At 42.0% G+C, this 144179-nt stretch overlaps 2 protein-coding genes across 2 annotated transcripts; one reads left to right on the top strand and one right to left on the bottom strand.

The window, feature by feature from the left end:
- The first annotated feature begins 31895 nt into the window (after positions 1-31895).
- Positions 31896-99201, top strand: ZDHHC17 (zinc finger DHHC-type palmitoyltransferase 17). The gene is made up of 18 exons (XM_056846516.1): positions 31896-31924; positions 38499-38625; positions 52044-52147; positions 59838-59960; positions 60921-60998; positions 64564-64708; positions 67304-67368; positions 68643-68805; positions 76424-76549; positions 76851-76993; positions 78773-78873; positions 84601-84725; positions 85872-85934; positions 90196-90289; positions 94376-94459; positions 94793-94950; positions 96483-96577; positions 98627-99201. Exons 1-18 carry the CDS (start codon positions 31896-31898, stop codon positions 98763-98765), a joined length of 1962 nt encoding a protein of 653 aa, XP_056702494.1. The 3' UTR covers positions 98766-99201.
- A 9272-nt stretch (positions 99202-108473) lies between these two features.
- Positions 108474-114718, bottom strand: CSRP2 (cysteine and glycine rich protein 2). The gene is made up of 5 exons (XM_056846805.1): positions 114598-114718; positions 111980-112148; positions 110001-110130; positions 109050-109143; positions 108474-108622 (listed from the first exon to the last, which is right to left on the bottom strand). The coding sequence occupies exons 1-5, from the start codon at positions 114707-114709 to the stop codon at positions 108546-108548; spliced, it is 582 nt and encodes a 193-aa protein (XP_056702783.1). The 5' UTR covers positions 114710-114718; the 3' UTR covers positions 108474-108545.
- Between the last annotated feature and the right edge of the window lie 29461 nt (positions 114719-144179).

The following is a 144179-nucleotide window of genomic DNA, read 5'->3' on the forward strand; positions in this document are numbered from 1 at the left end:
CAAATGCAAGCTCTGGCCCATCTAAAGACAAAAGATCTGCCAACACCAGCAATCCTGTTTCCTCTGAACCAGTATCAGAAATTAGGAGATCTGGGAATGATAAAATATGTATAGTATTAATCATGATTGATATTATTTCCAGTGTGACCTTTAGCCATGGGAGAAATTCATGCACAGCAGGGAAAGGATATACATGGTCCCATGGTTGGTTTCCAGTCTCTCAATCTTGAGACCACTCTGCAAAGAACTATATTAACCTGATATAATGCATGCCCAAATCTTCAAGCAGACAGCACTATCTTCGCTCTCCAAGAAGCAAATGCAAGCACTAAATCAAAAGGCACAATCAAAACAGGACAGAACAAAAAAGTGCAGAGCAAAATGTAATCATCTGCACTGACGAAACACAGTTAAAAAACAAAATATGGATACCATTGTTCATAAACCCCACGACAGCAACTATATCATATGCTCTGCTGACAAATTCTTTTATCACAATTGAAGCCCAGCCAATTTCCTCAGGATGTGGGAAAAGAAGAGGGAGAATACACAATACAGAAACACTAGAACTGTGTTTTCAGCCCAGGGACCATGACTTGTTTATCACTACTCATTTCCTAGTTTTCCTAGCCTGGTAAAGATTACTTTTATCCCCATTGTTTAGTAACTAGTGAATGTACTGGCATTAATTTGCTTCCAGATACTAAACCCTCTCTTGGCTATACAAATTCCAAACTCTCAACTAATCAAACCCAAATTGTATTTGATGCGTTTTACAATTGCTACTTTAAATTTACCTATTGACACTCTTGGTGAAGAAGTGGTTTTTAGTCTATTTCTAAGCCAGTACAAGAACCCTTCAAGTTAGTTGGTGGAGTACTAATTTTAAAAAGGATGACAATTGATGTTTGCATAATGTATTGCTACCAAACAGTGTTTATAGCGTACCTTGGTCAGTGTGTGCACTGGCTAAAGCCCTTGATTAATTTTTAAAATCTGATTGCACTTTCTTAAGCAAGTACTTCTCAAATGTAAAACACTGGCAACAAGCCTTCTTACTACTCAGTTAACAACATCAGCGCAAGATGTTTGATAAGAGACAACCATGTTCCAGAAAACTTTACTATAAGCCAACAGCTCTCTCCCCTAAATATAAAAAATTAAGAGTTTGAAGTAAGTCTAACCAGGAATAAGCTAATCAGTTCCAAAAAGATTTCAAAGGTGACAAAAAAGAAGATTAATAATGAGAAAATGTAACCATTTCCAAAATGCACACCCACAGTTAATATGAATTGTATTTACTTCCAAACAAATGCAGTTCAAATCACATTTGTCCAAGGACAACTTCTAGTGTTAAACTGATAAAATGTTAACTTTTACAATTAGTGCTTTTCTCATTCCTTTCTAGAGGAAGAAACAAATACTAGAGTCATAATTTTCACTGTAGCTTTTAGAAGGCCTGATATTTATGACGCAGGAACAAAGTAATGCTTTCAAGTGTCCTCAGGATCAACATTTTAGTTAGACTACTTTCATCTTCACAAAATGGCTACCATAGCAGTTCTACACAAAACACTATCATGGCACATGATGGGAGAAGAAGAATCCATCTACTTGGGTACTGCCAAGGAGAGGTCGCTGCCTTGGAATCACTCCCCTTGAAATAACACCACCTTGCTGGCTGATTGGTGGCAAGCTGGAGGGGTTAAAAGGGAGAGAAGCCAGGATGAAGATACAGAGCTGGCAAACACCACTCCCAAACTCATAAGAGACCAGAGAGGACTTAAGAGGGCTCAGGAGGATGCTACCAGCTGCTCTTCTCTGTCAAAGAAACCCAGGAAAACACAGAGGGTTCAGAAACACGTTCTTCCTTTGTTTTGAGATCTGACAGTCACCCATAAGCCTCCTGCCCCCCAGTTGTCCCAAAAAATAAAAAGTGAAAATTAAGTCTGTCACTTTAACCTCTACAGCACCATGTACGTAAGCAATACAAACATCTGACATTCAGTATTCACTTTCAGCTTTGGTGCCATACAATTTTACTTGTACTTTTAGCTCCAATTCTCTTCCTGTACAGATCGGGAGATACAATCCTGACCAGGGGATTAATGCAAAATAAACATTCTATAAGAATGTTGTTAAATATTCACATTCATAATATTACTCCATATGAAGGAATGGATGCAACAGTTTACAGCCAATTTAGAATTTTTTTAAAATGTGGTTTAGATTCCAACCTTTTTTCCATTTCTGCAGTATGTCTTCCATTGCTGCGACAGTACTCCATTATGGAGCACATTCCTCTTACACTAAGTATTTTCTGTTCATTGCAGGATGCTATTTTATCTTAAATTGATTTTTAAAATTTTTTTAGAACACAGTAGATGTTTTGAACCCCTTTTAAAGTGTGTTTCAGGATGGTAGTGTACAGTAGATAAACACAGGCTAAATCACACTCAGTTACCCAAATCTGCAAAAGGAAAATCATATGCTTATTCTGAAAGCTAAATCACCAAAAAAAGAGGATAAACACATGCAATGTTTATCTTGTTATTAAAGAAGCAAGGTGGCATTAAACGCTAAGCAGATAAGAAACAACATGATGGGGAAGTAAAAAGGGATGCCCTTACTCTTCCGAGCATCCACCCAATCACATCTGGACAGTAACAGGAATGGGCATTACACAATCAGACAAGATCATTTCTTGTCATACAAAAATACCGAATACAACAGTGAGGTTAGAAATGTGTACATTAAAGAATTTTACATCTGTAAAGGCCTTTGAACTCAATTGCCACTAGAACACAAGCAGTAAACATTTACTAGATCAACTTGTGTGTATCTGGAAACATTCAAGTTCCCCCCACATTTAGACAAAACTTTACCAAATAAAATGGAAGGCATCTAAATCTTAGGTATGTAAAATGTTTTTAATCACTTAAGTCTGGCTGGTTAAAGCCTTAACTATCTAACAGACCAAAAATATTTTGTTGTTTAAATAACACTATCTGTTACATTTAGGTAGTATACCTCCTGGCTCCTAGGTATCAGAATATGAGAACTATCTATATCTGAAACACCCTGACCTGGATAGCCCAAGCTACCTGATCTCATCAGATCTCAAAAGCTAAGCAGGTTCAGCCCTAGCTAGTACTTAAATGGGTCACCACCAAGAAAGTCTAGGGTTGCTACACAGAGGCAGGCAATGGCAAACCATGGGGGTTACCGCACTTTGTATCCCCAACGATGTATTAAGAGTTTGAAAATGTTGTAAAAAACATAGCTTTAAAAGGGTGTTTGGATACCACGGCTTATAAATGGTTGGAAGACGTCTTCACAGCTAAAGGGGCCAAACAAAGTGCGAACAGTATTTTTTATAACGTTTTCAAACTCTTAATACATTGCTGGGAATACAAGTGCGGTAACCCCCCATCTCTGAACATTACTTGCCTTGATAACACTATGGGATCACTGTAAGTCAGTTGCAACTTGACAGTAAAATTATATATATAAACAAAGAAATTAATCCTACATGAAATACAAAGGGCAAGCCTCGTAATGAGCCACCACAAGAAAGAGCCAACGATGCTCTCCAGTCAACTTTGAGAACTCAACAGTGACTGAGTAGTCAACACTAAAATTGTCATGGAGTATCCCAGTGCTCACAGCTTGCTATTAATCCTTTGAAACACTGATAAATATTTGCTAGTTCTGTGGCATTTCCCCACAATTAACCTTCCCCAGTGTTCCATTTTGTTCTTTATTTATAAAATGTGTTGCAACTGGTAGCACCCAAGAACAAGGTTTTAGTGGGGCAAAAACTTATAATGAGCTCCTAGCACTACCATGTCACCCTTTTCACAGGTGATATGAAGGTGGTACAGCACTGTCTTTTGAAAAGAGGCTTATTTCTAACATGCTGTATAAAAGAAAGCATGTTAACTACCATCGCCATGGCAGGTGATATGCTAGATCTACCAAACTTCTGCACCTGCTGTACAAGACAGACTTCACCTAGTAAACATGGTGGAAGCATTAAGATAGGGGATCCATTTAAACAACACATACAGGCCCCAAGCATGGTATTTCTGGGTCTCAGTAAATATCCAAACTTGTTAATCACTAGAGCAGGCATGTCCAGGAACTGAACCCAGTCTATCTTCCTGCTCTTCTAGAAGACCTCTCCAATACCGCAATAATCTCATCTTTCACACATTATATCCAGTTTAGAGCTGTTCTGAGAAGCACATGGATATAACTGAAAACAGTGCCAGAGTATGCCTTCAGTTCCTTTGAACCAGCTCAGAAAACCTGACACTGTGATTCCAAGTATTCTGAACTGAAAGCAAGCTCCACTGAAAATAATATTATCTGCTTCCAGATAAGTGCATATAGACTCAGGGCGCAAGGACAAAAGCCATCCACAAAGATTTCTGAATACATAAATGAATAGTTCTCAGCAGAATGAGCATTCTGATCTTCGCAATACAGAAACTGGGACTCTCAGTAAGCAAAACTGACCAGTCTACTTACATTGTACAGGGGTGACTAACAGGGAGGAGAAAGACAAGTACTGCAAAATTACATGACTACAAATTATCTCAGGTGTTGGCACTGACAGCATCAAGAAGATGCACTGCTTCTCCGCAACTGTCTTGGCACAACCCATGCATTCCTTCCTGCTTAGTCTGCTTGCTTAAACTTTTTGATGTATGTTCCAAACTCACCCCCAATTTCTTACACCCTTATTCCTCAGCAAGGATGTGTAGGACAGCTGGTGTCACTTTTTCTTTTTTATCCCAGCCAGGTGGGAACAGCATCAGAAGCTGCTTAGCTCCCAAAGGATGATCAGCAATTGTAACACCCCTTATTTAAAGGACATCCTAGAAAACCGGAATTTTTTTGTGTGGCCAAAGACGTGAACACAATTTCAAAGTTAGGCGCAACATATCAACTCATTTGTAGTTTAAAACGCCTCTGGAGAATGTACTAACCTTTGCCCCCAAATATATCACGTACTGAGCTGTCATCCCATGATAACAAATAAGGGTACAGAGTAATGTTTGTTTCGGGAACCAACAGATACAGATCTGCAGGTCCTCAGGGGCCACAACAACTTCATCCCTAAGGCAAAAGAGGTCTTCCCCCACCTACACTTAGTACACGATAGGGTCAACCTTTCAGTCATGCTAGGAAAAGTTGAAGGCAGCAGGAAAAGAGGAAGACCCAACAAGAGGTGAATCGACTCCATCAAGGAAGCCAGAGCCTTCAATTGGCAAGATCTGAGCAAGGCTGTCAAAGTTAGGACATTTTGGAGGACTTTCATTCATAGGGTCGCCACGAGTCGGAAGCGACTTGACGGCACTTTGACACACACAGGGTCAACCTACCATACACCGACAGCCCAACCTTATGCGTGTCTCGTCGGGAGGAAGCCCGTCCGCCTTCAATGGGACTGCCCCCAGGTCAGCGCGCACAGTCCTGCCTGCCCAAGTGACGGGCCCAAGGTCACGCCGCACGGCGCCCAAGCCAGGACCCCGCGCAGATGCAGCCAAGCCCGTCCGAGGGGAGATTCTCGCCCATTCGCCCCCTCTCATCCGCGCAACCGCCAGCACCACCCACCGGACAAGGGCCACGCCGCAGCTCGCTAGTGCAACACCGGGCCCCCCTCCTCCCTTCCCTTCCCTTCCCGCCACCTTTTCCTCACAGCTTGCGAAACCGGGCCTGGGGCGCTCTCCGCTCCACCCCCTGCCTCACCTCTCCCGGGGTCCCCGGACAAGGGGGCGGAGACGGACCCTCCGGACCCGCCACCTCCGGAGAGGGGGCAGGGCCAAAGCGCCGAGGTGCTGAGGAGAACGGCGGGCTCGCGCCCGCTCGCGCCGCCGGAGCTCGTCGCGCCTCCCCGCGGCGGCTGCCGTTGCGCTCCCGAGTCGCCGCTCGGTTCTCTCATCAACGGCCGCTGCGCTGCGCCGCGTCTCTCCCCGCCCGCGGCCGCCACCTCTTCCTCCGCGAGCCCGGTTGGGGACGGCGGCCGTCGCGCGCGACCACGCCCCCTCTGGGGGTCACGTGACGAGGGAGCCTTCGCGGCGTGTGGAGGCCTTCGCTCAGGCGCCGCCCTCGGCGCGGCCGGGTGGTTCTGCTGCACTGCGAGCGGAAGGCCTCGCGGCCGCCTCCCCCCCCCATTCCCCCCGCCCCCCCCCCCATTCCCCCCGCCCATTCCCTTGCTCGCTTGCCCCACGTGGCCGTCCTGCTCCTTACCTTGGTTGGAGCCCACCCGTGGTCTCAGCGCCACACATGTGCCTTTCTAACGTTATGTAACATGCCCGGGTGTTTGGGAGTTAAGCCCGGAACATACCTTTCAGCATAGATTTTAAAAATTGATACCCGCAAGCTCTTCTCCTTTTTAAAAAACGATAGGTGTAACAGCCGAGCCAATAATCATTACTGTCCTGAAAACCTCCAGACTAACAAAGACTACAGTCCGCAATAGCCATGCGGATTAGCTTTGGATTCCACATGTTAACAGATCACTTCAGGATACAATGGTTCCACATTAACATACCACACCCTCATTAGTACATTATCTTGATACTTACAGGACAATGATTAGCACATTACCTTGGATACTTTTTGCAGGACAATGATGCAGCTCAAACCCAACCCCCTTCTGACTATATATTACTCTTCCTACACACTTGACACTGAGAGGCACTGTCCTTCAGTGTTACCCCTCTGAAGATGCCTGCCACAGCTGCTGGCGAAACGTCAGGAAAGAAAATACCAAGACCATGGTTACACAGCCCGGATAACCTACAAGAACCAATCATTACTCCTTTTGTTGTCTTTCATACTTCTGTGTTATGGAGACAGACGTTTCATAAGCGGGTTTTATATACAAACATTATAGTGTGCTGGTGGTTCAAACTGCTGAGGCCCAACTAGTAACAGACTTGACTGTTCCTGTGTGTTCTAATATTTAAATGTTTGGTATCATTACATTATAAGGGACATAAAAAAATTTCTATCCTCTGCCCAGTTACTAGCGTCTATCCTTCTAAGTACGCGCCTATAATTTAAGTTCTCTGTATCACCCATAGGGTTGCTAATGTCCAGGCGAGGTCTGGAGACCTGGAGTTGGAACTGATCTTCAGCCTACAGAAAACAGTTCCACTGGAGAAAATGCCTGCTTTGGAAGGTGTACCACATGGCATTCTTCCTCTCTGAGGTCCATCCTGTCTTTAAACCCTGCCCTCCTCAGGCTCCACCACCACCATTTCCACGATTTTCCCAACCAAGTGTTGGCAACCCTAACCCATCTAGTAGATATTTGCAATTCATATAATAAGATTTCTTGGTTCATCATGCAGCTTGTGTAGCTGAAAAATTTCTGGGAAAGTACTAAAATACCAACTGCGCGATCCATATTAATATTGTAAAGTCCTCTTTTGGCTCTTTCCTTCCTAGGCTGTTATTTAGATTAATTGCCAAATACAGTTCTTTAAGATGCTTACTTAAAGATATGAAAAGTTAGTCATGCCAAATGCATTCATTTTCATGGTCACTCACCTAATTTCATTAGACTGCACTCTGCACCATCCCTGATTACTGTTCGCTACTGGGTAAACTACACCTGTTTGGGTGGGAGCTGCAGAGAAAAACGTTTGGCAGCCGGAAAGTAGCTCATTAAGTAAAAGCAAGCTGATTTTCCCCTGACTACTCAAAATAGGGGAACAGCACAGAAAAACTCCAAAGGCAGACCATTTGCTTTTTGACTTTTTAACTGAATACTTTGACGACTAATTTTCAAATATGAAAGCCATGTCATACCTCTTATAAAGATTAACTAAAAGAGCATATGTTACTTTATATACTATGGCTTTAAATACTATATCTGTTTTTGTTTGAGTCTCCTTGTAGGGAGTAAGGGGACATAAATATTTTATTTAACAAATAAATAGTGTAATATAATAAGCACCTTCTGAACATATTTGCTCTTTTCTGTTGCCATAGGCTTCAGTGGGAAACTGAATATACATTTTAGAGGATTCTTGGCGCATGTATGTTTATGAGCTCAACAATCTGTTCCATAAGCATATTCAGTTTTTCCTCAACAACAGCAGGGTGACTCCATTCTCGCATGCTAATGTTTTTTTGACGTCTTATTTCTGATGTCTGAATGACTTAAAGAAGTGGATTTTCTGTCTTCAGTACCCTTTATTTTTAAATCTACCATTCTTGAGAAAATCTTGAGAAAATCTTCTCAAGAAAGGGAAAGTTGCTATAAGATTCTTTTTAAGAACTGTAAAAAATGTTTGAATTTAATTATTTCATAAGCTTCTTACTAAACATTAGATTTGCTAACTTTTTGCCTTCATGACAGTTTGTTTAATGGAAATCAGAAGAAGATGACCTACGAATCCAACTTTCCTGCCCTGTGTCTATGGCAAAACTATTTTATCCTTTCTTGTCACGTGGAACTGGAATTCTGTTACAGGAGGAAGAAAAAACATAAACTTATTAATAAAGTTGACTGAAGGGCTGTTTTGATGTTGTTTTAATCATTCTTAAAGTGTAGATTTGGTTAACCAATTTACATAGAATAAGGTTGTAGAAGAGTTAGCAGTAAACTATGAGCTGTGGCTCACAAACACGTTAGTCTTTAATGTTCCACAGAATCTTGGTTGCGTTGCTTTCCTTTAGCAATTCAGCTGATGCAATACTAATCTTCTAATTGCTAATAACAATGTTTATGAAACTTTGTTGGACACAAATGCTGGAGCATGCTAAGGCGAAATTGATTGAAGCAGAACTAAGCTACAATTTAGTAGCTACAATAAAAAGATAGGTAGATCTGAGCTTTTGCTGCATGGTAGTGATGGAAAGTGCCATCAAGTCTCCATAGGGTCTTCAAGGCCAGAGATGTTCAGAGGTGGTTTGCCATTGCCTGCCTCCGTATGGGCTGAGAGAGTTCGGAGAGAACTGTGACTGGCCCAAGGTCACCCAGCAGGCTTCAGGTGGAGGAGTGGGGAATCAAACCTGGTTGTCCAGATCAGAGTCCGCTGCTCTTAACCACTGTACCACTCTGGCTCTCCTTTTGCTGTATAGGGTACATTAGTTAAATTTGTCACAAAATAATGCCGCTCTTCTCTAACATGTAGGTACAGAAAATAAGATGGAGAAAATATGAATCCAATAATTATGAAAAAATCGTAATGAGGGAAGAGTAAGGTTTGGTGCATGTGAGTTGTGAACCAATTACATAAAACTGGGTGGTGTGGTTTCATCTCTTGTTTCATCAGCATGGAAGTGATGATTATAACATCAGAGGGGTGCATCCTACCAACTTTTCCACTGATGCAAGATGAAGGAGGGGAAGTGATGGGAATTTTACCCTTAATAGAGGAAATGGATCGTTGAATATTAATGGAATCACCGGCAGAAGCTAATTAAGGTTGCACGCACACAAAGAAAGACACGCAGTCATTTCTCTTAGTAAAAATCACCTTTACTTACTAACTTCAGGAAAGGGTTACTTGGATGTAAAATAATAAATCTCTTTCTACATTCTAAGTTTCCTATCACATCCCAGAGTGGGAGTTCTATAGTTTACATCTTCACATGGTCAGATCTAAAGTCTAATTCTAATGGCGGAGGCTTCTTCTAGGTAAGACAAAGAAGAAGCTCCTGGTATGCAAATACCTTTACAACTGTCCTGTTTAGCCAATGGCTATTTGACACATACTGTAGGTCACATCACCTTTGATCTGGTCAGCTTGGTTACAAACAGTTTAACCCTTGAGTGACTGAAATACAATGAAACTCGCTATTCAAAACCCAACAAACCCCTTTTCGAGTTTACATAGTATTCAGGCATACAAACATAAAGCATCACGCAAATATTCAAATTGTTGCTTGTGTAGTGGCTTTGTCAAAATGTCCGCCACCATCTCTTTGCTCTCACAGTACTTCACTTTCAAAAGTCCTCTTTGTTGCTTGTCTCTCACGGAGGCAGTCTTGTATTGAAGAAATCTTCTTCCTTTCCTGGCGCTTTCGCTGCTCAGTATTGCTATGCAAGCTTGATTGTCCTCAATGGTTCACTTCCTTCCAGACTCATATATGATGGGTCAAGTGGAATATTTTTGGTTTTGCACTCCATCATATCCATAAATTGTAGGAATTTCAGTATTTTGCTCCTTTGGCTGATTGAGAATCCATTATCTTGATCTCTTTCAATTTCCATTCCAACATAATTTTTCACTTCTCCAAGTAGTTTGACTTCTACTGATTGGTTCAGTTTGTCTGCTATTTGCTTAGCAGCTGTTTCTGTATCACAACAGATTAGAATGTCGTCTACAAAAATTAAAATATATTGCCGTCGATCATCTACTTTCCTGCTGAATAAACATCTCTCTATGTTTCCTTGTTTGAAGCCTTGAGCTTCCAGTAAGGTTGTAAGTTTGTGGTTCCATGCTCTTGCAGATTGTTTAAGTCCATATAAAGTCTTTTCAAGTTTACAAACTTTATTCTCCGTATTACTGTCCATTAGTCCAGGAGGTATTTCCATGTATATCTCCTCTGTTAATTCTCCATTTAGAAATGCTGTCTTGACATCCAGTTGTAAGACAATTTTGTTCTTAGATGCAGCTATACTCAGCAAAGTCTTTATAGCTGTTTGTCCACTAACAGGTGCATACGTTTCTGTGTAGTCAGTCCCATATTTCTGGGTAAATCCTTTTGCGACTAATCTTGCTTTGTACTTGTTGATCTTTCCATCAGCATTTTCCTTCAGTTTGAAAACCCATTTACATCCCACTGCCTTCTTTCCAGGTGGGAGTGTGGTTAATTTCCAAGTTTTATTTTTCTTCAGCGATTCTAGTTCATCTCGAATTGCGTCAAGCCATTTGGTCCGCTCACCATCGGGAAGCTTTTCCAGCTCTTCCCAACTTGAGGGCTCCATCTGACCTTTCACTTCCGCATAGAGATTCAGTTTAGGCGCTGGTATTCCTTTTGTAGTCCTTGTGGATCTTCTTAGGATTGGAGAGGGTGAGGTGGTTCCATCAGCACCGGGGTCATCCCCTTTTGTTCCTGCAGTCTCTGGGTTGTCTGCAGAATCAGGTGGTATGATTTCCCATGCTGTAAACGGAATCCCCTTTTCTTCCTCTTCACTGTCCTCTGGATTAGATGAGTAGCTGGTTTGCTTTCCATTCATGACATCTCTCTCATCTATGTACACTGCATTCAATGCTTGAACTTTGAATGTCTTTGGATTCATTACACGGTATCCTTTTGGGAGATATCCTACTAAGATTCCAAGTTCTGTTGTAGGACTTAGCTTTCCCCTTTTCTCTTTCGGGATGTAAGTATATACATGACTTCCAAAAGCTTTCAAATGTCTTAGACTAGGCTTTCTGCCATTCCATCTTTCATATGGAGTCATGTTAATGGTACTAGAAATTGACCTATTGTAGAGATAGGCTGCTGTACTAACACATTCTCCCCAGCAGGGGTCAGGCAATCCTGCCTGCAACAACATACATCTCGCACTTTGCATCAGAGTTCTATTAAATCTCTCTGAGAGTCCATTGTGCCGTGGGCTATATGCAACACTGGTCACATGTTCAATTCCTTCAGATTCAACAAATTCCTTCATTTGACTATTAACGTACTCAGTTCCTAGATCTGTGAATAACACTTGAATTCCTTTATTAAATTTGTTCTTCACCATGGCAGCATACATCTTAAACTTATCAACTACTTCAGTCTTTGATTTCAATAAGTAGACATATGCATATCTTGAATAACTGTCTATAAAATGCAGAACATATTTAGATCCTCCAGCAGAATCTTTGATTGGCCCAATAAGATCAGAGTGAACTTCATCAAGAATTTCTGCCTTAACATCTGTGCCTCTCTGCACGTGCTTTGGGGCAGTTCCTTTCCCTCTAATGCAAACGCTGCATCGCTCCTGGCTGGCAAAGCATTCTTTTACTGCTATATCACAGTCATTCAGCAGTTGCTTCACAGATTTGAAATTTCTATGCCCTAATTTCACATGATATCCATAAACACAGTCCTTATGATCACATTCCTTAGTTTTCATCTCATTTGATTTTCCATTATATGCAGCTAAATGCTCCGTTTCTGAATTGCAGGCCTCATCCTGCGCTTCCTGCAATGCCTCATCATTGCAATCTGAATCAGAAGTGTCTATTTCATCTGCTATGTTAACCAAACAGTAATGAGATCCTTCTGCTTTGGTTGGATAAATCCGTCCTTTAGGGTCAATTAACCAACATCCATCTTTCTCCATAGTCACTTTAAAATCTGCATTATTCAGTTTCCTTACAGACATCAAACATTCTTTGGCATTAGGCACATGATAAACATCAGTCAAATTCAGTTGCATTACATTTCCACATAGGCTCTCTATATACACAGTCACAGATCCCTTTTCCTTGCAAGTGATTGACTCTCCATTGGCAACTGTAAGTTTCTCATTGCATGCTTCCATATGGTTAAAACATTCCCTGTTAGACCATAAGTGGCAATCCGCTCCTGAATCAAGAATAATGTCTCTAACATGCTTGGATTCAGTTTTAGACTTTAAATCAATACAAGAAGTCTTCTTAACCATAAGCGTGGTCATCTCATTTGGCCTTTTACTTGTACTCTGGTTCCCTCTTGTGGCTGGTTGGCGCGATTGCTGCCTTTCCGGCCTTTGTTTGAATTTCGCGGGCTTTTGGTGAGAAGAAGAAGAGGGGGAGGGGGATGAGGGGGGCCCCTTCGCCATGTTTTCTCGGCATTGAAAACTCTTGTGACCAATTTTCCCACACGTAAAGCATTTAAAAATCTTTCTTTCATGCACATTCATCACTGAGATCCCACTTGATACTTCATTTAAACGTTTCTGATCATTTTCAAACTCTTTCAGTGCACACACAAGATCATTAAGGTTCAGGTCCTTTCTCCCTAGCAAGTTTCTCCTTTCAGACTGAAATTTGGGATGAAGACTGGCTAGGAAAATTGTTATAAAGTCTCTTTCTGACACTGTTTCGCCTGCAATGTGAATTTCAGCGGCCAGGGTCTGTAATTGTCTTAGATGCTCAGTCAGAGAAATATTTTCTGGCATCCTGCTTGAGAATAAGTTTCCTTTCATTGCCATGAGCTGATTTGAGGAAGTTACAGAATACTTTGCAGATAGCTCTTTCATTATATCTTTGGCCGTTTCATTATTTAACAGAATATCAGATTCACTTTGGCTTAATGCTCCCATTAAGAGGCAGACTGCTTGTGCATTTGCCCTCTTAAAATCAGGGTACTCTGGGTCATCTCTTCCTGGCTTTTCTTTATCTAAGACCCATTCAATATCCATAGCTTCAAAGGCAAACATTACATTTCTCTTCCATAAAGCAAATGGTGTTTTTGCTATGGGAGGTATAGTCACAGTTTGGGGGCCTTTTGCACTCACGACTCGTGGAGTTGCGTTGGGAGCGGCTGGAGTTCCCGTGCTCGTTGTAGCTCTGTCGTCTGGGTTCGACATCCTCGCAGCTTTCCTCCTCTCAGATTACAGCACGCTGGGTCTGAGTTCCTCAGGTCTCACACGAATAAACCGCTGAGCTTTTGCAGAGAAAAAGATCCCTTCTGGCGTTTTGTAATCCGTTTGGCTTCCCCGGAAAAATCCTAACTTAAGCTGTGCGTGTTTTGGCTTCTCCAAAATCCATTAATAATTCATATTAATATTCCAAACCGTCTGATGCTACCAATTTGATGGGAATTTTACCCTTAATAGAGGAAATGGATCGTTGAATATTAATGGAATCACCGGCAGAAGCTAATTAAGGTTGCACGCACACAAAGAAAGACACGCAGTCATTTCTCTTAGTAAAAATCACCTTTACTTACTAACTTCAGGAAAGGGTTACTTGGATGTAAAATAATAAATCTCTTTCTACATTCTAAGTTTCCTATCACATCCCAGAGTGGGAGTTCTATAGTTTACATCTTCACATGGTCAGATCTAAAGTCTAATTCTAATGGCGGAGGCTTCTTCTAGGTAAGACAAAGAAGAAGCTCCTGGTATGCAAATACCTTTACAACTGTCCTGTTTAGCCAATGGCTATTTGACACATACTGTAGGTCACATCACCTTTGATCTGGTCAGCTTGGTTACAAACAGTTTAACCCTTGAGTGACTGAAATACAATGAAACTCGCTATTCAAAACCCAACAGGAAGCCTCCTCCAATTTTTTTTTCTTCCTGCATCCTTTGTGGCTTTTTGAAGATAAGCTGTGAAGTGATGTGATTGATCCGGGATGGGAAAAGTGAGAATCAGAAGCCAACACATCTCAGTAGTGGTTTGCAAGACTCTAAAGCAAGCTTGAGAACCTTAGGATTAGAGTAATTATGAAGGAAAGTTTGGAGCTGTACAGGAGGATGTAAGAGCCTTAAAGTTGTCTGATCATTAATCACAAGAGCTTGAAGCTGATGCAGAAGGCCAGCTGCATAGCACCCTGTCAGAAGTGAATAAGGAAAGAGTTGTGAAAACCATGTGTAATGTTTTCTCTTTTGGAATGAGTGTCATGCCTTTTTAATGTGGTGTGAAAACTGTGTGGTATGAAAATTTGTATAGAGGATAGTGGGTGGATGGGGGATATATTCTGTACCCCTTGCACCATAATATGAACTGGGGTCGTGTTTTAATTATTTAATAGGAAAAAAAATTCTGGGAGTTTGCAGAGAATTCCCATCTTCTCAACTGGTTTGGCCCAAAGGTTGTCAATGGGGGTGGTTCCTGTGTCATTACTGGGTGCACATGACTCAAAGGAATTAATTGTATGACGCATCGCTCTTCACTCCATCTTTTCACTAAGAAAACTGTCTCGTCTTTTAGGTCATCAAAACTATCAAAGTCAGAGAGGAGACATCCCAGTAAACACACACTCAGCTGTGTGAGTAGGGGAGGAGTGGGAAAAGGAGCTGGCATTTCTTTTGCGTACACTCATTATATGGTAGGGTTGGGAACTGACCTGCTTCTGTGCATAACAGAGGTTTGATGTTTCAGAAATCAGACTAAAAGCTTCTTGTAAACATGATCAACTACTAATTGCTACAATAAGAATGCTGCTAAAAGGATGAAAGTTGACAACCCTGCTATATCTCAGGGGATGGATGGACACTGCTTAGCAACCCTGCATGCATGCATGTTTACTCAGAAATAAGTCCCATAGAGCACACTGAGTTTATTTCCAAGTAAACGTGCTTAGAACTGCAACCTCATCAATGCCTCCTTTAGTAAAGATTTCTGTAGGGTAAAAGATCGATTATTTCATTTTGTCTGTGAATTTTCCTGTGAAGTATGAATATGTTAGCTAATGTTGGCAAGCAAATATTACTGAAATTTTACAGAAGTTCGCAATGCTGCTGTGTGGGTAGTGGATTTCAATTTGAGAGAAACAGATCCAAATCTCTATTAAACTGATTCCCTGGCTATCTTGGAAAGCTAATATCTTGCCCTCAACCCATGGGTTGGATTTCGTCCATGGACTCCTATCAAGCTGCCACTTTTTGTTGCTTTTTAAAAGAACCTGGTGCTAGGGTGCATACACAGAAAACAAAAGCACTGGGTCTCTTCAATGCACACATTAAAAGAAGTAGGACAGCAAGTCACTCAGTGTTAGAGATAACTCTTTTTAGTGCAGGCAAGTTCAAAACCCATGAAATCTTTCCTTTGACTTCTTTCTCATATCATGTCCCCGACATGCATTACTCTTGTAGTGCAGAAGAAGAAGAAGAGTTGTTTTTTATATGCCGACTTTCTCTACCACTTGAGGAATCAAACCAGCTTATAATCACCTTCCTTCCCCTTCCCACAACAGACTCCCTGTGAGGTAGGTGAGGCTGAGAGAGCTCTAATAGAGCTGTGACTAGCCCAAGGTCATCCAGCTGGCTTCATGTGGAAGACTGGGGTATCAAACCCAGTTCTCCAGATTAGAGTCTACCGCTCCAAACTACTGCTCTTAACCACACACTGGCTCTCTCATTCTCCCCACTAGGTTATAACTCCCCACTATAAGGTTATAACCCTTGAGTCCTCCTTTTCCTATCACATGACTCCGAAGTAGGGTTGCCAACCTCCAGGTAGTAGCTGGAGATCTCCAGCTATTACAACTGATCTCCAGCCGATAGAGATCAGTTCACCTGGAGAAAATGGCCATTTTGGCAATTGGATTCTATGGCATTGAAGTCCCTCCCCTCCCCAAACCCTGCCCTCCTCAGGCTCCGCCCCAAAAATCTCCAGGCATTTCTGAACCCAGAGTTGGCAACCCTGCTCAGAAGTGCTATAACTTCCTGTCATGCTTTAAGCTCAGTGGGTTCTATGCTGCTGCCTAGGCATTAAAGCTGAGTCATGGATTTGGGTAAGAGACACCTAAATGTGAATAAAATGAGAAGGATATAATGTAAACCATCATGCACCCTAAAAATATGGTGGGGAAAAGTATAAATAAACCTTAATAGTCGTAGTCCCAGCTGTTAGGCTGGAGCTGTATTCTCTATTGGATTAGCCATGGATATCTAACAAGCAAAAATATTTAATAAGTTAAGTGGTAGCCAGCTGACTGAATCCATAGTGCTGTCTTATTTATTGGGCCTGGTCCATACAGATCTGGCAGCAGAATTCACGTGATGAAAGAGTGCAACAACCTCCTCTCTGTGAAATGTCACTTGGAAGCTCAGTGTTACACCTGAATGTCTGGTTGTGGCGAGACTCTGTGTGAGTCTACCCACACCACCACTCTCGCCTCCTTAGGGAGGAAATCCTATTTTAACAGGAAAAGTAGAAAAGTGGGGCCTTTATTTGATCAGGTGGAGCATCCAGTTTATGCTGGCTGTATGGGGAAGCATAAAGGTGGCCCTGCTACTACCTTACCATATGAAGGAGTTGCCAGCTCAGATATGAATGAACCCGTCCTTAGGGTTCTAGTAGGTTATGCTGGCATCAGCTAGGCTTCGTTCTGTCTAATTTACAAATCAGCTAGTTTCTGAACTTAACACCTTTTCTTTCTTATAAGAATGGTGCAAGATATAAGGCTGTATGCTTGAAAAGCAAAAGTCCATTTCTTTCTTTGATGTCAATGCTGCTGCACGTAAAAGTTGAGTGTGGTTATTAGCATTTCTGATGCTGATCAGAGGTTTTCCATTGCCCTCTGCAGGGCATTGAGAGAACCACTCTCCAAATACTATCAATTTATATACATGAATGCTTTGCTTAGAGACTGTGACCTTTTCCACACACTTGAATTACTCCTGATTTTCTTAGGAGTTGATCCTTAAGCATTGGAATCAGTTTTGGCAGGGTTCTTCTGAATGTCTTCCCTCATGCATTTTTACAGTTGTGACGTCAGTTTATTTTCTTCTGCACTTGTCTTAAATAATGAGAATTTTCAAGGGAGAGTGCTATCATCATCGATGTCATTATCAGTGCTATCAGAGCACCCCCTAACTTTGTTTTTTTAAATAGCCCTAAAATTTTGATATAACCCTGTATGTTGTAAAGATCGTTTAAGCAGGTTCTCTGAATTCCCAGCTGCTTTTTTTAAAAGAGAAGTTTCTAGCACCTTCCCACATGGAGATATAAGGAAAAAAGGGAAGATGATAGAGACTTACTTTTTTAAATGAAAGCTGAGATTTCAGAGAACCTGCTTAAACTATCATTTCAATACTACAGCATTATATTTATATTTTAAGGGTGTTTTAAAAAACAAACAAAAACATTGTCGAAGGCTTTCACGGTCAGAGTTCATTGGTTCTTGTGGGTTATCCGGGCTGTGTAACCGTTACACAGCCCGGATAACCCACAAGAACCAACAAACAAAAACAAATCACTTGGGGCAGAAAGGGAATAGTTTAACAATGGTGACAGCCAACTCATTGAAAAGTGGGCTGAAGGTGGGTGGGTCAAAGAAAACCAATAAAAACATTATGTAATATGAAAAAGCTGATTCAAAATTGGCTTCCAGAAAAACATTGGGGTAAAAGTGGTCTCCAAAGAGCAGGAAAAAAACAGGGGAGGGGGAAGGAAACAGTGAAAACTGACGGCACAAAAATGCATGGAGAAATCAGGATAAACTGAAGCTGTATGGGGCCAGAACCAGTGAAAAAGCCCTGTACCAGTTGCATTCATGGCCTTTTGTTCCCACTTTATAATCGTTCTGTATAGCTGCGTGTATGTGAGAGAGTGAACAAGTAAGAAGGAGCGGGAGGGGATTTTTTTTTTGGTTAATTTTTCCAAACATAAATTAAGCCAGCATCATAGTATTTTCTGCAATAATCTTACTGGTGATCATAATCTAGAAAAAAATTACATGTTCTTAAATCTTACTGATGTCAGTGGGATTTAAGCTTATCTGATTTACTCTGGATTATGCTCTGTGTCAGTAGTGCTTGAAGGGAATCTGAATAATCTTCCTTAATTCTGTTATTGGAAACTCTCTGCAATTTTTAGATATTGGCCAAATTCCAAGGACCATACGTTCCCAAATGTATTAACATATCTAGGAGTTTCTACAGTCATCAACAGCAACCTTTTTTACTATAGCTAGCTGAGCAAACTGACAAATCAAAGCTGTCCTGTTTTAAACACATCCCTGCAGGAATATATAAAAGGTGGCTTTTGTAAAAAGCCATGCTGGGAGCTGCTGCTGAGGAGAATAGAACAAAGATATCCTTGCAGGGAGTTTCACAGGTCTTGAGGGTGCTCACTACATAGTTTTACAGAGCAATCCTAAAGAGGTCTACTCAGCATCCCACTCAGGTCTTTTTGGTGGGGCTTACTCCCAGGAAAGAGTTTTTAGGATTGCCCTGTTAGTTCCTGTAAGCCACATAGCACCTGTACGCAATCCATGTCAAACTTCGTCCACATAGCATATACAAAGGATCACGAGCAGTCCATGGATGGTGCTGCCCACAGGGCATTTTTTGGTGCATAAAAACTCATGCCATGTTGTTCTCTCTCCCTCCCCCCACCAGCTTTCAGTTCTGAACTGCAATGTGGAAAGCATCAAAAGTTTCTGCACCAGCCTTTTCTTTTTGTTGATTTGTGACCTTGAGATTGCAGACAATGTTTGCACACTAAGAGTCACTACTAAATGCTTTATTGTTCCAGGCTCTAACTACATATTTTAAAGTATTTAATTAAGAAATACTTATAAATTCATCATTGTATAATTGTACATCATAAGAGTACATAACTTATAAGTGTTAAGAGCTAAGAGATCAGCAATTTACCAAATGATCACGGATTATTTTTCTGCTAAATTTTCTGCTAAATTTTCATATATTTTTTAAACCAACCACAGGCGAGAATTTTGGATTGTGGCTGCAGTGCTGGTTTATAAAATGTCCCTCTTCTGTTTCCTTGAAAAAGTCCTCCCCCTTCCACATCTGCTTTTAAAGAAAACTAGATACATCTGGAAAGCCAATTATAGATACTCTGTGTCTCCTCTAGTTGCATTCTAGTAAAACGTATTTATTAAGATGGCTCGCAAAGATTCAAGCCACTGTAACTGGCAAGTGTTCCAGAATCCTCCTTCACTGTTAAACTGAAAGGCAGAACAGACTCTGGAGGTATCCATGACTTCTGTCATAGACAGCAAATGAATACGACATTCCAATAGCCTACCATTTTCTATATTAAGTGAGAGTGCTTCTCATCCCCTTCAGCCATTTTTCCTTTCTTTTCCCATTTTTATTTGGAAGAATGGATTGACCAGCTTTTTACCATTTTGCAAATGGGGAAGTCCTGGAACCAGTTTCCCTTTTGGTACTATGCCCTTGTACCTTAATGGTTGGCTGCAGCCAGCATGCTATTCCAGACAGGATCTCATAACTTTAGTCTAGGAGTTGCAACACCAGGCAAAAAAAAAACACCATGAAAAAAAATCTGTTTGCTTCCTGAGATGGCCTCCTTTTGTTTTCATATGGCTAAGGCCTGATCTTCGCTCCTGCAAGAAGATGGAGGATGTGGTCACAAGAGCCGCAGTGCATAATGATAGCCCTTACTATTAGCATATCATATGGAAGTACTTATTCTTTCATAATTGTTCTTTCGAAGCATAGTAAGAGAAAGTTTTGTTATTATGTTGCATTCGTTTTATTTGCTTCTGAAAGCTGAATAGAAGATTGTTTCTTGTTTACATCCCTTAAAAAAGAAAGAATTCAATGTTGGCCCTGTTAACTCTTCTGATCATTTTGTTGATATAATTCAGGTTAGCCAATAAGCAAAGTAAATTTGACTGCAATACAGATGACTAGGGAAGTACCAAGGAGAGGTTTTTTCTCCTCCAAACAATCTTGTTCTTCATTTCTTCACTGATAGTCCAATGTAGCCTCAAATATAAAAATTAAACCTTGTGTTAACTTTCAACCACAGCATTTATTGCATTCTCCGCTGTCCCACTCAACTGCAGTTCGCTTCAAAAGGAAAGCCCCACCTGCATGCTCGAAATTTTGTTTATTGTGTGCCACATTTCCATCAGGTTATATATAGCTCTTGCAGCAGGTTATTAATTTGAAAACCTTGATGAGCAGAAGGGTTTGGAAGAAAAGATGCTGAGTGCATCTGCTTCTCCTGCTGTTCCACTGTTGGACTCCAATGCCGATGCTTTAAAGCTGCGGTTTATCCGAATTTTAATACCAGAGTTTGTTGAAAAGGGCCTTACAGTGATGTTGAAGTTAAATACCTGTACCTTTACCTACAGCAATCAATTGCAAATTAGAGGTAGTCATATTTATATATTTATTTAATTCATTTATACCCCGCCTTTCTCCCCAATGGGGACCCAACACATCTGTATTAGATCTCATATGGGGCAGGCTTCTTTTGCAATATTTCTAGGAACCCAAGCACCTTCCCTTCCTGCATGCCAACAGGCATTGTTAGTAAACCTGCAGCTTTCAAAAGCCAGTTTGATCAGCGATGCTGATGTTAGCTTTGGGATGCTAGCATTTTTGCCTTATGTGAATTGAATAAGTCTTTCATTGACACAGTCTCAAAGGAGCCAGTCTTTTGTATCGGTAATCATTAAAGTAGGGAGTCGCTTTGCTCAAGAAAATATTTTTCAAACACATTCTAGGCCCAAATGATAAGAAAGGTTTGCTCAGCAGTTGCTTTTTAAAGTGGCAAGCAGTGGCTGGTGCTAGTTGGTTCAGCCACCTGTGTCAGAACAGTCCTCAGATTCTTTCTGTAGTCAGTTGTTGGTTCATATCATCTTGTTCCTAGTTCCATTGTGTGTGATCATATTTGCAAAGGGCAAATTGCACATTGTACACAGTGGTGTGATCTTTCCCCCAAGGTTATTTTTAAAAAAACTGAAAGTAGCTTCTGGAAACTGTAGGTTTTAATGGAGAAACAGCAAAGGGAAGGGCCCTCTTCTACCCTTTTCCCCTGCTCCTCTTATGTTTTTCACCCTATGGCAATATGGCAAAAGACACAGGAGCCAGTTTAACCGCACTGTCCCTTCTCTTCCTTTTATACTTCTCCACTCTCTGGAAGCTGCTTTAGGTTTAAGGGGAGGAGGAAATCAGAGAAAGTCTACTGGGTCACCCTTATTCATGAGCTTATTAACCCTGTCATGCCCCTGGGTGCCAGGACCTGAGAGAAGAAGTGATGGGGTTGGACCACGGACTGACAAAAGCCAGGGAGGAGCAGACAAGAGAAAGGCGAACCAGTTCCTCTGGCATAAAGGTCTCCTTGAGAGAAAGGGCCTGTTGTAGGGTTGCCAGGTCCCTCTTTGCAACCAGTGGGAAGTTTTTGGGGCGGAGCCTGAGGAGGGCAGGGTTTGGGGAGGAGAGGGACTTCAAGGCCATTGAGTCCAATTGCCAAAGCAGCCATTTTCTCCAGGTGAACTGATCTCTATCGGGTGGAGATCAGTTGTAATCGCAAGAGATCTGCAATTGGTACCTGCTGGTTGGCAACCCTAGCTTGTTGCTGAGGAGTAGGAACAGTGAAACAGGAACTGGAAGGGGCCAAGAGAAGGCACCAGCTAAAGAAGATATGGGGGGTGGGCAGCTGGCTGGAGGCTAGGAAGGAACAGTGGATAGTTAGGGCTGGAGCCTTTGCAGGCAAGAGACTACCAAGCCTCTGGAAATTCGGAGGGTGACATTCCTGTCCCAGAGGAAAGCCTGAAGGAACTTTCCCCACCTGACTCATTGGCTCCCCCAAAGGCATAACCCTGCTTAAATGGTGCAGCAGACAGGACAGGAGCTTAATAAGCTGAGAAAAGGATCTAGGCTGGGGGGAGAGCCCTAACACCTAGGTGTGTACAGGTGGAGGTGATGAGAAGGGAGCTAGCCAGGCTACAGGGTGGCAGTGAACCACTAGAACTGGCATTGTAAAGGAGCCAAGCAGTTAGTGCAACCATTACACTTCTGATGTGTTGACTTGTCTTTGGCACTGAGGGAAGAAAATGGTCCATTCCTGAGAGATGTGGTCCCTGGTCCTGGGGACTTCACAAACCTTCTCAAAGAACTCTAGGCAGGATTTCCCTTTGCCCAAACCATGTAGATATTCTCTCAGCAGACTTTGTTCTTCTATGCCCTGATAATTCAACCTTTAATACATTTTTCTTCTAACTTACTTGAAGCTGAGGTTAGGCTAACTGGCTTGTAATTTCCTGGATCTCTTCTGGAGCACTTTTTTAAAAAATTCTGTGATGTCTGTTGCACACTTTCCAATCTTCTGAAATGATGATTTTAGTGACAAGTTACATATACTGGTTAGAAGGTCAACAACATATTTAAGAACCCTCAGGAATATTCCATCTGGACCCAGAGATGCTTTTTAAAACGTGTTCTCAGTAGTCCTAGAACTTCACCTTTCTGAGACACACTAGAGGATACTTTTTTCACCCGTTTGCACATGTTTTCAAGTGTTCCACAGTGAAAAATCAGCTCCTCACATTCTCTTTTTTATTGCCTACTTGTTAACTTATACCTCTTTGCCAGATCCTGTGCTTGCCTGTATGTGGTAAACCTTTCACTTTTAAAACGACTTTTTGTCTTTTGTGGCTTCTTTGACTTGGGTCATTAATCACACAGGCATCCACTTAGACTCGGTGGTACCTTTCCTAACTTAAGGAATATATTCTATCTGGGACTCACTTAATGAGATTTTAAATAGCTTCCACGCACCCTGGAGTGGCTTGCCTGTCTTGACATATTTCTACCTAGTTGATGCCAGGATCCCCCACCCAGTTCTCTTCTAAAACAGCAGCAAAGCTTGTCTGGGAAAAAGAAAGATGGAGCAAGACATTGTGCTGTGCTCTCTCACTTTGTTTCTGCAGTACATGGCTCTAAATTTGTTCAATTAATGTGCAAGTAAACGAAGTTCCTGTGTAGGAGGTTCTCATTTGTTCCCAAGTCTTGAACCTTTAACAAGTAACTACTAAACACACACACTATAACATGTGGCATTTAGCCTTAGCAGAAATAGAAAGTCCTTGTACAGTCAGCTGCAGTAAGATTTAGGCTGCTGTTCAGTGTACATCAACCTCCTACTGATTTCAGAAGGGTTTCATTGGTTTCCATGAAAGTTTAAGGGATTGTGGCTCAGTGGTAGAGCATCTTGGCATGCAGAAGGTCCCAGGGTCAATCTCTGGCATCTCCCTCAGAAGTATTAGGTCAAATGGGTTGTGAAAGACCTCTTGAAGACAATACTGGTTTTGATGGGCCAGTGGTCTGATTCCGTATAAGGCAGCTTCGTAAATGTGAATGTGATCTAAAGCTTTAAAGTCTTACTCAGAAGTAAATCATATCAATTTAAATAGGAATAACTTTCAAACACATGTTCATAGTATTTCAGGCTTAAACACCTTGAATGTCTTCCGACAGCACACAGTAATATTGAGTCTAAGACTTCGGGCACTTTCACACATGCTGAATAATGCACTTTCCATGCACTTTAACAATCATTTGCAAGTGGATTTTGCCATTTCACGTGGTAACATCCAGTTGCAAAGTGCATTGAAAGTACATTATTTCCTCTGCACCAATCATTAAGAAACAAGCTACAAAATTCAAGCTGCATATATGTAAGTTGTTCTCAAACTGAGGGCAAAATTACAGCTTTGTAGATGGTGTTTATCAAACACACCTTGCTTCCTCAGTATTAGGGCTTGTAAAGTCTAGCTATTTAGGCTGGTTTTTGGAACTAAACATTAAACAGGGAAAGGGAGAGGATATTGGTGAATGTGGTACTGGAAGGTTTTACTTTAGTTACTTATATTGAAACTTGCATCTAAATAAATACTATTATGGAGTAACTATAAGAAAACTTTACTTACCCCACTCCTCCTGGAAGTGCAAATCTAGTTATTACAAATGAAACCATATTCTCCAACAATTGAGTACATTATGACTGTAATGGTGTTTGTGGATCTCACAATAGGAGAATAGGAACAGACAATACTATCTGGGCAAGCTCACTGCACAAGCAACCCAACAGGCTGCCTGGTGAACCACAATTTGAGGAGGGCAGCACAAGAGAACTGATGGATGTTGTTTAGTCACTTTGATCACCTTCTTACCTGGACCACCATCCTCCTGGCTGCTGGATAAGGTGGTGGCTGGAGATCTTCCGCTATTACAACTGATCTCCAGGCAACAATGACCAGTTCACCTGGAGAAAATGGCCACTTTGGAAGGTGGTCTCTATGGCATTATACTCCTTTGAAATGCCTCCCCACCCCAAACCTGGCCTTCCTTAGGCTCCATTCCTGAAATCTCCAGGTATTCAGAACACAGAGCTGGCAATCCTACTGCTGGAGCATGCCTCAGAGAGGTGATTGGGCACGTGTTGCTTTTCAACCTGCCTGGAAGGAAGGGCAGTTCTAGTGGATTCTCCTTACTCCTGCATTACCTGTTCCTGCTTGGGGTGGTAAAATCTCTTGATTCAGCCCTAAGCACCTTATAGAGCTTTCTCCACTGAAAGTCTAATGCAAAATGCTCCATCCGCCATCCCCCCCTTTTTAGCATTGTTCTCTAAGGTTGCTATCAAGTTCCATTGCATGTATCAACTTCCCTAATAATGCCAAGGGATAGGGGCTTCTTTTACAACTTGGCATTTCTAAGCCCAGACTTTCCTCTTCCTGATTTTATCCAGCTAGAGTCTGATGGTGATCTGATAGGTATTCTTAACAGTCAATTAGAAAATAATCCATCAGCTCTGAAGAACCACTACTTGGAAACTTTTACTTTTAGCAAGTGATGAAGTTAATTGCTAGTAACTTCAATTTAAACAAATAGCATGGGTTGTAAAGCCCAGCATTAAAGCTCAGCATTAAACAATATTATACAATTGTTAAGATTTTTCAAGTTTCTTCTAACCATTCAATTGGCAGGTTTTGTGTATTTTCCCTATGTTCTATTGTGTGTGTGTGTGTGTGTGTGTGTGTATGTTAAGTGCCATCAAGTTGCTTCCAACTTATGGCAACCCTATTAATCAGTATCCTCCAAAACATCCTGTCATTAACAGCCTTGCTCAGGTCTTCCAAACTAAAGGCCATGGCTTCCTTTATTGAGTCAACCCATCTCATGTTGGGTCTTCCTCTTTTCCAGTTGCCTTCAACTTTTCCTGGCATTATTGTCTTTTCCAGTGAATCTTGTCTTCTCATAATGTAACCAAAGTATGATAATCTCAGTTTAGTTGTTACAGCTTCTAGGGAGAGTTCAAGCTTCGTTTGATCTAGAACCCACTGATTTGTCTTTTAGGTGGTCCATAGTATCTATAAAACTCTCCTCCAACACCACATTTCAAAGGAATCAATTTTCTTCCTGTTAACTTTCTCCACTGTCCAACTTTCACACCATACATGGTAATGAGGAATACTATGGGATTAATTCTCTCAATCTTGGTTGCCAGCAACACGTCTGTAATGTATGTAAATAGTCAGGCTGATAAGCAGGGGGAAAACCTAGGAGCTTGAGTCCCCGGCGAAGGCTCCTAAACCCTGCCTGAGCCATTGGCCCTCGCCAGCGCGCCCCATTGGCCCTAAGCCGGGACATGCCATTGGCGACCCGGGGGTTGTTCCCCCCTATCATGGATCAGGGGGGAGTGGCCACAGGCGGCCAGGGGGGCATATAAGTGGGGCCGGTTTACACAGTTCTCCAGTTCTGTTCTGTACTACAATAATCGCATTGTGTTGGAGCTCCGTCTCGACCTCGTGTGTCCTCCCCACGCGGACTTAACAACATCCTTACACTTAAAAATCTTTTCTAGCTCTTTCATGGCTTTGGTGCCATTATTTGAAAAGAGTTTCTTCACTACACAGTCTCAGTTAAATCAGGAGTTATATTTATCAGAAAATGGTGAGGTGGCTTTGTTACTTAGCCAGTAAAATTTAGCTATGTGGGTTAAAAAAAACCCTCCACATCCTAGTTAATAAGGGATAATTTTGAGGAGAATTGGATGCAGAGTTGTTTCAGTAATAGCACATATGACCAACACAACTGTAAATTATTCTCAAATCAAGGGCAAGATTTTTTAAATAAGGGAAAGTTTCATGTATGAAAAGGGGCATTGAAGGGGCTGCACCTCACTAAAGGAGGTGGGGGGAAAGCATTTGAATTTTCTATTTCAGGCCCCTGTTTGGGGCTGCCTCTGGCATGCTAGTCTCCTTAGCATACTAAACAATGAGGAACAGCATGGGAACCCAGTCCAGATATCAAGCAGGGAAGTAGCAACCCTTAACCAACCACCTGTGAATCACTTGCATCATAGGGTTGCCAGGTCCTTCATCACCACTGGCGGGAGATTTTTGGGGTGGGGCCGAGGAGGGCGGGGTTTGGGGAGGGGAGGGACTTTAATGCCATAGAATCCAATTGCCAAAGTGGCCATTTTCTCCAGGTGAACTGATTTCTATCAGCTAGAGGTCAGTTGTAATAGCAGGAGATCTCCAGCTAGTACCTGGAGGTTGGCAACCCTATTGCATCAGCATTCTGCTACAGAAGGAAATCTCTCTTTTCTGATGTTCTCTGCATTTAGCATGTTTTAGTAACCCCCTTCTTTGCAGCTGCATGTAGACAATAACAAGGAGCTTTCCATGTACATATTTCTCTGTCAGTCTGTTTCACTATTAGGCCTGGTGGGGAAAACTTCCCGCCAACTGCTTACATAAACAAGATACTGAAAGAGTACAAAAATTACAGAGCAGCATTTAAAGGGGTGGGACTTGATTTGAGATTGGGAGAGTGTTTTTCTGTATTCATGGCTTGATTATCACACAGTTTCGTCCCTGATCATTTAAGCCAATGCATAGAGTTTCCCCAACCCAGGTTACTTTAATGTACGATGAGCCCAGGTCCAAGCAGGGAGATCCAGCCCATGCATAAAAGACCTCAGTTGTTCTTTTCTGCAGATTGAGATCAATGCAGATGGGGCCACAAGGAGGTTCAGACTTCTAATTTCAGGAGCTCAAATTTAGTTATGAAGGCACAAATATCTCATCTGAAGTACCTGCCACCAGCTGTTGATCTGTAAGGGTCCTCTGATTTGACAACCTGGGAGCCAGGGTGCCTTGCATCACCGCAGCCATCAACAAGCCTATCCAGCTGACCCAAGTGAGCCACACTGCCCTCCTACAAGGAATTGCAGCCTGGGGCATCCCACCAGAGACACGTGACTGGCCAGAGAGGGTATATAAGCTGCATTCCAGATTTGGCTCCTCCTTCTAGCTCTACTCTATTACTTCTTCACTTACTGTATTGGGCTTGACCTCCTGCTTGCCCACCATTATGGCTGCCAAACACCAGGTACTAGCTGGAGATCTCCCACTATTACAACTGATCTCCAGCCAATAGAGATCTGTTCACCTGGAGAAAATGGCCACTTTGACACTTGGACTCTATGGCATCAAAGTCCCTCCCATCTCCAAACCCTGCCCTCCTCAGGCTCCACCCCAAAAATCTCCAGGTATTTCCTGACCCAAAGCTGGCAATCCTACCCACCATCATGCCTTCTGCTTCTGGCCCTTGAGGAACTACTCTTGTTGTATCTGACTTGATTTTAGAGTTGCTAACCTCCAGGTGGTGGCTGGAGATATCTCGCTATTACAACTGATCTCCAGGTGACTAGGGATCGGTTTACCTGGAGAAAATGGCCACTTTGGAAGGTGAACTCTATGGCATTATACCCCACTGAAATCCTTCCCCTCCCCAAACCCCACCATCCTCAGGCTCCACCCCCAAAATCTCCAGGAATTTCCCAACCTGGAGCTGGCAACGCAACCTGATCCCTGCCCAGAGAGGTTGGATTAGTCAGATCCAGTCCTTGCTGGCCAGGACTAAATCTCAGGGTCCAGTCACTTTATTTATTATTATTTATTTACAAAATTTATATCCTGCCTTTCTGCCTTTGCAAGGGCCACCAAGGCAGGTAACAATTTAAAACAGGCATGATGGGATTACATTATAAAACCATAGAACAGTTAAAATACATACAAAAGATAAAAACATTGGCTAGGAAGGAGGTATCATTGAGGGAATGCCAAACAAAACAAAACAAAAGTCTTCACCCACTGGTGGAAGACAGCAACAGAAGGATACAGACAAATCTCCCTGGGGAGGGAGTTGCAGAGCTTTGGTGCCATGTAGGGCTGTTGAAAAAAAAATTCAGTAAAATTCAAATTCGGCATAATTCGTCCCGTTTTTATTCAGGAAACTCCGAAGTCCGAACTCCCCCGATCGGCGCGAGATTCGGAAAAAAATTCAGCCGTTTAAAGCCATTAAAAACACATTCCGCGGCTCCGGGGGGGATGTTTGGAAGTATAGGTCCCAAACTTTCAGCATAGCTTCAGGGGACCCTTCTTGCAAGAACCCCCACGTTTTGTAAAGATTGGGTTAGGGGGTCCTGAGATATGGGGCCCGGAAGGGGTCCCCCCCAAATTGCCCATTGGAATAAAGCGAATAAGAACACATTCACGGCTTTTCACGGCTCTGGGGGGGCATTTTTAGAGGCAGGGGTCCCAAACCTTCAGTGTAGCTTCAGGGGACCCTTCTTGCAAGAACCCCCAAGTTTTGTAAAGATTGGGTCAGGGGGTTCCGACTTATGGGGCCCAGAAGGGGTCCCCCCTCCGCCCATTGGAATGAATAGAAATAAATAGACTGTTTGGACCCAGAGTTTGCAAAACCATGCAAAGCAACACGTGACACGACCTTGGGAGTTTGCAAACCATGGAAAGGGACAGAGGCGCACTAGCTATGCATAAGGAGCAGGTGGGGGTAGAATTTCCCCTTTTGCATCGAACTCGGGAGTCAGGAGTCTTGGGACCGGGCAAGTGCATTGTTTAAGTCACAATTTGAAAACCAGTTTTGAGCGAGCATCAAAATAGACCTAACTGATCTTATGAATGAGGGAAAACCTGAGGACACACAACTGAAGCCCCCCCTCAAACCAGCGAGAGAGAGACATGAGCGGGCACACACACCCAGGCAGAATGGGCAAACCCCCCCTCTCAAACCAGTACGGCTCGGCCCCAAACGGGAAAAAAACCAAGGAGGATGAGGCGCAGTTGCTGAGCAGCACCAGGGAGAGACTCATGCAAGCCACACCGTCGCACTCAACCCCAGGCTAGGGGCAAAAAACAAAAGCAGAGCACAGTGCACACTCCCACAGAGGTGAGCGGGCACACACCCCTCGGCAGAATGGGCGAAAGCCCCCTTTGGCTTCCCCCCCACAGAAACTGCTCCCCTCCACACACACACACAGGAGAAAAGGTATAGAGAAAAAACCCCAAAATCAAACTGTGTGGATGTCTTCCAGCAGGAGCACAGAGGAGAAGTAAATCCAATCCTATTCTGGTAAGCACCAGGAAGGTGTCCCCCCCCCATCCTTAATGTGCATCTTTATTCCATTTACAGCACAGTTGCGGCTTTCCGCAGCTCCGGGGGGAGCATTTTTGGATGTAGAGGTCCCAAAATTTCAGTGTAGCTTCAGGGGACCCTTCTTGCAATAACCCCCAAGTTTTGTGAAGATTGGGTCGGGGGTCCCGACTTATGGCCCCCCCATCCGATGTAACTACACCGAAAGTGCACCCAACAACACTCAAAGCGTAAGTAAACAGCGTAACTAGCATGGGTAACGTATCTTTTCATTACAACACAGCCAAAGTGCATCTCATAAGGCTACTAGTGTAAGCGCGACCTGTGCCAATTGCGTAACTTCAGTATTGATATATTTCAATGCTGCTGGATTCAAATCTTCCACAGCAACAATCACACTCGCAAAGAATTCAAGCCCCCCCAGGACAGGTAACCCCCCCAAAATCACACTCCACAGAGGCAATCAAGCCCACCTCCCAGCAGAACAGGTAAACCCACCCCCCTTTGGCTTCCCCCTCTCTCATACACACACACAGAGAGAATCCCCCCCACATACACACACACAGAGGAAACAAATTATAGAGAAAAGCCCCAAAATGGGTTTACTGTGGATGTCTTCTGACTCTTCTCTTCCATCAGGGACTGGGAGTCAGGACTCAGGAGTAATCCAATACGATTCCATTTATGCACGGGAGTTTTTGTCTTGGATTTACCGCTCTCTAGATGCACAGGATCGCCTGCTCCAGATCATTCCAGTGGGTGGATGGGGGGGACCGCATATCTCAGGACCCCCTAACCCAATCTTTACAAAACTTGGGAGTTATTGCAAGAAGGGTCCCCTGAAGCTACACTGAAGGTTTGGGACTGCTAACTCCAAAAATACCCCCCTGGAGCCATGGAAAGCCGCAAATGTGTTTTTAATGGCTTTATTCCAATGGGCAATTTGGGGGGGACCCATTCGGGGCCCCATATCTCGGGACCCCCTGACCCAATCTTTACAAAACTTGGGGGGTTTTGTAGGAAGGGTCCCCTGAAGCTACACTGAAAGTTTGGGACCTCTACCTCCAAAAATACCCCCTCGAAGCCACGAATGTGTTCTTAATCGCTTTATTCCAATGGGCAATTATTGGGGGGACCCCTTCCGGGCCCCATATCTCGGGACCCCCTGAACCAATTTTTACAAAACTTGGGGGTTCTTGCAAGAAGGGTCCCCTGAAGCTACACTGAAGGTTTGGGACCTCTACCTCCAAAAATGCCCCCCCGGAGCCGTGGAAAGCCGCAAGTGTGTTTTTAATGGCTTTATTCCAATGGGCAATTTAGGGGGGACCCCTTCCGGGCCCCATATCGCAGGACCCCCTGACCCAATCTTTACAAAACTTGGGGGTTCTTGCAAGAAGGGTCCCATGAAGCTTCACTGAAAGTTTGGGACCTCTACCTCAAAAAATGCCCCCTCCCCGAAGCCGTGGAAAGCCGTGAATGTGTTCTTAATCGCTTAATTCCAATGGGCAATTTTGGGGGGACTCCTTCTGGGCCCCATATATTGGGACCTCCTGACCCAATCTTTACAAAACTTGGTGGTTCTTGCAAGAAGGTTCCCCTGAAGCTACACTGAAAGTTTGGGACTTCTGCCTCCAAAAATGCCCCCCGGAGCCATGGAAAGCTGCAAATATGCACACGCACCCCCCACACACGGGGATCTCTCTCACACACACAAACAGACACTCTCTCTTTCTCTCCCCGGGCCAGGCAGCAGCTGGGCTCATGCACTGATTGGCCAGAAGAAGACCAGCTTGCCCACCGATTGGCCGCGGGAGAATGCTGCTTACTAACTGACGGTTATGCTGCTGATTCTGAGCCCCCAAATTTGCCGAATTTATTCAGCGTGCCCCGAACTCGCTGAATTTGGCTCGTCATTTTCCCACCTTTTTTTTTAATTCGGTTCCATCCGAACTGAAAATTGCCGAATTGGGGGAAATTTGGCTGTTTTTCGGTTCGGGATGAACCGAATCGACAGGTTAGTGCCATGACTGAGAAAACCCTCAGTACTTTAAGGTAATAAATAATCCAACAATTTCAATCAAAATGATGTCATTCTATTGCATATTTGGTAGGATTTGTGGGTATAGTAAAGCAGTAAAAAGTTTTTTTTAATCCCATTTTAAACACGCTTAGTATTACTGACTATAAGAACCAAACTAAAGAAAGTAACCCACTATGGCAGCAGAATACAGATAAAGCAATGTGGATGGTCAGGGAGGAGAGCGTGAAATGAACTGTGTCACTGAACAAGTGGTGAAAACTTTGGGAACAGAACAAGCTCTCAAACGTCTTTTGCACTGTTCTCTACTGTATGCAAAGAGCCACTGAATATTTTTTCCCTGCTAAGGTTCTCAGCTGTTCTATTGGCTGGAGATCAGTTGTAATAGCAAGAGATCTCCAGCTACTACCTGGAAGTTGGCAACCCTACTCTCAGCCTTACCTACCTAACAAGATGTCTGTTGTGGGGAGTGGAAAGGAAGGTTTGTAAGTTGTTTTGAGACTCATTAAAGGTAGGGAAAAAGTGGGGTATAAAAATTAACTCTTCTTCTCCCTCAGAACAGACCATTTGTGTGAGTGCTCTTCCCCCTCTGTAAAGTGTTCTCTCCCCCCCCCCTTCCTTGCTGCTGTCTAAAACATCCAGTTATTTTAAAAAGTAAGTACAGGTTGAGTATCCCTTATCCAGAATTCCGATATCCAAAATACTCCAAAATCCAAAACTTCCTGAGCGCCCACAGAGGGTAATAAAACGGCACGTGGGCAGGCCAGTCACACCAATGGCAGGTTCCCCACAATGACTCACATGCACAAAATTATTAAAATATTATATAAAATTACTTTCAGGCTATGTGTATAAACTGTATATGAAACATAAATGAATTTCGTGTTTAGACTTGGTCCCATCCCCAAGATATCTCATTATGTGTATGCAAATATTCCAAAATACAGAAAGCTCTGAAATACAGAACACTTCTGGTCCCAAGCATTTTGGATAAGGGATACTCAACCTGTAGTTAGGTTCTATCATGAATCAATGCTATAATAGGTTAAAGATTGCTGGAGTCTTAAAACTTAAGAGCAGAACCTTGTGAAATCAAATATTTCTGTATGCAGCAATCCAGCAGGTGGCAGGACATGCTCCATCGCACTGTTTTGCCTCTTAATAATTTAACAGGCTATCATCTTACCTTACTCAATTTAGAGTTTTCTATTATCTCCCTAAGTGCTCAGGATTACATGTTAGGGATTGCTTATGCATGTTTACTAAATTTTTAGAAATTTGCCTTTTGCATTTCATGCATTTACTGAGAGGAAACATTACCGTAACATGAGTCTGGCCATGACAAACACAACTGCTGTGTAAAGCAGAAGCACTTGTGAATCCTAATGTTAATAGCCATGACAGATCAGAACCAAGCTCCTTTGTAAATGGAGGTATTATATCTTCCTACAGGTTATGGAAAGAAATTGGTATAGAAATAAAATTGCTAGTCGAAGTTCATCTTTAGACAGCAGGGGGGAATTAGAGGCATTCTTTGTATTCAGCAGGAGAGTCTACTTTCTGTGTGGAAAGAAGCACTTTAAATTTTATCTGTATATATTTAAAAATAACAATATTTCTACACAGCTATGAAGGCTTGTAGCATATGTGTCCGAACAGAGGATGGCCTGATAGTCAAGTATACAAAGATTGTAAAAGCAGGCCCCTACATGCCGAAGGCAGCCACTCATGGTCTCATGCTTGGAAATGGAAAAAACAAAGTTTTAGAAAAATAATCTACAAGCAGACGGTCACCCATTAGTGTTTAAAATCTGCTCCAGGTCTGTCTGGGTGTGTAAAGTATCATCAACTTTCAGCCAACTTAAGGCAACCACAGCAAGGGGTTTTGATGCATCTGAGAAGCAGAGATGGTTTGCCAGTGCCTTCCTCTGCAGAGTCTTCCTTGATGGTCTCCTTGCTTAGCTTCCGAGATCTGAACTAGATTGGGCTATACCATGTGGCCTTCACTCTCTCAGGTCTGTTTAGAAACTGCTATACTGCTAACTGGCCTTATCTGGAAACATTACACAACTGGAATATATATGCTTTAGATATAGTAACCAGAACTCAAGTATGAGAAGTAGGGTTGCCACCCCCAAGTTGGGAAATTTCTGGAGATTTGGGGGTGGAGTAAGGTTGACAGGCCTCCCACTATGGCAAGACACTTTCCACCAGCACCCTCCCATCCCTGCCACCAGACAGTTGGCCAAAGGAAAGAAATCAGGCAAAAATCACTGGTGTCTCAATGGCATAGCTGGGGTTGCCAATCTCCAGGTGGTGGCAGGAGATCTCCTGCTATTACAGCTGGTCTTCCAGCTGATAGAGATCAGTTCACCTGGAGAAAATGGCTGCTTTGGCAATTGGACTCTATGGCATTGAAGTCCCTCCCCTCTCCAAACCCTGCCCTCCTCAGGCTCCACCTCCAAAATCTTCAGGTATTTCCCAACACTGAGGTGGCAATCCTAGGCATGACGTCAATTCTGGGGTAAAAATGAAAGTGATGCCACTCATCTCTAGGATTCAGCAGAAACCCCTGGCTTTACCGTAGTTTCCGCTGAATCCTAGAGCTGCATGATGTCATTTCTGAGTTTGCCCTGGAAATGGTGTCACCATTGATGTGACGGTGGTCTCCCCAAGTTCCAGCCCCTCAGTCTCCTGCCAGAGGGTGATGGGCACCTGGCATCCCTAGGATGGAGGCTGGGGGGCAGGGTTTGGGGAAGGGAGGGACCTCAGCAGGATATAATGCCACCAAGTCCACTCTCCAAAGCAGACATTTTCTCCAGTGGAACTGTTCTCTGTAGTTTGGAGACCGGTTATTATTCCAAGAGACCTCCAGGTCCCACCTGGAGGTTGGTAACCCTAGTGAAGAAGAAAAAAACCGTTTCACTTTACTAGTCCTCAGGGCACAGCCCAGACTGCAACACCATGATATGGTCAAGTTATTTCTGAAATAAAATTGAAACTTGTGAGAGTGTATGTTTGTGTTGATACTGGAAAGGGGATCCATATTAAATATTTGTACCAGGCCAGGAGAAATCATGTTCGAGTCCCAGCTGTAATCAAAGTACTTCAGGAGCCAGCGTAGTAAAGTGGTTAAGAGCAGTGGTTTGGAGCAGTGGAGTCTGATCTCCAGAACTGGGTTTGATTCCCCCCTCCTCCACATGAGCGGCGGAGGCTAATCTGGTGAACTGGATTTGTTTCCCCACTCTACACACGAAGCCGGCTGGGTGACCTTGGGCAAGTCACATTCTCTCAGCTTCACCTACCTCACAGGGTGTCTGTTGTGGGGAGGGGAAGGTGATTGTAAGCTGTTTTGAGTCTCCCTTAAGTGGTAGAGAAAGTCAGCATATAAAAACCAAATCTTCTTCTTCAGATGATATATTATGCTTAAATTTAGTATCACATTGTTGCCACTGTGCCCTGTATGCCCTGGTAACATCTAGATTATTGCAATGTGCTCTACATGGAGTTGCCCTTGAAGACTGATTGGAAACAACAGTTGATACAAAATGCTGCAGCCAGAACACTGACTGGAGTGGATTGTAGGAATCATATCACTGCCAGTCTTGTTTCATCTAGGCTGGCTTCTAGTTTGTTTCCAGGCCCAATTCAAGGTGCTGATATTTACATTTAAAGCCCTATATAGCTTGGGGCCAGCATACCTTAAGGACAAAAAATCCCAACATCAAGTATAGGCTGAACTTGCTGAGACTGAGAGGGGAAAAGATCTAGGGGTCTTAGTAGATAGCTCAATGAAAGAGTTAACCCAGTGTGCTGCATCGGTGAAAAAGGCAGTCTATGTTAGGGATTATTAGGAAAGGGATTGAAAATAAAACAGCCAATATTATTGTGCCCCTGTATAGATCAATGATGTGGTATCATTTGGAATACTGTGTACAGTTCTGATCACGGTATTTCAAAAAGGAGATCACAGAGCTTGAAAACGTACAGAAGAGGGCAACCAAGATGATTAGGGGGTTGGAGCACCTTCCCTAAGAGGAAAGGCTGAAGAGTCTGGGACTTTTCAGTTTAGAAAAGAGACAGCTATGGGAGGAAATTATAGAGGTTTACAAAATTATGCATGGGGTGGAGAGCGTTGACAGAGAGAACTTGTTCTCGCTCTCCCCAAATACTAGTACTCAAGGGCATCCAGTGAAGCCGATGGGCAGTAGATTCAGGATGGACAAAAGGAAATACTTCTTTACACAGAGAGAGAGATTAAAATGTGGAATTCACTGCCAGAGGATGTAGTGATGGCCACAGGCATAAACAGCTTTAAAAAAGGATTAGATTAATGGTGGATAGGTCCGTCAGTGGCTACTAGCCATGGTGACTAAGGGAACCTCCACACTCAGAGGCAGTCAACCTCTGAATCCCAGTGCCAAGAAGCAACATCAGGGAAAGGCCTCAGCCTGTATGTCCTGTTGTTGGCCTCCAGAGGAACTGGTTGGCCACTGTGTGAGACAGGATGCTGCATTAGATGGGCCACTGCTCTGATCCAGCAGAGCTCTTCTTATGTTCTTATGACTGCTTTCTCTCATATGAACCTACCTTTCCATTCCAGTCATATCCGTAGGTCCTCCTTTGGGTGCCCTCTCCACCTGAGGCTAGATGAGTAGCAGCCTGAGAAACAGCCTTTTTCAGTTGTGGCAGCCCATCTTTAGAAACTCCCTTCCCAATATTTATCTGTCTCCCTCTATCCCTGACTTCTGGCAGCAGGTGAAGGCTTTTTTGTTAACCCACTGTAACTATTACTGTCCCTCATTGTGTTGTTAGGTTTATTGTTCTGTCTATATGTTTTGATTGAATTGTTTATTTTGTATAAAGATTACTTTAAATGCTGTTTTAATGTTGAGATGTCTTAATGTTTGCTGCCTTGGGAACCCTGTTGTGGTGGAAAGGCACCACAGAAATGTTCTGAATAAACAAAACAAAACAATAGGGTCATATCTTAAGACTGCTTATGTGGCTTGTGGATTACTGTGTGAACATTTCATTAATGCTGGTGAAGCTACAGTTTGTTTGCATTCAGATATCATATTTAACAAACGTTAAGCCAACATAAAGCAGGAGTGTAGGAATCTTTATAACATCTCCCCCCATCTTTCTGTTGTGATTATAAAATCATTGGTCTAATAGATAAACATGAATCTAATGAAGCCAGTGCTCCCTCATGAAAGTTTATGCTGGAATAAATATTGTGAGTCTTTAATATGCCACAGGACTCCTATTTTATTTTGCTGATTCAGAATAACATGGATGATTCAGAATAACATCTAAAATACTCATTATGGAAAACATTAAGCCAGCATATGCATGAACCTGACATTGCTGGGCTTGAGAGCACCTCACCCGTCCCCTCTTCTTAGCAAGATTTTGTTGTGGCTTCCTAGAGGCACCTGGTTGGCCCCTGTGTGAACAGACTGCTGGACTTGATGGGCCTTGGTCTGATCCAGTAGGGCCTTTCTTATGTTCTTAAGATGGAAGAATCCTGGGTAGAAACTAACTCTGGGCACCTACTGTCAAAACTTCTAAAGAGACAGGTCAGGTACAACAAACACCACATGCTGGGGAGTGAATCCTCACAACCCTAGGGTACCAAGCCTTTAACTGGAGTTAGACTTGGATCCTAAACAGTCCCTTTTCTAACTATCTAACCAGAGACTAAGGGACAGTCTCTAGCCCTTCCAGGTATTAATCAAGAGTTCAGCCCTGCAAAGCGGGACACTTGCAAGTTGAGTTCCAAAAAGAATTACTCTGTTAGCTGTAGCTAATGGAGGTCGAAGTAGTGAATTTAGTTAGATTGAAGCCCCAAAACCCAAAGAGCACCACAGAATAGAATACAGTTTATTAAAAGAAATGTGCAGGAATGTACAAATATAAGAGCCATAAACAGTAAGGACAAAACAATAAAATCTAAATAGCTAACTTATACAAGCTTTGGTTCTTTAATCCAGATGTTACCTGATCAGATGGAGTCCCGTGGGCACTTTCACACAGCCCAAATCATGCACTTTCAATCCACTTTGAAGGTGGATTTTACTGCGTGAACTGGCACAATCCACTTGCAAACGATCGTTAAGGTGCACTGAAAGCGGACTGAAAGTGCATGATTTGGGCCGCGTGAAAGTCTTTTTACGGAAGATACTCCCATCCATAGATCTTTTTGATTACCTTCCTTTGCCTCTTTTCCCACCCTACAATAATGGCCTTTCGGAGCGGCGGACTCTGGAACTTGGCGGACGAACTAAGCGACGATATGAGTCGAAGAGGCAGAGACGGCCAACCCGGGCACGTGCGCGCGCGCGAATACAACCAGTCCACCGGGACCGGACGCCCCAGGAGCGAGAGAGGACCCTGCCAGCCGCTTTAAACCCCCGGCAGGAAGGGCGGCTGGGACAACCGTTCGCTGTCCCCGAAGGGACGGAGCCCCCCACCCTCGCGGATCCCGGCGGCCTCCCTCTTTCCCCGCCTCGCCGCCAGGGACTGGCTCCGGTCGCCCCTCCGCTCCCTCCTCCCCCCCTCCTTCCTTTCCTCCCCCCCCCGCAGCGTAGCGAGAGGTCGCGAAGGAGCGCGTTACCCAGCATGCAGCGGGCGGCGCGTTCGCACCAAGATGGCGGCGCCTCTGGATGAGTACGAGAAAGAAGCGGGCTGCGTCCCTCTCCTGCACCCTGAGGTGAGACCCCCGCGGCTTCCCGGCCTCTCTTCGCCGTCCCGCTAGGGGAGGGAGGGGCTGGGAAGGCGGAGGGAGGAGAGGGGAAGAAGGCGGCGGCCGTGGCCACCTCCGCCCTTGGCACTCCCTTCTCGGGGCGGGGGCGGCGGTTGGCCCGGAGGCGCAGGGAAGATTGCTGGGGCGGGAGCGCGGCGGCGCGTAGGCTTTGCTGGGGGATGGGGAAAGGGGGTGAGGCTGTGTGTGTGTGTGGGGGGGTTCTTTCTGTCAGGGCCCCCTCCCCCGCCCCTTATGTTTCAAGTAAAGGGGATGCTTGTCCCAGGGTATATATAGGGGGCAGCTAGGGGGAAGGTCAGCCTGGGCGGTCGCTGCCTCTGTGTCTTCTCTACTTAACCCTCCCCAGGCGTGAAGGACTCCGAAGGACTTGTGTTGTTCACTCGGGCAGGGGGAGCGGCATCCTTGTCGCTGTTTTCGACCCCTTCGGCGGACTGGTCTTGAAACTCAACCCTTTGGGGAAGTGCCACAGTGACACACGTGTTTCTGTTAAACGCCCTCCCTCACTCGCTGCTTGGTAAAACCCGGAATCCTCTGTACTGCAGAAGCAGACAGTGGCACAGTTTATGGCACCCCAGGGCTACTTTATAGATTGGGCGTTTGGTAGATGGCAGTTGGCTGCCTGCTAGGGGAAATGGTTCAAGACCTGGAATTCAAAAGCACTCGCTTGTATTGTGGAGTTATTGATCTGCTAGTTTGATGCTGACCAGGTTGGGGCCTAGTGCAGCTGACGCATTAGTCAGATACACATTTATTTAGAAATTAATGGACATCCCTAGTAGAACACACTTCCTTGAATGGATGCGTTGGATTGAAGCCTTTTCCCAGTTCACGTAAATCATTGTTTCCTAACAGTTATTAACTGTACTTCATGCAAAAACTACCTTTTTTTTTTACCCCGAAGTCGCTGTTCATATTTTTAATGTCAGAAAGAATGGTATTGATGATACCCATTAGGTAAGAACATAAGAAAAGCCCTGCCGGATCAGACCAAGGCCCATCAAGTCCAGCAGTCTGCTCACACAGTGGCCAACCGGGTGCCTCTAGGAAGCCCCCAAACAAGATGACTGCAGCAGCACTATCCTGCCTGTGTTCCACAGCACCCAACATAATAGCCATGCTCCTCTGATCTTGGAGAGACTAGGTATGCATCATGACCAATATTAATTTTAACTAGTAGCCATGTATACCCCTATCCTCCATGAACATGTCCACTCCCCTCTTAAAGCCTTCCAAGTTGGCAGCCATCACCACATTTTGGGGCAGGGAGTTCCACAATTTAACTATGCGTTGTGTGAAAAAATACTTCCTTTTATCTGTTTTGAATCTCTCACCTTCCAGCTTCAGCAAATGACCCTGCGTTCTAGTATAATGCGGTCTTCTATGGATAGCCAGTGGGAAGAGATTTGATGTTTTTCAGTGACTCCTCCCAGATAATAATGACAGCATTTGAGCATGCTACAGTTTTAAAACAACCCCCCCCCCCAAAGATTCACTCCAGTTTTTCCAATACCTTGAAGGCAAGTGATGGCTCTACTTCTTCCTAGAAAGGATAGCTTTCAGCACAATGGGATAAAATGAGTTTTCACCCATGCAGATAGTTCTAGTGTAGAGAGAGAATCTGGAAAACTCCTTTATAGAGCTGACTTTTGAAAGTTTGGTTAATTTTAGTCATCAGAATATAAACACTGCCTCCCTATAAATTTAGCAGTTATTTGAAGAAAATAAGAAATACCATGGAGGACAATGTATGCTTTTAATTATTGCTCACAGTGTTATGAAGGAGCCTGCTTTGGTTTGTTTATGGCAGGAGGGGAATCTGTGAGCCAAATAAGATTTTTAGCTTTTATTTTGTTTCTGGGTTTTGTTTTGTTTTTGACTGAGCAGATGGTATTTTCCTCATAGTGACCTCTAAAGCTTTTGTCTGAGACAGTATCTTAAATTGGTAATCAAACATTTCCCATATTGTGGAAAAAGTATAACAGTGGCAAGAATTCTCAAGGTTTGGGCAGGAAAGATACCATATACTTGGTTGTCTTGTTGGCAGAAATGTATGTGAAAAATAAAAAAGCACAAACATAAACCCCTAATTGGTCAATGATTTTACTTTACCAAAAGTAATCAAACACATGAAATATGAAGCAGCCTTATACTGAATCAGACCCTTGATCCATCAAAGTCAGTATTGTCTGCTCAGACCGGCAGCAGCTCTCCAATCAATAAATATGTTTGCATTAGAAACATGATCATTGCTAAAAGGTTGTAACAGAGTATGCCTAGGCACTGTACTTAAGTTGATGTAGGCTCAAAAGGGCTCAGCCCTCGAATCTTTGCATTTGGCGGTCTTCATGCCAGAACTCAGTCTTAGAAGATATGAGTTAAATGATATTACACATACAGAATGCATTCCCCTTACTATTAAGTACCATTGTTTGACTCTATATATTTGAAATTAGGACTAGAACTTTCTAGTCATATGATAATAAAAATGAAAAGTCAAAAATGTTTCATGTACATACTCTTACATATACTTAATGCAACAGTGTAAAGCAAGTCAATAGTATTATTAACATACCATGGATTGGGATGGTAGGGGAAGGCTCAGTTACAGTGCAGTCCTAAACAGAGTTACACCCTCGTAAAGACCATTGGATCCAGTGGATTTAGAAGTGTGTAACTGTGTTCAGGATTATGCTGTTACTGATATGTCAAAGGCCTTGAAATGAATACATAGCTTCACTGATTTCTAGCTCATTTACTTGATCACTGTGGCCAAACTATATGTTACATTTATCACATGATTGCCATGAGGACTTGCATCCTTATGACAGAGGTGAGTTTCCCATGGGAGCTCAATTCAGAAGCCCCACAGGGGCACAGTTGAAATTGGAACCAGGGGAGAGGGGCACCTGCCTTCCCCACATGCCATTTTCCCAACTGAGAATGGCCCTTAGGGTATTATATGCCACATCGGGTGGGCTGCATATGCACTAAATTCTTGGATGTGCAGCCACTCCACAGAGCAAATAATGCCCCCAAGCCAGGGCTACAGCACAGGAGAGGCAGGAGCCCCACCTCCTCCTGCAACGTAGTCCAGATCTAAATTGAGTTCACATGGGGACTTCATAGTTCACATCCTGCTGCAAGCCCCTGTGGTGGTCCCTTAGTAGATGTAATGTGTAATTTTGTCCTGTACTACATCATTTCTACTAAACGCAGCATTCATGCAAATTTAGGCTTCAGCCACTTTTTAGAAATTCGACACTTCTTAGAAGCCAGCCATTTGGAGTGGGAGTTAAGGACAAATACTGAGTATTTGTTGGAAGATGGGAGAAGGTCTTCTAGTCAGGTCTTCTAGATTTTTAGAAAGTTTATGGCATTGTAAAGGTCTGATGGGACAGGAGGGGAAAAGTTAGTGAAGGGTGTAATAAATTTGGTTTTTCCTTCTCTCCAGACCTTTTTTCTACTATAACCCTTCTAAAAAGCTAGGAGACTTAACATCATACTTAACATCATGCCCCCTTTCCCATTTTTCACCAAGAGCATAGTGTTCGACCTTGAGTCTCACTACAAATGAACAGTGACTAAAGAATATGGCACAATACCTTCATGTTCATTTTCTATCCTAAGATTACTGCCCTTGAATTTCACTGATAAAGGAGAGGAATAAACTTTATGTATAAATGCCCTGAGGTGCTTCTATGCATGCTCATTGAATCTCATAACTACAGATTTGTTATATCTGGGTCTCTATTCTCATATTGTCAGCAAAAAACTTCAGTTATTGAAAGACATTACTGTTATTTCTACTATAATAATTTTCATATTTTACTCAGTCTTCTCTGAAGAAAATGGTACTAAATAAGATACAGCTATAGGCTGTATCAAAAAGTTGAAGTTGTATGAAAATTGTAAAACAAGCAGATAAAGAAAAGGATGGAAAATTCAGATAATGGAAAGCAGGAGGGGGGAAATATGGAAAATGTGGGAACATGTGATCAGAATTTAGATAAGTGACATTTATTAATGTGCAGCAGTTATGATGTGCATTCTGAAATTTCTGTGTTATTTTTGGACTAAACTCTAGATAAATAGAAGAAGGTAGTGAGCTGGAAAACTGATTGGTTAGATTAGGCTTTTTATAGTCTGTGAGTTTGATTGATACAGGTCAAGGGCCAGACCATTACCGGTATGTACGTGTGTGTGAGGTTATACCCCATTGACTTCATTATGTATAATTTCTTCTCCTCTGAGGCTCGGGCATCTTGTAGCTGTGGGTTATTGTCCACGCCCTATCTGGGGAGGCAGGACCAAACTGATTTCCTGCTGCCCCCTATCGGGACACTAACCCACTGAACCTCAGTCTTTTGTCCTGCCTAGTGGGGAGAGCAGTGATTTTCACAGCTCTGGGAGTTAGGCTTAGGCTTTAGAGGTGTTTTTTTGTGTCTTTTCCCTTGATCCTTCCTCAGCCTTCCTTCCGTACCTTACATCCGTACCTGGACGACATCCTGATCTGTGCTCAGTCCAGGGAACAATCTCGCACTCATACCAACAGAGTGGTGCAGATCCTTCAAGACCATGGGTATTTAGTGAACTTCGAGAAAAGTTCCCTCAGCCCCTCACAATCTCTGGTACATCTGGGAGTGCGGATAGACTCTCGGAAAAACACCGTATCCCTGTCCCGAGAGAGAGTAGAGAAAATTGTCAGTCGGGCAGTTTCGGCCGCCAGCTCCAAATCAGCCAGGCTAATGTCCCTAGCGAAGCTTTTAGGACACATGATTTCATGCATAGCAGTGGTGCCATGGGCCAGGTTCCATTCCAGACAATTACAATGGCTCCTTCGCCCATACCAGGGGGACATTGGGATGAAGAGGGACAGAATCATTCCCTTACCATTCAAGGTCCGCAAAAGCCTGCGATGGTGGGCATCCAGGGAGAATTTATCCAAACCCACGCAGTACCTGCACGAGGATCCCCTCCAGATCTTTACGGACGCCAGTCTGGAGGGATGGGGAGCCACCCTCAATGGACAGATTGCCCAGGGACGCTGGTCTGCTCAGGAGTCGACCCAACACATCAATGTGCTGGAGCTAAGAGCTGTGAGGTTGGCTCTTCTATTCTTCTCTGCGGACATTTGCAATCACCACGTCCTGGTCAGGATGGACAATACAACTACCAAGGCCCACCTGAACAAACGGGGGCACAAGATCAATGGCGTTACATCAGGAAGCAGTCAAACTGTTCCGGTGGGCCCAGTTCAAGGTTCTGTCAATCCGAGCGGAACACATAAAGGGCACCCTCAATGTGGAAGCCGACTGGCTGAGCAGGCAGCAAGTAAACGAAGGAGAGTGGTCCTTAGACCAGGACTCCTTTCGTCTCATCATTCAAGAATTTGGTCTTCCAGAGGTCGATTTGTTCGCCTCGTCAGACAATTCCAAACTTCCAAGGTTTTTCTCGAGATATTTCCACCCAGACGCAGAGAGAATCGATGCTCTTCTCAGTCCTTGGCCAAAGACTCTTTTGTACTCCTTCCCGCCTCTGCCAATTATTCCGAAGGTCCTTCGCAAGATCCAGATGGAAAAAGCCAATGTACTCCTAGTGGCGCCTTTTTGGCCTCGCCGGCCATGGTTTGTCACTCTATGAAGGCTAGCAGTTCAAGAACCATGGAGAATACCAAGGGCCTCTACGCCAAGGGCCTCTAGTCCACCCAGACCCTCATTGGTTCTGTTTGACCGTCTGGCACTTGAAAGGATGAGCCTTGTCAAACTGGGTTACCCTTCAGAGGTCGTGAACACCATCCTTGAGGCACACAGACCCGCAACCCGTCGCATATATTCCGCATCGTGGAAGGCGTTTGTCAGATGGGCACGTAGAAAGAAATTTGACCCTCTTCATCCAGGAGCTAACAACATCCTGGGGTTCTTACAGGAGGGAGTGAGATTAAACTTGGCAGTTTCTACCTTACGGAGACAGGTTGCGGCCATAGCAACAGTTGTTCCAATGGTAGACGGCGTGGCGTTATCCAAGCATCGGCATATCGCCTCCTTTCTGAAGGGAGTATCTCAGACTCGACCTCCTACCGTGCACCGATTCCCTACCTGGAACCTTAACATCGTTCTTAAGGCCCTAACGAAGGAACCTTTCGAGCCCCTTCGGACAGTACCTCTAAAGTTCCTTAGGATGAAAGTTCTATTCCTCGTAGCCATCACGTCGGCTCGTCGAGTTTCAGAATTGCAAGCCCTGTCCATTCGTCAGGGTCTATGCATTATTCATAGGGATAAGGTGGTATTAAGACCAGACCCTACCTTTATCCCCAAGGTTAACTCTTCTTTTCATTGCGGTCAGGTAATTTCCTTACCATCGTTCTGTCCTAAACCATCTTGTCCAAAGGAACGATCTTGGCACTCTCTGGACCTATGTAGAGCCTTGCGCATCTTCATTGATAGAACATCAGACCTGAGAAAGACGGACTTTTTGTTTATTAACATCTCCAATCCTAACAAGGGTCTCAGAATGTCAGCGGCATCCATTAGTTATGCCTTAAAGTCAACAATAGCTGAGGCTTATAAGGCTCTTCCACTGGGAATTACGGCTCATTCGCTTCGCAGCGCCTCTACAACAGCGGCGTTTGACAAGCAGTCTCCTGTTGATGAAATTTGCCGCGCAGCCACGTGGTCAAACGTATCAACATTCATCAAGCATTACAAGATCAGTACATGGTCATCTGCACAGGCGGCCTTCGGCCGCAGGGTCTTACAGCACGTTGTGGAGGAGAACGCATGACCCACCCTGAAGGGAGCTCTTATAGGTCCCACAGCTACAAGATGCCTGAGCCTCAGAGGAGAATGGAGCCTTGACTACTTACCGTGAGGGCTCCTTCTCTTCTGAGGCGGAGGGCATCTTGCCCACCCGGCCGAAGAGTCCAGACAACGTGCTATTGATCATACCTTCAGAAGACAATCAGTTCAGACCTAATTCCGGTCCCAATTCCTGTCTGTCATGTTATAGGAATGTTCCTTCCTGTGTTCATTGGTTAAGGTTACGTTTTGTTCCGTTATACCTCGTTTTGTTCCTGTCTAAGAGCTAGGCAAGCCTGTGACTGAGGTTCAGTGGGTTAGTGTCCCGATAGGGGGCAGCAGGAAATCAGTTTGGTCCTGCCTCCCCAGATAGGGCGTGGACAATAACCCACAGCTACAAGATGCCCTCTGCCTCAGAAGAGAAGGAGCCCTCACGGTAAGTAGTCAAGGCTCCATTCTAGAGACTGCTATAAAGAGTATGGCTTCACCTTTTTTAAAAGATACTGTTGAAATATATATAACCTTTTTATTACAGGTGGATAAGAGCTGGCAGATACATAGGTAAATTTGTATCTGTTCTATTCTTGCAGTTACAAGGTAACTACAAAGGCTTTTCTGATAGGCAATAGATGGGAGTCAGACCAAGGATCAAAATGGAATAGGAGAAAGAGGAAACCTAGAAGAGTTGCAAAGAAAACAAAATAGTTCTGATAATCATTATTATTATTATAATTGTTACCACTTATTTATTTGCCATAATGCATAGTAGTATCTTCTGATATGTACTAATACAAAAAGTCTGACACTTCAGAAATGTAGAAATTTCATGACGAATTTAAGAAGGCAAAAAGTTTGTTTTAATTCCTTAAAAGCAAATAGAGCAAAATTAAGCAAATCTTTGACAGCGCATTCCTGAGCCTTAAGGGCAAAAGCCCTTAGGAGGCTAGGAAGGCGTTGTGCCGGCATTCTGGCCCCCCGCACCGGCGTCTGGGCTACTTATGGCAGCGTTAGTGGCCCAAATGCCAGCGGGAAGGCCCGGACACTGGTCTCCGGGGGCTGCCCCGGCAGCACCACTCAGGGAAGCCAATGGGGCCTTCCTATGGAATGGCCTACCTGAAGAGGTGAGGAAGGCTCCCACACTTTTGCCTTTCGACAAACTGTGTAAAACGGAACTGTTCAGAAGGGCAATTTTAGCAAGGAATAGGACTGCATTATAAGATAATGATTCAGGAAAACGTTTCAGCAGAGAGAATAGGACTGTGGAGTATAATAATATGTATTATCCGTTGCTGTTTGGTATGTGTGTCTTCCTTTTACTGCATTGAATTTTCCACTTACATAATATTATTTCCTGCATTATTTAACGTGTTTAATACATGTGCTTTGTATCTGTTTTCTGTAATCCTAGTTCTATTACACATTATTTATTAGATGTCCCCTCATCCTATTGATTGCACAGACTTGCGTTATGTAATCTACTTTGAGTCTCAGTGAGAAAGGCGGATTATAAATATAATAATAAATTAACATGTTATTTTAAATTTAGTATGAATAAGTTTATAAATCAGGTTAACATTGAAAGAAGAATCTGCAATCCAGTAGAGTCAATGGAAAACATATCCCATTGACTTTAAAAGGCGAGTATTTCAGCCTTAACAAATCAAAGTCAGCTAATCAGAGTAGTCCAGTTTGGTATTTATTTATTTTTCTATAAACAGTGATTTATACCTCATCAGCTGTTCATAAAATCACATGATCTTTTTGACCTCCAATACTGTGTTTGGATTAAAGGCTCTAATCATGCTTCCGTCTATTCCTTTGTTATGTAAAAACTGTATGAGCATATTGGAGAATACGTGGGATTAATCAATTAGTTAAATGATTGACTTTTGCTGAATGAAGTTCCCCCATTGTTGTATTTCAGTTTGAGGATATTTTTGAATGGCTGGAGCAATGATCTTTGGTGTGCTATTTGTTTTACTACAGTTGTTTTGATATTGTACTTACTCAATTTCTGCAGTTAGAATTTTTTAGTTGCATTGTCTTCATTTAAAAAAGATTCAACAAACATATACAGTAGAACATGTTGCTTCAGTCTATGTATTCTCTCTCAGTTGCCGTGTAAACGTAATTGACCATTCTGATTTGATGGTTTTTTGGAGGGCTACTCTGGAGATCTTATGTTTTTAAGTGCCCAGGGTGGGTTTTTTAAAAAGTAGAAAATCACTTCTCTAGTGATATGACTGAACAGTATCTTTGTGTGTGTTTCAAAGTGCACCCTGTATTTATCAATAGTGGCTGGAATCAAAAGCATTATTCTAGTAATATGCTCATAATGGGATTTTTTACTTTTTCCTCTTTGAATTTTCTCTTTGAGTGTCAAGGTCCAATCTCATGTCTGTACTAATTTGGGAAGTCCATTCAATTCAAAACTAATTTACCACATCTCATGAGGTAGAGGGGGAGGGTCTTTGTTAAGGATGATTTTGGTAGTCGGAGCAGCCCAATATGGTAACTGAAAACTGGAGGTAAGCGTATGGGGGTGGGGGAGGAAGCAAGGTAATTTTGGCTGGGGAAACAGGTGTGGGGATATGGGAATGCTATGTGAGGGTGAGAGCTTATGAGAAAGAAACAGTGAGTGAGTGGTGTGCGAGCAGCCATATGGAGTAAAATGGGGGAACAAGGAGGAAAAAAAGATTGGGAGGGTGGATAACAAGAGAGAGGAAGTAGTGGACAAAGAAGGATGAGGAAGACAGCTAAAGAAACTGAGGGGGTGGTTGAGTGAGTGGGGTGAACAGGGAAAACTGAGTGTGTGAGCAGCAAGAGGAATCAGCGAGCAGGACTGGAGAAGGACGCAGAGCCAGATGCAAGAAAGAAAAGGAAAGCAAGGCCCAGATGAAAGGAGAGAAAGCAGAAGCAGAAGGACAGACAAGAATCTATTGGTAGAAAGGAAGATTGGGCAGGCTATTAAGCAAGACAACAAGGAAAAAGAGGAAGTGAACATGTCAGAGGGGAAGAAAATGGAACCAGAGCAGTGGGAGGGAAGAAATTCAAGCAAGCAGAAACAAAGCAAGAGGGGAAGAAGTACGGGGGGCAGTGTGGGCCCCCACAGTTGCTAGGTCCTCTCCAGTGAGTCCCCACAGTCGCCAGCTCATATATATTAATTTGACAAAAGGGCAGCCAGGAAGATACCCTAAACAGATTTGCTGTGAAGTATGTAAGCAAATTAGATTATCAGCATTTTACAGTATTCTGTGGAAATTACAATGGTAATATTCTGCACCTCATATTCAAACCATGAGGACTATAATGGGCTTCTAATATGTCACACTTATAAATAGTTTAAATTACAACACATAGTAAGATTTTGGAGCAAAAATACAGCAGTTCCAGACTAATCCTCACAAAGGAGCTGCATTGACACATTTAGGCCAGGGGAAATGTTCTGTTGCCACACACTGCGTTGGCTTCAGTATTTACATTATACCAGAAACTGAGGGAGTAGTAGAGAGATGGATAAAAAGGTAATAAATTGCTATGTGCTAGATCTTCTGGTGCTCCACCATTCCACCACAAAGATCAGCTTGTTAGGAGAGATCTGTGCAGAGTGAAAAGGTCATTTCTCCTTTGAATCTTTTAACTGGAGAAAGCCTGAGGATCCAGCTTATTTTCTTCCCTGTGCAAAGCTAGTGCTCTTAGAGTGCTAACCTTTAAGTATTTGTATAGATAATATGCAGTCAGTTTTATTTTATTTTTAATTTATGTAGTTATATATGTTCTTACAAAGAGTGGACAAGATGATGAAGACAGTAATAAAGTCACAGTAATTCCCTTAAAACAATAACTACTTAAAACACATTAAAAAGAATAGTGGTGATATCGTAGCTTGTACATTTTTGTAGCATAAGATTACTAGCAAAATAAATTGTTTCTAGTAAGCTTTTTATTAAATGCATATACTACTGTGACTAAATAGGCCCTCTAGCTGGCAGTTAACAACGGCAGAACAATCATCCCAATAAATGATGAATTAATAACAACATAAAACTACTGGGAACCCACAAGGACTTGTGGGAGACATCTCATTCTGCCTTCCCCCACTATTTCCTCTTTCCTTTTCCTGAAAGTGGGGGTGAAGACTTGGGAGGAATTGGGAGGGGCTTCCCAGACCATACTCTGAAGCTCTAATCTTCATACTACACTGGCTTTCATATGGTGGATGCTGTTGAACAGTGGGTGGTTGGGCTTTAAAGAATCTATAAGCGAGGCCAGAGTGGGGATTGGACATTCTTTCGTCCAGAAAGCATTCCCCCCTTTCACCCCATAGTCAGCACATACCCTTCTCCCATGACCTTCCTAAAAAGAAAGGTGTTTGCCATCCCTGCCTGGTAAGGTTCTCCAGAATGGACATTCCACAATATAAGGTGAAGTGGTTAAGAGTGGTGGTTTGGAGCGGTGGAGTCTGATCTGGAGAACCTGGTTTGATTCCCCACTCCTCCATATGAGCGATGGAGGCTAATCTGGTGAACTAGATTTGTTTCCCCACTCCTACACACGAAGCCAGCTGGGTGGCCTTGGGCAAGTCATTCTCTCTCAGCCTCACCTACCTCACAGGGTGTCTGTTGTGGGGAGGGAAAGGGAAGGCGATTGTAAGCCGGTTTGATTCTGCCTTAAGTGGTAGAGAAAGTCGGCATATAAAAACCAACTCTTCTCCTCATCCTCCTCATCATTATCTTTTTTTTTAACTTTTGAAAGATCAAAATAAGTCCTTGAAGTATTTGAGTCCCACCATGGGTGTCTAAATCAATAACTTTTTGATTGAATTAGTTGGTTTAATAGTCAGGTTGACTGCTATCAGAATTTTGATGTTAGCAATACTTTTGGCTTGCTGACACTTAATATCTAGCTAATGTAACTATCCCTTCTCAACCAGGCAAGTTAAGCACTTCCTTGGCTATTCTGAAAGTGATATCTACAAAACCATTTTTTCATAGTATATCTTATTAAAGCAGGACATGTAAGTTAGTTTTAAGTATACATGAGATGTTTTTCTGTTATCTGTCACCCCCCACTTATTTTCTTTTGTTCCTCTGATTTTGCTATAATGTGTGAGGAAGTCTCAGAAGATGGAGCGTGCAGAATAATAGTAGATTGTATCATCTTTGATCTGAATTTAATTGAATGGGGGAAGGAAAGAGTACACTGAGTAGAGTCACTGCAATTTGTTGGCTATATCTTTAGGATGTGGATTAAAGATAGTTACTTAGTTGGCACAGTTCTCTTCGCTTGCTCTAAGTAGGGTTTAAACACTTCACACTTAGGCTTTACATAGATTTTGCTTTTCTAAGGTCTACAGTATGTTTTAAAAGGAGAGGGGTTTTTTTTGGCAGATATTTGATTCGCCAATCACTAATGTTACTAACAGGTACTCAGCAGCAGTGCAGCTAGAGTTTTCACTGGCACATGCATGCTAAAGCTATGGTTGTTGAGTCTTCTTGTATGAATTGTCCTCTTTCTAATGCTTGTAAGCTTTCATTAAGGATGGTTAATAGAATTCATTGAAGTATTTTTGAATATTGGTCTTCTGAAATCACAGCCTTTTCTTCTTATTTGAAGCTGATTTTGATTCCCTATTCTGTTGAAAACTTGTTTCATATTAAAAAAAAACCTTGGACATAGGCCTAACATGCATGATGTGATGAATTAATTAATTAACTGGTTGTCTGGCTGGATTTACATCTTGATTTTTCAAAAAATAATCTCCCCTAGGCTTAAAATCTGAAACATGGAAAGGGAGTGAAGGAAAAAGTTAAGAAGATCAAGTTCGACAAAATGTGTTATAAAAACATGTTGGGAGGGACCTACAAGGACTCACACGGAAGGAGAAATCCCATTCTTTCCACCTCCTACCAGGTTGATCCCAGACTGATCTTGCCTTAATGAAAGCAGTGGAACTTTTCTATGGTTGATGCTGCTTTGGCTGATGAGAGTGGTCAGAGGGTCTTTTTGACTCTTCCCTTAAGAAGTTCAGTGTCTGACTGTTAAGTACATACTCCCTTCCTCATAATCATAGTTAAGAATCTGTGAACATTCCCCCTGTGGAGGGAAATCACTTTCCTGCAGCAGTGCGGGCCCCTGGAAATTATCTGCTGAGGGGACCCTCATAAATTAAATGCAAAGGAGGCTGCAGTAAGGAAGGGAAATCAAGTGAAGCTGTGCACCCACCTCCTTGTGCAAATAGGGAGTTTATATAACGAGAGCCAGGATGTTTAAAATAGTAGTGCCTGTTCCTTGCACATTGTTTGTTTTCTGCAGTTCTGTAACTCAGCTAAATTTAAGCCTATTTTCTGTTTGTCAACATTTGCAGGCAGTTTCTATATATACTTTGTTTACTATCTCTAGTTATTGCCACAGCTATTTAAATATTGATGGCTAAAATTGAGAAATAAGCATAGGTGTGCTCAAATATTTTGTTTAACTTAAAATAACAGATTCCCAAGTGGTATTTTCTCAGAGAAGTTTTAAGATTAATCTGGATATTTTTTCCTGACACCACTTGCATATGTTTTGTAGGAAATCAAGCCCCCAGCCCATTATAACCATGGATACAGTGAAACTCTTGGACGCAAAAGTCACATTGATGATTATAGCACTTGGGATATCGTCAAAGCTACACAGTAAGTTGATTTAATTGGCACAAATTGTTGTTCAATATAGAAACCATCTATAAAATATGAAAATGTCTGCTCGTTGCATGACTATTCTGAACTGATGCCTTCATGAAAAAACGGAAAAAGTTGATTGGTTATTTCAATTTAGGAGTGAAAGCACAAATATAAAAACAATGGTAAAAGTTGGTTCTTGTAAGTTATCCGGGCTGTGTGACCGTGGTCTTGGTATTTTCTTTCCTGACATTTTGCCAGCAGCTGTGGCAGGCATCTTCAGAGGAGTAACACTGAAGGACAGTGTCTCTCAGTGTCAAGTGTGTAGGAAGAGTAATATATAGTCAGAAAGGGGGGGTTTGAGCTGAATCATTGTCCTGCAAAAAGTATCAAAGGTAATGTGCTAATCATTGTCCTGTAAGTATCAAGATAATGTGCTAATGAGGGTGTGGTATGTTAATATAAGGCTTGGCTTCCTGTCCTGAAAACCTCCAGACTAACAAAGACTACATTCTCGCTCTGGGAGAGGAGGCCATCTTAAGAGTGGGTGTTTCCTCTTCCTCTAGTTCCGGGAGGCAGGACCTAAACTTTTAAGTGCCTATCTCTGGAGGAAACGCCCCCGCCCTTTCCAGTCTTGTTCCTGCCTCGTCCGGGAAGAGCAGTGTAGCCACAGCTCTCTACCTTGAGCTATTCTATTTTCACTTATTCTATTTCTATTTTCTATCTCTACCTAGTTTTAATCTATTTAAAAAAAAAAAAATCTGTCCTTCTATATCTCTATCTCTCCCCTTTTAGTGTTAGTCAGAGGCGGGGCAGGGGAAAGTTTTCCTTCCCGCCAAAACAAGATGGCGACCGATCGTCTTGATAATTACATCTCTGAGGGAGATTTGGACCCGGGTCTACTCCAGGCAATGCCGGTCGCCCGGGATCCGCCTACTGACAATCACTCCGGTGATTTACTAGGCAAATCAAAGAAAGCGGCAAACAAGCGTAAGAGAGGAAATTCTCATTCAGGCAGCGCAAAACGCCTCCTCTCTGCAGCTCGCGCCCGCGCGTCGGCGGCTGCAGCGGTTAAAACCGCAAAGGGGACAGAGAAAGAAAAATCCTCCGGATCCAGGCACGGCCGGGGAAAAACAGCGGCTTCGGCCGTTATCCCCTCTACCAGCAAACATGCTAATGATCAGGCCGTAGGCGTCTCGCCAGCAGAAAAGCCTGGTCCGGCCGAGTCTGCAGCCGCGTCTGAAGCCGGTAAAGTACTTTCCCCCCCCCTTCCGTCTCAGTCTGCCGCAAGTGAGATTGCTCTCCTCAGGGCAGAGCTCGCGTCTATAATTAAGGACGCATTTGCAGAGGGGCTGCGAGCGGTTCAGCTTCCTTCCCCGACCCCTTCTGTTTCTGGCATGCAAATGCAAATTCCTAGGGACAATGACCAGGTGGGGGATGGGGAGCAGACAGGTCAAAATACTTTGCAAGGGAAGGGCAGTTGGCCCACTAAGGCAGCTCTAAAAGCTAATGCTCCTTCTCAGCCACAGCAATCTGAGCAGGTTGCCTCCCCCTTCTCCTCTGATAACGAGGTTTCTGATAGAGAGGAGGGTGAATTCTCTGAAGGAGAAGACCCTTCACCCCAACCTGCCAAACAAGGCTGAAGATTTTCAACCTTTTTAAACTAAAGTCCTGGCTGCTTTAGACCTTAATGAAGACTCAACCCCCTCTCAAGACAATAAAAAAGGTGCAAAAGAATTTTTCCATATGCATAACATCTCTGACAGAGTGGTTCCTGTACCAGATTATTTTTTGTCTTTGTTACAGGGGGAATGGGAAAGACCAATGGGGGGAAAGCAGTTTCCACCAGTTACTAAAAAACTATATAATGTGGCCACTAATGCTTCTGAGTTACTCAAACTCCCTCTAGTGGAAAGCCCCATTACTGCATTACATTCTTCTGATGCAGTCACAGAAGAAGGCCTAGTTTCTATAAAAGACCCAGTTGATAGGAAAACTGAACTGGCCTGTAAAAAAGCCCATGAAGCCTCAGCCCTGGCTATTGGCTCTTCCATTACGTCTGCTTTAGTGTCCAGGGCAGCTATAGTCTGGACTAGGAAGTTGTCCAAGCTTATTCCTGAAGAAGATAGAAGTGCTATGGAGGGAGTTTCCAGAATCCTGCGGGCAGTATCCTTTCTAGCAGACTCTACACTAGATACTATGTGCTTCTCAGCACGGGCCCTAGCTACCGCAACTGCAGCTAGGCGGGCCTTATGGTTACGTCCATGGCAAACCGAACACAGATCTAAATCTGTACTGATGGGATATCCCTACCAGGGCAAGAAATTGTTCGGAGAAAAATTAGACGAGATATTAGTGGAGTCAAAAGATAAGAAGAAGTATCTTCCAAGAAGTCTACGTAAGGAATCAAAGGGATTCTCTACTTCTACTTCCTTTCGTCCATTTCACCCATACTCAAGATACAGACCTGATCAGAGGAGAGGCCAGTGGAGCTATAGCAGGGGTTCCTTTCGCAGAGGAGGGCGCTTCTCTAGGAACTCCAGAACTAACAACTTTCAAAGTGACAGAGGGGAAAAGCCCTTTCGTCAAACAAGACAGTGACGCCAAATGCGATCCAGTAGGGGGCAGGCTCAGCCTGTTCCACAACCAATGGTCCCTCTCCCATCCGGACCACTGGGTTCTACAGATTGTCTTACACGGTTACCAGATCCAATTTTCCAAAATTCCAAGAGATCGACTGGTAGTGTCCCCTGTGTCCCGTCAACCGGACAAAAGACTCAGAACTCTAACAGCCATACAACATCTGTTGGAGATAAAGGCAATAGAATATGTGGCCCCATCGGAACAATTGTTGGGCATATATTCCGTATTCTTTACAGTGCCAAAAAGAGACGGGGGATGGCGGGCCATCCTCGATCTAAAATACCTAAACAAGCATGTAACATACAGAAGATTCAGGATGGAGACGCTGCACTCCATATCGGAAGCACTAAGACCAGGAGACTTCCTTACCTCGGTAGATTTAACCGAGGCGTATCTGCACATTGCCATTCATCCAGACCACAGGCGATTTCTGAGGTTTCTCCACAATGGACACCACTTTCAATTCAAAGCCCTCCCCTTCGGTTTGGGGTCAGCCCCACGGGTCTTTACCAAGGTTCTGGTGACCTTGGTAGCGCTAGCACGTCAAGAGGGCGTAAGAATCCATCCTTACTTAGACGACATTCTAATCTGTTCATCGTCAAAGACTCAAAGCGCTCGACACACAAGCATCGTACTCAAACTTTTGAAAGACCACGGCTTTTTAGTAAACCAGAAGAAAAGTCATCTTCAACCAACTCAACACATACGTCATCTGGGTGTATATATCGACACCGTCGCCAACACCTTTGTCTTACCCCCAGACAAGATTCGCAAAATTTGCAGCTTGGCCAAATCAACAATGCAAGCTACCACGGTTCGTCTCATGACCCTGGCGAAGTTGCAGGGTCTAATGATATCCTGTATTCCGGCGGTGCAGTGGGCCCGTCTACACTCCAGGCCTCTTCAGTGGTTCTTAAAGATCTATCAAAAAGACATATTGGTCAAGAAGAACAAATCCCTGCTTCTTTCTACAGCGACAAGACACAGCCTCAAGTGGTGGACCATTCCAGAAAATCTTCAAAAAGGGGTCCCATACATACGACAAGCACCAGTCCAGGTATTCACGGATGCATCTCTCACAGGTTGGGGAGCCATTCTGAACGGTCATCCAGCACAGGGCACCTGGTCAACTCAAGAACAACAGATGAACATCAACGTCCTAGAACTCCGTGCAATTTATTATGCCCTCCTGCACTTCAAACGTCATCTATCAGGCACAGATCTACTGGTGAGAACGGACAATGTGGCAGCCAAAGCTCACCTCAACAAGCAGGGGGGCTCACGGTCTTCTGCTCTTCACAAAGAAGCCCTGAGAATCCTGTCCTGGGCGGAGACCAACCTGTGTTCCATAACAGCGGAACACATTCAGGGAGTGCTCAACGTAGACACAGACTGGCTCAGCAGGCAAAATCTCAACGAAGCAGAGTGGTCTCTGAACCAGGAAGTCTTTCAGCTCCTCACGAATCGGTGTGGCATGCCCCTAGTAGATCTCTTCGCGTCAAACAAAAACCATCAGCTGCCACGGTATTACACCAGGTATGTCCAGAAGGGAGCGGAACAGACAGACGCACTCACGGCACCATGGCCAGCGGGACTGCTATATGCCTTTCCACCGTTCCCACTCCTTCCCAGGGTCCTCAGACGAATCAATCTGCTTCAGGCCACAGTCATTCTTGTGGCTCCTTACTGGCCGCGTCGCCCATGGTTTCCCACTCTGCTAGAGATATCCATCCTACAATCTGTATGCTATAAGCATTTCAGCAATGAGATAGGCGCCATCTCATGCTCTACTTTCCCGATGGACAAAGCTATGGCGAAATGGGTCTTACCGGTCTCCCATCTCGGGATAAAGTAATTCCTATCATCTTATGCGGCTTATGTGAATGAACTATATATCTTGGCACAACGTACTTCAATCCTGAAGAAGTTCATTCATTTTGAAATCCACTCCGGATTTTCATGTTTGCTCTGGAGAGCTGCCTGCCTCCACACTACAGCCGCCTTGCTAATTGCATATGTTCTGTAAATGTTACAGAGAGTCGGGTTGAATTGCTAGTTATTATTATTATTACATAGATAAAAGGATTTTCTGTACATACACAGTGTGCTTTCAGTGCTTCACTTTGTTTGTTTAACTTCCTACTTAAGCACGAGGTGTTTGCTTTAAATATTCACAGGCATATAGAGCGGCAAAAATTCCAGTACCTTCTGGCTTGACAGCTCACTCAGTCAGAAGCGCTGCCACGTCAGCGGCCTTCGACCGCAGAGCTCCTATAGAGGAGATTTGTAAGGCCGCCACGTGGTCCTCAATCTCCACATTCGTGAGGCATTACAAGCTTAACCTGTATGCCTCAGCTGATGCCGCCTTTGGCAGGCGGGTTCTTCAAAGCGTTCTCCAAGACGTCTGATCCCACCCGGGCAGGGACAGCTCTTTTAAGTCCCACTCTTAAGATGGCCTCCTCTCCCAGAGCGAGAAAGAGCCTTGGTTACTCACCGTGAAGGCTTCTTCTGCTCTGGGATACGGAGGCCATCTTGCCCGCCCAGACGTCTAAGTAAAATTAGGAGGATGCTGTTCAATTGAATTCTCACAAATTGGATTCTCTAAAATAATTTGGCTCAGTAAAATAATATAATTCGAATCACAAGTTGAGTTTACTAATGGTAGTTTTTTATTAATAGGGTTGTAGTCAAACTTACAGTTGTCTTAAGCATTCTACTTTATCTTTCTACTGTTTTTTCTTACTGATGTTCAATTTTAACTGTTTGTGCTCCTTGCTCGGAAAGTTTTTAGACTGAAAAGGGCGGGGGCGTTTCCTCCAGAGATAGGCACTTAAAAGTTTAGGTCCTGCCTCCCGGAACTAGAGGAAGAGGAAACACCCACTCTTAAGATGGCCTCCGTATCCCAGAGCAGAAGAAGCCTTCACGGTGAGTAACCAAGGCTCTGTCCACAATAGCCATGCAGATTAGCTTTGGATTTCACACATTAACAGATCACTTCAGGATACAATGGTTCCATATTAACATACCACACCCTCATTAGCACATTATCTTGAGTGTTTTTGTATACAAGTGAAGATCATCAGAATTTTGCAAATGTGCTGCTACCTCTAGATCAAGAATTGTCTTCCCAATTTAAAAAAAAATACTGTGTATTTAATTTTTTGGCAAAAGAAGAGTTACAATAGTGGAAACTCACTTTACTACCAGAAAGGTGAGAAGATTGTCAATGAAATTTATAAGATGTATTAAGTAATCAGAAGCCTCCTTTGGATTATTTAAAAGCATGGTCAAAACAGTTTTCCATTACGAATGAATATAAGGCAACTATTAAAAAAACTGAAGTTGTTCTGATAGCATAATTGGGTTTTCCTTTTTGATTTTACCCCTTTCTTGTATTTCAGATTATGATTTCTAACTCCTTAATGGGCCTACTACAGATATTTTAAAAAACAAACACATTATTATTCTTAGCGAGTAAACAGAATGAATGATAAAATCTGTCTAAGGTAATTGCTTATGTTTTGGACATTATTTGGATGACTTACAAAAAACTAAAAATAGTATGAACAAGTGAATACACTGTTAAATGTGTAGAAAAGCTGGGACTAAAGCCAGAGTTTTTAAAAAGCTATGAAAGGCATGCCATGCTGAAGTAACTTTCACTTCCCAGACTTTGGCCCTGTTATTAGTTTTTGCTTCACAAAATTAACAGTCAAGTGGAATTTCACATGGTGCTTCTTGAACCATATTGAATGAAAAAAAAATAAGATTCACAAATGGTATTGATGGGACAATAACACTGAACTATTTCACCCTAAGATACTGTAGAAAAAGATGATACCTAGGTTTGCTCTGAAAGTTATTCTTGAAAGCTGCTGAGAAATGTATATAGAGTGGCTAATTTTCCTTATGGATTCTGAGGGAAAGTCATTTTATATTTAAAAGCCTGGAAATGATCACCACCTAATGGTCTGAACAAGCGTTGTAACATTTCTAATACTAGGCCAGTGTGTTATTTCTGGAAAAGCAGAAAAGTGATGATATAGTTTAAAATGTATGGCTTATTGTCCATAAAGTTTTGTTATTTTCTTGCTTTAAATGGTGAACATTAAACATGCATGTTTTACTCAGAAAGGAAAAAGCCTTTGTCAAAGCAGCTGTGGATGTGGTGTGGAGTCATACAAGACTTTTCTGTGATAATTCAGCATGCTTAGAGTAGTCATATATCCAGGTGAAGAGTCTTTCCCTTTACTTTCTTTGTGTTTTTATTACTTTGGGCTTCTGATATATCATATGAATGTGCAGCCAAGGGATAAAAATGTAGCTGCAGGTATTTGTATAATATTTGGAAATAATTAAAAAGGACATGTTTGGAGGTTTCATAATGCTCATTGTGCTTATCAGAATAATCCAGTCTGACCAATAGTTTTACCCTGCTATGATAAATGAATACATATTTCAGATCAATACTTAACTTTGTTTATAAATCATTCAAAATGGTAAGTCTTAGTGTAGTTGATTGTGTGGAACTGACTTGAAGCCCTTGGATTAAGGACAGGATATGGAAGAAGGTGTGATGTAAACAAGGGCTAGAGAGCCGTGGAGTATATGCTCATCATAAGCCAGCTACAGCAGGGGAAGCAAGGAAAGAGGCCTCTGTTGAGTCATGTGGTGAAATCTCCCTGATTGCTTTCGGAGGGAAAGGCTTGGATTACAAGCAGAGTCACGCTAGAGGGAGGTAACTTCCCCACTTCTCTCACTAGTCTTGCGTTGCCACTAAAAGTGTGCTCCTGCATGTCAATGGATGTGAAAGAGTGCTGTGAGGACCAAATTAGGAGTCTGCAGCAGGAGGGGACAGTTGGCAAAAAATCTCCTTCCTTTTCTTCACAGATGGAAAAGTTGTTCTATCACAGGAGCTGTCGCTACACAAGCAGAATGGCACCTTAGGATCTAGGCTAATGCCTACAGTAAAGGAGACCCTGTAATCCAAAGCAGGATTCAGCATGTGTGACTTATTAATCTGAAGTAATGGAGATGCCTTGTGTTTTTTTCCCCCTTCAAGGTACGGAATATATGAACGTTGTCGAGAGTTGGTAGAAGCAGGCTATGATGTACGGCAACCAGATAAAGAAAATGTTACGCTTCTACATTGGGCTGCAATCAACAACAGATTAGACTTAGTGAAGTAAGTGAATATCTGACTTCGTTTGGTATCCACTCTGACACCATATCATGTATTTTGTGTGTGTATGCATCCATGTGCAAACATGTATTAGTAGAGCCACAGCATGCGTGTGCAAACATATATCGGTAGAGCCACATTATGATAGGATAGCAGAACACGTTACAGTTTTATAATTTAAAGACTTTTACACTACTGACTTGATGGTTTTCGTGTCACTCCTCTAATTTGGTTGGGAAGAATTGAAAAAAATGCAAGCCATTGTAACTTACAGATTTTTGATAGTCATTTTATTGATAACATTTATTTGTATTTTTCTCCGGTTTCTTGTGATTTCATAACCACCAAAGCTTTCTAATCACCAAATTGATACTGATTTGAGATCATCTACTGGAACCATGTTCAGTATTGCAGTGTACAAGTGTTATGCAATAATTTCTATACCAAAAGAATAGCATTATACATTCTTATAAATCCAAACATTATATAATTTTTAAGTGATTCATTCAGTCAAGTGAATTGTATATGATTGTTTTGAAAAAGTTCATATTATCACAGTTTCCCAAAGTCAAAATGCCCTATGTGAATGTTGATGTAAACATTCAGTTAATGTATTTGGAACACACATACCCCTCCAATTTAGTTGTATGAGGGGATGTGCAGCTTTGCCTTCGGTGCTTGGTGTTGCTTTTACTTTCTTTGTCTCCCACCCATATGTGAAACTGCTTGTTGTTGCATCTTCTTTGTTTGCTGCTCTCTTTTCCTTCTCCTGAGGCGGGCTTCCTGGAGGCACCTGGTTGGCCACTGTGTGGACAGACTGCTGGACTTGATGGACCTTGGTCCAGTATGGCCTTTCTTATGTTCTTATGAGGCTTGGATCCTCTGTAGCTCAGGCTCTTCTCCATCACCCAGAGAAAATATATGAAGATACCACAGTTAACTAACTCCATTTTTGAATTGCAGGTACTACATATCAAAAGGTGCTATCGTTGATCAGCTGGGAGGGGATCTAAATTCCACACCGCTTCATTGGGCGACAAGGTGAGGAAAGAATGGAATGTGTTACCTTCAGCTGTACACTAGAGGGAAGTGGTTGCTGATTTTCATACTTGTTTTAGAGAAAGCTCACTCATTAGTGCAAGAAAGACTTAACTTGTTCATCAGGCACTATTCAGTAGAGGAGGCTAATTTTATCCAAGAATTCTTGAGGATCCTGGTTTAAGGACTACCTTTCATCCAAGTTCACCAATCTGTCTACCTTCTGCAAAGGTGGACAACTTGGTCTCAAACACATCACCAGTACATTGTTCCAGGGCTGCTAGGAGCCACCATGGGCCCCAGGACAAAGATTCCATCTGGGCCTCAACATAAGATCCTGATCCAAACTAAATATCATAACAAAACAAATCACTTGGCTGACTATTACCATACATCTATAATAATCCACACATCCATCTGTCTGTCCATTTGTGGCAGGCATAACTCATCAGAAACTAGGAACCTCAAAATTGGCCTTCCGCTTCAGAATGATTGTGGGAGTTTCGAGGCCAAAAATGAAAGGAATCAGAATATCCTGGCCCAAGCTATTTTCAGACCCCGCACCCATGTAATTTGTCATGGAAGCTACGTTCTAATGTCCAATCCTCATTTATTATCACTAAGACAGATTAATATTCTGTTACCATGCTTGTAAAGGGTAGGGGCAGGGGGAAAGCAACCTTTTACTACTTTGATAGATTATGGGGAAATGTTAACTCCCTTCTGTTCTTAATCTTAACAAAGGTTTGTTGCTATACTACTGTTAAATATGTTCCAAATTGCCTACCAGGATGGATGTGAAGGAGTTGAGACCAATACTGCAAAATGGAGGGGGGGTTAGAAATGGGGATAGAGGAATGGCAGATCATGAAAGAAAGAGAACAAAACAAAGGAAGAGAGTTACATAAATTAATGAAGAGACAACAAAGTGTTGTTGTTTTTTTTAATTTTGCTGCCACACACTAACAGGGCTGCCCCTTTGCAAAATCTGGCTGTGCAGACAACACTGGAGCTGGGTGGAACTAAAGGAAGAGGGAAACAAACCGCTGGAGAAAACAACCTTATTCAAAGGCCGCATCCTGGCAATGACAAGTTTGTCCTGGCTGGTCTTGCCTTGCTCCAGTGCTGACAAAAAATATTAAACTTGCTAGCTTTGTGTATAAAATAGCATGATCAAACTATGAAAAATAACTTGCACAAGGAATACTGAAATTGCTTCTAAGAAGGTCCCCCGCTTCTTTTATATAGGTTTGGATTTGTTCACATGGTAAAAAGGAAACTCAGTTATATATCTGCTACGGTCATTAGAAGGAACCAGCCTGAGACAGCCTATCTTGTGCACAGATTTTGGGGTACTGTAAAACATGCAGTAAATTGTCAATTGGTCATTGTGTTATTGACTGGCACCAAAATGTTCAGCTGTCTCTGTGACAGCTGGATAAAGGCGGGTCATTTTGTTAGTCCTGTCAGCAGCCTTTGACATGGTTGATCATGACCCTTTGGACCACTGCCTTGCCGACATGGGGATCTGGGTCACAGCCCACTAATGGTTGCACTCCTTCATCCAAGGTTGGGGACAAAGGGGAGGTGGTGTCGCAGCAGCACCCTTTGGTGTATGGGGTGCCTCAAGGAGAGACCTCTTCCCTATGTTGTTTAATATCTATATGCGCCCCTTGCCCAGCTGGTTTGGAATTTTGGGCTGGGGTGTCATCAGTACGCTGATGACACCCAGCTTTACCTGTTGATGGATGGCCATCCAGACTCCGCCCAAGACACACTGGCTGGGTGCTTGGATGCTGTGACTGGATGGTTGAAAAAAAGTTGAGTAAAGCTAAATCCAGCTAAGACAGAGGTCCTGTGGCTAGGCCGGGGCGGCTTGGGATTGGGGTCCCAGCTCCCAGCTCTGGACAGCATGCAGTTAACATCTGCACCTGCCGTCAAGAGTCTGGGTGTGATCTTGGATGCCTCCTTGTCTATGGAGGCACAGGTCGCAGCTGTGGTCAAGGTGGCTTTTTTCCATCTGCGCCTGGCCCAACAGCTGGTGCCCTATCTCTCCCACCCTGATCTAGCCACAGTGATCCACATGACGGTCACCTCTAGGATAGACTACTGTGGCTCGCTCTATGTAGAGCTGCCCTTGAGATTGACCCAGCAGCTCTAACTGGTACAGAATGCAGTGGCGAGACTCCTTACAGGGGTCTTGCCCCAAGAGCATATACAGCCAGTGCTCCACCAACTGCACTGGCTACTGCTGGATCAGGTTCAAGGTGCTGGTTTTGACCTTTAAAGCCTTACACAGCCTGGGACCTTCCTATCTCCGGGACTGTCTGTCCTGGTATACCCCCCGAAGATCTCTACGGTCATCTGATAATAATCTACTGGTGGTTCCTGGCCCTAAGAGTGTGCGGCTGTCCTCCGGCCTGGTGGAATGCTCTGTCTGGTGACATCAGGACCCTGCGAGACCTTAAAGAGTTCCTCAGGGCCTGCAAGACGGAGCTATTCTGCCAGGCCTATAGTTGAGGGCAGCCGTGGGCATTAGATCTGATGGCCTCCCTACCCCGCCCTTTCCAGATTATATACTACATCAACTGAGGGGCTGGCCTGCTGCCTATCTCAGACAATATGATTGATTGGAATTTAGGTGCCATCTAAGTTTCTTGGGGTTTATTTTAAATTAGGATCTTGTTGTTTTAAATTCAGAAAATAATTTTTAATCTTATTGTTTTAACCTTGGGGTTTATTTTAAGTTAGGATTTTGTTGTATTAAATCCAGAAATTAACTTTTAATCTTATTGTTTTAATATTGTTGATGTGTTTTAAACGATGTTACCTGCCCTGAGCCTGGCTGTGGCTGGGGAGGGCGTGCTACAAATCGCATAAATAAGTAAATAAATAAATAAGAGTATTACGAAGAAAAGAATATCAGGACAAGAAACAAATGAGCTGAAACTGCAGCAAAACAAATTCAGGTTTGTAGCACAAGAAGACCGAGGTGCTTGGCTGTCCATGCACCTGAAATAGGGTTGCTGACATTAAAAAACTGATAAAAATGTTCTGTCTAACGGAGGGCTAATGTGTGGGCATGGACATGGGCAGTTGAAGCTTTTCATGGCATGACATCACCTGGTCTATGAAGTTCCATTAAACATCTATTAATGGGACAAGACATTGGTTCTCCAGGCAGTCGGCAATCGTAATGTAAAAATTCAGTGTTAGGTCCTCCAGGCTGGAAATACCAGGAATAAAATTCTTGTTTGTGACTGGACAGCAGATTAAACTGTCCAAGTAAATAAAAGAATCACATTCTCAAAAACATTCTGAAGAGGAGGTTTTCTGAGATGTGTGTTCAGACATTTTCAGCGACATTGTGGTAAAAGTGAGTTCTTTGTAAAAACAAAATCCATTTTCCTACTAATGAACTAGAAGTATTTATGCTTGGGAGACAGTCTGAGCTGATCTGTGGGGGAAGAGGAAATAGCGGATATAGCCCTGTTCCAGGAGTATGCATCTGTTTAAGGATTTTTTTAATGTAATAAAATATTTTCTGTATCTTGTATTCTCATTTTAGACAGGGTCATTTATCAATGGTTGTACAGCTAATGAAATATGGGGCAGATCCATCTTTAATTGATGGAGAAGGATGCAGTTGTATTCACTTGGCAGCCCAGTTTGGACATACCTCTATTGTTGCGTATCTAATAGCCAAGGGACAGGTAAATGTTCTATTATTTGTACTTTTTAATAGTCATCGTGTTTGCAGACTCTATTTTACTGGGTTGTTCATTGTTCATTGTATACCATAACATTCCAGGACTAGCTAGTAAGCTATTCTTGGTTTCTTTTGTGACATGATTTAAAGCTGTTATTTTCCCCCCTCCCAGCTCTTTTGTCTACTGCCTGCTGTGTATTTGTAAAAATGAAGTGCAGCACCCATAAATTTTCATTTATATTTATTGTTTCATTTACTTAATTTATACCCTGCCTTTCTCCCCAGTGGGGACCCAAAGTGGTTTTACATTTGTAAAGCAACAGATAATTAACATGAAATTCCGTGTTTTATTCCAAGTACATTTAATTGTGTGTCTTGCTTATCTATAGCTGAAAATAGGTATCTTTTTAAAAGTTTTCATTGCTTACTCTCAGGTACTATGCTTTTTAATTCTCAGTATTAATCTGCCCCTTTGCCACAAATGTTGACTGCTGTTGAGGCTAATCAGAGTTCCTGCTTAATCAGGATTCAGAATAACAGTCATGAAGCAGTTGGGGGCCTTACATATCCGCCAGCCCGAAATGGATATGTTCTATTTCATGGTAGATTGCTGTGTAGGCTACAAAATCCCCCAACCTATGTTCTGTTAAATTTTGTATGGATTTAATTGTTTCCTTTCCTTTTATTATTGCACTCCTGTGACCAAAGGTCATGAGCAAAGTCAAAAACAAATACAAGATAAAATTCAAAACAGCAAACATTAAAATACAGCATGGTGAATTAAAACTGATCACTGTAACGCCATGGAGAAACCACAAGTTCTAGAAATTTGGCAACAGAATGCATTATTTCCAGATTGGTGTCTGCTAGCAAAAAAGAGATCACATGGGATTCAACAGGCAACTGATATTTACTCAAAATAGGTGTAATCCAGGGGTCTCTGAGTGGCATCCATTGATCACAGAATAAGATGAGGTGATCTATGGTCTCTGTTACTCCAGATGCGCTGCAGCAGTAGCTGTCAGAATATGGAGTTTTGGTGAAGTGTTCCCTGAGCTCTGCAGTTGTTAGGACATTTAGTCTGCCTAACATTAAAACATGGCTAGGAGTTGTAAGGATGCTAAGATATGGGGGAAGGTCCAATGGGGGAATCCTCACTGCAAAAGTAGAGCATACATGCCTTGCACAGGCCTGTGTGCTGGCATGGTCTAACTCAATAACTCTTTTCCTAACCAACTTTACAACTTCTGAATAGCCCATATCCCTAACTGCAGTGGGAGAGAAACCAAGAAACTCTAATCAATTATCCACACATTTCCCCCATACTTTTCTAAAGGAATCTTCCTTCAGTAAATGTAAAAGATCCTCCTGGGTATTGGGCATATAAAAGAGGGCCTTCAGTCTTAAGTTGAAAGCATCTATCCAGACCCTGGACTCCAATGAGATTTAAGTATTTAAACTGGATCCATTCACAGATTCTCTTCTGTCTGTCTATCTAATCTGCTGTCATCTCACAGCTGATTTATGGGGATCCCGTAGGGTTTTCACGGCAAGAGACATTTCGGAGGTGGTTTGCCATTGCCTGTCTCCACCTCAAGATTCCTTCCATCTGTCACACTAAATTTTACATATTGCAATATGTTCTGACTTTATAAGTACATGAAGGTTTTTGTAGGTATCAGCACATGGCCTCAAGAAGTCTGCACAGGAGATTGGCAGCTTTTACTACTGTTGACACTGATTTTTCAGTAGTCAGAGAATAGTGCAAATGTCCTTAAGTAGAGCCTTGCTCTATATTTCCCAGACCCTTAGAGCTTCTTTGCAGTTTCCAGGACTTCTTTCACTATCTCTACAAACTCAAACTTCCACAATCAATACTGTAAAAATATTATCAAATGTGCAAATAGCACAGATTTACAACTTGAGGCTAGTTTTGGAGTTAGCTCTACTTATTTCTGAAGCATTTATGAAGATTTAATAGTATCTAGATAGTATAGTTAAGCAGGAGGAGCTGATAACGGCTGGAATCTAAAGAATTATTTGAGCTGGGCCTAAGGGCTTGCATATATCTGGTGGATTTTTGAGGGTTTTTTTCCTGTGGGGAAATAAAAGACCCCCAAACCACTTTTCCATTTAAGCAAGTTTTGTTATACGGGACGGAGGTTTGCTGTTCAAGAAGTGGAAATCCAAAGCCTTCTTGGGTACATGAGACTAGCTGCACTTTGGATCCTGCCCAGCATGTTTATTTTATGCCCCTCAAACCTTTCCACAAGATTTTATTATTTGAGCATTGAATAGTATATTGGGCAACTAGTTCATAAAAATGACTGGTTTGTAACAGCAGATGGTGCTGTTGCATATATTACAATCTCTGAGCTTGTATTGTAGTGCTGCATTTAGATTTTTGCAGTGGATGAGAATCTGTTAATAGATTTAAAATATTTCGGTTGACAGCATTTGGGTCACTGCACCAGTGTATCAGATTTTGATAATTCAGTTTGGTTTATTGTCTGCTTCAGACTTCTGCAGATTTCTTCCTCACTGTTCTTTCTTCAGTGCCTTTGACTTGCATGGTTACCTGTTGCTTTTTTTTCATTAGGATGTGGATATGATGGATCAAAATGGAATGACTCCTTTAATGTGGGCAGCTTACAGAACGCACAGGTAATTTTCTTACTCAAAACTGAATGTGCATAAAATTCTTTATAATAGTCAAATAGAATATATATAAAATAGATTTTTATCTGCTGAGTTAATTTATTCTTTTGGTTACTTTAGAGTCAAAGGCTTTATTTCTAAATATTAATGAAAAGGGATTTAATTTATCAGCATCAGGGAATTAATTTCTCAGCATCCTCGTTGTATGAGGAGCGAGATGAAGAGGTGCAGTTCTTTGTGTCACCTTATTGAATATCTTTTCCTTTGTGTTATTACAGTGAGCTGTGCTCAGGCCTCTTCCCTCTCACAGGCAAACACAAAGGAAATCCTCAACATCCCACCTTCCCCATTTTGTATCTGATTTTTTTTAATTAGCGGAAATTGTATTTGAAACTTAGGGATTTTCTGAATCATTAAAATATGTTTTAGACTGAACAATCACCAGTGTTTTGTCTGATTGTGTATTTGTCCAATAAGAAGAACTTTTAAAGATGGCTTTGCACTAATACAGAAGCTACATAATGTTCTGAAGGCAAGCACAATGGCATGGCTTCTGCCACCCGGGTATTTTCTTTTTGTCTCTGTGTTTGTGTCCTAGAAGTAACCTAGCTTGTTCACAAATGTTTCAGGTTGAAAGTATCTCTTGGGCAATTGGAGGGGAAGAGTATTAAGTTATGTGAACTGCTAATGATATCCACACACCCTGCGGGGGGGGGGGTCTTTAACTGCTTCTTTCACTGAAGAAAGAACAGTCTTTAAACTGGCTCTTGGGGCGCGTGGGCTCCACGCTGAGCTGCGCTGGGCGGCTGCTGGGAGGGGCCTCCCGCCCTACAGCTGGCTGGTGGCTTCCTAGCCGACTCCCGGGGGGCGCCGGCTCTGCGCTGGGCTGCCGCGGCCGGGGGTCGGCCATGGCTCCCAGGGCCTCTCGCAGCTTTGCCCTTCTCCCTGGGGGCCGGATTCACACACATTCGCTCCATAAGACGCACAGACATTTCCCCTCACTTTTGAGGAGGAAAAAAGTGTGTCTTATGGAGCGAAAAATACGGTAATCTAGTCTTGGAGGCCAGTGACACATCCTTACACTTCAAAATATTTTCTAGCTCCTTCATGGCTGCCCTTTCCAGTCTCAATCTCCTTCTGATTTCTTGGCTGCAGTCTCCCTTTTGGTTGATGGTGGAGCCAAGGAATAGAAAGTCTTGAACAATTTCAATTTCCTTTAGTGAATATAAATATAATGATATGTCCTTTATTACAGGTCTAGCTTTACTTTTATTTTTCAGCGTGGACCCAACTCGGTTGCTGCTTACTTTTAATGTTTCAGTGAATCTAGGAGACAAGTATCATAAGAATACAGCATTACACTGGGCAGTGCTAGCAGGGAATACTACAGTCATCAGTCTTCTTCTAGAAGCTGGAGCTAATGTTGATGCTCAAAATATCAAGGTAAATTGATTTGTTTTTAGCCAGTGTGAAATTTAGAAATCTTATCCACAGATTCTTTGTTGTAATGAGGTTTGCATTTCTTCCTCACAAATACATGCCTGCTGTCCTTTTCTTTTTCAGTTGTGTGTTCCCCACCTCACTCCTCCGAATAATGTATTTCAGCCCTTACCCTGCCTCCCTACATGTTTCCTGGACTACCCTGTCTTTAGCACCTCTCTTTCCTAGTATTTGTTCCTACTCATATTCCTGCCTCCCCAGCATGTTGGACAGTTCCCAGTTCCTAAAATAATTTGCTCAACTGAGTTATAAATCATGTGTTTAAAATTGTTTCACTAAAATATATATTCCTTACAACTTTCTACTGCCAAGTTCTTCCTTTCACTTCATAGGTTATGAACTAGCTCTGCATAGATTGTATCTTTAAAAATCTGTTCTAGTCTGGAACATCTGTGTTTTCTCCTCAATTGTTGACAAGCAGCAGTTGGTCACAGTGCCTTTCTGCAGACATATTTTTACTTAGAAATCGACATAGTAACAAGAGAAGAAAAGCAATAGTCTGTAGCCATGTGAATTGCCTTGTAATATTTTATTTAGTATTTATTGTAGTATTTATTGGAAGAGTGAATACGATTCAATCAGGTTTACTGTCTTTGAAAGATGAAATCCACAGGAAGAGAAAAAGTCTCACGTTTATTTATCATATGTGTTAAATGTTATAAATATGGGACTGTGGCTCAATGGTAGAGCATCTGTTCTGTGGGTTCATTCCCGGGGATCTCCACTTAAAGGATCAATTTAGGAGGTGATACAAAAGACCTTTGCCTGAAACCCTGGCGAGGCCGACAGGGCCAATGTTTATAGGACAATGGTCTAACTCAATAAAAGTCAGTTTTATGTATTAACTTAGAGAACATAAAGAGGAATGACCTGGCAGTTGACTTGAAATATTCTATTATGTATTATCAGTAAACCAGTACAAATACATGTTGGAAGTCATATGCCTCTGAGCTGGAAATCATTAGGAAACTATTTTCTATGCATGCATTTGCATTACAGGAACTCTAGGGTGTTATAAGCCCATACTGTTTTGTCTTTTTTTTTCTTTTTAAAACAAGAGCCAGGGCAGAGTGAACATTGAATTGTCTCTGTGGTCTGATATTGAATATCAAGTATTACCACATGATTTCATTAGTGTACATGATACTAAATTGCCTAAAGGAAAGAGGTAGTAGGTATCTGCAAGCAGCTTCTGAAGTGTGTCAATTGGTTCTGCCATTGCTGTTTACCTCCCTACCTGTCTGTGTTGCCTGAAATGGCTTGGGAATGGAGCTAGTACTGTAAGAGGAGGACAGGTCCCCTTTGTCGCATGTTTCTTGTCTGTTTTAGTCTGCAGAGAAGCTTCTTCCATGCTTCCTGAAATGGTTCATGATCTCTGGGAGAAAGACCAATTGGAATATGGGGGTAAGAATAGGGTTGTGGTAGGGAGCATTATTACCTTTTAATTCAGAGTCTTGTTCCCAATAGGTTGCTTCCAGACTAAACTGGCAATTTTTACCAGTTCTGCTTTCCCACTGTGGACCCCCCCTCATGTAATGCCTCAACGTCCCCTGCCCCCCTAGGAGCTGCATTTCACAGAGTACAGGTTTCTTCTGTGGGAGGGGGAGGCAGGAAAGTTCCATTCTGCTACTGGAAAATTTAGTCTGGATCCAACCCAAAATTAGTTGCTTACCTAGTTCTTTTGCATGTTGCAAGTCATAACCATCCTAGTGTCAACACAGGTTTTGATTCTGTTGACACAGAACTAGATTTACAAGTTTTTTTAAAAAAACCTATTAGCTGTATAATAAATATGAAGCAATTCTACCCTTTGGCATTTGAAATGGCTGGGTATTCAATCTCCGGGGCTAAAAGCTATTGCAAATTGCCTCTTTGTTGTGCCTTCTCTCATCTTCAGAAGGTGGAAGCTTTAGTGAAGAGATGTATGTAGCCAAAGGCTTTTATCCGTACATATTTTTATTACTTCCAGTGCATTTTAATCAGTAGTTAATAAGCTACATAGTCAACATAGTAACTCCATAATCAGTTTTGCAAGTCTACACAGGCCAACACAAATGCATGAATCTACCAAAAGAAAAAAAATCATCTCTTTGCATGTCCCAGGACTGCTCAAAAGGGTCTCTCAGGTAGCTAGTTGACCAGAACAAATTGTTAGGTTAACTTCTTGCATCCTGTATGGATATTTGTCAAGAGAGAAGTAATCTTAGAGGAATTTTACAGTTATCTCCAGCTAAGTTCACTCTTCTCTGATTCTCTGCAGGTGTTAGCCACACACCCCTTCACACACACACCCGCACATACTGGTGGTTACTCATCAAAGCCATTTACTCAGGCCTGTCATTTAGCTCACACAATTCAGCTGTGACCATGGCATGGGAGGGGAAACTTGCTCTCATTCTGGAACGTTCCATGGATACTGCCCAGTAATTGGTTGAGGAGGTCAGGAGGTTAGGGCCACCATTTTTCTGTAAGTATCCCTTTACCCCTATCCTCCCCACACCTCACATGAACACATGAAGCTGCCTTATACTGAATCAGATCCTTGGTCCACCAAAGTCAATATTGTCTATTCAGACCGGCAGCGGCTCTCCAGGGTCTCAGGTAGAGGTCTTTCACATCACCTACTTGCCTAGTCCCTTTAACTGGACATGCCAGGAATTGAACCTGGGACCTTCTGCATGCCAAGCAGATGCTCTGCCACTGAGCCACCTCTCCTCCTCCCTCCTGTTTGCCAAGAAGATATTTGTATTATGCTCTGGAACTCTCTGCTTTAAGCACCCAGTGCGCTGTGTTAGAACTCCAGTAAATAAGATCAGTTTTGTTATTTTGTGCATTTAATTGCCACTTCACTATATGCCTTGTTCTTAATACCTTTTCTTGAATGTCTTCAGTAAAGTTTTCTTTTGGTTTGTGGTATGTGTTACTCAGGGAGTTACTGGGACCAAACTCAGGTAAAGCTTGGTGCAGTAATGTAACCAAGGCAGGGTTAGCCTTGACAGTATTTAAATATAACTTGCATAAATGTCTTTTATTTTATGACAGTGCTCACTAAGTATGTTTAGTTAGACTGAGCTTACTGATAGAATTGGCTTTATGTGAGTGTTAGAATTGTCTTTATGTGAGTGTTGGAATTCATCTGCAGAGTTTTTACAGGGAAGTGTTCCTAAATGCCCTAGATGCACATCTATTTCAGTGGATGCCCCTGTTAAGAAAATTCTCACCTGAAGAGTTCTCAGGAGTTCCAGTGGGATGATAATATTTGGCTTGTGTGTCTGTAGAAGCATCTCTGTGAAGTGTGATTCTTGCTTTGAAGCTTCAAGGGATGCAGTTAGATTGAATAGATATGGGAAGACATCAGTGTTTTTTAGTTTTACCAAGGATTGCCTATGTGTATGCCTGAGTGACATGTCTAGTAGTATATTAGATGTTTGTAATGTGCCTGGTAAGGTTCTTTTGGCATGCACACAATATTGGTCACTCCCATTTTTTGCATAAGTATCATTTTGGCTTGTTCCAAGGGCCTAGGTAGGTTACATCGTTTTGCTCAGTTGTGTAGTGAGGATTTTTATCAAGGGTTGCTAGAGGGTAGCAAACTACCCTGAACTTCAGCATATCCTCTGAAAGATATGTATGTATATATCATAGAATCATACAGTTGGAAGGGACCACCAGGGCCATCTAGTCCTACCCCCTGCACAATGCCGGAAATTCACAACTACCTCCCCCCCACACCCCCAGTGACCCCTACTCTATGCCCAGAAGATGGCCAAGTTGCCCTCCCTCTCATCATATGCTTAAGGTCATAGAATCAGCATTGCTGACAGATGGCCATCTAACCTCTTCTTAAAAACCTCCAGGGAAGGAGAGCTTACCACCTCCCGAGAAGCCTGTTCCACTGACGAACTGCTCTGTTAGAAAATTCTTCCTAATGTCTAGACCAGTGATGGCGAACCTTTTAGAGACCGAGTGCCCAAACTGCAACCCAAAACCCACTTATTTATCACAAAGTGCCAACACGGCAATTTAACCTGCATACAGTTGCTAACTCCAGGCCGGGAAATTCCTGGAGATCTGGGGGACAGCAGAGTTTGGGGAGGGAACTGATCTGTGTAGAGCGGTGGTCAGTTGTAATTCCAGGAGATTCCCAGGCCCCAACTGGAGGTTGGCAATTGTGTGTGTGTTAAGTGCCTATGAATCAAAGTCCTCCAAAAAGTCCTATCTTTGGCAGTTGTACCAGGGGAGGAATCCCTGCGACGGCGGGAAAGCAAGGCGACGTCGCCGTGTTACCTCAGGATCACCCACTTACTGCAGCCTTGGGGAAGTTGGCCAGGCTGCACAAGCAGCAGCAGTTCTGGGTGAGAAGTGAGGGCAGAGGTTGCCCCGGCGGGACTCCTCCGAGGGCAGGGCTGGGGGCGGTGCAGGCACCCTCCTCTATATGTCAGTCCTTCAAGTACTTGAAGATGGTTATCATATCACTTCTCAGTCTCCTCCTAAGACTAAACATACCCAGCTCCTTCAACCTTTCCTCATAGAACTTGGTCTCCAGACCCCTCACCATCTTTGTTGCCCTCCTCTGGACACGTTCCAGCTTGGCTACGTCTTTCTTAAATTGCGGTGCCCAAAACTGAACACAGTACTCTGGGTGAGATCTAACGAGAGCAAAGCGATACCATCACTTCGCGTGATCTGGACACTATACTTCTGTTGATACAGGCCAAGATCGCATTTGCCTTTTAAGCTATCACATCACACTGCTGACTCATGTTCAGTGTTGGGTCTACTTCAGCCTCTTCAAGCACACACATCTTTCCAACTGGCCAACCTGTTGCCTCTGGCTGTTGCTGGGCTTCTGACAGGTGTGCTGGCAGCTGAAGCCGTCCTCTGGTGGCTCCTTCTCCATCAGTATGCCTTGAGCTGTTGGGAGCCAGCTCTGCTGTCTGTATGTGACATATGATGAGCTGCAGCTCTTCCCACCAACCTCTACCCCCTCAGGCTTTGATAATATGTCTTTTTAGAATGTTTGGAATAAAGGGTTTTACTCAAAAGATTGAAAACCTGAAGCAATAACCCTAAGATTCTCTCTGCTATCAGTGTTTAAAAACATTTCCAATTTCTTTTTCCTTGAACAAGGAGAGAGTAATTTCCTATGAACTGGATGTAGTTTTCACAGTCATAATGATTCTTGCATTATCACCTGTGTTACCAAAGAAAGAAAGAAAAATAGAAATATCTTACTATGTTCCATCTCAAGCTGGAAAACATTTTCTGTCTGTCCTTCTGTGCTAGCGAACCTTTTCAGTATAATGGTATATTTACTGTGTATAAAATTAACTTTATGGCATTTGATTTTATCTTGATAATCTCACTTCATATGCATTTGAAACTATGTTTGTTGAATTCTAATTGTACATGGAATTATAGTATATTAAAAAGGTTGTGATTGCTGCATAACATTAGGCTGTCCTTGGTTTCTCTAAAGCTGTACAAATTTATTTGTATGCTTAACATGGAATCATTTAATTAAACAAAAGATGACAGTGAGCAATGGCTATAGTTTCTAGATACTTCTAAGTTCATTTAGCCATGTTATCTGAAGAATTCTTGGATGTCATATGATTGTACAAGAGAAAAGAAGTCCGGGGAATCGCATTTATGCTGGGCATTATTTCTGCAAAATAAGTGTCCACATAAATAGTGACTTTGTTTCTAGTTTTGGAACCCCTGCCCCGGTGGAAACTAGTAGATGTATGGGCAGTTTTTGAGCTCAGTTTTGTTCGTTTTATACTGGGGCAAGTCCAGTTCATTGGATTCTTTGGGGGTAAGAAATCTTGAGCCTTAGAATACCCAAGGAGAAGCAACATCTTTTGATTGTCAGTACCCCATGGAAGTGGATGGACATTCCCCCTAAGAACCAGCAAACACTGTTTTCTAGTCTCCACTAATATTCAGTTCCCTAACAGGGACTTGGTGGCTGAGATTTCGAAGCCCCACATGGAGTTTCAGTCGCCATTGATGCTGGGATTCAAATGTGTAATCCTTGCAATGTATCCGCCTATCTTGAAGGCTATTTGACTTTTCTGGGTTATTTTTCCGTTCCTGGTACCTGTCTCATTTTTTTTTAGGCGGGGGCCAAACGATGGAGGATTCAGCCATTTTTCAAGCCTCCATGAATGCTTTGTTTAGGAGGGGAGTTACCTTCAGTAGAAGAGAGGAGGAGTGCAAAACAGGAGCTGGAGGTACCTTCAGTTGGTTGTCTTTTGCCTCCTCTGCACTACAAGAACACAATTACACTCTTTCTTGCTTGTGGTGTAAATTGAGTTGTAAATTTCTGGCACTTGAAATCTCTGATGGGTTAAATTAAGGTACACTGTACCAAACCCACATTGTAAGCTCTGTTTTGGACCACAAATAGATTTCAGCAAACTATTATGAGTGAATTACTTTTCTCTGAGACCATACAGTTAGATATATAATCCCATGTAGATTTGTTCTTTTAAACATTTTGTGCAAAGTGGTTAAGATCTGCAGAAGAAATTGGGCACATATCAGTACACAGTATATCTCAGACAGAGGAGAATACACACTGATTTAATGGTTGCCAGACTCAGCAGTGTGTAGGTTTAGGTGGCCATCAGAAGATTTCTTTTTGTTTGTCCTTTGAGTTGGGGAGGGGAATGTTTAAAATTCATTAGTAAAGCTTCCTCTGAACATAAGGCTAAATAAAAGCTCACAATTGGATACCAGCAATCTGTTCATTATCTGTTCATTTGCATTTATTTAGGAGTTTAGTAACTTGGGTATAAAATCCTATTAAATTATAAAACACATTCATTGCTTGCTGATTTCATATGGTTCTTTATATGTCTTTCAGATACAGAAGTTCTATTCAGATGTTCAGTATGTATACATGCCAGAGAGTTGGGGTTGTACTGGTCTATCTTAACTAATGGTCATACTTTAGATTTAATGTTTGTGTGTTGGCGATTCCTATGTAGAATTGTAAAATGTAGGTCCTGTCTAAGTCATCTGTATACCATAAAATCAAAGCATATCAATCTTGCTGATAGAGCACATACATGTCCGCATCCAGTGTAAGCATGAGGTAGGGACAGGACTTTAGAACATGCTTGCTTGTCTTATACTGCAGCACTTCAAATCAACCACGTGTATGGGTTGAACCTCTGTACTGCTGCTGGTGTCTACACAGAAAGCATGTCTGCTGGAGAAATTCCATGGAAGGATAATAACTGCTGCTTGTTAATATTTGAGAGGAAAGTTCTTGTTCCAGACTAGCAAGCTAAGCATGGGGAGTTTTAAAACTCCCCACTATTATTCCATATATTTTCCAAGGGAAACTAAAGAATTTACAGTGAGGCAAGAAAACTTTTTTTCAGAAGACAGTGGAAATAGCTTCTCACTCATCTGATAAAACTGATTATAATGAGAAAACAATGGAAGAAACTAATTCTGTCTGACACAGTGTATGTTTAGTTACTTTTTTCAGAAATTATTTTGCGTTGACTTTACATAAAAGAAAAAAATTCATCTTTCATATCCTTAGGGTGAATCACCACTTGATTTAGCAAAACAAAGAAAAAATGTTTGGATGATAAACCACCTGCAGGAGGCAAGGCAGGCTAAGGGATATGACAATCCATCATTCCTCAGAAAGCTGAGAGCTGATAAGGTGAGAAGAGGTCTTTAAATGATGACTCCTGTAATGTCTTTCCTCTTTGATATAAATTGTGGCTCTGTTCAAGTCCTGGTTTCCTCCTGGAATTTTATCAGGGCTTCAGATCATGCGCTCTCCCCCACCCACTTCCCTTCTCCTGGCAGGATCAGAAGGTGGCATCATTCCTAAGACGATAAGATTAAATACTTTTTAAACCCTCTATGATGTGTCTCTGTGTTCAAATTGTGTAGTAATTCACTTTTAAAATAGTTATAAACTATCTCATCTGCTTATTAAAATGTCTATTTTTATGTAGGAGTTCCGTCAGAAGGTGATGCTGGGAACACCTTTCCTAGTTATTTGGCTGGTTGGGTTTATAGCAGACCTTGATATTGATTCCTGGCTCATTAAAGGACTGATGTATGGTGGTGTTTGGGCTATGGTTCAGTTTCTTTCCAAGTAAGTAATGCATGAAGAAATTCTTCTGTAAGACAAAGAAAATGTGATTGTTACACAAAACCTAGTCACACGTATAAAATATCATTCTTAAAAGGATTCCATTGTTTTATCTTATTTCAGTCTTTCATTAAGTTTATTATTCAATACATTAAGTTTATTATTCTTAGAAACTTGCGTTGGTATATTTGACAAGGACACCCGTAACACCCTGACATTCTGCTCTTTAGCTCTACAGTAGAAAGCATAGGGTTGAATCCTATGCACTCTCAATGGAAAGCATGTTCCCCCTTTGAGTGATGGGAACTCTGGGCTGGGTTGGGGGAACCAAATGGATAAAAAGCCATAGAATGCAGGCAGCTTCAATGAGGAGGGGGAAGTGGGCAAAATTCCCTCTCTGCCTTATATGCTAGCAGTCTCTCTAGCAGGGCTTGTTTCACTCTTTCCCTCCATCCTCATTGCACCCACCATATTGCATGCCTTTTAGTCTGTGTAAATCCTCAACCCCCCTGCCTTTTCAGCATTCATGGGAGGGTGCTGTGGGAAGGGGAGGGGACAAAACCAACTTCCGTCAGTGCCTTATGCTGGCAATGCATAACATAGGGCCCAACCCATTCTGTTCTAGATGGAAGTAGCAGTCACCTGGTGTTCTATATAAAAATAAATTTTAATCTTACATAATTACCAGTTGATTAGGATTGATGAGAATTGAAATATATCAGTGTTTCCTCTTACACAATTCTGATATGACTCTCAGTTTTGAAACTAAGCCTTTATAAAACGATTAGCACAACTTCTGGAGAAATCAAAAATATTTTCTTGTACTTCTGTAATGCAGCAGCCTGTTATGGAGCACATTCTTCTAAGAAGTAGCTTCTTAGAGGGATTTTTGTAGTCTGTGACTAGTCAAAGAAATGCAAGACTATATGTTTATAAAATGTATTCAGGACAAGGTAATTATTGCATCAGGAAAGGTTCTTGGGAGTGCCTTAATTTTAGTTCTTTTTAGTTGAAGAAATAGCGCACATGTCAAGTAAGATTAAACACTGGAATTGCTGGAGTAATGTTAGAGATGTACATTACTGCAGCTCATGTTTTGGATTAAGCTTTCACTTCAAACTCAGTTAAAATAACTATCTTCTTGACCATTGCTGAGTATGCAGTTTAGGCTGATGTCTAACGGCTGTCAAAATGTGGCTTTAGGAAAACATTAGTCTGTGATTGTAGAAGTTTGTAATACCACTGACTTACAGAAATATGTAATATAATCCAACTGGAAGCATTAAGCATTAGGAAATTTGTATGGCCAGCCTGAAACTATGTTGTTTGATTTTTTTTGTTAGCGTAATAGCAGTATTTTTCTTTTGGGGCTTTTCTTTTTTAAAGGTCCATTTATACAACAATTTTTGAAAAGTTGGATGGGTAATCATGTTTAGGTGGCCTTGTGAAATCATTGTTTTTGATCACAAAACTTTGAAAATCAGTCATTCCATATGTGTATACTTTTGTAAGAATTTTTAACAAAGGGCAAATACCATTTTGTGAAAACTTGTCTTATAGATTCCTCTGTCAAGTGTGCTAAGTGCTCACATTTTAGAGTCATACAGAGCACTAAAGATATTTTGTGGCAAGATAGGCTGACCTGCCAGTAATGTGTTTCGCCTATGTAGGTTTTTGAAACTACACAGCCAAAAACTTCAGTGAATGATCCAGGAGGATCCAAGTAGGTTTGAACAAAATCTACCGCTTTTTCTGTGACATTGTTTCTTTGTTATTCCACAGATCATTCTTTGATCACTCCATGCATAGTGCACTGCCTCTTGGAATCTACCTAGCAACAAAATTCTGGATGTATGTGACATGGTTTTTCTGGTTTTGGAATGATATCCTTTATATTGTGCTCAACCTTTTGCCATTTAAGTCATTTCATTTTGCAGCCATGTATATATTATTTAAGGTTGACATAAAAATGCATAGGTTAAGATTAGAAGAAAGGTCATGGCTCAGAGGAAGAGCAGCACCTTTTTGCCAGCATAAGGTCTCAGTTTCAGTTCCCAGCATTTTTAGTTAAAAGGATCAGGATGTGAAAGACCATTATTCTGTAGTTTTGGATGACAGACAGTACTGATTTTCATAGACCAGCTGTCTAATTCAGCATAAGACAACTCTGTGTGTCCAAAAAGGATATGATTAAGGAGAATGAAAGGGTTCGATAAGGAGCCAAATGCACAGGACAGGGACAAGGCAGAATCTAGTTACTGAAAGGGTCTCAGGAGTGGATAGAGTTTTAATCCATGAAAGAGGTTTTAATCTCTTGTTTGAGACCTGCTCTAAGATTTGGAAATGTGGGATAGAAATATTTTAAAATGAATATGTATTATTAATCATACTAAATAAGAATACAGAAGAAAAATAAGCAAGTAGTGTATTTACAACTGTAGTAGTAATAAAATAAGACTGGAATGCAAACATTTTGGCTTGGATTACACCATGTACAAATATGCAGAAGGTTTAATTGATTTATGACAAAATAATATTCCTGAGTAGGGTTTTTTGTTTGCCAGACCTAAAATACCTGTTTGTAAAGAATTTAGATTCCTGCTGCCCAGAGTTTTTCAAAAGATTATAAATCATTGTGAAAGATCAGTTCCGTGTGTCCCTCTTGTTTTTGTTCTCCTATTACAGTACATTTCTTCAGTCCCTGAGCCTAGTTAGATTTGAGCCCATTCTCGAAGGGGGGAGGAAAGCTCCTTTGGAGCCAGAGTGACCCTGCACTGACGTAGGTGTCACCTTATTACAGAATAAGGTGGCCCCTATGCCAGTGCAAGGGCGAACACGCTGGTCACTGCTGGTCCCTGCTCCCAGCTCAGCCACTCCAGCAGAGCTTCCCTGAAGGGAAAGCTCACACTGGCATGGGTGGGGGATGTTCCTGGGGGAGGAGCTGCCGTTAGGCAGCTTCCTCACCCCATTGCACTACGGTGGTGCTGTGCCACCTTTTTTGGTGGAGCAGCCCCATTGGGGGCAGTGGGGGATTCCCTCCCCGGCCGGGAAGCCTCTGAGGAGGCTGCGCTGCTCCCAGCTGCTGCGGATCTGCCCCCTCCTTCAGGATTGAGCTGCCCGTCCTAGTCCCCTGCTGCCTGGGCCCATGAGGCATTCCTCCTTTACTCAGGCCCTTGATTTTTATCTTGCTTGTGGGTCTGAGTTTTCTGCCCTGGCCACAGTGACCTTGTTTTCCTTACCAGCGGCATTGATTGTTAAATCATTGTTACTAGTTTTTTCCTTCAGTGTTTATCATGCTTGAACATTGTAGCAGATACAGCAGGAGCGCATATTGCATGAGCCACAGGAAAGTTGCCAAGAACAGCCTCCTCCTAAATACTGTACATATCAATTTATTTTAATTGGTTAAAGTTGCAAACCTTCATTATTAGCTGCCATAATCATACGTGTCCTGCTGTCAGTCAGTTGCCTACAGTTGCCTACAGCTTCACAGGGGAAAAATTACATATCTGCTCTGTTTTATAGAGCAAAGCAGAAAAATTGTGGTCGGGTTCTATTTCTTACATTTTTGGAAAATAATTTTCAGCAGAGCACATTGCTGTCTTTATTCTCTACAGAATGAGTAATATGATATCTGATGAAATGCATCCTTGGGGGTGCTCCTAAGGAACTTCTTCTAGAAAGGTGAACATAAACATCTGGCACTAACACTCAGATCCTTAGCTTGATTATGCTGAAAACAATCATTTGGATTTATTTAACACATTCCATTTTAGCCTTTTCAAGTTGCTTTGGTTGCCACATTAGAGAATTATGAATTTGTAATTGATTCAATTGAGAGAACAAACAGACATGCGATATTCTGTTTTCTGTATTAGACAGCAATAGATAATATAAAAATGTTGGAATCTCCATTGTGGTGCAGAAACAAAACTCAAGATCTCCAGACCATGGTTCTGAGGTCAGAAACGAGCTTATGGACACAGATGTTCACCTCCTCCTGCACAGATTTCCCCTCCTTTCCATTGTTTCTTGTAACCATGGTTTTCTGTAACCGTTCTTTCTATATCTTTGAAGTCTTCAATTAAGTCACCCAAATTGTTTGCTGTATACAAGTTATCAATTCTATAGAATAGAAGGGAAGGTGGAACTTACAGAGGTGGGAAGAGGAGGACGTGGTCCCCTGGCAGAGATGGGAGCATTACATACATAGTTTATCTCTCAGATTGTAGACGTATGAAAATAGCATAGAATTAACAACTTGTGCAGTGAAAGGTGACTTAATTAACAATTATAACTTTCCTATGGGGTGAAATAGGATAGCAAACTGCGAGGGATATTTTGGTTACTATATCAGAATAGTAATGTATACAACTTGGATGAGGTTAGCACTGAAATCAAGAGAAGACAACAAGCAAACTGCTTTGCATTAATCTCCTTGTCAGAAGTAGGAATGGTTGTAGGGGGGAAATGGAAGCAAATCTCCAGTTTTATAGCCCTTTCCTATGTTTGTGCATCCTTTCTTTCAATTCTGGCCCAGATCCTGTGACATACCCCACTAGTTTTGTACCTGTCTGTATTCTGGATGATGATTAATACATGAAATAGTAAAAACAAGAGCTGTGTATGCTATATCTTTTCCTGCAGCTCACCAACAATTATCATTGTACTAGAAATGAATTTGAATTTGTCCTAGAGCTGGAGATAGAGATAGACATTGTACAAGGTGCTTGCATTCTGTGTAGAAAAATGTTCCTCTTATACCAGGACTGCTAAATTGGAATTGAAATATTTAATTTTACCTTTGGTGAGGGACTTTTTCAAAAGCTTATTGAATTCCAGCTTTATTTTGTGTATTGGATCACCTGTATCCAAACGATTAACACACAAAGACTTCCAAAAGGGGAAGCAGTAGTTTCCTTTACAGAAGCCATGCTGATTTTTCTTCAGTAAGGGAGATGTTTCTGCAATTCTGCATTTTAATAACAGTTTTCTTGATGTACCTGGTCTAACAGAGGTTTGATTTATCTGGTCTTACTGGCTGGTAGTCTCCTGTTACCTTTCCTACCATCTATAGGTCTCTTTAAAAAAATCAAAACAGTTTATGTTTGCTACTTTTGAGTCCTCTGGTAAAGTGTGAGAAGCTGTATAATTTTGTTAGATCATCAGTAATTTCATGTTAGTAGTTTGGAAGCCCTTGGTTGTATGCTATCTCATGTACTGTTGTACATAATATACTTGCACATTAAAGGTATGCTGACAGATTACAATTACCAAGTTATTGCTGCTTTGCTCATTTCACGGTGATGGTTGTTAAAAGCTGAAGTTTTTTAAAGGGAATATACTTTGTGACTGAGAGTCACTAATGTAAAAAAATAATAGTCCACATAGGAAATACAGAGGATTACTTTTAAGAGTGAGATGCTTTTTAAAAATTAACTTCATACATGTGCTCTATACATGTTCTATGTATAGAGCACATGTATGAAGTTAATTTTTAAAAAGCATCTCACTCTTAAAAGTAAGAATTTTGAGTATAACACTTCCCCCCCCCATATTTCTTTATTACCTGCATAGTTTTTCTCCAAGCAACAAATTAAATAATTATGTTTTATCCAATTTAAACGCTGCAACCAGCAAAACCTAAATAACCTATGAGGTTCTGATACATGCAAGAAGCTCTGTATAAGAGGGGGAAGTTCCATTCTCTTCCAGTGCGAGGGATGACTTCCACCATGCAATGGGTGTGCATACATGAAGCTGACTGTGACCATGAAGAGAGAGTTCCACATGAGCACAGGATCACCACAGAATTTCGAACCGCCACTACCATAGCCAGAGTCTGAAAGCGACTAAAATATCTGGCGAGAAACAAAATTAGAGATTGGACTCTTGCAAATATTTTTAAAAAAATAAAATAAGACAAGTTTGTATATACATTACCCCCACCCACACCAGTTACTTTATTTGTTCTTTGAAAATAATGCTGGACCATAAATAAATCACACAAAATAATCAACAGAAAAGGAAAGCAATGATCGGAGCATGAAACTTTTGCAGCCTTTAAGAATGAAAAGTAATGGATTCTGAAATACCTTTAAAATTTGAATGCTGTATGCCCGGGGTCCCCAACCTTTTTGAGCCTGCGGGCACCACTGGGATTCTGACAAACGCAGTGGGCACAATCACAGAATGTCTGCCACAGGAAGCACAGCCAACCACGAAATGTCAGGGAGTGAGGTTATACATAACTCTTAACGGTACCTCTTCAGCATTTCAGGCAGAAGCTCGGTTTAACAGCGTGCCTTTTAATCTGCACAACCAATCAGAAGCCCTGCTGGGCAAAAGTCCCACCTTGCCAAGTACTTTCTAAAGTACTTGGTGGGCACCAGGAAAATTGTCCGTGGCACTGTTGTTTTTTCCCATTCCATTTTTAAATGCTGGAAATGGTTAATGCAAAAAATAGTAATTTTAAACTTAAAACAGTACTGTGTACAAGTGTGGCTGTTTGGTTGAAGTATATCTGTATGGGCCATGTTTTGTGCTTGTTAGGATGAACAGATGTGGTCTTAAGGCGTACATAAAATGCTTTGGCTTCTGATCATCATTTTTTGGTTGAGAAATGATGTGTTTGGGCTTTCCTACTGAGGATATTGTCTCTTCCCCCATTACAGAATTACTGAATTTAGGGGCATGAAAACGTGCCTGCTCTGGTTCTTTAAGATGTGCGTGGATACAGTAATGTGATGTTCTGAGTATACTTGAGAGTACCCCAGGCAATGTCTTTGCCAGACAAACTGAACCAAAACAAATATCTCTGTCTTATCTTTCCAATTCCCCAACCATTTCAGCTGCAAGGAGCAGAGGATTCTCCTTTTCTGGTCAATTTAAATTAGAAGGAAAATTACCTTCACATTTAAAGAGATACAGGCTATCTGCATTGCATTTCTCACAGATACACATTCCCATCCAACATGCAACATGCACATAGGATTTAGGTCTGCAATAGTTGATCCAGCAGGTGATACACTTGTGAAACTACTTTCATATGTGACTATTGTTGGTTGGAATGGGAAAGATGGTAAAATGGATGGTAGTACCTGATAAAAAAAGGGAGGGAAAAGCCCTTTTAGCCTGACTATTTGTATGGAAAGTAACCCCCAAAAAAGTAAGAGCAAAATATACAATCCATTAAAAAATATTCTGGGTCTGCATGTGTTAGATATAATTAAGAAACTTGCAATCACATCTGAAGGCAGTGTTCTGTAGCAAGATAAATTTCATTTAAGTTGGGTAAACATTTGGTGGTAAAACTGGAATCCATGAAGGAGTATGAAGCTTCTTATGTGCCCCAGAACATGCTCAGTGATTTTATTTTGACCAAAACAAGCAGAAGACTGCTCTAAAGAACTTTCTGGGAGGAGGGGACACAGTTATTTAAGAGCTTTATTGGTATGACAGAGATGTGGAGCAATTGGGGATACCTAGGGCAGGATAGAAATGGTCTAAATAAATGTTCAGTTGAAAGAACTTATTTCACAGCATTGTTAAGAACAGGAAAGGAATATTTGAAAATGTTTGCGTACTTTAAACTCCTTAATGTTAAATACATCTAAATTTCCTGTTCATCCACCTTCCATTCCTTGCCAATAGTGTTGGACTTTTCTATAATTTTGGAAAATCCTGGAAATCAGACCCAGGAATAATTAAAGCCACAGAAGAACAAAAGAAAAAGGTAAAGAAAACCTACAATGTTGTAATACTTAATTGTTTGGGATGTTCTTAAAAGTATCAGATTGTTTGGTTGAAATATAAGATTTATTTATAAAGCAATTATAATCTACATATTTAAAATATTGTACAATAAAATAGCCAGTTAAAACAGTGTGAAAGAGCGGTTTCACTCATTTCTGTCTGTCCAGACATCAGTGGTGCAGAATCAACTAGGTGGAATTTGTCTTGAGGAGTGATATACGTGAGGCTTCTGAATGAGATAGTCCACAACTTTGGATTTGGGTGTCATCAAATATGCAGATGACACCTAGCTGTACATCTCATTACCCAAGCCTCCAGATGCATCCATCTTGATTCTAAACTGGTGCTTTGAGGCTGTGGTCAGGTGGCTAAGGCAGAACAATCTGAAGCTGAGACAAAACAGGTACTGCTGGCTGGGAAGGCTGATATTCTGGAGAAACTGAATCCACTTTTCCTAGGTGGAGTGAAATAAGTAAGAATACAGCTAACCTACATATGACAAGATTCTGGTTTTTACAAAGCAGCAGAATATAAAAATGAAGTTTGTTGGGCCTCTAGGCAGAGTATTCTAAAGATTCAGCACCAGTATCAAAAAAGCTGTGTTTACATACTCCAGTAAACTAGCTTCTACGAAGAGAACAGACCACACTAGGGCCTCCCACAGCAAACCTCAGTGGATAAGGGGATATTATACAAGAGGTATGTGTCAGATCTGCAGGATACAGGGCCATTCAGAATGTTAAAGGTAGAGTGCAAGGAAAATGTAATGATTGGGTTGGATCTCAGGGGCTGTAACAGCACTTTTTCCTAGCCTAAGGAGCCTTCTGATAATGACTCATCCTGCCATAGGAAAGGGCCACCATTTGTGGGTTGTATCCCACAGATCCTCTCTGCTATCTGTGGTCCACCAGAACTAAGCTGGGGGTCCCTGAATTCTGTACCACCTGCAGTCATGTGGGCAGTTATAGGCAGAATGCATTGCAGTAGTCCAGGCAGGAGGTTTCCAAAGCAAGGAGGACCTACTTGCCAAGGTCTAATATGGTCTTTTTTTTTTTTTTTAAGCTAACAAATTTGTATGAAGCTGGCTCTGAAAAAGTTAAATACTTTTGTTTTTGCTTTTCTGCAGACAATTGTAGAACTTGCAGAGACAGGAAGTCTGGACCTCAGCATATTCTGCAGTACCTGTTTGGTAGTATGCTTTTTGTAATTAAACTATAAATTTTGATGTCCTGTTTCATTTTCACAATAATTGTATGAGCTTAGAAGACTAGATATCCATAACATAGAGTACAAAATCAGTGTTCTGCTCTGCTGAAGATAAGAAAAGCAGTGTGGAGATCGCATTCAGAAGGAGGCAGGGAATCAAAATGAACATTGGTCCCTATTTCAATGTAGTTAGAACCTTGCATTCCTCTGAGCAATTCTGGACACAACTAGCTTTTTGTGGAATGCTGGCCTTCATTTTCTGCAGGCTTAAATGGTCAAGCCATTTTCTCTTTGGAAAAATTTGTAGATGTCCCACTGCGGGCCTTCAAGTAGTGAAAAATAAGTGTTGGCTTTGCTAGAAATGTGGACATGGTTATAGTACCATTGCAACTCATGACTCAGAATAGTGATAATAGCATCTCTCTCTACCTCCATTACAAATGCATTGGACAGGCATGGTAATATATGTGTATGTGTTTGTGTGTATAGGTATGCATGTATATATATAGATAGATGTGTATATAATGTTTTAGGATGTTTTATCGCTTCTCTATCGTGATAGAAATTCCTAGAAGGTATTAGAATAATGGGAGAAGGTGCTTCAAGTAGGCTAGTTTCAAATTGTGTACAGAGCAAATTGGGATGTCTGAGCCTGGCTCTTTTTCCAGGAGAGGCCTCTGTGCTGACTGCTGACTCTTACTTTCTGTTGTTCTTGTGAGTTGCATCATACATGGACCACATGAGCTATTGCCACCACGTTATGATAACCATCTTCAAGTACTTGAAAAGCTGTCATAGAGGGTGGTGCCGAGTTGTTTTCTGTTGCTCCAGAAAGTCGGACCAGAACCAACGGGTGGAAATTAAATCGAAAGAGTTTGCGTCTAGATCAGTGGTTCCCAACCTTTTTTTGACCAGGGACCACTAGGACTTTTTTGTTCGGTGCAGGGACCCCAAGGTTCAAAATAAAAATTCTGAGAATTTGAAAATAAACTTTAATCATAACTGTTAGTTAAACATTAAACTTAGAATAATATTTGAATATATATTTTTATAATAGAGAACTTTTAATTGAAAATATTAATTTATTATGGGTTTATAACTTTGTTTTGCAGATCTTAATTTAGTTCTCGCGGACCCCTGGGGGTCCACGGACCCCTGGTTGGGAACCAGTGGTCTGGATATTAGAAAGAATTTTCTAACAGAGTGGTTCCTCACTGGAACAGGCTTCCTCGGGAGGTGGTAAGCTCTCCTTACCTTGAGGTTTTTAAGAAGAGGCTAGATGGCCATCTGTCAGCAATGCTGATTCTGTGACCGTAAGCAGATCATGAGAGGGAGGGCACCTTGGCCATCTTCTGGGCATGAAGTATGAGTCGGTGGGGGTGGGGAAGGTAGTTGTGAATTTCCTGCATTGTGCAGGGGGTTGGACTAGATGGCCCTGGTGGTCCCTTCCAACTCTATGATTCTATCTTGCCCCATTCTCATGTGAATAAATCCTGCCACTGTATTCTGCCCATCTAACGTAACTGATTGCTTTTCTCTTAAATATGGTGGCTTGAAAATTGGATGCCGAGTAAATGTTAAGTGACAAGAATAATCAGGTTGGGCTACCCTGGCTGCCTTCTGGCTTGTCCTTCTCTTCTTCATGTGTGTTTTTGGCAAGCTGGAACAATCAATGTATTTTGTAGAACAGTTTTGTTCTCTTGGATATGAAATAACTAAATAAATAGGTTTGTTGATGGAGAACAGAATTTAATACTTTGTCCAAATGGATTCTTTGCTCTGATGTACTTGTTCAAACAACAGCTTTTCATGCAGTAGCTTCAGAGGGATAGCTGTGTTAGTTTAAACAGGAGTCTTATGGTACCATAAAGAGTAAAAAATATTATTCCATCATAAGCTTTCATGCACTGCCCACTCTTTCAGAGGCTCTAATAGACTTCAGCATATAAAAGTTTATTCCAGAATAAAATGTTCTTTAAGGTGACACAAGACTGGGTTATTTTATATGTAATAGGTTGTTTACTACATCTGTGATGGGGTTTCTATTTAATGAATGTAGTTTAAAGTTGTGTGTTGTGTGGATTGTGTGTGTGTTAAGTGCCATCAAGTCGCTTCTGACTCATGGCGATCCTATGAATGAAAGTCCTCCAAAATGTCCTATCTTTGATAGCCCTGCTCAGATCCTGCAAATTGAATTTGTGTGGATTACAAAGTATAAAAATGCTTCCATCAGCAAGTGCAGATTACAGATCTAAACAGTTTATTGCTAGACACAGGATTGTAAACTTGGTTACCTGGTATATGAGGTGTACAGTTGGAGCATCAACCTTAATGGTCAAATAACAACAAAAGAAATGCATTCTCAAGATATGCTGCTGTAATGAGAATACAGATATTCAGCTATATCACCTATATTCACATAATTCAGGTCTGCAAAGTTTTATCAAAGGTTTATATGTTTGAGGAGTTATTTTGCATTTAAATCAGGGGTGTCAAACATAAGTCCCATGGGCCAGATCGGCTCCTTGAGTGCTGTTATCTGGCCCACGAGCTAGCTGAGGCAGGCACCTTCCCCCCCCCCCCCGCTCTGGATCTGGGTTGGTGAGGCGTGGCTCGGCCAAGGGACATTTATATCATATCTGGCCCTCGTAACAATTGTTTTAAATGGTTTTCTTAAAAAGGCTTATACTATGTAGGTAAATTTTGTCTTCTGTATAAAGATCCTTAGCAACTGAATGTTGAGTGGTAGAGAAATATTCAGCTTATTTTGAGACAGAATAAGAGTTGTCAGTTTGTAGCACTGACAGCTTTACTTTGTTCTTCAGTCACAAATGTTTTTTCTTCTTTGATAAATGTACTCTTTCAAAACAATGAAAAGTTAAATATTGCAGATTTCATTCCTACGACAAAAAGGCTTTTGTGCTGTGTGATCTGTTTGGATGAAATATTTTCACTTACAATTATACAGTAGTGTGTCTTGTTCAGCTGCTACATACAAATTAGTTATGCAACCACTCATTGTGAGTAATTGATTTTTAGATCACAATAAACAGTAGAAATCTCCCCAAAACCTAGTTACTTGCTCGGCATAATTGTTTTTCTCATCAGCAAAGTCTTGGCAGATTCAGTCTGTATATAAATGTGTTTTTTTTTTTAATGTTAACAAAATGAAATAAAATTGCTTGGGAAACTCAGATTCATGAGGGGCTGTGTTTTGGCCTTCTGCTATTAATGGTCAAACTAGACATGATGTTGGAGAGTAGTGATTAGGTATTCCTTTTTTTTTTTTTTTTAAAGAATTAATTAGCATCCTCCAGTATGTTTTCTTTGAAGTTCAGGGAAAAGTCTCTGGAGGAAGTGATTTGAAAGCTTTCCTCCTGTGCCTTTTCTCTAATTTAAATAAATTGCTCTCCTTTCCAGTTGGCATTATTTCGCTGGTGGGAGCTGCAGCATCTGGACTTCACTGCTTTAAACTGAGGAGCTAAAAGTCTGGGATTCAAAATGGGCAAGGACTGTCAGGGAAGAGTTCAACATCCCCTTTGCCTGGTGAGCATTCCCTGATGTCTCGGGAATGCTAATTGTTTTGTTTTTTGAAACATACAAGAATCCTAATCACAATTTCCTGCCTCATCTCTAGTTTGACTCTGAGACCCTGTAGACATCTGTTCAGCTGCCCACTGCAAGCTTAATATCTCGGTTGTATGCTGTTCCATAGTATTGTGCACAGTAGATGCACAAATCCAGTTAAGTTGACCAAAATAAGGATAGTTAACATATGGAAGGTGATGGTGAGAATTTTGCCTGCGGGTCCTAACTCTGATCTGCTCTCATTATGTTCTGCACAGATCCTATGTACACATGATGCTCTGCAAAAGCCAGGTTCTCTAGTCATGCAGAGAGACCCAGCAATGCACACACACGCGTTTTGTGTGGAAGAATGTGCTGAGATTGGGGATGAGATTAATGGACACAACACTCCCCCCCCCTTGTAGTGATTAGTTCTTGTTTTGATTCGCTGAGTAGGTTTTCCTTTTTAAAGGGAAGCTGAAGAGGTGAATAAGTGATGTTCTGCTAGATGTCACAGAGAGGGGTTGGAATGCGAAGACCCAGTGTTTACAAATTTTATATGACCCATCGCATTTGACGATTCTTAACGGCACCGTAAGACAGAAGAGGAATAGAAGTAACAACAAAAACATGTGCAGTTTTTCACCTATAAAGCTTATTTTACTTGTATCAAACAGATACGGAAACCAGTGAGGTCCAAGCACTGCGGCGTGTGTAATCGATGTATAGCCAAGTTTGATCACCACTGCCCGTGGGTCGGTAACTGTGTAGGTAGGTACAGATTAGCAGTACAAATGTCCAGTGTGTTAGACTTTCAGTGACAAATCATTTTCTGCTGCAGATTTGCATTATGGATTTTCTGTCTGTTGGTTTGTTTCTAATTATAATATTGTTCCTTAGTTTTCAAGTCAGTGTTGTGTGGTGGAACTATAGCTCAGTGGTAGAACATCTGCTTTGTATGCAGGAGGTTTCAGGTTCCATCTCCAGTTAAAAGGGTTAGGTACTAGGTGATGTGAACTATCTCTGTCTGAGTCCCTGGAAAGCTGCTGCTAGTCAGACCTAGATAGAAGCATGTTCAATATGATGCATGATTGTGTGTTCTCATGTGTTCATTTCATGTATTCACCATTGCTGTCAGGATTGAATATATCACACCATGTATATTTTTATTATAGTTTATGAAATAGGTTGTGTGTTCAAATTCAAATTCAAAACCTTTAATGGCATAAGATAACAATTAATATAAATTTCACTCAGATATCAGACAACCATAGAAACATAGTTAAATACATCAGATTTCCCCCAGTTCTCTTTTCGGCGAAAGATGAAACACATCTTTCAGTACATGTCATTCTTTAGCTTGATCAGTCAAGCCCATTAGGTCAGTGGTCGGCAAACCGCGGCTTGCGAGCCGCATGCGGCTCTTTGACCCCTTGAGTGTGGCTCTGGGCTGCAGGATCGCGGCCGCCCACCCGAGAGAAGCCACCTTCCCCGGGCATGGGGAGGGAGCTGGCTTGCTTCGGCGTAGGATCGGGGCTGCGCGGCGGGGCGGAGGAGAGCCTGCCGTCCCTTCCCCGTCCGGGCTCTGTGCACACGCAGAAGTCCCGCAAAAGTTCTCCGCCTTTCCGCCAGCCCAGAGCACCGGGGAGAGGGAGGGAGGCCCCGATCCAGCACATACACACACTCCCCCGCCTTCCTCACCTGCAAACTCCACCGCGTCGCCCTCGTGGCCTGCCCTTCCCTTCTGCCGCTGGAGAACGCCAGGGAGAGGGGAGGGGGGGGAGGACGCCCCTCCGCCTTCCTCCTCTTCCTCCTCCTCCTCGGAGGCCGAGGCGCTGAGGAGGGAAGGAAGGAAGGAGCCCAGGTGGCGGCGAGGAGGAGGAGGAGCAGGAGGCCGAGAGGCGAGCGCGGGAGGCCGAGGCGGCCGGGATGCGCCAGGGCGGCCTCCGAGAGGTCACACAACTAGAAGATCACATCTTGAGTTACTCTCTACAGGCTGGTCCCCTGTAGATCTGTTCAATGCTCCCTGCACATTCTCTCTCTCTCTCTCTCTGCTCCCTTTTCCGGAATCAGGGATGCAACACATCTGGAAAATTTCAGGGCTGTGGGTATTTTTTTCCTCTGTAGGGAAAAAAATGCACATTTGGGGGAAGGGATGGGGGAGAGAGTATGGAAATATTTATAGCAGTTATTTGATCCCCCAAATACAGAACTCGTCCAAATCCTTCGGACTCCAAGCGTCTAACTTTGGGGTCGGGGAGATGCAAGGCCATTGTTCACATTAAGTGTTTGTCAGTCCTGTCATGATTTAATTTTATGGATACCTTACAATTTAATTTTTATCAATAAATAAGATCATTATTAAGTATGATATCAAGTTTTATTCAGTATATCTAATTAAGACTTAAAACTTTAATTAAAGTTTATTAAGTTAATAAACAGTGTACCTACCTATATAGTTTAAGTTTAAGAAATTTGGCTCTCAAAAGAAATCTCAATCGTTGTACTGTTGATACTTGGCTCTGTTGACTAATGAGTTTGCCGACCACTGCATTAGGTTAATAAAAATGGGGTCAATGTATTTAAGCCGAAGGTGTGTATAAAAAGGGCAATAGAAAAGAATATGCCCAATTGATTCTACGCTTCCTAATGCACATGTACAAAGTCTGTCATCATAAGCCACTTTTTGAAATCTGCCATATAAGACCGCAGAGGGCATTTCATTGAACCTGGCCAGGGAAAAGGCAGGTTGTGTGTTACGTGCTGTCAAGTCATTTCCAACTCATGGCAGCCCTATGAATCAATGTCTTCCAAAACGTCCTATTTTTAACAGCCTAGTTCAGGTCTTGCAAATTGAGGACTGTGGCTTTCTTTATAGCGTCAATCCATCTCTTGTTGGATTTTCCTCTTATCCTGCTGCCTTCAACTTTTCCTAGCATGATTGCCTTTTCCAGTGACTCTTGTACTTTGGTCACATTATGAGAAGACAATAGCCTCAGTTTAGTCATTTTAGTTTCTAGGGTCAGTTCAGGCTTGATTTAATCTGTAACCCAGTGATTTGGGTTTTTTTTGGCAGTCCACAGTATCCATAACTCCAACACCACATTTCAGAGGAATCTACTTTCTTCCTATCAGCTTTCTTCATTGTCCAGCTTTCACACCAATACATAGTAATAGGGAATACGATGGCATGAATTAACTTGATCTTGGTTGCCAGTGACACATCCTTACACTTAAGAATCTTTTCTAGCTTCTTCATGGCTGCCCTTCCCAGTCTCAATCTCTTTCTGATTTCTTGGCTGCAGTCTCCCTTTTGGTTGATGATGGAGCCAAGGAACAGAAAGTCTTGAACAATTTCAATTTCCTCATTGTCAACCTTAAAGTTGAGTAATTCTCTTGTAGTCATTACTTTTGTCTTCTTGATGTTCAGCTGTAGTCCTGCTTTGGCACTTTCTCCTTTAACTTTCAGCCGTAGTCGTTTCAAGTCTTTGCTATTTTCTGCCAGTAATGTGGTATCGTTGGCATATCTCAAATATGAAATAGGTTAGCGCAGGTAAAGCACAATCCAGCCAACCTATTGATTTCATGCTTGCTAATTGGTAGGCTTTGGGCAAATCATGAGCTAATGCCGAACATGCAGCAGGATGCCAGTGTGCTTTGAAAGAGCCTGAAAGTGGGAGTAGGATCCCTGCAACATCCTAAAGGCCTCATGTTACCCATCATAGAAAACCAGTTACAAGTGCAACCACTTTAAGCTGTTAGAGCTATGCAAATGCACTTAATGATTAGAATGCCATGTTCTTGATTATATCCAACTGGGAAGGTTTTTTTTTTGGGGGGGGGGGGTCTTTCTCAAATGCACAGCTTTGTTCTGATAGTATTTGACAAATGTATTCTGTTTAAAGTGGTAATTGTTAATACAATTCTTAATATTAAGTGGTAAATTACAGTGTCATTAAAATTGTGCAAGGAATATGCATAAAGTCCCTGGTTTGCTTCTCGTTTCCAGTTACAAAATGTCATATATCAGAGTCAATCCAGAAGGCCAGAAGACTCACTTTATATTGCTGTGAATACTTCTGAACTGGACAGTTGATATGGCGCACTATAAAGCAGCTGAAGGAATCATGATATATTCTTAATTCGCTGTTAAGCAAAAGTTTGGATGTTACCCTAAATGGTCACAATTTTAATGTAAATCTCACTTCAAAATAAATTTGGCGTTACATGGTGAAACATTTGAGGAAAAGCAAACAGATTTCATTAATAATATTTCCCACAGGGTTTTTGCATAGTTCTTCCTATCAGCTATAATGTTTTGCACAGTTCATTTGTAATATCATAGGCCTAATGAAAAGTTTGCATTGAGTTATTATGGGAAAATGTTCTTCATATGACTCAGTTTGCCATTGAAACAAATATGACAAATATAAAACTTCAGAGTCGGTTTTTGAGTTTGTCATTTGAAGCACATCCAACCGGATCCTTCACATTGTATTGTCATCTCAGGGATGATATTAACATCACATTTCATATGTAAAGGAAACTAATTTCATTTTGGAGGAGAAAGACTGCTGGGCCAAAGGGTCTGGCTTACATTGTGCATTTATGCTGATTTATGCAGACATCTGCTTTTCTTCTTGAATACTTTGTTAACTCTTTCCTTGGACAGGTTTGTGATTTATTTGCAAACCATGAAATGAATTCAGCTGACCCATTGAAACCAGATTGTTCTAGTCTTATGGCAGGAAAGAGAAGATTACATCTTACAAGAATACCTATTTAAAATGTCGCTCTGGTATCTCATGACCTGAATCTTTAAAAAGAAGACATTTATTTTAATTCTCTCATCCTCAGGAGCAGGCAACCATCGTTATTTCATGGGCTATCTATTCTTTTTACTCTTCATGATTTGCTGGATGATTTACGGATGCATCTCTTGTGAGTATGATGTCCTAAATCATTTTCTAAATGCCTGGTTTAATTCCTAATGAATCTGCAATCAAAATGTTCTTACTTTTTAACACTGAATTATACCCATGATTGCCTAATAGATTTTTTTAAAATAGCAAAGAACATTCATTTTTAAACATCTGAGTACAGTTAGGACAGTTCTGCACTAGCTTCTCTGAACACTTGGATAGAATAATGATGCAGCCATTACTGATAAGTTGTGCTGTATAAGTCCTGGAAGTTGCAGAGTTCAGGGCAGAGAAAAGAATGAAGGAGTTCAGAGAACGTCTTCTAATCACATCATATTTTCTTTCACTCCAGACTGGGGAATCCACTGTCAGACTAGTTATACAGTAGATGGATTTTGGACATACATCACTCAGATTGCTTCCTGTTCACCTTGGATGTTTTGGATGTTCCTGAACAGTGTGTTTCACTTCATGTGGGTGGTTGTGCTACTAATGTGTCAGATGTATCAGGTAGGAGAATGCGCTAAACATGAACAGTGCAAGTAACAGAAACAAATATGAAGGGTTTGGGAGCTAAAATGGTGTTTTACTCTTGGTATATGCATTCACATGGATTCTTCCTGCTAGAGATGGGAAGTACATATACAGGGCATATACTGCATGCCCTGCCTACTTTTTAATTTTCCCCTGAAGCCAAGCAAGGCTTAAAGCACTATATTTTCCAAATCTATGTATGGCATCATGTTTAGGCCCAGCATTATGGAATTTGATTGGTATATGATACAAAAATAACTTTGTAGTTTTAAGAGCCGCTTTCATGCAACTGTTATCATGATTGATGATGAGAGACAAACACAAGAGATACTAGAAAAGACTGTGAACCAAGAAAATATTAAATGCAGCTGTTCTGCTGGCAGGTTGCATTTATGAAACATAACTCACTTTTTACACATCTGAGTTATGATTCTTGACCAGTAATGTTCTTAACCTGTGAGAATTCAATGCAGAGCTTGATCCAAAATTGCTGTTTGTGCCACTTTATTCATTCAGTTTTGAAGACTGTGTTTCAGGTGTTCCTTTTGGTTTTAATAATGATGATTGTCGGGGTCAGATTTTTAATTTTCTTCTCTCAGTGTAACAAAATGCATTATACAAACTAGTTGTGGTTGGAATGTGGAGACTTGTTTAAATCTTTCAAGAACAAGGTTGAATGCTTTGTAGAGCAGAAATAGGAGAATGTTAGAGAAATACAATAATGGTGAAGGGAAAAAGAGTGAACAGGGTTTTTTAAGCCTCGCCTTGGTTTATGTCTTCATGGCATGTAGTTATTGCTTGATAGTTGTCTGAATTGACTGTTTCTCTCCTACAGCCATGGCTCAGAGTAGGGACTAGGGTATTTCCTATATTCACAAACCAGAGAACATTATTTTCCATTATAAGATACCAAACTAGGTTCCATTATAAGAACCAAACTAGATGTGAAACAGGAAATCTACATTTAGGATGTCACTTGGTGTGTTCTTTAGTTATGAAAGAAAACTTGCAGCTCCCTGTAGGTAGTTCAAACATGGGAAAATGGTACTGGTATGTCGACCCCTTTTCCCAGGGCAAAAGCCTTGCCTCCCTGAATCTGCAGTTGGTTTTGCAGGGGTGAAGTGGACAGGTAGAAATGCTGTATTTGTCGTCTTCTTTGAACTAATTGCAGGCTTGGGGTTGAGGTATTCACTGGAGAAACAGTGTAGGAGGAAAGGGTTAAAAAACCCCACCTACCCTAGTCCCACTTCACGGCTCTCCAAAGCAAGTGTGTGGGGCTGCTTATTAGTACAGAAGCCCATGGGAGATCCTAATCACAGATCTACCGTGTGATGCCTGTTTGAGTCCATACACAGAAATATCCTGTTTTCTGATTTCGCGGTTTATAATCTCTGTTTCTCAGAAGTACCAAATTCCCTAGCAAATAGTTAAATTCTGTCTTCTGAGGTTTGTATGTATGAGATTTCAGAGATTCTAAATACATGTGTGTTCTTTTCCATTTGCCCTAGATCTCCTGTTTAGGTATTACTACAAATGAAAGGATGAATGCCAGACGATATAAGCACTTTAAAGTTACAACAACATCTATTGAAAGTCCATTTAAGTAAGTATATAAGTGAACAAACACATAGAAGTGCATGTTCATACAAAATATGTGGATAGCTTTCATATCTATTCACCATGCTGTGTGCAACATGAGAAATTTATATATGGCCTCATGTCTCTTCAAATTCATTTTTCACTGAAATACATGTGTAAGAAGGGAGTATCTCTTTCCCTCTCCCACCACATGGGGAAGTCATGAGCAGGGGATGCAGTTTTGATAATAAAACTCTTTTTATCTCTTTCCCCCGGGGGAGGGGGGGTTGAAGCTGGGATATAGTAGTTTGCCTAAGACTATATATAGTGACTTGTTGGCTGATAGCTGGAAGTTTTGGCCATTACAACTATTAAGTCTGGAAGATTGTTATTAATGCCTCTTCAAAAAGAGTGATCCTGATTGTTTCCAAGGAAAGCAACTTTATTTATTTATTTTATTAAATTTATTTATTAAATAAATAAATAAGGAAGTAAGTGAAATTTTAGGATCCTAAATATTATTCAAACCATCTGCTGGTTGTAAATCTCCCTTTCTTCAGCAGATTATTCAAACAGGTAATGGTGCTTGATTATCTGACCCATTTCAGTCCAGCTTCAGGCAGGGGGCTCTGTCTGATGATCTGCGCTGGGAGAATATCAGAAAAAGTGCAATTCTGTTGATTCTCCAGGATCTTTCACTGATTTTCAGTATCAAACCATATTAACCTTCTGGAATGCCAGTCTGTATTTGGAGTTTGGAGTCACTAAACTCAGTGGCTCTGTTCCTGTCTAGAAAGTGCATTCCAGAAGCTGATGCTTGAGAGTCATCAATTCTGGTCCCTGGCAAATGTGTGATGGTGTTCCACAGGGGTTCCACTTTGGGTTGACCCTTTCCTCCATGTTATTTGTTATCTACCTGAAACTGCTGAGAAAATCCAGAAGTCTGGGGTGAGGTATCAAGTATTTGTTGATGATTCCTTGCTCTGTTTCTTCTTTCAGTCAATGTTATGGATTGTAGAGGTATAGTAATAAGCTGAGTTTCTAAAGCTCATCCCAAATACGAGAGCTTCTGTGTCTCAAAGAACCTCTTACCATCTTCAGAAGGAATGACAACTGTGCCACTTCTTGGAAAGTAATGACCTTGCCACAGTTGTTTATCCGGCTTAGCTTTCTTATGATGTAATCCCTGTAATAATGTTTATTGATACAGCACAAGCCAGACAACAATATAAAATCCCTGTAGAACTGCTTTGGGAATTTCAACTGGCCCTAAACTAGTTGTGGTAAAGCTGGTGATAGGGACACACTGCAGAGTATTTGCAAGATCTGCACAATGTTCTGATTTTTTTTCTGGGTGCAGTGTAGAGTGCTAGTTTTGAACTATAAAAATCTAAATGGGGTGGGTCCAAGATAGATGGAGGACTGCTGGCTTCCCTGTCACATCCTGATCACTGAGCTCCTACTTGAAGACCCACCTATCGGTCTCCCTGCCATCTGAGGTGAGGAGAATGATAACTAGGGATAGGTTAACAGCTAGATTCGAGTCCACTTGCACCATAGAGAACAACAAGATTTTGGGGGTATAAGCTTTTGAGAGTAAAAGCTCCCTTCATCAGATAACTTCGTCAGATAATGATAGGTTTTGGCACCTCACCTTCTTCCCTGTACAGTCTGGTGCCAGGTGAAGGCCTCGATATTTCAGTAGACCTCTGTTGATCCTTTTACCCTCTCTTCTGTTCTTTTTATTTATTTTTGCAATTAATTATGATAACTGTAATGTAGAATTATATGGTGCCCATTTTATTGCTGTATGTTGGGCACTGATTTTTCATTGCAAAGTGTTGCTTTGGGATTTAGTTTTGTTAGCTGCTTTGAATAAATCATATTTTGAGATGCAAACGAGTTTTAAATCAATACACCTTCCTGGTTCTCAATAGCAGTGAACATTTCCGTAGGTATCAGTGACCTCATCAGTAGTAGCAAGTACAATTGAAGACAGAAATGAATGACGTTGCATATGCTGTCTCTCTGTACTGCTGGTATTTGTGTAACTTTGCTTTGTTTTTGTTTTTAGCCATGGATGTATAAGAAATATTATAGACTTCTTTGAATTCAGATGCTGTGGTCTTATTCGTCCTGTTATTGTGGACTGGACAAGGCAGTATACAATAGAATATGACCAAACATCCGGAAGTGGCTACCAGCTTGTGTAATACCCACCTCCAACCTGTGAGCATATCATATCTGAGTGGTGCCTGAAAATTGGTTTCTCTCGAATCCACGAACAGTAGCATGCTATGAATAGAGCTAACAATGAATCTAATGGTACCTTCTCTACATCAGTTTATTAACAGATGTAAACAAAGGACAGAATAAACTGCCAATTCTGATAAAGAGGAGGAAGAAGAAAAAGGGATTTTAACCGTTCTTACCATGAAAATTATTCACATCACCACATTCACTGCATTTTTCCTTTTAAGCGCTTTCATAACGGAGCATGAGATTGCTGAAATACAAACATGCTAAGGTCATGCTATGCTGAACATTAAATATTTATTTCATAGTTTGAACAATTTCATTGGAATTAAAGTCACATTTCACAAAGCAGTCAGACTTTGAGATCACTGTATTATATTTCTTTTAACGGATTTTTTTGCTATAGTATTATGTGCATTGAAGAATGTGCATTCAGTACTCTTAAGGAATCACATGGTTTATTAGGGATCCAATGCAAAATGTGAAGTTGCAGAAGTGGGACACAAAGATATTGATCAGAAAACTGTTACCTAATGTAATGACTGTCAGCGTTTAGGGCTGTCTTGTTTTTGATACAGTGAGTTCCTTGTAATAAATCCTGTGTGAAGATTACATTCTGGGGAAAGGTTTGCATAGAGGAAGTACATTTCTTCTGTCCAATGTAAAGCCCTGATTAAATGCATAGAAATGTCTTACAATTAGACCACAAAATAAAATGCATATAATATGCTGCAGAAAGTAAAAGAGAAGTTAAAATATGCATCAAGACATGCCAGTGTCTAAATATTGAGAACAGTCCTGAACAATATGGTCTACAGTCACCGGACACTTCAAGAATTTGACAAGACGTTTCACAGGTGGAACCAAAGGATGAAAAGGCAAACTCTCCACGATGCAAAGAAAAGATAACTAATTAAAATGGATGTAATTGCTGGCAAAGGTAAAACATTGAGAAACAGGAAACTTTTTCTTTGCATAAAATGATGGAATTAAATCCCAAACAAATTGTGATTCCTTTGTGGCACATACAATTGGGAAATGTAACAGGGCTTCTTGATTAATATGTCATGTCAGTAGGTGGGAAAACACTCTTAACTTGGTTCTTTCAAATTTTCAAACTCAGTTATATTTTGAAGGCAAGGAGTGGTCTGAAGTTGCATTCCAGAGGAGTTTTTTTTTTTTTTTTGGTGTTGAATGTGATGCACTGATTTTCTGTTATGGCATTTATATATATTCCTTGTGAATTATTCACTGCTTCCTTAACTATTGTTTACAGAGAGACTTGAAAATCTGTTTAGTTCTCTAAGTGCTGTAGCAACATAGTGGTTCGAGAAATCTGTGAGGGGGATTTGGGGAAGGGGGGGGCTTTAATACAGGTGAAAGAGACCACTGTAAAGAATGTGTATCTGTATATAAATAATTTATCAGATAGTTTTCTCTTTGTGAGTATGTGTGTGTACATGTGTTAGTAATATTTAAAAGCTGCTCATTTCATTTTATTCAACCAAAAATGTAGGAAGATACCTAATGGGCTTTTTAGTGATGATCAATATTGCTGTTGATAGGCACTGTACCCTGCAACTTCACTGCATGTTCGATGCTTGGCAAACCTAGCATTTCCTGTAATGTGCCGATTACAGGTATTAAAGCAATCTAGTGGTATTCCCGCCCCTTGCCTTAGTAAGAGGAGCAGTGAAACTGTAAGTAGTTGATGTTCAGTATTTGCAAGTAGACATTTTTTCTTCTAGCTGTTTCTCTGATCACCAGATGTGCATAGTTTGCAAGTACGAGATATCAAGATTTACAGAAGTGCAACATTAGTGTACTTGAATGTTTAATACTGGAAAAATTCAACTTTATCTTATGACATGCTATTTTTGAGGGAGAGTCCAGTAGCACCTTAAAGACAACAAAATTTCTGGTAGGGTATGAGCTTTCATGAGTCTGAAGTGAGCTGTGACTCACAAAAGCTCATACCCTGCCAGAAATGTTGTTAGTCTTTAAGGTGCTTATGGACTCTTGCTCTTTTCTACTTCTACAGACAGACTAACACAGCTGCCCATTGTGATCTATTTTTGAGAGGGAAGAGAGCAAAGATAGGCAGGGGAGGGGGGGAACCGCTTATTCTATTTTGTCAGATACAGCTTAGAAATATAACAAGAATATATTATTCTTACACCATCACTTGTAATTTTGATTTCAAAGCTGGAAAAGGTTTGGGCAGGGACTTTAATTTCTTGTTTTATATTCAATATAGTGGTATTTCACAGAATCACTTATTTGATGTTTAAAAGCTGTCAGTTACGTGTTTGGTAAATACATTTCATAGTACCAGGCCTTTATTGGCCCACTTAAATAATGTATGCCACATGGATGCTTTATAAAACTAACAATTAATAAATCCTGCTTGACAACAATGGATGAATCTTACTTCAGTTAAGCTAAACAAACCAGATACTATAAATTGCAAAACTAAGAGAAAATATAATCGTAGAGCTAGTTTCACCTAGACGAATGTGTCCTATATTTGAGGTATCTAAAATCTTACACAGTCCTAGGTATCTCCACAAGTACAAAGGTATATATTCTGAAACTATCATAATGGGAAAGCCATCTATGCAGCTGCCTTCTTTTGCCAAGAAATTTGTTGTATGTACTGCCCTAGGAACAGTATAACACCACTCCAAATCAACAAGGTATCAAACAAGTAAATGATTTTTTTTCTCTGCCCTAGACAAGCTGATTTTATTTTTTGCAGATTTTAAATTTCCCAGTGCCCTCCTCCTGACTTCCTTAAAAAAAAAAAAGAGTTCATATGCATAACAGAGCAACACTGTTTTCAACTGAGTATTTTGTTTTTTTAATTCACTTTATTTATAACTGTGCCAAGTATTATTTTACTACTGTCAAGATACTGATGCATTGCATTGTGAACAAAAATCTGTAAAATGTGTAATAAAATAGCCCTCCTTACATAATTAAACCTGTCAATTTTTGTAAGTTATTAATCAAATAAATACTTGTCTCCTACATGCTAGTGTTTGTCATCATGATTTCTGCTGACAGTTTGCCCATTCTGACAAATTCCAGAAGCATAGTCACTTCAGTGTGTTGCAGCAAAAACAAAATGCAGTCTTGTTATCTTAAAGGCGAACTGTGACCTAGAAATTGTTTTCTCCAAGGCATCTGAAGACTCTGTAGTTCAAGAAACCGTTTGCAAGATTAAAAAAATTATTAGAGGTGCCATGAGACTTCTGTAACCTAGCTGGCGTTAAAAGTTGCTTTGGTTAGGACTTTATCTTAAAGGATTCAGTAAGAGTCTCTGCAATAAATTCACTTTTAAATGTTGTCACACATATAAGTGGTACCAGAGCTTCTTCCCTAGTAACTCAAGGATTCCAAGGCATTTCATGTCTGTCAACAGTCAATGACCTGGTTCAGGGGCTGCTTCTTCCCAACAAGTGTGTGTAAGGTTGTCCTTGGCTATGATAGTTTGGAAACCAATACCTCAATTTGAGGGATGGTTACACCCAACAGTTCATGGTAGCCTGAAAAAGATTCCTACTGTTGTACAAATAGTTGCACATGCTTGTTCACCTTCTTGTGGAGTTACCACTTCATACAACTGATGTGTTGCCTAGCTGGATTGTGGGTCTGTCTACAACCCAGTAACAACCTCACAGGGCCAAGAAGCACCTGAAACAAACGTGTGTTCCATTAGTTGTTTATCACACACTGGTGTTAATTTGTGGCATCGTTTCTTTTTCTGAGGAAGGTATCTTGGAATCCATGTTATTACTAGTTTGAAAAAGAGTACATGTCATTTATTTTCATGTTAGTATGCAGAAAGCAATCCTGAAGTGCTAGTAATTGTGAAAATCTCTGGGTTATGGATCCCCTTTGGAACTTACTGCCCCAACCCATAGACACTATTTTTTTGTGAGATTATACAACACAAACATAAGATTTTACATGCTGACAAAGGCTGTGTTACATACCCAGGGACATTTATCTGTATATAACTTAGCAGCCTCTATAACCTGTTGTTGTTCCTCCATAACTGGTTGACCACTGTATGAGACAAGACAGACCACTGTTCTGATCCAGCAGGGCTCTTCTCATTCCATTATATTCCCCTTGTTCAGATAATGCATGGCAAAAGTGCTGTAACCAATGTCGCCTTAAACTAAGGACATGGTTGAATGGTTTGTGTAGTTCAAATAGTTATAAGGCATCTCATTCTCAAACCAACTGCAGGATGCATGCAGAGTTCCAGTGATCAGAATGGAAATTCAACTTGACTGATGTAAAAAAAAAAAGTAACAGAGTGAATAATTGCTAAAAGTAGAACATTTTAAAAATATCCTTGCCCCCCCCCTTCAGAAGTGCCTGTTTCTCCTGCAACTTGTTTTGATTGGGGCTTTTCCATGTACAAATGCATTTGCTTGGTATGTGCACCTACAGGTGTCTTGCCATAGCAAAGAAGAACAGTGAAGATGAGAAGCAATCCTCCTACCTGCCAAAAGTCTCTCAGGCTGAGAACAGAAGCAGCATCTGTGAGAACTACTAAGCACCCCTAAAGGAAGAGGCCCTTGACTAGTCATCACCCATATGCAAGGCTGGGCTGCAGTCACTTAGCAGTGAAAGGATGTTAGCCTAACTATCCAGCTGCTTGCATGGTAGATACCACCTTGTGATGAGCGCAGGTCCAGTTCCACCTCTGAGTGCAGCCAGGGAGAGCTAATGGAATATTGGGGGAAGGTTGACAGGCGATAGAGCAGAGAGAGCTATGTGAGGGGGAGATGGGTTTGTGGGTCAGAAATTGGTTGTAAGAAAGAGTTTGTAACAGGACTGGAAGAATGAACATAAGGGATCAAAAGTTCAAGTTTGAGAAACACAGCTATGTGCCTATAGTGCTCCAGTGTTGAGGTTTTTAATAAAAGTTTGCTTATTTTTGTTTATCCTTGCTCAGGGTGAATTGTCCCCGGGAAAGAAACTACACACACAGACCTGTGAGGTCTAGGCATATCTTTATGTAAATGGTAGCAGCATGAAAGGAAAGCATTGTTTAGTTCCCTAACCCAATAGCTCAGGGACATAGCTGGATGAAGAGCAGTTGAAGAGAGGACTGGGCTGCCCTGTCTGGTGGTGTCTCTGGGGAAGAGTGAGGATCTGGTGTGTAAAAAGGTCAGGGGGTCTCATAAAATAAATAGGGACAAGACAGGTGGCAGATCTGTGACTGCTTAACCTACCTGCACCTCTGAGTCAGAGAGGATGCATTGGGTGGTAGGGTTGGGGTCACACACCTCTATCCTGTGGCCTCTAGCATGTTAGGATCAGTTCATTCCTATTGTTGTTACTAGAGTTAATTACACAATCAGACATAGCCTCTTCAACTCAGTAATGGCTTGATGGCACGTCTACTTCCCCTTGAACCCCAGTGGGATCAGCTTCTGTAATTCCTTGCCTTCATGCAGAAGGATAGAATAGACTATATAGCTGATGTAAAAGGAAAGTTCAACTAAGCAATGTATATACCAAATATATTATTGTGTTTTCTGGGTGGGAATCACAGTTGATTTTGTTCATTAGAAATGACATTATTGAACTAGAGGGCTTTATGCAGGATGTGTTTAAAACCAATGTGCATAGTTTCTATTTGGCTTCTGGGGCTTGTGGAGGATATTAAATACCTGCCCCATAACCACAGGAAAGCTTTTCCAGCAAATGTACAGATTATATGGAGTTCATCGGGTTCCACCCTGCTTCCCCAGTATTTTCAAACCACAAAGGCTAGAAATTGCTTACAAAAAGAAAGCAAGATTTCAAATCTATACTATCACATTGCATGCCTTTTGTATTTCCCAGTTCTATTCCATGTGCACACAATAAATGCTAATCTAATGTGTCATACTTACAGCATTCTGTATTGCACCACATAAAAAATGCAGACCACACATCAGGAACCTCCTCACCAGATGGCTGTAACATGTTGTACCTAGAACTGCCCTTAAAGGTAACTCAGATTTTTAGTAGTATAAAATGTGTCTGCCCATCTTTTGACAAGGGTATTACGAAGAGTAAAGGTTCTTCATGGGATTCTTGTACATTTCTGGGCACAGTGCTGGTCAACCCTTCAAAATCTAGAACCCACATGCCTTAGGGACCACATTTCTGCGTCTGTGCCTGCTTAGATCAGCCCATGCACTTCTAATGGTTTCAAGCTGTACTTTAATTCTATCTGGCTTTGGTTGGTTGTTCCTTCACTGTGATAGCTCCTGTCCTATGAAACAAGCTCCAGCAGAAAATCTGCAATGCCTCTTTAATTTCTAAGAGATTAAAAGGCATAACATAAGAGGGCATTTGAGCGAGGTGCTCTTAGATGGGAAGACTGAGTCTTAGTGACAACAGGAATGTGCATTTTAGAAAGGCAGAATACTATCTAAACCACTATATTCAAATTCAATATTTTAAACTCGTACACACCTACTCGTTTCTCCCCTACTTGTACCACCCAGAGTTATTCACTCACAACTATGATACGGTAAGATTGGCCAAATGTTATTGCCCATCGTCAAGTTGTCTAGAAATGTAAACTTAGACTAAAGTTTAAAATGATTCTATAGGTAAGAATGAAGTGTCAGTTTTTTAAAAAAAGCCTCCGAACACTCTCACCAGCTCATTTACAGCTTGAAGTCAGTTCCAGGAACAAGTCAGCTGAAAACCGTTGTATATCTACTTATATAATTATCACCTCAGTTGTCTTAGAGCGGTTGCTTTTGATCATCATGCTAAAATTATTTCCACCTGGGGTGTGTTTTTCTTGTTAATTACATGGGTACAATAAAAACTTTACTGACTCCAAGAGGATCATCTTTTGATTTGGAGACCTTGGTATGATTTCTGCAACTCACAAAATTAATGTTGAAAGGACTGGTGAAGTCATTATTGGCAGTCTGACTATTATTGTTGAAACATGCCCACTTTCTATACCTTTGATTCATCTGTAATTCAAATGACATCATACCCCAAGGACTTGGAACAAAATCTAGTTCAGAATGACCTGCATGGTTCATATAAGGAATTCCAAGACTACTTCAGTGAGCTAAATAACAACTGCTAGCATTAAAAAGTAGCAGCTTTGCTTGGAAGCAATGCCTTCTAGCCTAGATTATTCTGTATGAATTTACCGTCTACAAATGTATTAATAGATGAGCTATTACATAAGCCTTTAGTGAAGGCTTAGGGAAACTTATGGCACATTATGAATAACCTTTGATTTTTCATATATTAACTTGACAAGAGACCTACCAATGTAGAGTAAATCAACTATCTTTGCAGAAATTTCTGTTTGGGAAATAAGGGAGTAGCTGCCTCATATATACCAGCCCTCCACCTTGAGATGACAGAAGAATGCAGATGCTGGATAAAGATGTACTTGAAGAAAACCAGTTTTGAGGCATTATAAGGTTGTGCCTAGAAACCCACGCATGTACTATTTAAGCCAATGGTGATTGGTGACTGTTCACAAGCAAAAACCTGGTACCCTGGCCCTTTTTCTTAAAGAAATAGTAATGTTGAGTTCCACCTTCCTCCCACACAGCTTCACTGAAGCAGTGGTCAACTGCTTTATCTGCAAGTCCAGCTTACAGCCTTAAGCTTATTGTGTCCAGGTGGGGGAAGCAGGAGACTGGGCAATCATTCCCAGTGTGGTTCTGGCAACTCACACGCTGCTTTCTGCACAGCCTTCCCATTTGGCCAACTATACATGGGTGTGGGAGAGGAGAGACACAGGGACCAATGGTTGAGTTCCAATTTAGTCCTCGCTGCAGCAGGTAATTCTGAGCTTTCTTCCAGCCTGAACAATCGTTCCCAGTAAACCCAAGGATTATATGTAAACATAGTATGTCTTCCAGTAGACAACAGGCCTGGAAAAGCCATGACGTAAGTCTCCAGTGGGCACTGTACTTTAAGGCCCAAGTTACATGCTGAGCAATATCTGTACTGGATTCTAACGCTTGCAGTGGAACAGGGATCTTATATCCCAGCACTCTGTAGCAGAAACTCCCTGCAGCAAGTTAGAGCCCTTCTTTCTAAAATTCTAGTCTAGTATACAAGAAACTTTTTGAACTGAGCTGCATGCAATCCCGGCTCTAGTCTGAAATAGTACAATCCAAGGATTTGGCAAAGATGCCAGAATGTAGTTTTGTTTCGTAGCTCTGGAGGAAATTATGTGACTAAAACCAAATGCATTTATACTATTCAGTGGGACCATTTTACATAGAATTGCTTACAGTTGCAGTCCTGTGTAGAGGCAGTTTGCATATAGGAAAACAGTATGGTGCTCACCTAACCTAGCACAGAACTAAGTTACATATTTGCAGGCTCCATGCCACTGCTCATGAACCCTCACAGAATTCCCTACAGTGGATGAAGCCAGAACATACAGTATTCTACATGTGGCAGCTATGCTGACAGATTTATCATTATGGGCAGGGGTACAAATAATGAGTACAATTATGCTTAGTCACTGCCTAAACACAGGTATGTACACTAGGCTTCTACATTTAACCGTTATATACACACAGAAAGATGAGTGTTGCAGACTGGTAAAATGTAGAATAGATATGGGATAATGTTCATTGTGGCTTTTTTAAAGCAAGGTCTGTCAGTAGAAAAAATGAATCCGTAGGCCTTTGACTAGGGTTTCCAGGTCCCTCTTCGCTATTGGTGGGAGATTTTTTGGGTGGAGCCTGAGGAAGGTAGGGACTTCAATGCAATAGAATCCAATTGCCAAAGCAGCCCTTTTCTCCAGGTGAACCAATCTCTACTGGCTGGAGATCACTTGTAATAGCAGGAGATCTCCAGCTAGTACCTAGAGGTTGGCAACCCTACCTGTGACTGATTTTAAGAGACAGCTGAAGTTTCAACAATGCTGTATTGAACACTTCCGTTGTGAGGCAGCAGTGGCTTATCTAGCTGTACATGATCAACATGCTTGTGCTGCACGTAGGGCTATAGTTAGATCTTCTGTAAATGTTTAGTATACCTTTAAGAATAGGTGCCTGTTAGCTGATAGTTGCAGAAGAATGCCATGTGACAGTTTCTTCCCACTCTTTTGTTGCCTGCCCCAACAACAGTTCTCCTCCTCCAGAGGTAGCCACATTTTTAACACTAGGAAAAGGCTCTACAGTCTTTTCACCAGATCTTTCTCAGAAACTTCATTTGTATACTGTTAATTCCCTAAGTACCTTACTGTTTCAAATCTAACGTATACATCAGGAACTGAAAGTTGTGTGAACATTGGGCTTTTTATTGCATGTTAAATAAAGTTTCATTTATGAGCAAGAGCCATGTTGACTAGCTTGCAATCGATGCCATACTTTGGGGCCAAGAATAATGCTTTTGCTCCCTTTCCCCCATGAAATCATGAACTGTTTTAGGCAGCATGGATACATCACAGCACACTTCAGATGCCTTGGAGAAGAAAGTGGTCCATGGAAACACACTGATTTCCAGGTGAAGTTCTGTAGAAAATGGAAACCAACCAACTATCTTCAGCAAGCCTTTCAACACACACATGGCTATTCTAAAACTTTTATTGAAATTAACTGTGCAAGAATTACCCAAACATGTTTTTAAAGAACCGTAACATAAGACACTAGAATCAGTTTCACAGTAACATTTAAGCTGCATCTCAAACTACTGCACCATCTCAATGCAGTGGTGCTAGCAATTCATTGAGCATGAACGAGAGCACCAGCTCCCTGGCCATAGCCAAATCCTTTGGGGCCAAAGTTCTTTGCGTAACAACCTGCAAGGATGGAAAAAAATCATTAGATCAATGCCATGATACTCCTGTACTAGTTTTAGTAAGTCATGTACTAAAAAGAGCAGATTATAGAATATTTGTCTTTCAGAGTTAGCATTTGTTCTGAATTAAGGCCAAGAGCATTAGATTTAGAGGCGTCATAAAACATAGGAACCCTACCATAAAAATCTCTTGACTGTGTCAACATGAAATTAAGAAGGCAGAGAAAGAACAAGGCAATCTGATCACTTGAGAGTGTGATTTTTATTTGCAGGGTTTTATTTCATTTACAGGGTTATACTAAAATATATCAATTAGAAGCCAGACAACTGAATAAAAGACTTTAGACTGCTTGGCCACCCCATTGCCTTTCTAGATCAAAACTCCATCACTTTGCATAAGGACCAGTTCAATTCATGCCCTCTTTTACCTTTGCAATATATTTCTCCCTCCTTCTCCGTCAGAGTTGTCGACTCCAGGCTTTTCCCACACTTAGCACATCGGAAACAGTTTTTATGCCAAGGCTAAAGAGAACACAGTTACTTTAAGGTTTCTTAATGGCACCAGAAACTCCCAATCATTGTTTCATTTTATTTTACATATATGTGTATGCACATGTGTGTGATTTTGCTATCAAGTCACAGCTGACTTTGGCGACCCTGTAGGGTTTTCAAGGCAAGTGACGTTCAGAGGTGGTTTGCCATTGCCTTCCTCTGTTTGGGCTGAGAGTTCGGAGAGAACTGACTGGCCCAAGATCACTCAGCAGGCTTCATGTAGGAGTGGGGAATCGAACCCGGTTCTCCAGATTAGAGTCTCCCACTCTTAACTACTACTTCATGCTGGCTATGTCTGTATATATACACATACAAAATTAGGTATTCAATTGAGAAGAATTTCATTTTGCAGCCTTCATAGAGGCCATGTTTTCCTACTGATGTGGTGCACTGGCTTTTACTGACAACAGTACAAAAAGTTTAACACATTGGATTCAACTGGTCACTATTTCCAGACCACTTATCTTCTGCTTCTCAAACAGACCTACTGGCATAATTCTGATGAGAGGGCAAGCAAATTTAAATCTATGCAGCTGTGGCTCAGTGGTAGAGCTTATGCTTGGCATGCCGAAGGTCCCAGGTTCAATCCCCAGCATCTCCAGTTAAAGGGACTAGGCAAGTGGGTAACGTGAAAGACCTCTGCCTGAGACCCTGGAGAGCCGCGGCCGGTCAGAGTAGACAATACTAACTTTGATGGACCAAGGGTCTGATTCAGTACAAGGCAGCTTCATGTGTTCACGTGTGTGTTCACCACTATCCATAGTTACGTTTACTCAAGCAAGATCCACGTTGCTTGCAAAGATATTTGCACCTACATGTCACCTTACCTTTCCAGCCCCTATTACTTTCTCCGCTGCATACACAGAGTCACCACATCTGGAACACTTCTCTGCTCCTCCAAATTTCTGGGCAAACTTTGAAGTATTTGGACTTGTTGTGGGTCGAGGAGAAGGTGCACTAACATAAGAAAACCACGCGCTCGTATAAACATTCAATTATACTAGCTTTCATTAAAACTTAGGGGGACAAGTCTTACTTCTCAGATGTTCTGCTACCTGCCACCACTCCACCCATCCTCAGTTTATTTCTTGGGGAGATCTGAGTGAAGATCACCCCACCCACCACATACAATCTAATTTTTCAACTATTACAAGCATTTCAAATATCCAGAGACCACTCATCTCCCATCAATATTAACAATATAAAATTACTCATAGCATAGTCATGCCAATTCTTTTCAAAAGTATGAATGGAATCTTGAACTAGACAATTAGTTCTTGAAACTAGAGACCTTCTCTATAGATGAAGATCTATTTTGCTAAGCAGGAGAATTTTGTGAGTACATTGGAAGTCATGTAGGCTCCTGACGTCTGTGCTAGAGCCGAACTAACTGGAAAGAGAAGAACACATCTAGTCTTACAGCCCATTCCTGAAGGGAGGGTAGTTAGTTGACAGCCGGGAATGGCATAGTTGCGCCACCTCCTCAGAGGCTACCCGGCTGGAAAATATACAAAATAAAGTATTTAAAAATAGAAACCTGTGAAACTCCTCCATGGAGTTTCATGGGGCCATGCCAGCTATTTTTCTGGGAGAGCAATGCAGCAGCATAGAGGGGCATTCCCAGGCCGAAAGGGGTTTGGAAGCTGACTTCAGAGATTGGGCTAGCCAGGTCAGTGCAAGTATGAATGACTTACTGACCCCCAGCTTCAGTGAACAACAGTCTGAATTATTGAGCCCTCATTTCAGTGACTTGGTATAATGTACAGGTTTGCATACTATATATTTTTTTACTGCTACCCAACAAAGTGAAAGTCTTATTAGTTTTTCTTTGCTGTTCAGTAGAATTTGGGAGGCCAAAAGTGCACTGTTACGCATGCTTAAAAGTTAAGTCCCATTTTACTCAATGATGCTTGCATCCAGATGTGCTCTAGATTTCAGCCCAAGTGTTAGTTCTAAGTGCCATCAATACAGGTTTTGTAGCTGATGTTTTGGCTTGGCATGGTAACAGAAACCAGTTACTACAAGGCTTGCGCCTTCTTTTAAGCACAGCTATCCATCACAGCATGAGCCTTGAGTGAAGTAACACTTCAGAGTAAGTATTAATCATATTAGAAAGGTGCCCTGAGCAATGAAGGTTTCCAATCGGTTGGAGTGACCTAAAACCTTGCACTGGTTGATAATGATTTGCATCAGCATGTCAGTTTTAAGATTACACTGCTTTTCATGTTAAAGCAACAATAGGATGCATTACAAAAATTAAAGGATATTGAAGGTTGTCTTTACTGCCTTCGAGTGCTAGATACTTACTTGAATATTGGAAGCAGAACTCTAAAGTCTCAATTAGAGCAGCATGAACTGCACAGTAAAGACACTGTGTTTCCCCAACCCTTGCACTCTGTTGATAATCATGAGGTTGGCATCACCCCCATGATTGAGAAGTGAGCTTATTTAATTTCTTGTTTGAAACACTTGTCTGAATTTACCTGTGGAGTTGCATCATAAGGCTGTTCAGTTACTAATTTCTGAAAATGCCTTGGCAAATATAATTACCATTAAAGCAGAGTCCAAGGGGCTGAGTCACTTCCTGGAGATGCTGGCTCCCTGAACAGCCTTAAGACACTAAGGTTCCCAGGGTAAAGGTCATCCCTCTGATTTTGTCTAGGGAGATTAGATGCCAATAAAATTAGCAACAATGCCTAAGGTGGGTCAGACAGGAACAAGAGCCTATAGGTTGGGTGTTTACTGCTGAGGGGTGTGTGTGATCCAGTTATTTGTTGCAGTGGAAGCGACAAAAACCTGTACTTACTTGTCATGCTTGATACCCAGCCTTTCCCCTCTGTCCATATTCAGAGTGCCTGCTCCTTGGCCATAGCCATATCCTTTTGGACCATACTTCTTTCCGTAGCAAGACTTGCAATATACTTCTCCATCATGAATGGCTACTGTTGTGCTGTCTAAGTTTTTCCTGCAGACCACTGGAGGGGGGAAAAAGTTCATCTGCTTTTCAAAAGGGGCTCTTTGACAGCTGCCTGCCTGGCAGGACTGGGAACATCAAGTGCCAGATGTGCTCAGTTCTCTTGCCTCTGGGGGTGGGGGTGGGGTCTGAATTCTCAACAGCCCTCTATAGTTTGTTAAAGAATGGGCAGTTTCTTTTGAATTGGGGAATTATATTTTACTCCATGAAGAGACATGCCACGCCCACCCTTTCATGGCTCTGACATTTACAGACTGGAAGCTTGATACAATTTAATTAGCAAGGCTGCAGCAAACCCAGGAATTGAGGTTAGCAATTTCCCTCCCCCTTGCACTTTTTAAATTCACACAGAACAGGCACTTGTATTAGTGCCAACACATTTAATTATGCAGTGGTTCCTCAGTCCATTTTTACTGAGAAAAAAATCAGAGTACCTAGAACTGAAGGATGTGGTAGAATAAGCCTTCTGTCAGAAAGCTACTACGGTAGTACTTTTGGGGGGGCCTGAGAGAAAGCCAGCCATTTATCCAGCTTAAATCCATATTTTAGAATGCTGCTAATAACCTGCTCCCTTGTTCTGCATCTCCACCTTTCTGGGAGTTGACAATACACTATTGGTGTTTAAGAAACAGCAGTAGAAGAAATGCTTCACAGTTTTTGGTCATGCTTAGCACTTCCCATCATGTTCATGAGTGCACTTTCAAAATGCCTTCTTTGGGGCAACATAGTTCAGTGTCTGTTAGTACAAGCTGAAAAAGGCACTTCAAAATATGCACCAAATGACATCCAAAGACTTACCATGTGTCAAGAACTGGATTCCATCATAACTGAGGCTGTACTTCCTCCAAGCTTTTGCACTTAAGCATAATTAGAGCAATCCTGAGCATATATACTCAGTTCAATGGAACTTTCACCCTCGTAAGTGTGCTTAGAATTGTATCTTGTTTCAGTCCCCAAATGCAACTAAGCTGCCTTAATACCTTTCTTAATTTAAGTACTTTGATCTTATTTCTCATTTTTTGTAACCCTCACAAAGTAAGGTTTCATGTCCCATTACATTTCACAATTAACAGCAATAAACTGGTTTTCAGAAAGTCGTGACAGGAGATTCATACAAAACCCACTTGGCCATCCAGTTACTTCAAGGTATGAGCTTGGATTGAGCTACAGTCTGCATTTTTGCTGTCACAACAGCACTGATCTTTAGCCAAGCAGTTGCGTCACAAAGCGACCTATTATTTGACATGATTCTTTGTTCAGAGTCCTCTAATGAACAAGCTTTTAAAACAAAATCCAATGCTTCAATAAGCTGTTAGGCTGAAAAATAATCACTTGGACTGGGCTCATGTGAGCTAGTCTGCAGTCCCCTATGCCAAAAGCCTAACAGAATTTTGGCTCCATTATGCTGAACTAGAAAATCAACCAAATAATTGAATTAACTTATTTGGTACAAGTGAGGCAGAGAGCCAACAACTGAGCATTTTTCCCAACAAGATGTTTTTAAATGTGAACTGCTGGCATGATTTACAGTGTGAAAACTGGTATTTTGATTGTCATCATGATATTACATTTTTGACAGATTGATATTTGCATTTTGTTAATTTCAGAAAATAAAAACATTCTAACCAGAGAGTCAGCTGAAATGCACACCCACAAGTGCCAAGTGGGAAACAAAAGCATTCTGTTTTTAAAGAGGGACACAGAAGGACTTCTGGTGAAGTCTCAGACAGCATCATTGCTAAATTTCATATTTGCCTCAATGCTACACCGAGTTTTAATGAGCCTTGCTCATCATAAATGGCTTGGTGCTTCTAGAAGCTCTTTCAAGGAAAAGAGAGCAGCTTCAGATCTTAATGTGCTTCCTGTGACCAAACAGGCTTCACTGCCTGTTGCCATGAATACCATCAGCATCTCGAGCTGCCTTGAGAACCTTTTAATAAAACTATTAATCCACCAGGGTCCATGCTTTTTCCTACAGCATTCCTCTCACATCATGGAACAAATTGCCCAAAGAGATGCTATGTTTAGAAGGCTCCACAACACCACTTTAATCACTAGTGAATTTAATGGGGTGTGGGGCTGCTGGCATTTGAGATTTTATTGTGTCCTATGTGTTTTTCAATCTGGAATTGTGAGCCCCACTGAGCCACAAAGAAAAGGTAGGGTATACATACCTTGAATGGCATAAGAAAGCACTTGATCTTCCCTGACAACACAAGAGCATCTCTCTGCTGGTGGTGGTCATTAAGTTAAAATGGAACAAAAGCTTTGTAACATGGCATTCCCAGCTCCCAGCTTCGTGCAACCTTAAAATGAGCATCATGGCTGCTCTCATACCTAAATCGTTCCTGTGGCTTCCAGTATGCACCGTCGTATTTGGTAAGAGCAAGATTTATACATTCGAAATGAAGCCTCAACACTGCTGTTACAAAAGCTATAGCAATACTTACTACAGAGGAAGCAGCATTTGTGGAAACTCCTCCCATCACACTGAACTTCTTCCGCATGGTACACTGTTCTACCACAAGCACCACATTTGTTGCCACCTCCCCAGTTTGGCATTCTGAGCCTACATAAGAGAAGCTGACAGTTAGCAACAAGGAAAAGGCTGTTTGTTTGCAGAGCAGCTGCCAAGATTAAAGAGTTCAAACACACATTAAAAAATTGGACCGGATATCCAATAGAATTTTCTTTTGCTAGGACTTTCCTTACAGCTGGAATTGTAATCCAGAGGTCCTATAAACCAAGCTAAGCCTTAACATATTTCTCTGATACACCACACCCACAAATTAAACTCAAGAGAGCAGATCTTTAATCATTATGCAGTGGTTCCTAAACGTTAATAGCAGTATTCAATAGATAATTCTGTAGAAGACCACATAGGACATGCAGGGTTAGGGTATCTCCTGACTGCAATGACAACAGATAGTTTTAAGATGAAGGAGATTGTTATAAAAGGTAAAGGTAAAGGTCCCCTGTGCAAGCACTGGGTCATTCCTGACCCATGGGTGACGTCACATCCTGACGTTTCCAAGGCAGGCTTTGTTTACAGGGTGGTTTGCCAGTGCCTTCCCCAGTCATCTTCCCTTTACCTCCAGCAAGCTGGGTACTCATTTCACCGACCTTGGAAGGATGGAAGGCTAAGTCAACCTTGAGCCGGCTACCTGAAACTGACTTCCGTCGGGATCGAACTCAGGTCGTGAGCAGAGCTTTTGACTGCAGTACTGCAGCTTAACACTCTGCGCCACGGGGCGCAGATTGTTAAGGAGATCGTTACTTATACATTATTTCACACTCCCTTGACCAGGCATGATAGACTGCAAAGTCCATACTCCCAATGTCCTCTGCCACTCTTCCCCCAGTTGCCATTAGCGGAGAGTATAAAAACGAACTCTTCTTCCCCTTCTCATCTATCATCCTTACAGTTTCCTTGAGTTCCTCACCCACCAATAATAGACAAGGGAATGTGAAGAGAACTTTGTTACAAGACTCAAATGAGGGAGGAGAAGCAGATGGACTTTGGAAAGAATAATTACTTAAACCATTAACCCACATGTCGTCTAGCAGAAGTCAGCCAATTATTTTTGACCACAGAGACAGCATTTCCTAATTTATAGACTATTACTAGAAGTAGAGTAACAAAGTTCACCAATTTGGCTACAACCTATGGCAATACTGTCCAATATGTACAAGAGCGACATACAAGAGCAATGCCAAAAATTAGATTCATGACCCCTATGAGCCACCGATATGGCAGTCTTGTTCACCTATTTGCTGCATCTGCAGTGCTGAAATTTAAAATATATATTATTTTGTCAGATGGAGAAAGATTATCATTGTTGGGTTCAGAAGCCATTCACAAGATTTTTGAATTCAATTTTTCCAAACCTGTTCGCAATCTCATATTACCTTTAAAAATGTCAAGGCACCAGTGTTCTTCAACCACTACAAGCTACTGGTATTTTGTTTTAATATACTTGATGCATCTTACATTCCCAGTTCTGGCTGCAGTGCACATAAGGACTGACTGGCAGCAGTCTTTTGCCACATATTCACTAATTTCTTCTTGGAAACAAGAAAGCAATTTATAAACACTGGATATTGTTATCACCGTAAAGGCTGTACCCAGTATCTGTGCCAACCACATGATGTTTCATTGAAAATATTGCCTTTTACAGATGCCTCAAAGGAACAGGTTGATGATATACTCTTATCCTCTCTCCCTTTCAACCTTTTCTTCTAAAGCTAGAATGGTGCAACATACCACTCACTTGAAGTCAAAAAGCATGACATCTGTCCATACAACACGAGCAACTGTAAAATACTTGTTTCCCCTTGCTGTTTTGGAATAACTCATGGTGGTTGTCCAAGAAGACCAATAACCCATTCATGCAATCAAACCCACCATGGTGTAGTGGTTAAGAGCAGAGGACTCTAATCTGGAGAACTGGGTTTGATTCCCCACTCCTCCACATGGGCAGCGGACTGTAATCTGGTGAACCAGATTGGTTTCCTCACTCCTACACATGAAGCCTGCTGGGTGACCTTGTGCCAGTCACAGTTCCATCTGAACATTCTCAAGACCACCTACTTCACAAGGTGTCTGTTGTGGGGAGGGAAAGGCGATTGTAAGCCGGTTCGAGACTCCTTAAAGGTAGAGAAAATCAAGGTAGAGAAAATCAGGGTATAAAAACCAACTCTTCTTCACAATCTCCACTGGGCTGCAACTGCTTCCATGATCTCCTAAGCTCCAAGAAGCAACCAGAATTTACTGAGCAGGTCATATCCTGGAGCTGATGCTTGATATGCAAGGCTGTCCAGGCTGATCAACCTCTTTCAAGTGTGGAAAAGAGTTAGCCAACTTAGCCAGGTCATCATGTGAAATACGCTCCAAGTCTTAATGAACTGTTCCCTGCCCCACTGCACTTACACCAACAACCAGCTCCTTCGCCTGTAAAAGCTTGACAGATTCTTACTTAAAACACAGCCCTACCAATTTAGACGCTTGTACCTGAGTCCAATTAAATCATTAAGGGTCAGCTAGTGTTTTAAAGTAGGGCTGCTAAACAGAACAGTGGCTGCTGCTAACAGGACCATGAATTCTTGAGATGTGGGAACATACAATTAAATTATTAACCTAAGTCAGGACATTTTAGGGCATTCCCTAAACAATACAGAATATCCCTGACCTACATGGATGTTTTTTCATAGTTCAGTTCTGGATAGCAACATTAAACCAACTACTTAGCATATGCCTTTAAGATTCCCAAGAATTTAACACCGAGTTTCCATGCTTTAGCTGCAGAATCAAATACTCAAGCTGGGGAAAATGCCTTCTATGACATGCACTACTATTATTTTGTCATTTTTGGCATTGCTGAAGTCTAAATGTAGAGATTTCATTACATTTATCCAAGAGTTTGGCTGCACCACTATGCAACAGCTGATATCAATCATAGCAAACAGGACTCAGAGAGGGACACAGACCACATTCCTTTTCCAAAAATCTTTGCTTGATATTCTTTCCTATTTTATAGCATCTTCTCAAAAAGGAACTTTATTTCTTTGTTCCTTACTTAGAAAGCATCCTACATCAGTGACCTTAGCATTTCTTTCCACATTTACTATATATGTCTCTTAATATTTTACAGATCCCTTTATACCTATTTTGAAACCCAAATTCCCTCTCAGCATCTGATATTATGAAACTTTCCTTATTGTATAGGAAAGATTATTCCTCAGAGCTAACCCTCAGCATTACAACACCCTAGATAGAGACTAATATCAACACTCTTCAAATTATATATAAACATCAGCAATAACAGGGCAGCACTGGTAAATGTTTTCATGCATGTATTCATAAACATCTGGCAAATCTACAGTTCGATGTACTTATACAAGCCCACAAATCTGCACAATTGTTGTGCAGCACTACACGGATGGAAAGAAGCTATCCTTATACCATGTCCTGCAGCTATTATTTTGCCAAGTGCACAAGAACTTGTGTTTTGGAGAAGAGTGGAGAGCAATGTACAAGATCATGCTGAACTTTCCTCTTTTACCAATCCATTTGCAGAGAAGACCAAAAAGGCCATGGGAGAGATAGGGGGAGAAAATCCTGCAGGATCTGCTAAGCCCACAAAGCCAGGAACTATTTTTATATTTGGATTTATTTTTATATTTGTACTTATTTTGGATAGTGTGAATGGGGCCCCCTATCTGACTCTCAGAGAAGCCAAAGTCATTATCTCCTTTCTTCAAAGTCCGTATACCAGGCAAATGCAGAGAGACCCGTGCTTTCCAGTCAGGGTGGTAGAGCCATGTAGCTAATTCGGTTGGGGTGGATGCCAAGGATAAAATGGGAGGAAGGGAAAGTGCAGTGCCGTAAGCTGCTTTGAGTCCCCATTGGGGAGAAAAGCAAAGAATAACTAAATAAAGGGACAGTGTCCTTTAAAAAAGATTTGAGCAAGAACTTTGCTTTGAAATTCATATAAGTCTTTCCTTGCTTCACCAATACCTTTGCATGTAAACGGGAATCAAGTGGTGTCAGTGTGGAACAAGCGGTTCTCTGCCATGTGGTGCTTTTAAAACAAGGCAACACATAAAACATATCCTACCTTCCAAGGAAAATCATGGTCACTGTCCTTCACATTAGGGTTTTAAATTACAAGTAAAATTAATTGCATTTCTAGTCATATCAAGCGATCTTAATGCAGGGGAGTTAATCAAAGTTCATTACAACCCCAGTGTGTTACTGAATGGTTTTGTGTTGAAGTTTTACTACTACAGCAAACATACTCAGCTTTACAGTTTTGGGCTACTACAGTAAGCTGCCTCAGCTTCTGATTTAAGATTTAATTTTCTATTTTCTTCTCTGATGAACTGTCATATGCATGTACAAGCATGCCCATGGTGTATTTAAGAGCAGTACAGGATGGTACTAAACTTTTGCCAGATGCTTTCATCAGAATTCTTAACCACCATTCCCTTGATCTTTCCCCCCCAAAGAATACACCTATGCTTCTGGCAAGCAATTACTGTCATTATGCTTCCGCTCTTACATATGCAACGGGTGAGCCAGAGGTATCAGTAAGGCAAAGTTGGAAGTCCTTTAAGTGACCCATCTAGCAACCTGCATTTATATCTAAGTCACATTCCATCACTTAACTTTCAAGTTAAAAAATTAATCTCAGAAGGCAAAGAAAATGAAAGCTATGACCTCTTTTGCTAATTAAGGCTCCAATTTGTGCCACGTCTGGCTTAAACAGACACTGGACTTCAATAAAATGCTTGGGTTGGCTTTCTGAATCAGCTGCCCTACCCTCTACTCAGCTATTCACATTTTACAAGGGGTGAAAACTATTTTAAAGAACTCTGACTTAAATTTTGAGATTACGGTACCCAGAAATATAACATTCAACTTTGCACTGTATAGCTACTCAGCAGTAAGATGGCCAAACATTAAACTCTTGGGTGTATTAGCTCAATACTACGTAATGAGGCCCAGGTTTTATACCATGTAGATCTCAGACAGATGCCATCAGTTTTGCAAATATAACCTAAATGATTCCACAGTCCCAGGCATACAACAGCAAAGTAGTTTCCTATTTATCTATGTTGTTAGTGTAACTATGCTGTATTTGCAAGCCTCCAAGGACTTCTGATCTGCTAGAAAGGTCAATGGCTCTTTTTGCTAGCCAAATCCAACATGGTAGGCACATCTTCACCCCCAGGCATTTAAAGGTGTGGATTGGTGGAGCTCCTTCCCACTGCATCTATGTGCATGGCCTTGACAACAAGAACTAGGTGTTTTGATGGCACTGCCAGCCATTATTCCCATTCAAGCAAGTACCTATGGGACTTTCCCATTGTAGACTTTCCCATGTTTTTACTATAGCAGCACCAGCCTATCAGCTGCCACAGGAATCCATTCAAAGAAGAGAAATATTCTACTTCATAACTAGGCTGTAGAACCAGTTCTATGAATCAGATACAACAAAGCCAGAGGTAGACTCCTGAAGATAACAATTACAACAGCATTAGATTTTCCATCCTCAGTTTTACAAGTTCTTCATGACAGAACCTGTTCACGAAATGTTTATATAAATTAACTTGGAGAATGGAATAAAGGATTTCCTTGCAATAGAAAGAAATTAAAGAAGATAACTCTACAAACACCATCCAGTCACTGCTTTTGCAATTTTCCCCTAAATGTGGGGAAATGACTGCCATTCTGCAAAAGATTCTCACACTATTGAGTCTCATAATAGGTATGAAAGCAGAATACATTGGGCAAATTTACCACTGAGCCATACAACCAACGCACATATTCCAAATGTATATCCAGACAAGAACAAGGTGTTGCTGGTAAGTATGGTTGAGGTCCTGGAGGAGATGGATTTGCCTTTACTTGGTGGCATGAAGATGTTACTAGCAGGCTAAGAGACAACACATGTGATAGACATGACTAACACAACTTTTTTCATTTGTCAGATTAATAGCTCACCATCCCTCCTCAGCTGTTTAGATCAATGTATCTTTAGGCTGCATAACAGTAACAGTCTGACAGGAAAGTAAGACTTGCATATTGTACTTCAATTTCCCCCCAAAAATTCTGTTTTCCCGTTGCTTCAAACTTTCCAGAAATCTTACATCTCTGAACATGTTGGGCCTGCTCTTGAAGGCAACTCAGAAGCTTCAGCCCTTTATGACCTGGGCCCCCTGTAACTGAACAACCTTCTTTCCTTTTATAAGCGGGCATAGTAGCTGCACTCTTCAGATACAAAACAGTCAACGGCACCTTGCATCAGAGCAGCACTGCTGGCCATTACCCACTAGTGTTTTCTCTATAGCTGCCCCACAACTGTGGAATAATCTTCCTAAAGGTCCATAGAATCTAAACACTGCTGGCTTTTAGGAGCGCTGTACAAATTTATTTCAATGGGCATTCTTCCATATCATTTCTATAAAACATTTGGTTATCAGGGCTGACATTCTGAATACGGCAATTTCATTTTTTTGAACTGTGATTTTTATTTTTTAAAGATGCTTTAAATTGATTTGTTATTAAGCTCCTTCGGGCTCCAATGAGGAAAGATGAGCTCATTATTTTAAAATAACTGAAGTGAAATGCCACATTCCCCGACACTGTGAAATAAAAAGTCTTTAGGGTCGCCTTTTCAAAATGGATTTTTTCAGCAATTGTTTCACTGTTAGCAAACAGGATAGTAAATTCAGATCACCTTTAAGGCATAAGCAGCTGGCTTTCTATCAAGGGGTTTATGGTAGGTAGCTATACATTTTCTAAATAACCTAGTCTGGTTTGATCAGATCTCAGATATTAAGCAGGGTTGGCCCTGGTTAGTACTTGGATGGGATTTCACCAAGGAATAGTAAGGCTATTATGCAGAGGAAGGAAATGGCAAACTGGGTGACCGCACTTTGTATTCCCAGCGATGTATCAAGAGTTTGAAAATATTGTAAAAAACATCACTTTAAAAGGGTTTTTGGATACCATGGCTTATAAATGGTTGGAAGACGTCTTCACAGATAAAGGGGCCAAACAAAGTGCGAACAGTATTTTTTATAACATTTTCAAACTCTTAATACATCGCTGGGAATACAAGTGTGGTAACCCCCCACCTTTGTTAGTCTCATGCCTTGAAAACCATACTTGGTTGCCATACGTTGGCTGTGACTTGACGGCATGTTATACTCACATTTAAAGAGATGTTCTGCAGCATAGGAAATGGAAACTGCCAAGAGATTATTAAACACACGCACAGTCAACCATAGCTGTACTACAAGGATATATAGCAAAAAATCCTGCCTCCTCCCTCTTTCATTTTCAATTAGTGTCAAGGGCACAGATTCTAGACAACAGAAGTTAAAACACAGGAGTCCAAAAAAGTCACAGGGGAATGTCCACACCTGTACCATGCAGTCTAAATGGCCCCTTACGTTGAGTTAGGACCCCATATTTGTTATCAATGATATTACTGAAGTTACTTCCCTGGGGAAAGAAATTCTGTGTGCTCGAAGACACTTTGTACTCCTGTGTTTCAAGGCTTTAGAATTGATATTTAAGGATAAAGAAATTAAGGATATCTAGCGATGCAATAATATCACTGATCTTCAGAGTTGTAAAAATGCAAACAGTTTTCCTTATTACTTGAACATTCCCCCCCCCCCTTGCTTCCAACAAGCTACCGACTGAGTCACTTTACCAGTTTTTGTTTTTGCTTTTTTGGTTGTTTCCCACCCACAATGCTACTTTAGGCTGTTATTCTTTCAAGCCAACAATGCTTTCCCACCTGAAAATGACTGCCTCACTTGGCCATAGGCAGTGTTACGTACTAAGAGAAACAGAGCCGCCGAGTTAGGCTGGGTTAAAAATTGCTCATCCGAAGAGCTGTTCAACAGTCTTGCAATACCAGAACTGGAAAGCAAAGCCATTGGCGGACTCTTTGCAAAAACCCAAGAAGCACTGTCTACCATGCTCGGAAACTTTCTTTTTAAAGCTTGCCTAGGCAACATCTAGATTCAAGCAATTGCCAGCTAACTCTTAAATCAAAATGTTTCTCTGTTAAGTCACGCTCAACCGCAAAGATGAAGTTGAGAGCCTTGCAACACAGAAGTAGGGAGTACGAAGTGCCTTTGAGCGTGTACAGAGAGTTGCCTTCCCGCGCACGCAGTAACTTCAGCGATACCCATGAAAAGCTTATCAAGAAGCACGGTCTCAAGCTCAGGACGTCCCATGCAGTCACCCGAGACATCTGAGCGCGACAATCTCTAGGGCCATTTATTCATGGAAGGTTTTGCATTGGATTGGCCACTCTCTAGTTGCACCTTTTCCCCATCTGAACTCTCAAAACTCTGCCTGGCGGCTGACGGTTGAGTTTTCAGAATACGGATGGGGGAAAAAGTGCATCTAAAGAGTGGCCAATCCAACGCAAAACCTTCCACGAATAAATAGGTTTAAGAATAAAACACTTGTGAAAAGGGGCGGGGGGAGAGAAGAGAGGGCATTCCTCGTCTCCGAACCTTCAACGCCCTTTTCTAACAAGACGAAGCGCTGCACGGCAGAGCCTCACGCCGCCTCGGCCGGATCCAGATGGGAAAGTCACCCAGCCCGCCAGGCGAAGAAGCCACCGCTCGCCCTTTCCTACCTACGTTATTTGCGTAACACCCGCTTCCCCAGGGGTCCGGCACAGCCGCTCCGGGCGTCCGAAAAGCGCGCGCGCAGCCTCCAGGACACGCAGCCTCCCCTCGGAGGCGCTTATAGTCTCCCACAGAGCGGGAAGGGGCGGCGCTAGCAGAGCTCCCCCCCCCACCTCTTCCAAGCCCCGCCCTCCGCGTTCATAGGCGGCGGCTTCAGTGCTCCCGGGGAATGTGCGTGCTTTTGCCCAAAGGCGACTCCCCCTACCGCCCCCCGCCATAAATGTCCCAGTATCCCTCAGACTGGCAGCTGTTTCTACAACTCTCCAGTCTCCATAGATAGATCAGGAATGCTTTTATTATTTGGGGGCTTGGTTGTTTGTTGTTTTAAAGTATAGCCTGAACCGAAACATTGCTAGGTTTATTCACAGTGGGTAGCCGTGTTAGTCTGTCTGCAGTAGTAGAAAAGGGCAAGAGTCCAGTAGCACCTTAAAAGACTGTGGCTCACGAAAGCTCATACCCTACCAGAAAATATTTTTGCATTTAGAGAGCTGTGGCTCGCGAAAGCTCATACCCTACAGGAAATATGTTTGCATTTAGAGAGCTGTGGCTCACGAAAGCTCATACCCTACCAGAAAATATTTTTGCATTTAGAGAGCTGTGGCTCACGAAAGCTCATACCCTACCAGAAAATATTTTTGTGAGTCTTTAAGGTGCTACTGGACTCTTGCCCTTTTCTACTATTGCTCAGTTTAGGCTCCAGCTAAATCAGACGCAGCATAGGGCCTCAGAATTATGAGGGGGCTCTGCATATAAAGTCATTATACAATCATTAAATTATCATGTTTGGGATCATGGGGCCTCTTAAAGGTGGCATTCTTTAAGGACTTGGTGTGCCTAAATCCAGCCCTGGAATGGAATGTTCAGGAAGGTCTGACTTAATTAGCCTTGTTCACAAGGTGTTTTCCAGATAAAGGTTTTTTTTCCCATGGAAGGACACCTAGAACTTGTTGCAGCAGAATACATAATGATGGTCTAGTTCTCAACTGTTTATGGACTGCAGGGTTGCTACTTTTTGGACTGGCCCTGCTTTAACAGCAGCCCACTATTTAAGGAAGTTCAGAAAGAAAACAGGAAAAGTTTAGCACCCTCACGATAGGTAATTGAAAGGATGGAAGCAAGACTACTCAGAGCTGACCATCGCTATTCAGTGAATTACTGGCCTTTTAACTATAACAAAATAATAAAAGTGACCATGCTAAGATTCTGAGGTAGCGCCTATACTTGAATGTGCAGATCGTGTTCATTTTGACTAGATGCTGCTTCTCTCCCCCTCCATACTTTGGCTTTCAGTGCACAAAGACCCAGAAATTATTAGTTAACAACTACAAACCAGAGTAGGTGCAGCTAGGCTTGACGAACTGATTGTCTGACTCACTAGGCAGCAGCTTTATTTGTTTATTTGTATATTTATACCCCATTTTCTCCACAATGGAGACCCAGAATCACAACATGATTCTCCCCTCTCCATTTCATCCTTACAACAGTCCCATGAGGCAGCTTGGGCTGAGAGAGTGTGATTGGCCTGAGGTCAGGAATCTTACAACTATAGCTTTTTAATGGGACAATCCACACTGAGGTAGGCTAGGTCGAGAGACAGAATGACCCAAGATCAGCCAGCAAGATTCATAATGGAGTTGGAATCTGAGTGCCATCTCACAATCTGAGTCCAACACGTCCCTACTATATCACTCTCAACCAGCGTTTCCATGCCACACTTAAAGATATAGACAGAGAGGATCTGGCAACTGCAAAAGGTAGGCTTTGTTTTCACTTACTGGTAGGGGATGTGGTAACCCTGCTGCAGAAGAGCTAGCTGTTTTATTTTACATTGTATGAGGGCATATGCTTAACCACATATGGTGATTGGATGCAGCACTATTATGTAGCAGTGTGAGAATGATCACAAATGATATAATCCCCACCCTGTGTCTTTTGGCATTATGTGAATATTTTAAACGTTTGTAGTCATCGTTTTTAATGCTTAGAACCTGAATGCTCCCCAGCTGGAAAAAAAATGCAGGAGTGTTCATTTAGTCTTGAAAGATGACAAACACAAGGAAGGTAATCCCTCTTTGCCCTAGTCTACCAGGACAATTGCCTGTACAAATCTGTGGTGAGACCACACTTGGAATATTGTGTACAGTTCTGGTCACCACACCTAAAAAAGGATATTACAGAGCTTGAGAAGGTGCAGAAAAGAGCCACCAAAATGATTAGGGAAGTAGAGCAACTGTCCTATGGGGAGCGGTTAAGACGCTTAGGGCTGTTTAGCTTGGAAAGAAGGCGGCTGAGGGGAGACATGATAGAGGTCTATAAAATTATGCATGGTTTGGAGAGAGGTTTTTCTCCATCTCCCATAATACTAGAACACGGGGTCATCAGCTAAAGTTGGAGAGTGAGAGATTCAAAACAGATAAAAGGAAATATTTTTTCACACAACGCATAGTTAAATTGTGGACCTCCCTGCCCCAGGATGTGGTGATGGCTGCCAGCTTGGAGGGCTTTAAGAGGGGAGTGGACATATTCATGGAGGAGAGGTGTATTCATGGCTGTTAGTTGGAATGGATACTAGTCATGCTGCATAGCTATTCTCTCTAGTATCAGAGGAGCATGCCTATTTTGGGTGCGGTGGAACACAGGCAGGATGGTGCTGCTGAAGTCATCTTGTTTGGGGGCTTCGTAGAGGCACCTGGTTGGCCACTGTGTGAACAGACTGCTGGACTTGATGGGCCTTGGTCTGATCCAGCAGGGCCTTTCTTATGTTCTTCTGTTCTTAATTTTGTGAGGTTTAAAAAAATTTCATTTAATTTTATGATGAGTATGTCTTGCCTATCCCCAGCATTGGGGCAGACCTTTGAAAAGCAGAGAACATAAATACATGAACTCTGCCCCTTCCTCCTCACAGTACCTGCCCTGCAGCAAGACCCTGGTTAAATTAAAAAGCCCTAATTCAGTCTGAGTGAGATTGTGCCAGAAGAGCTTTTGAGGATCAGCCTTGTATCAGCTGAGTACTTCTAAACACAAGGACCTCTTTGTTTTATTTCGTTAGACAGCCATAACTTCTGAGTAACAGTGCAATGTACCAAAACCATTGTTTTCTTTTTAAGGTGAGCATTTTCTTGCAGCACATTTAACTGCTCCAAAGTCAAAGAACCTTTTTCATTTTGGGTTTGGATTGGATTTATTTTGTTTATACTCCTGAAAACAACACTCTTGTACTCTCTGCTGCCATACATTGTAAAATTAAAGGATCTGCACACAAGAGATGTGCAAATATTAATGCTGAATACTAATATGATATTTCTTTTGAGATAGCTTTTTGTTCAGGACTAGTTGCATGTGTTGTATGGACAAGCAATTTGTTTCCCAATTGCAGTAGATTAAAAAAATTAATTGTATCACTATATTATGTTTTGCCTGTAGTCCTCAAGTCAGGTTCTCATGCACATCACTGCTCTACATAGCAATCCTATTCAGAGTTACTCCAGTCTAAGTCCATTTCTATAGACTGATGTAACTCAGCACAGGTTAACATTGCTAGTGTAGGATCCTGAAGGTATCCGGAGCTGTCACCTCTTTCTGCGCACCTGCTACCCAACTATATTCCTAGCTCAGGGTCCCCAAAACTTTTTGACCCTGTGGGCACATTTGGAATTCTGACACAGGGTGGTGATGGGCATAACCAGAACATGGCTGCCATGGAAGGCAGAGCCAGGCACAAAAATGACAGTTTAGAACAGCCATACAAGCAGGTAGTTTTAAATCCACATTTACACTGTAGTTTTAAATCCACATTTCCTCGCCAGATTGCGTTGCACAGATGCATTTCTTGGCTTAAATCAGTGTTTGCATATCTAGTATCCCTCACACAGAGCAGATAACTATGTGTGATAAAAACCTCCAGCTAGCTTCTGCAAATTTAAAATCTAAGATGTATGTTGTAAAATATTGTTCAGTCAGCAAAACGTATATTTTCATTAACAATCAACTGCCGATTAAATACTTGTCGATGGAGTTAAAAATATTTTAAGTAGCTCTTTACAAACCATATTCAGATAGATAAGGTCTTTCTATTATTTTTTGCTTCTCTTCCCCATTTGAGATGTTAATAGGAGTAACTAAAACCCATGAGGAAGTAGAGGGAAGTATGCCGTTGTATGTAATGCTAAATATAATCAATAAAATAACATGCTGTGCAGACCACAGATGTCGATGCTATCTTAGTATCTGAGTTTAAGAAGCCCAGCAGCATTGTGCGACTCCCCTGTGTGCAGGCTGCGGTAGCCAGGGTCGTAACTCTGTGCATTGTGGGCAAGGAATTGTTTGTAATCTGGGTGTCCAGGAGGGCCATTCCTAGCTGTTGCGCCCTGAGGCCTATTACAATTGGATTTTCTCAGCAGCCTACGAGAGGCTGAAGGCGTCTCACCCGCATCTTTACCGTCACAGTGGGACGAAGGGTGGATGAGGGGCAACAACCGACGGCGAGGACCGTGATGAGGGTCGAGACACAGGGGTCGTGGCGGGGCTCAGCAGGACAAACACTGCGAAGGGGAGGGCAGCGGCCAGAGTTGCAGCTGTGGTCGTGATAGAGACAGTGAGCAAAGGAGTGGCTGCCTGGAGGTGGGTGCTCGTGAGGAAGACGCGGGCGAAGGCGCTGTGGGGGCAGATTTCCCAGGGTGTCTAGGAGGGAAGCTGTCGGTGGGCACTTCGATGTTACAGCAGCAGCAGCTGTCTTCGATGCTGGAGTCCAAGGAGGAGGAAGGAGAAAAGGAAGTGGGAATGGAGGTGGGGTCAGAACCGGTGGGAGACAGTGAGGAAAGTGATGAGGAGGAAGAGAAGGAGCAAGAACAGCACAGGCCCAGAGAGGATTACGGGCACTGGGATGATGAGCAGCTACAAGTGGCCATTTGCACAGTCCAGGAGTAGTGAATAGCAGAAGTTACCAAGGAGATGGGTGGATGAGGTGGGGTGACATGAGGGGGATGGCAGCAACCACACATCTCTTGAACTGTGTATTTTCTGTCTTGTGAGATAAACTCTTGGTTCAGGGGAAGCCAGGATTCGAAAGACTTTCAGGGGAGAGAAGAGGAAAAGCCTAGAGTGTACAGGTAGTCTGTTCTGCTTTTTGTTACTGGCAAGCTAGGGCGACAAATTGCTTAGCTTTCGGTGCCACCCTAACTCCCATGTGATCAACTCCCATTTTTCACTTGCATCTCATCAAGTTGCTCCACTCCATGCCTTAGCTATTAAAAACATAGCTTTGCACCAAGAAGAGTACTGTGACCACTTCTCAAACTACAACCTTGACAATCATATTGGGGGAGTGACAAGAGCTTCTTTTATGTACTGACGACAATCTGTTGGCTCATTAATTGTCCTCAACAGTTCAGTCCACTTATAAAAGACAGTTATGTAACACTTAACTCCTAAACACTATACAAGGGTAGCTGCCTGAGGCTGATCAGACAATGCGTAGAACATTTATTTCTAGCTGGAAAAACTAGTGCAGAGAACACTGGAAACAAAGGAGTACATTTTTCATAGAAAATTATTCAACCTGTGGGTTAAGAGCTATAGAAATCAGAATGATTTTAACATTTCTTTCCTGAGAAATGGGCAGCCAATCTTGAAGCCCGCTGCAGCGGTGTTGGCAGCTGCCATTCAGATCCCTAATGACACTGTGTGTGGGAGGGGAATAATACATTCTTCTCTGCAAGGCACGAAAGACATGGCAAGTGTGGAGTCCATAGCAACCCCCTCAACTCCCGCTAATCAAACCCCTGAGTGGCACACACCAGCACAACCAACCACCCCCTGCCGATGTGGCCACCACCCCTCAATGCCACTCCTCTCATGGAGTGCCAAAGGACACGGTGGAAAGACCCAGCGACAGCACATCCTCAGCAGAGGCACGGGCCCGAGTGTTTCCCTGTAGCCCACAGGGGAAGGGCTCCCACACCGCAGACAAGAGGCCCACCTGCCCCCCCCAGCAAGGGTCCAACAGGCAGCAAAAGTGCTGCCCACCCACAACCATCCCTGCCCCAATCCACACACACCAAGAAGGAAGGAAAAAAGACAGAGGGCAAGCTCAAGCCCACGCCCCCTGCACCCTAGACCAGCAACCAAACAACTGCTGACCAGCAACCCAGCCACTCCTAGTGAGGTCTCCAGTATTGTCTCTGTGGCTCAGGGTGCCGCAGTATTTACTTATTTATTTGATTTATATACTGCCCCTCCCTGGCAATGCCAGGGTCAGGGCACCTCACAACATATTGCACAATTTAAAACATACGTATCCAGTTAAAAATTCTCCACATCTTAAAAATTATTATGGCGCCCTTAATCATCCCAGTGGCAGGTGCCAGCTGAATAGGTATGAAAATGGTCTCAGTAGGGGAGGGATCGAGGTTAGGGTAGGCATAACTAATAATATAACTAGGAAGGCAGGATAGGAAAGGAAGGGAGGGGGGAGGGGAGAGAGGCCAGCTAAGATGGAAACTGTCGCTTTCTTCAACCATAGACCAGGCGGAACATCTCAAGTCTTGCAGGCCCTGCGGAATTGCATCAGATCCCACAGGGCCCTGGTCTTGTTAGAGAATGAGGAGAAAGAGTTCCACCAGGCTGAGCCAAAAGAAATAGTTGAGCTGGAGCCACTGGGACAACAGCCTTATGGTAGAGTGGCAGGAGACTACACCAGGGATGTCATCCTCCCCAGTCTCTGTTGAATCACTGCCTGCACAGATGCCAAACAGAGACATATGCAATGATGACAAATGGCACAGTGGTCCAGACCACTGCAGTCATGCCAGAGAGGCCACATTAAGGTCTGTAGTTCTCCATCCTATGGAGCAGGGGCTCTATTTTGTTGGTATACCCACTGAGGCTTTTGCCATAGCTATCAAATGTCACATAGTCATCCGCTGCATGGGTTGCACCTCAACTGCATCCACTCTGTCTGCATCTGCTGCTGTGTAGGGTTCCAGTCCTGCAAGGTAATAAGTACCATGTTTGCTTGGCCAGCAGATCCACAGAGTACAGCTGCCAATCACCCTGCCCCCATTCCAGTTCTACCCTGTTCCCCCAATTGGGGAGGCAGCCTGACAAGGCACCATGCTAACTGGTTGGTACAGGGCTACCTGCATCCCTGCCACGTCACCTCCCCCCTCCCCAGATCAACATCAGCACTACTAGGTACAGTTTCTTGACAGTATGCTCCATCACATGACATGGGACAAAGTGCTCAGTGCAGCTGCCTCTGGTTGCCCCCATGCACACATACACATGTGTGGTTGCTCCTTCTGTGTGCATCTCTGGAGATGGGGTACCTGTAAGGGTTCTCAAATGGGACAGGTTAGTCACCCAGCAAGAAATGTGCTCGCCCCCTTGGATGTCAGTTCTCGGTGTCCCTTCTATGGTGCTCAGTGCCCCATCTGTGCATTTCCCACCATGAAATGTTTTGTATTCTAACTGTGTAAGTCAGAGACCTCCTGTGCTACCTGCCCTATCATCTGAGCTATGGGGTGTCCTGGCTTAGGTTTATGTAGTGCAATAGGGGACTGTGACTGGGCGCAGAGGAAGGGGCTTGGCTCCTGGCAGGGAAGGGTGTGATAGGCTGCAGCCATAGTTAGCATCCTGTGCTATACTGGGACTTGTGCATGGGCCTGTGCCTGTGTGGGGGGTGTTGTGCCTTTTCTGTTGCCTGGGAGCCTGTGGGCTATGCTGAGGTTTTGCTGGCATAACTTTATGCCACTGGAGGGCATTCTCAGGCTGGGGTTGTTTAGCGAGCCACACCCCTGGGCCTGTCCCTTCCCTTGCTGGCTCAGTGGGTTGTGCCAGTGCCATTCAGGTGGGGACCGTGGTGTTGCCCTGCTTCAGTCTGAGTGCCAGGGCAGAGCAAATTTTCTGTGGGGAAATAACCCTGGTCTCTTTTTCTACTATCTTAATTCCTTCATTGCCTCCATAGACTTTAAAAATAACACTGATCTATACAGTATATGCTTTACAACCACCATCTATAAAAATGAAGTATCTAAAAGCCAAAGAAATCTGTGCAAATGTAAAGCTTATAGAATCTGATGTTGCAGGAAGAACATTGAATGGCCTTTGATAAATGCATAATAAAGTTTCATTCATTCAGATTCTCTAGGCACAAACAGTATTGCAGGCTCTATGTTGAAGCTCTCTGTTGAAATAAATGCTGACAGTTTAAATAAGCTCTTTTTCTCACCAAACCTTTGGAAATATGGCTTGCAGTCATGGCAACATGTATATTTTTTAGCCATTATTTCCCCTTATTCTAAGTCTTTACCCCTTTAGGCTAACATTCAAACAATAAATAGTCCACAATTGTTTCCTCTGCTGATTTCCAGCCTATTCTCAGTCATTCTTATAGCTCTCCTTAGTTTTTTTGTTAGTTTTTACTTTTCCCCTTGAAGCTAAGACAAAACCAGATATTTGATATAAACCTGTTCTATGCATTTAATTAGACGCATAACACAAACATATTTAGGTAGGCAATAGATTGCTTTTTCTGGTGCAACCTTATCCTACAGAAATATGTTTAAGAATGAAGAGCTATCCTTGTGGATCAGTTGCCAATTTGCGAGGCTGAAAGTCAGGCCCTTGTATGGTAAACAAGCCTATTCTTATTTTATGCTTTGATCCCGGTCCACTTAATCCAGGGACAACTTAAGTTTTGCTAGGACAGGGTATGATTTATTTTCAAACATTTTCTGAGAATTGCACACACTTACTAAGTATCTTGTTTCATTATTTAGGACCAAATGACACAAAATCTAGATATATGGGTGACAGTATAGAGAAACTGGCACTGAGAAACTGGCACTGTCAAAAGGGCAGATATGGAGACACTTCACACTCACAAAAGAATGGTGATTGAATAGTCTCTTCTTTCATACCTCTTTGGTGTCAGTTGTCCTCTTCTTCTTTGCTTCAGCTTTCCTCCACCTGATGCCATTATTCCATTTTTATGTCACAAACCAACGTTGTTGCAGTTTGCCCCTGATGTTCAGTGGCTCTTGGTTACTGCACTTTTCATGTTCCCTCTTCAACTATGGCTGCAATCCTAAGAACATTCTCCTGGGATTTAACCCCACTTAATCACACGAGGCTTACTTCTGAGTAAACATTTTTAGGGCTGCATCCACACATTTTTGGATGTGGTGCTGTGGTTATTATACAGCAAACATTCACAGCTGAGTTTTCCTGGGTGGACAAGACAGTTCAGTTGCAAATAACTTACTTCAGCACAACATTAGTGCAATACCCAGCAATGAGGGGTGCAACCTAGGACTGCCCTGCGAGGCTGCTCTTTGCAAGAAGCTGTAGTATTAACAAAGTACCTCAATCGCCTTTAGAATATGATTCTCAAAAATACTTATAGTTAGGTAGTTGTACTGTGTATTGGTACTACACTGACATTCTACAAGAGCCTATGCTGGCTTGCACTCCCAAAGCTATTTATCCATTTATTCTTTGTTCAGCTGATTTCTTTCAGGAACTGACTGACCTATTCTTACCTGAGGTGAATGCCCTCTCACTCTTGTGCTGAACGCTGACTCAAACCACTGTGTAACAAGTATCCCTTTCTTTTACAGTTTTGAATGACTCCCTTTTTTTCTAATGGGCTACAAGCCAGGTTCATTTACTGTTTCCAATATTTCAGATGAGGTCTCTGTATTGTCCATGTCTGCGTCAGCAGTCCATTTCCTGTTGCTTTATTATATACCATTTGATAGGCCAAAAAAAAATTCTCTGTTTTTTTTCCAGACATAAAAACAAAGAATCTTTAGACAAATAAACTTATAATGAAAAACACAGATGAAGCATAATGGTGAGTTCTTACGTTTTAAATCCGACTACATAGGTAACTGAGGTCATATAACAGGAATAGATACGTTTGTAGTACTTTATCTGAAGGAGACATTTATAGCAAATCACAGCAAAGAGATTCTATTTGATTAAAGGTGTCTATTAACATTGGCAAATGATCCCAAGTAATTGTGCTTTTGGGAGAACAGATAAAGTATTCCATTAAATTTTTTGGCACTAGTTGCAGCTATTTAAAAGTTTTCCTTTGTTCTGTCTTAAACTTTCTGTTGATATTAGATTTGCTATGATATGTCAAGGTTCTGACTAGTGTGAACATAACCCCTTGTACAGTATTAGGTGTACTTTTATTAGCTGAGCTGTCTGGTGGGGGGAATGGCGTTTTCAGACCATATGTAATAATCTACCCGTTTCCTTGCAATGTCAGTGTTAATTATTTTAGCAGCGGCACCTGCCAATCTTTCCACGGCTTCTCAGTATCAGATATACATTTAAGGTATTTCTAGACAGCTCAACTGCTACTGCTCTAGGCCAGAGGAAAAACTCATAGCTTTTGTTGTCCAAAACTAGTGATGCGGCAGAGGTTGAAGATGCTGTGTCCAGAGGACTGAAACAAGATCCTTCTGTCTTTTGCCAGATATGCTGTGTGGAGAACTGTGCCCAAAAATGCAAACTCTGTCTTGCATGCCCCAAGACAAGAGCACCTGTTATTCTCATTGTCAGTATCGCTTGATCATGCATTTGTTTATTTATTTAAACCATTTTTGCAGCATTTCCTCCAAACCACAAAACGGCCTGCATAAACATCCTGAATACTTAAAATAATATAAATTATAATAACAAAATAGGTAGTAATAATTCAGACTCAACAATTTCCAAAGGAGGCAAAAAATCCCTATGGTTTACTAGGGAAAAGTGCATATATTAATCTTTGCTGCTAAAGACAATGTAAGAGAGGAGTTTTGAAGCTGGTTTGCAATGCGAACAGGTACAACACGTTTGCTGACCTCACTTGAACCTCGGGGAGATCCTGTTGAAGGCTCTGCTCCTACATGCAACTGATGCTACTTCCTGTAATGGGGAAATTTAGGACAGGGATTGATTTGATAAGCACAGCTGGTATGGGGATTCATACACAGAAAGTTGATCTCAGAACCAAGCTGTTAAAGGCATTACAGGTAAGCCCCAGCATGGTGAATTATTCCAGAAGTTCATAGGAAGGCTGAACAGTTGCTACAAAGTTCATTTTATATGCTTTGTAGAAATGACTACCTCCAAGTCCTCTCCAAGGACAGCTCAGAGGAAAAGTGGTGGGAGGGAGGGACCAACCAACCACCAGGAGGCCTCCTGCTATAAGCAGGCAAATCATCTCCCTATATCCCCAGCATCAGCCATTTCTATACTGGTTCAAAGGGCACACCAGTGCAGCACTGTTTTGTACCTTGGCACTGACATATCTCCAGCTGAGATGGTGTATTTCCTACATGCCAGCCTAATTCTATCCCCCATTCATGTAGCTGGCATCCCAAGTGCTTTGAAGGCTGGTCTTAGGACTGTTTCCTTAATTTCTTTATGTCTAAAAGTGTTTGCATAGCAGTAACTGCAATCTGATTTATGGAAAGCAACCCCCCCCCCAAAGCACCAAGTTTCTTTGTAACTTCTTGAGGTAAGTCTCATATGGATTTCTCATTGCTTTCAGACAGTCTAATCACACATCCTGAGGGGGTTGTTGATGGGTTTCACCCAGAATGCCACTGAGTAAACACAAACACCAAAGATCAAAGTAAAAAATGAGGCAGTCAAATAACAAATGATGTAAGTGACTTTAGATGGCATTTGGCATTACCATTAATGGTCATTTTGTTCTCAGCCTGACTAAAAAATTACCAATTAGGCTGTGGAAAACATTCGCCGTTGGGAATCCATTTGTGCAGAACCTTTATCAAGGCCACTTTTCAGTGAGTGGCAAACCATCTCTCACTCGTTTGGAACGCACTGCAATAAACCTACTATTCACAGAGTTTGATATTATGCATGTTTGACTATGACATAGAGTTCCATGGGAAATCTGTTCTAACAGTGGACGGTATTTGCATGGAAGCAACAATGCTAACAAAGGATAGACCCATATCGCAGTAGGTTGTTATCGAATAACTTGGCAAATGTGCATCAATTAATCATCCCTTTACTCTGTGAGTTACATCTATAAGGAGTTTATCTCTCTAAGTAAATTAATCTCAGTGGCTAATCTGTTAATCCTGATGCTCTCCAGTCATTCTGTGCTAAGCATCTTGCTCTCCCTTCCAGCTCTGCACTGGTGCATCAGAGAACAGATCCAATGTGGGCTTATGGCAGTGAATTGGAAAGGATCCTTTCTCTACAGAAGGATGGCTGAGGGCACAGTTTTAGAGGTGCTTTTAACGCTTAGGTAGAGCTTCCAAACAGGCAATGGCAAACCACCTCTGCTTAATTACTTGCCTTGAAAACCCCTTGTTGGGGTTTCCTTAAATCAGCGGTGACTTGATGACACCTTCACACATAGCATCCAAACAGGCTCAAAGAGTATGCCAAGGATTCAGTTCTGGACAGAGCATGATAAAAGAACAGGTTTACAGAATAATGAGATGACAAAAATGCTATCATTGTTGAACTGCCCATTTACTGCTTTTATTCAGTATTTTGTGTAATCTGTGTGCTGTTTATACATTTGTATTCAGATCTTATCTAGGTGATAATTTTGCTATGGAGCAGGTGTTTTCCACCTTTCTCACTGTACATCTCATTTTTAAGAGCAGTTTAGTCTGACCTCAAGTGTAATTAGAAATGAAAGGTGGCTTCAGTCTTTTCAAAACACAAAGTGAATTTTAGTAGTTACTTCACAATAGCAGTCACCCTAGTGCTTTGCAGTCCCCTGTGACTGTGAAGTAAAGCATAAGAACATAAGAAAGGCCCTGCTGGATCAGACCAAGGCCCATCAAGTCCAGCAGTCTGTTCACACAGTGGCCAGGTGCCTCTAGGAAGCCACAAACAAGACGACTGCAGCAGCACCATCCTGCCTGTGTTCCACCGCACCCAAAATTATAGGCATGCTCCTCTGATACTAGAGAGAATAGCTATGCAGCATGACTAGTATCCATTCCAACTAATAGCCTGAATACCCCTCTCCTCCATAAATATGTCCACTCCCCTCTTAAAGCCCTCCAAGCTGGCAGCCATCACCACATCCTGGGGCAGGGAGTTCCACAATTTAACTATGCGTTGTGTGAAAAAAGACTTCCTTTTATCTGTTTTGAATCTCTCGCCCTCCAGCTTTAGCAGATGACCCCGTGTTCTAGTATTATGGGAGAGGGAGAAAAACTTCTCCCTGTCCACTCTCTCCAAACCATGCATAATTTTATAGACATCTATCATGTCTCCCCTTAGCCGCCTTCTTTCCAAGCTAAACAGCCCTAAGCGTCATAACCGCTCCCCATAGGACAGTTGCTCTAGTCCCCTAATCATTTTGGTTGCTCTTTTCTGCACCTTCTCAAGCTCTGTAATATCCTTTTTTAGGTGTGGTGACCAGAACTGTACACAATATTCCAAGTGTGGTCTCACCACAGATTTGTACAAGGGCAGTGTGATATCAGCAGTTTTATTTTCTATTCCTCGTCTAATTATGGCCAGCATAGAATTTGCCTTTTTTACAGCAGCCGCACACTGGGTTGACATCTTCATTGAGCTATCCACTACCACCCCAAAATCCCTTTCTTGGTCTGTCGCTGCCAGCACAGATCCCATCAGTGTATATGTGAAGTTGGGATTTTTTGCCCCAATATGCATCACTTTACACTTACATTGAATCTCATTTGCAATTTTAATGCCCATTCTTCCAGTAAGCAGAGATCCTTCTGGAGCTCTTCACAGTCCGATTTTGTTTTAACCACCCTAAATAATTTGGTGTCATCTGCAAACTTGGCTACTTCACTGTTTAACCCCAACTCCAGGTCATTGATGAACAGGTTGAAAAGCACCGGTCCCAACACAGATCCCTGAGGCACCCCACTGCTCACATCCCGCCATTGTGAGAACTGACCACTCATTCCTGTCCACATGCTTATTGACACTTTCAAAAAACTCTAATAGGTTAGTGAGACAGGACCTACCCTTACAGAAGCCATGTTGGGTTTTGCCCAGCACACCTTGCCCTTCTATATGTTTGACAATTCTATCTTTAATAATGCTTTCCACTAATTTACCCAGAACAGACGTTAAGCTAACTGGCCTGTAATTTCCTGGGTCCCCTCTGGAACCTTTTTTATAAATGGGTGTTACATTGGCCATTCTCTAGTCCTCTGGTACAGAGGCTGATCGAAGGGACATATTACATATCTTTGTTAGAAGTTCAGCAATTACCCATTTGAGTTCTTGAACTCTAGGATGAATACCGTCTGGTCCCTGTGACTTGTTGGTTTGCAGTTTGTCTAGACGTTCTAGGACTTCCTGCCTTGTTACCACTATTTGCCTCAGTTCCTCATTTTCCCCTCTCCAAAATCTCTGTTCAGGAGAAGGAATCTGCACTGTATCTTCAACAGTGAAGACAGATGAGAAGAATTCATTTAGTTTTTCAACAATCGCTTTATCCTCCCTTACAGTTCCTTTACTCCCATTGTCATCCAGTGGTCCAACCGCTTCCCTAGCTGGTTTCCTACTCCTAATATACTTAAAGAATTTCTTATTGTTTGTTTTGATGTGTTTAGCAATAAGCCCCTCAAAATCTTTTTTTGCATCTCTAATTATCTGCTTGCATTTCCTTTGTGCAAGTTTGTGTTTGCTTCTGTTCGCCTCGTTTGGGCAAACCTTCCAATCTCTGAAGGAAGACTTTTTTTCTCTAATTGCTTCCTTCACCTTACCCGTTAGCCATGGTGGTGACCTCTTGGACTTATTACTACCTTTCCTGACCTGCGGTATACAAGCTAGCTGAGCCTCTAGTAATGTGGACTTGAGTAACCCCCAAGCCTTTTCAAGAGATTTAACCCTCTTAACCGTTCCTTTCAACTTCCTCTTTACCAGTTTTCTCATTTTAGAGAAGTTCCCTCTTTTAAAGTCAAAGGAATTGTGTGAGATTTCCCAGTCACTTTCCCACTTACATATAAATTAAATTTGATGCCATTGTGATCACTATTCCCAACTGGCTCAATTACATCCACATCCCACACTAAGTCACCGGCAGCATCATATTTGTGTGGCTCCATCAGAGGCTTGCCAATCTTGTGAGTTGAATCATAAGACTAGGATGTTGGACGCCCGTCATGCGGTGAGTTTAAAGCCCTTTGTCAGACTAGGATGCTCTTTTACATTAACTGTGAGATGGTTTTAAACCCTCCCTTCCTACAAAAGAGGTTATCCCACTGGAACAACAAAATAGGAAGCATTCTGCAACCCATGTTGCTTTGATTAAGGAGGCAAATCCCAGGGATCACTTTTGCTGATCATGCTCGTTGTCCAACATGTGCTCAAGAAACATTAATGGTAAGTCAGTTCCAGGAAATACTCTGTATCACAGACAGATATAAGTGACAAGCTGATGAAACATTCCAATGTGAGGATGGAGAAGCTGACAGGAAGGCCTTCAAACATTTGAAGACATCTGTTATAGAAACAACAGGCAACATCTTATTTTTAATTTTTTTGGGATATTTTACATTCATTTGATTTCATTGGGAGAGATCATGTGCTGAACTATCTATTTTCCAGTGTTCTGACTAGATCACAGTTTAGAAACCTGCAGTAGCTTAAAACACTCTTAATGGATCAGTATTTCATCCACTTTTTCCCTGTCAGTGCCATGTCTGAAGCCACGCTTAAAGCCAAACAGTGCAGTCCTAAGCAAAGTCTTTCTAAGTCAATTGAAGTCAATGGGCTTTGAAGGGTGTGAGGATTGCATAGCAATCTGGCAACTATATGCACTTAGAATGATGGTAATCTAATGATTTTGGAAAAAATATATTCACTGAAGTTTATATTTTGTAAATATTAGTTCTAGCTTCAGTCAGTGGGTCCAAGGAGAAGCAGCACACTCTGGGAGCCAGCAGGGTGTAGTGGTTAAAGAGCGGTGGATTCTAATCTGGAGAACCGGGTTTGAGTCCCACATGAGTGGCAGACTCTAATCTGGTGAACTGGGTTGTTTCCCCCACTCCTACACACAAACCCAGCTGGGTGACCTTGGGCTAGTCACAGTTCTCTCTCAGCCCCACCTACCTCACAAGGTGTCTGTTGTGGGGAGAGGAAGAGAAGGAGATTGTAAACCTGTTTGATTCTGCTTAAAAGATAGAGAAAATCGGCGTATAAAAACCAACTCTTCTTCTTTCTTCTTCTTCTTCTTCTTCTTCTTAACCATCAAAGGAATAATATGTTGATTAGCATGTCGTCTTTGATTTTTTTTGTTTCCCTTTGTTCAAAATCAAAACAAGGAATTCTCCATTACACAGAGAACAAGAAGCATATTTACTATATTAATACAATACTGGGGCAATTTTAGCATTTCTAAATATGGATATCCCTTGACTACGTCTGCTATATGTTGCTGCTGTCACTAGTTTGATAAATGTGGGACCCAGAGAGGCAAGAATGTAGTCTAGGAATCTTGATTAGCCATCACTGCTACCTCAAAGTTAATGGCTGCTAATGATTTATTAACAATTGCGTCAAACTAAAATTAGTTCCTCTAAGCAATTGGACAAAATTATGTAGGAAATTACAGGGCTTTGACATACTATATAATTGATCCCCCAAATGTGCATTTATAGGTGTAAATTGCACACACAAAAAGGGGGAGCATAATGATTACTAGAACAAATTACTCCTAGAACTTGTGATTTTGTTTACCTTTCATCTTGTGCATTTGGAACAGACCCACACAACCCCCATGAAAAGTAGCATTCTGTTCAGCAAGATCTGATGATGACCATCAGTATAGCTTGAGTCTGTCCCATGACTCGACAAATCATCTTTTTCCATTACCTGGCACTTTTCAGTTTCTGAGCAGGATGCATAGTTTCAGGACCACACTTTTAAAAGACTTTCTTTCTATAATATAAGCTAAGGTGTTGAAGGGATTATTAATCAGTTCTTTCTTGTGCATAAATATTGTATGGAAATCAAAGGCTGCTACTTGGGTCACTATGTTCATCCGTGGGAACATCTCTAGAAGTTCAGTTTGCATTATGCATTGTTTGCTGGGCCACGCTCACTTGTTAGAATCAGGGACCATACACATGGTTGATCTGTAGCTACTGTGAGCTGCAAGGGACATAATGGGGACAGCTTAGTGAACTACTTTATGATGTAAAGTGCTACATAAACTGAAGAAAAATGATTTAATTGTAGACATTTCAAAATGTCAGTCTTGAATAAGAATAAACCTTCCAACAATATTTAAATCTTTTTTCATCCTGTTTAATGGGATAATTTTTTCCTGATTTAAAAGGTGAATCATATAGGAAAAAATGTTCTAATTATTTAACCACTGCGAGCAAGCATTGTTAAAACATGTCAGCTGTAGTTTTAGAAAATCTGTTCATCTCCGCAATCTATGTGAGCTTTAAGGAAAATTTGCCAAAAGTGAACCAAAATCAATTTAAATTAAAGAAATTGAACTTTTTAAAAATCTGGCCTGTTCAAAAATTCAACACACAGGCAGCCAATCCTAAACCCTGGACTTCAGCATGTTGCTGATGCACATGGGGTGCTGGTGTAGCTATGCTCCCTTAACAGAGTTAAAGAGTAATATCCATATAAAAAGAGTAACCTGTCTCAAGTAATTGTGACTGACAATACAAAACCTCAGCTGTGCCAGGCTCTCTTTCCAGGACTGTATGGTAACTAGCTCCATGCAGAGCTTGAAATGCAGGCCCCGAGTATGCCATATCTTTGCCTGTCCATTGTGATATGACTTTTCCTGCAGTTCTCCCTGCCCTTATATAGACTGATTTAGACAACGTGGAGTTGCCGACTCCAGGTTGGGAAGTGACAGCTGATTTACGGCAGCCCTGGAGGGTTTTCAAGGCAAGAGAGATTTGGAGGTTGTTTGCCATTGCCTGCCTCCGTGTCACACCCCTGGTTGTCCTTGGAGGTCTCCCATCCAAATTCTAACCAGGATTGACACTGCTTAGCTTTTGAGATCTTACGAAATCAGGCTAGCCTGGGGCTATCTAGATCAGGGAAGGAATGTGACTACTAGTTATGAGAGTCTGGATTTGGCAACTAGTCACCCCTCTTGGCTGTGGGGCTTTTTCCTTAGATTGTACTTAATAGTGAAGAAAATCAATAGAATGAAAGGAGGAAATGATGTCTCGGGGATGGCCTTACAAATTGTTAACATTCCCAGCTTTTATTGCTTAAATTCTAAAATGGAATGCTGACTGCATTCCTAGTGAGATCTATAAACATTTAGGGGCTTCAGTCTGCCAATTTCCCCTGCCCTCTTTTTTTTTTTATTTACTCCCAGTGGTTTTCAGCATTATGTAATCCCTAGGGCAGTGATGGTGAACCTTTTAGAGACCGAGTGCCCAAACTGCAACCGAAAACCCACTTATTTATCACCGAGTGCCAATGCGGCAATTTAACCTGAATACCACCCCCAGAAAGGGCCCAGAGGGAGAGGCTAGGGTTGCCAAGTTCCTCTTCGCCATGAGTGGGAGGTTTTTGGGATGGCGCCTGAGGAGGGCAGGGTTTGGGGAAGGACTTCAGTGCCATAGAGTCCAATTGCCAAAGTGGTAATTTTTTCCAGGGAAACTGATCTCTGTTGGTTGGAGATCACCCAGGGCAGGGCAGAGCCAGAAAGGCCAGCGGCTTGGAGGAACCGTGTGTGCCGGCAGAGAGGGCTATGCGTGCCGGAAGTGGCACTCGTGCCATACGTTCGCCAACATGGCCCTAGGGTTTGCTCAGTCCTCATCATTTTGGCACTTTTTTCTTTTAAATAATTTTTAAAATCATATTTTTATTTAACCTAGGATTTTCACTGATTGCTCCTCCCTTTGCAGATGTTGGACTCCTCCCTCATACTGTTCCTAGGGGTACCCTTCCCTTCTCTGGAGTAGTATTTTGGGAGTGCTTTGGGATAAAGTGGGAAAGAGGAGAAATTTGTAGTCTGTGGAGAAAACTCCCTTATGTCTGTGGAAATTTCTGGTGGGTCCAAGCCATAGTAATAGTAATTAAGTGCTGTTAGGACATTTGTGAACCAGACATGCTGTAGAATTTTTGACACAATGAAGTTGTTTCTCGAGTCTGCAAATGAGCTGTTCTGCAATTATCACAAAAAATCCCCCCTTCTTTTCTTTAATGTACATCAGTTTGGGGACTTTTCAGAATACCCTTCATTTTCTAATTAGATCCCCCACTGAATGTATAATTAAAGACAAATCAGATTAAGATGATTAACATAAATTATGAGCCATTTTACTAATTTCTGAGGGCATATGCCTACAAGGGATAACAGATATATTAGAAGGCTAATTAGGCTAAAATTACCTTTGCTAATGAATCTTAGCAGTCATTAAATATCTAATGAAAGGGACCTTTTGTGTAATAAAGGTTGAAGGTGTAATTCATCAAATAGCTGGGCTAGCAATAAATCCTCAAAATTTAAAGAAAATTGTTTGAGTAGCTCTATCCTAGAAGAGTAGCATTTTTGTAAAATTCTGCTCTAATGCATAATCAAAGGGATGACCGTGGGGAAATGTCCCCGCATAAAATGCCTTAGTCTCTTGCTTTGAAAACCCTACAGGGTAGCCATAAGTAATCTGTGACTTGACTGCACTTTACACACACACACATTTCTAGAACCTAAATGAAATCAATGGGTAAACAAAAAACCTTGGATTCTGTTCGTTTCCTGTCCCATTCAATGGGATATCCCACAATGCCTGCACATAGCTCCCTTTGCCTACTCATAATGTTTGAAATTTTTTGTTGCAATTTATTATCTTATTTAATCTTCTCTCACTAATTAAAATAGCTGGCCTAGAAGCTTGTCAAGTAAAAAACTATGCACGATTAACAAGATTGCTAACTCAAAATTGGGAAATTTCTGGAGATTTGAGGGTGGAGCCTGGAGAGGGCAGGGTTTGGGGAGGGGAGGGACCTCAGTGGGTTATAATGCCATAGAGTCCACCCTCCAATGCAGGCAGGGGGGTTCAGGCTCTCTGTAGTCTGGAGCTGGGCAGCCCATTCCTGAGGGGGAGGGCTGAGCTGGTAGCTGGAGGCAGTGCAGCTGTGCCACCTCCAGAGGAGGATTCAGCCCTCCCTACTGAAGCCGGGAAGCTGCCCTTACCTTTGAGCCCCGTGCAACTGCTCCATAGTGTTCCACGGGGCCACGCCACCTAAAAAGGTGGTGTAATTCAAGGTAGGAAGCTAGTAATAGTTGAGGGCAGCAGGAAAAGTGGAAGACCCAACAAGAGATGGATTGATTCAATAAAGGAAGCCACAGCCCTCAGTTTGCAAGATCTAAGCAAGGCTGTCAAAGATAGGACATTTTGGAGGATATTGATTCATAAGGTCGCCATGAGTCAGAAACGATTTGATGGCAGTTAACACACACACAAATCAAGGGCAAAGGGGGCATTCCCAGACTGAAAGGGGTTAGGAAGCTGCCAAAAGGCAGCCCCACCCCTGGAACACCCCAGGAACGCCCACAGGAAGACGGTGCATGAATGTGTGCCATCAGAACACCAGCAGGAAGCAGAGCTGGCATCCCAGGTCTGTACTGCCACGGCAGTGCACAGAGGACGGCATTAGTGCCCCAACGCCAGAGCGCATGCCAGTCTTGGTGGCGCAAGTTGCATGGGCGCCACCACAAGTGGCACAGATGCCGGCGTGGGCCCTTGCGTGTCTCCTGTGCACCTTCAGTCCCCAAGGTAAGGAATGGGCTGTAACTAATTCTGGGAGCCTCTGCAGGCCCAGTACCATAAACTAAAAGGTCTGT

Source organism: Euleptes europaea, chromosome 3 (genome assembly GCF_029931775.1).
Source record: "Euleptes europaea isolate rEulEur1 chromosome 3, rEulEur1.hap1, whole genome shotgun sequence".
Lineage (NCBI taxonomy): Eukaryota > Metazoa > Chordata > Lepidosauria > Squamata > Sphaerodactylidae > Euleptes > Euleptes europaea.

What these genes read in the sequence shown, in the direction of transcription:
- ZDHHC17 (XM_056846516.1), top strand. Translation starts at nt 31,896, where the DNA reads ATGACTGAGAAAACCCTCAGTACTTTAAG. An exon ending in GATTTACGGATGCATCTCTT is followed by an intron (nt 94,460 to 94,792) that starts GTGAGTATGATG and finishes CTTTCACTCCAG; the next exon opens with ACTGGGGAATCCACTGTCAG. An exon ending in TCTATTGAAAGTCCATTTAA is followed by an intron (nt 96,578 to 98,626) that starts GTAAGTATATAA and finishes TTTTGTTTTTAG; the next exon opens with CCATGGATGTATAAGAAATA.
- CSRP2 (XM_056846805.1), bottom strand. Translation starts at nt 114,709, where the DNA reads ATGCCAAACTGGGGAGGTGGCAACAAATGTGGTGCTTGTGGTAGAACA. An exon ending in CTGGGTATCAAGCATGACAA is followed by an intron (nt 110,131 to 111,979) that starts GTAAGTACAGGT and finishes TTCTTATGTTAG; the next exon opens with TGCACCTTCTCCTCGACCCA. An exon ending in GGGAGAAATATATTGCAAAG is followed by an intron (nt 108,623 to 109,049) that starts GTAAAAGAGGGC and finishes CCATCCTTGCAG; the next exon opens with GTTGTTACGCAAAGAACTTT.